This window comes from Lonchura striata, chromosome 4 (genome assembly GCF_050655825.1).
Source record: "Lonchura striata isolate lonStrDom1 chromosome 4, ASM5065582v1, whole genome shotgun sequence".
Classification (NCBI taxonomy): domain Eukaryota; kingdom Metazoa; phylum Chordata; class Aves; order Passeriformes; family Estrildidae; genus Lonchura; species Lonchura striata.
Genome location: NC_140706.1, coordinates 42,251,062 through 42,372,957, shown reverse-complemented (window position 1 = coordinate 42,372,957; position 121,896 = coordinate 42,251,062). Strand labels below are relative to the sequence as shown.

The 121,896-nt window shown below is 38.7% G+C and overlaps 4 protein-coding genes across 5 annotated transcripts; 3 read left to right on the top strand and 1 right to left on the bottom strand.

The window, feature by feature from the left end:
* Positions 1–1,547: 1,547 nt before the first annotated feature.
* FGG (fibrinogen gamma chain) lies at positions 1,548–7,024 on the bottom strand. The gene is made up of 10 exons (XM_021530164.3): positions 6,906–7,024; positions 6,767–6,811; positions 6,154–6,337; positions 5,953–6,046; positions 4,886–5,016; positions 4,114–4,247; positions 3,788–3,972; positions 2,892–3,169; positions 2,372–2,541; positions 1,548–2,002 (listed from the first exon to the last, which is right to left on the bottom strand). The coding sequence occupies exons 1-10, from the start codon at positions 6,975–6,977 to the stop codon at positions 1,988–1,990; spliced, it is 1,308 nt and encodes a 435-aa protein (XP_021385839.1). The 5' UTR covers positions 6,978–7,024; the 3' UTR covers positions 1,548–1,987.
* An 8,327-nt stretch (positions 7,025–15,351) lies between these two features.
* LOC110470520 (uncharacterized) lies at positions 15,352–73,290 on the top strand. Its single transcript, XM_085578025.1, has 20 exons — positions 15,352–15,529; positions 15,722–15,822; positions 16,147–16,216; positions 17,217–17,347; positions 19,017–19,105; positions 20,215–20,314; positions 21,634–21,677; positions 22,825–22,902; positions 31,497–31,693; positions 33,967–34,031; positions 34,307–34,413; positions 37,468–37,579; positions 40,800–40,902; positions 51,716–51,755; positions 52,761–52,812; positions 58,734–58,845; positions 63,582–63,665; positions 65,167–65,290; positions 70,088–70,178; positions 71,111–73,290. The coding sequence occupies exons 1-20, from the start codon at positions 15,367–15,369 to the stop codon at positions 71,183–71,185; spliced, it is 1,938 nt and encodes a 645-aa protein (XP_085434151.1). The 5' UTR covers positions 15,352–15,366; the 3' UTR covers positions 71,186–73,290.
* A 3,613-nt stretch (positions 73,291–76,903) lies between these two features.
* On the top strand, positions 76,904–82,208 carry LRAT (lecithin retinol acyltransferase). The gene is made up of 2 exons (XM_021530214.3): positions 76,904–77,577; positions 78,050–82,208. Exons 1-2 carry the CDS (start codon positions 77,035–77,037, stop codon positions 78,200–78,202), a joined length of 696 nt encoding a protein of 231 aa, XP_021385889.1. The 5' UTR covers positions 76,904–77,034; the 3' UTR covers positions 78,203–82,208.
* Positions 82,209–91,554: 9,346 nt separating this feature from the next.
* RBM46 (RNA binding motif protein 46) lies at positions 91,555–105,786 on the top strand. Of its 2 annotated transcripts, XM_021530212.4 has the most exons (6): positions 91,555–91,724; positions 94,050–94,211; positions 97,701–98,168; positions 99,338–100,120; positions 102,811–102,870; positions 104,219–104,384. In XM_021530212.4, exons 1-6 carry the CDS (start codon positions 91,694–91,696, stop codon positions 104,242–104,244), a joined length of 1,530 nt encoding a protein of 509 aa, XP_021385887.2. In that variant the 5' UTR covers positions 91,555–91,693; the 3' UTR covers positions 104,245–104,384. The 2 variants fall into 2 exon arrangements, with proteins under 2 accessions (XP_021385887.2, XP_085434152.1); XM_085578026.1 differs by lacking the exon at positions 102,811–102,870 and having other exon boundaries at positions 104,219–105,786.
* Positions 105,787–121,896: the final 16,110 nt, after the last annotated feature.

Sequence of the window (121,896 nt, the reverse complement as noted above, 5' to 3'; positions counted from 1 at the left end):
GAAATTAAAATTATTTGTGAAAACTTAAAGACACCCATCAGCAAACCAACTGGAAGAATAAACCAATCTTAGTTATTATGAGCAATCCATAAAATGCCAGTTCATATCCATGAAATGTGTGTAATTACAGCAGATTGCCATCAAATTGCAGCCAAAATCTAAACCAGGAATGTCAATAACAATTCTGATCTAGCAGAGTATAAATGCAGATATCAAAGTGACAGAAGTGAAAGGAATAATTTTTTAAATCCATGTTGCAAATATATAAATAACATCAACTTAAAGTCATGTCATAGGTGGCATAAATTGGAAAGAGAAAGTGGAAGGGACTCAACCAATGCTACTCAAGTGGCTGTTTGCAGAAGAAGGAGTAGACTGGGCTTGCCAACCCTTCCCTTTCATCCTTCCCTCCAGCCTCTCTACACATACTGCTTCAGCTCCATGGAGGCACAGGAGAGGCCTTACAGCACAAAATGTTCAGGAAAGCTACTTTGCTTGGTGAGGAATTGAGTGTCAAGGCTGGCAGTGAGCTGTGCATCATGGCTGGTTGCATGGGTGAACAGAGTTGTGCAAATATATCAGTTCAGTGGAGTGGAGGGGTCATCTCTCAAGCCATTGTTAACCTCATCTGACCCTAGCTAATGATGCCTTCTTCTCTCCTGAGAAATCTTGTCTTCCTCTTAGATTTTGGCCCAAGAGTAAAAATTCAACTATATCAAAATCTTAATAAAAATGAAAGGGACTTGGCAGCTTATCATCAGATCCAAGGAAGATGCTCAGCACCAGCCTCACCAGACATCTGGGCATCAAAACTGGAAAACTGTTGAGGCAGTACTAACTGACTGTGAGGTCTCTTCTATCACTGCAATGTCCTCCTGTCTCTAAAATAAAGCACTTGAATTTGCTGTTTAGAGAATACCAGGCAAACCTCTGGTCTTTCATAGGCAGCTAAAAATAAAGACTGGGACACAGTTCCTATTTCACTTCTTAATGCATCAGCTTGAGGTAGTGATGGTTTCTGGCTCTGGATATATCATCTGTTGAGCAGTTTATCCACCAACCTAATTTGGTTTGCTAGCACACCCCTCAAATGCACTCATCAGATTTTGAGGAGGTACATTCAGACAACATTGCAAACTTTGCTGGCCATGATCTGTGATGCAGATTTGCTTATGTGAATCACATGGGGAATTATTATCAGATCCAGAGAAAGAAAGTAATGTGCAATCAATTTCTGATGCAAATTTTAACATTTTTTGGTTGAATGGCACTGAATATGTTAAAGTAATTTTTAAATATTTGTGAAAAAAAAGAAGAGTAGTTGGGAATAATAGCTGTACACTGTACGATTATGTGTCATATAGCAAATTAAACTTATTCCTTGTAAAATTTGAGAAACTTAATATGTATGGTCTGGAGTAAAATACCCGTTCTTGATCACTAATATTACCTAGCACATCCCAGCTGAAAACGTATTCATTACTTTGTAGTAAGCTAAGTAAAATAGTCTTCAGCAGTAAAATAGGCTATTTCAAGTTGCTATGTACTTTGATCTTTGTCACCAAACAACTTTATTAGAAGACTTGAAAACATATGGATACTAGTCACATTTATGAAGAAATAGGTTGAACACATGCCTCTAAACAAAGAGCAGGAACTGATGGTGTGAAATTCATGAATGACTGAGTCAAGTAGGTTTGATTCAACTATCAAAGGTTTTGTTTTTTTTTTTTTGGCCGGCTATAGACCACAGATAACAAACTCAGACTTTTTTTGTAATAATCAAAAATTTATTGAGAATGTGTACAGAAAAAAAACCAAAAAAACCAACCATCTACAGAGGTATGCACTGCTCAGGGAAGAGTTTTGGGCCTTACAGTCAATGTTGCTTTATAGTCAAAACTGAACCGTGTAATGTTTGCTAAGTTCAGTGTCTAAGAAAAAGATTTGCTTTTCTTGTTCAAACTGGTCTTTTTCAAACCATCCTTTATACGTCTCCAACCTAAAACAGAAAAAAAAAGAGTATTTTAATGTTCTTCTAATGAAAGAAGTATATAAGGCTATGATGACACATTGATAGTGTTCATACATAGTTATATTAGTTGGGAATTAAAAATGCAGCATTTAAAATATACAAAGGCAAGGGATTATTCCTGATCATGAGACTATCCATTTACCTATCCATTAAAAGATATAGTAATGTAGAAGGTGCACTAAAATTAAAGTACTAATACTTCTGTGACAAAATGGTAAACAAAGCCAACTTCTCTAAGATGCAGTGGGTTTAACTTCAGCTGCCCATACACAGTGTTTAAAATTATTACAATGTTCTGTGTTCATTTTAAATATCTCCTTGGCCCTGTGGTCGAACCTGTTTGATATTGTCTAAGTTGTGCTGCTGTCCATCTACTGACAGTCTGTTGAATGGGATGATTTTCATTGCAGATTTCTTCATGGAGTACCACCGGTCACGCCAGGTTGCCCAGATAATGCCATTGTCAAATCCAGATGGACCAGCATCTTCTGATGTGTACACACCACCTAAGAAACACCAGTTGGAGCAAAACAGTTGGATGCTTTCTAAAATAGTTACTGTGCCCATACATTTTCTGGTCCTGACACCTCCATGGCATCCCTGGGTGTCCTAACAGACACTGTTCATCACCTTTCTCCCCCTGCTTTGTTTCTCTCAAAAATAGGACTGATTATCCCACTTTGGAATGGAGAGCAGTCATAAATTCCAACTACTGGTGTTAGCAATTATTGCGAAGAATGCGCTATGCCAGCTTTGGGAAATCTAGAAGGCAAACTGTAGTCTATAAATGTGACTCATTTTCCTTTGTCACTGAAATGTGGTGTCCTGGACTACAAGCACTTAGAAGACACCTTACCTATATAATATTTGCCATTGAGGTGGCCAGCATGGCATCTATTCATCCACCACCCAGATCCATCTTGCTCAGCACAGTTGCCTTCGTAGTTGTCATTGTCATTATCATGGGTGCTGAACCTCATGCCATTGTGGTAGGTGTAGGATTTATCACTTGGGTCATCCCCAAAATTGTATCCATCAAAGGCATCCCCGGCGTCACCCCCGATGAAGTAGGCGTAAGTCAGTCGATACTTGTCCTCTTCACTTCCCACTCGGAATACAGCGTAGTCAGCAGTGCTGTGAACAGAGAGCAGTGCTGAATATGAGCATGCTGCACTCCCAGCTCATGCACAAATGAGAAATGCATCAGTGTTAAAACTGCAGAAAATGCATTTATTGCATCCTAGCACTTCAAAACAAATTGTTTTTATGCGACTGTGGGCCTCAGCTCAGTGATACAGGTGTAATCAACTTTTGTGCTCCAGTACCAGAAATATTTTCTGACTAGTCTTTAGTGATGTGTGAAATATCCACATTATCAACACACACACATACATATATATAATAGAAATAGAAATAGAAAAGAAAATAATAGAACCAGACCTAAAATTATCATGTAGTCCATAAGATATGTAAGACAAAGAAACTTGAAGGAAAGAAACAGATTCCTTCTGCCTAATGAATGAGTGCTGACAACATGTGGCCTTTGGACAGGCACACGTGCCTGGCAACAAGTCACACACAGTGACTGCTGTCACAGCTGTAAGTTCAGAAGCCAAAGCAGTTCCATGCACACATTAGCTGGTCTAAGAGTTCATTATTTTTTAGGTGAGACCTTTTATCAGTATGAACTAATGCAGCAGTGGGAGCAGTGGGTTTTAAGCTGTCATTTTCAGAAGCATCATAAGCAAATACCTTTTTTTGCCACTCCAGTCCTCCAGCTCTATTCGTAAGGTGTATGGCAGAGTGGACTGTGTAGTTATTAAATGCATCTTTTCATTGCCCAGCCAGAACTCAGTGGTGTCATCTGGAGACAGATGTCCAAATCCTTCCTTGTACTGAACCCAATTTTTACTGAAGTCTTCGCTCCCATCCAGTCTCTGGGGAAAAAATCCAAGAACACCAAAAACAAAAATAAAAATGTCAGTCAAAAAGGTAAATAAAAACAGTGTATTGTAGGTAAATAAAAACAGTGCTGATGCAAAAGGTTTGTTTATAGCAATAATACATAAGTGGCATACCCTTTGTAGTACTGTCCAGCCATTGCCATATGAGTCAATCTCGCAGTAGACTAGGAATGACTGCTTGGCTCTTTGAGGCTTGATAAAGTACAGACCACTTTTCCTTGCACCCTTATTTGCAATGTCTTGACAATCTGAAGTAAAGATATTCCAAAGATCATTTTCAATCTAGCTACAATTCTATCCTTGCATTTATTTTATACTGTAACTTTTTTTGTGCAAGAAATGCAATTTGTCGAAATACCATTGCTGCAAAGTTAGCTATTTAGCCCCCATGTTTCAGTGTCATTGCCATAAAAACTACTAGCAAGGGTCACAGGACTTGTGTAAGGTGAAGATGAATTTAGTCTCACATAGAGTTTAAGCAGTGTAAAACAGTAATTGCATTGATTTCCACAGCAACAAAGAAAGATACTTCTGTATCTAATGGAATGATTAATTTTTTTTTCCACATGGCTTAGTAGAAATGTGATAATGAGTTATATTCTTTTTGTCCCAGGCACATGCAAACTCTAGTCATGTCCATCATGTTTAGCACACATCTTGGGATAATCGTATTTTGGCCAAAAAGGCCAAGCAAGAACTAAATTCCACCTGAATCCTTGCCTGCAGAGCATCTAACTTGTACTGATCAGTTTTACAATTTGCAATTTGATATATCTTTGCAGAGGTCTATGACCCATAAGATTCCAAGTAAATCACTGCTGTGATGCCAAGCGGCAGCACTCACAGCTGAATTAATCCTCCACCATACAGGAAAGATTCTGCACACCTCTTCCAGTTGTCTCCTGAATTTCAGCCTGGTCCTTGCACGGCTCCTGACAGAGTAACTCAAGCTGGGCAATCTTCTCTTTCAGCTCTGTGATCCTGTTGCCGTTCATTATATGTGAGTCTGTCAACTGTCTGGACAGAGACATAAAAATGGGTTGTTGTATCTGCTGTTTGAGAATGTGTAATACACATTCATTTCCCTGGACACACACCTCATGTATCTAACACCCCTGTAAAACGGGGTGCTTCTATTAGCACTGGTATTCAGAGTTAAGGACAGGCAAAATAGGAAAGCACATGCTTAACCTCATGCAAAACCTAACCATATGCAAAACTTGACTCTAATCAGCAAAACTCTAACCAGCATAATGTATTAATATAACTCCATGGAAAGTGTTACTTTGCTCTACTGAAGTAAATGATAATCTCCTCTTCAATTATGGATGCATTTGTAAAACATATGTGCTTTAAATAAACTGCTGTAAGTGTCAGAATGCCTACATAATCTCTGAGATAATATCATAGAAGTGGAGACCTGTCAAAAAACATCCTTAAGATTTAGAAACATTAATGATGTTTTCAAATCTATTTCCAATGTCAAATTATAAAAGGCTATCACTGAGTTTATAGTTACTTATGATTTACAGCTAGGTAACTGAGGTAATTTTCATGGTTATATGCAGCAAAATTGGCCAGAGTGAATGATTGCACAAATATTCCACATACTGTGCTTTACAGCAAAAACTCATGACCTCCAAAGGTCATGAAAAAAATTTAAGGATAGCTGGCACAGCAGGAGAAACATAAATAAAAATATTGCCAGGCTTCATGGCATTCTTATCTTGCACTTCTTGCACAATTAGTGATTTATCCAGGTGAGCAGAGAATTCAGTATCAGATCCTCATGATCTTTCTGTGTCTTGCTAGGCAGTTACCAATGGCAGTGTGGGCAGAATGGTCCGCAAGGGCACAAAAAACCTTTCTGAGAGAGGCTTTTTGGCACTTGACAAAAGAACAGAAAGAAAACAATTTGTATTGTCACTGACAAAAGAAGTGGAAGATACCTACTGTATAGTAGTTTCATGAGACAATATAGTGTTTTCATATCTGATAATTTCTTCAATTATTTTCCTGGACTTTTGAGTGAAATCATCAACTGAATCTGTAAAATAGAAAAGGTACAAAATAATTGTAAAAAAGAAAAAGAAAAAATAAAAAAAGAAAACCACATAAAATTTTTCAGTTTTGTACTTATTTTTATATGCTCACTTGGTAATGTCTGCTTTTCTGAAGGATAGAGGCCTTGGATGTGTTGGATCAGATGGTCTGCTGTTACTGTGGCATTAGAAATCCGCTGCAAAAGCCTCTCCATTTCCTGCAGGTCATTATCCACAGTGGGGTGGTATTTACTAAGGAAATCTGCAATGCCACAAGTTGTTGGGCAGAAGCTACCCTGAGGAGTAAAGAGACATTGTTGGCAATGTTTCAGGGGCAAAAGAAGCAGAGCAGAATGTTTGGGCAAAGGAACTTTCAGATACTGCTGACACGAATGATAAAGGATAAAAAAGGGCAGGCATTCGCAGTAGACTTTGTCTGCTGTAATTGAATTTACAGTTTACTTGCATACTACGTGCACACAGCAAGAAAACACTGCATGCCATTATTGTAGCATCTGCTGGATATGTGCTTTTGTCCACAGTGCAGCTTCCCATACACTTTTACCAAGCATATACTGCTATCAGTAAATGACAGGTTTAAGCAAAGTGCACTTAATGAGAACTGAAAACAATGATGAGGTTCAAGTGATAACACTAGTTAATAATCAGCATAGAAAAGCTTTGGTTACATTCCATAGATAAAAGAAAATTGTTCAGGCACTTACAAATCTCTCATCCAATATGCAGCAGTTTTCTCTGGTAGCAATGTACTGAAGAGAAGAAAAAGGGCCATTTTAGTGGATTTTCTCCAAGACCACTTCCTGCGCTAAGACACAGTTTCCTAAACGCTGTCTCTTCACTTACCGCCATGCTGGTAGAAAAGAGCAGGGAGAGGAGAGACCCCAGGGGAGCCCAGCCACACAGCCTCGGCCCCATCGTGTCTGTCCCACCGGGCGCAGCTGTGCAGTCAGCAGAGAATGTTCAACCTAGCACAGGACGGCAGCAGTTTAAGGCAGCAGGCTGAAGCTGGGGGCGGGCACTGGGAGGTGGTGGGAAGAGGTGGGGAAGGGATCTGAGGTGGATTCCCAGAATTTGCACATACGCTCCTCCCATTTTCAGAACCCACTTTACGCTTAGTCGCCTGATCTCTGCTGCAGCCAGGTCTCGGTGGAGGCAGGAAGGTGAGACAAGGCATGGAGATGCTACACCTAGTCACATTCATAATCAAACTCACACATCGCTTTGTACCGGGGGCTGGCAGACATTTCACTCTAATAGCACAGGGAAAAGCCACAGTAGTAATCTGAATTATCTGTACCAACTATCAATTGCCTAACAACAAATGATATTTTGGGACTATGTAGGCCTCTCCCGCCACAGAACTGCACATGTTTTGCCAAGACACTCGATACCATTTTCCTGATTCTGTGGATGACAAAACTAAGGCAGAGAAAGGTGTGAAGTCATTGGGCAGTGGCATATCTGGAAAAGAAGTCTGTGGTATTTCTCACAGGCAATGAAAGTATGAATGTTCCCTATCCTTCAACACAGTGAGTCCGTTCCAATGGCTCTGGTCAATGCTTGCTTGCTGGGGAGCTAATGTTGTTGGTATCTGCCTTATTCAATACTGCTACAAGAGTGCTGACAAGCCCTGTCTTCTGCCATGGGTTTTGTCCCAGCAAATTACTTCAGTATGTCCTTTTTCATGCTTTCTGTATTAGGATCATTAACCTTTCCACTCATGAACTAGACCTGGTGTCCGAACTATGGCTTCTGCAGAGAAAGCTTGATTTTGTGCCTGTACAGCATGATGTGTGACAAGGCAGTGTTGAATGAGGCTTTAGACTCTGTTACATGTTTGACCAAATGGTGAGAAGAATGGTGAGAATGGAGCTCATGGATAGATCTGTTGTTACTGGGGTCAGCTTTGTGATTTCAGGCAAATGACTTCATCTCTGAACAGCAGGATCAATGTTTCAATTTGGCGTAATAGGTATTTTAAAAATGGGGAAAAAAGCATTCTATAGGAACCAGATTATTAGAAAATTAGATATAATTATGCCCTGAAACATGGAGAGTTCTTGACCTGTATATCCTCTTTTAATCTGGTGAAATTGGATCAAACAGAAGGTTCCCATCATGTTCAGAGATCCACTCACATATTGCCAGAAGGAAATGTGAGCGTTTAAGATGCTAAAAATCAGGCTGATGTGACACTTACATGAGGCTGAAGCACGGTGCCTGGGAGAGTCAGCTTTCCAGTAACTGATGACCAGCAAGTTAGTTTGGCCAGGCTGCTGAAAGTCTTTTCCAAAGGATGACTGATGATACAGGTTTGTTTTTCCAAATCTGGTATTAATTACCTTCAAGAGCCATGTGCAGAATGTGCTCTTGTTGATAAAAATAGTAATCTTATTGATAGAAATAGGACATGGTTCCACCTTTTACAGAGTTACTTCTGTTTCCTAAAGTGTGAAAATAAAGTATATAGGACTGGGTAGAAGTCTATCTGCTGTCGTGTTTTTTACTGTTGCTTCATTGGTGCTTTAACATGGACTGAGGAAACCACCACTGAACCTCCTTGTCACTGCTGCTCAAACACCGAGCTTGCTTTGCTTCATCTTTGCAGGTCATGGCACAAAGGTCCACAGGGTCCTAGAGACACCATTCCAGAGGCTGTGCACCAGCAGGATTCCCTTAGATATGACAAGATAGCATGAGTAGGTTGCGGGTACAAACTTTGTTAAGTAACAGCTTTAACACAGATGTAAACTGCACAGTACAGATGGGCACGTTCTGTTCGTGATGCAATAGGTGAACCACGTAGCACAATTCAGGTATCCCTCATCCTCTGACAGAATAAAAAATGCACCTTTCCCTTTTGTCACTAGAAGTAGTACATATAGGCTTGAAACTCTGTCAGAAGACTATTTGGTAGCAGAAAACAAAAAAAAAATCTTGACCTAGGCAAGAATTTCACGCATCAGAGAAGATAACAGTGAACTGTGGCAGTAAAAGCCTAGTTAATCTTGGGTTAAAACCCCGAAGATTTTATAATTAAAGTGTGAGAATGGCTATAATGACATAATAACAATATAAAAATAGAGTTTCGATGTTCAAGATAAATGTCTAATTGGTGGGAGAAGTAAAAGGATCATTATCACTAGAAATGGGTTAGGAATAGGAAAACTGAATTTTCAGTCAGATTTTGTTACACAAAATTATCACTGTATATATTTACATTGATGAAGGAGTAAATTTTCAACATTGCTTCAATGATTACCAAATATTTGCACATTGCAATTATAAGTGTTGCTTAGCTGTATTTGTGGTTACAACTGTGGTACTTCTCAACAGAAGATGTAAATATTTAAACCTCAGGAAATTTTTGTTTGCTTTACTGATTACATGGCCATGAATAATCAATCATTTTTCTTCTTTTTTATTATTTTCTTTTTTTATTTTCTTCTTTTTTCTTTTCTTCTTTTATTCCATCTTTCATTACTTAGAAAGATCTTAGCCCTCTTTTAATTAAGTTGAAAGCAATACATATTCTTAGTGGAATGACTGTGTGGTATTTTTCCTCTCTTACATAACATTTTGTCTTGGAGAGTCCTGGTTGCAAAACAGCTGACCCACTTACCAAACCAGTGTGCTAAAGACCTAATTGTAGCCTCAGATGTGTCCAGCATAATTTAGCTGTGTTGATTTTCTGGTCAGTGTTTTCTTTCCAGTAAGTCTGTTTGCTGGTTTGGTAACAGATGAGGAACAATTTGTGGTAGCACAGCTGGAAGGAAGAGTTCTCAAACTCAGTGTGCTCTTTTCCTGCAATTTATTTTTGAGGAGAGAGTAAAGGTGAACAATATTTGTTTGAAAGAGCTTTCTTCAATTCAGTATTGATTAGAATTTTTTGTCAGCCACTGGGACATTAGCCAACAACTGCCCATCATTCACAGATAATCTTTTCTCAGAAAAACAAACCAGAAGAAACATGTTTGTGTCTGTAAATTAGCTCCTGATTATCAGAATATCCTTATGGCTGCCTTGGAAAAACATCTGTTTTTTAAGCTTATACTTACTTGCCTTATGAATATAACCTGAAAAATCAGTCTACAACATTTTATAAATGTTTAGTGATGAATTTTAAGATTTTCAATGGGCTTTTATTACTATTTAACTGAAAGTGCTCAGTGGATTTGACATGAACTTATATTTTTTTAGATGCTCCAAAAGATAATTTTCCTATTTAAAAATAAATAAATATGGAAAAATACCAAATGGTAAATTATGAAAAAAAATATCCCTACAATGCTTTGCTATCCATCAGCAATATGTATCACCCTCCTTGCATTATTAAACAGATTAGTGGGCAAAATCCCCTTTGCTAGTTCAATCAATAAGTGTGATAATTAGTCTGAGAAATAGAGACAATTAAAAAGCTGTCTAGTAGCGAAGCCATGCCAAAGGTGGGTGAGAAAGCCAAGTGCACTGAAGTGAAAATGAAAAAAAAAGTTTTGTAACTTATCTTTCTCTTTCAATTTTCAAAATGTGGGAGAACAGTAAATAGCAACATTTTTTTTTCCAATTACATAGTCCATTCTGTGCAGCACATTTCTTCCTCAAGTGAAATGAGTCAACAAATATCAGTTGCTGTGCAAGGGAGAGCCTTTAATTTCTTTACACTTGTGACACCAGTCCACTTGCTGTGCTTCAGCTCAAATACTGGCTGGAAACAGTTGTTTCTTTGAAAATTAAGTGAAGAACAGCAAAAATAGTAGGCACTTCATGTCAGCCAGAACCTTTCCTTTGGAAAAGAAATTATGGGGTATTTTGCTGCCTCCACACTGGGAATATGCACTTTAGAGTGCATTCTTTAATACTTATAGGCTGATGTATTTACTTAAATCAAAAAATGGAAGTTACATTGATTCATGATGGTTCATGTCAGCACTTTTAATAACATAAAAGATGCTTTGTTTTTTGCAAAGAATAATCAAGGGCTATTGCTTTAATACATAGTTCTTATTTTGATTTAAACTATCACTACAAACAAATTTAAATAACTTTGTTAAAATTAAAGGGCCAAAAATCAAGACACTTATTCATCAAGACACCTCATATCCAGAAGCCAGATATTTGATGCTTTGAATGAGCTATTATCTTATTTTTGAAAAATCCTGTAGTGTTTCTGATTAGTTAGTTCTGCTTGCGTAACTTGATGCATTAAAGATTTTATTTAAACTTCTTTCAAATCTTAAGGTATTAAGAGTGATCTTATATCTGAAAAAAGGAATGTGATGTAAAGGAATGAAGTCAAGATGTTTCAGAAGATAACTCATTCTGTTGTTTTGTCATAGCTGAGGTTTTTCTCAGTCCTGTATTACAGGACATTATACCTTGAAATTCCAAAAATCTACTGCAAAGCCCTAAACCATGTTCAGTGAAACATCATTATTGAGCTCTGAGTTGTTTGTGCCTTATTAGGGGTATTCAGTGCAACACAGTAAATTCTCTCTCTTTACTGATCTACAGAAACCATTTTCAACTGTTGATTCGCTTAGAAAAGGTTGGTATTCAGACTGTCTGCAGAAGAGAGATTGCAGTGTATACTTTACCTTGAGGGCAAGAACAGTGAACTTATTTGTTAAACAAAGAGATGCACTAGTTTGTGGGAACGAGATAAGTAGTAAATTCAAATATTTGCTGAGTATTTTGTAATTAGTTGAGAGGACAGAGCCTCAATAAACTAAACAGAGCCTACTTCAATAATCGAACCTATAGGCTGATATTATTGGTTTGAACAGGAATTTATTGACAATAACATTAAAGGAAATACATAAAGAAAAGGAAATAAATAAAGCAAAAATGTGATTTTTCACAAGAAACCTCTGGCCAGTTAAATACTTTGATTGTAATTTTTTAAGCAATCAGAGGAAGCCTGACTGTCAGAAATATCCTAGAAATATAGCAGAAACTGTATTTGTTTTGGAAAAAATGTACTCTGTGTTGTTCTCCCTGGCTTCCAGGATAAGGCTTGAATGCCATTAATTCAGAATGATGGAAGTAGAAGAATGAATTCCACAGTGCTTTTACACATTATCTGTGCTCCATGCTGGTGCATGAATCTCTTTACAGGAAGAGAAGCACAGGCTTAAGTTTGAAGCATTAATAACACTAGCTGATTAAATGTAAATATAAGTATTTAGGATCACCAAAGGAAAGAGAAGCTCAGATTTAGCTACATGTAAACCATGAAAAAGAAACAGAAAAAAGTTTTATTTCCTCTTCTTTTTTTTTTTTTTTTTTTTAATTTGTAGTCTTTTTCTTTCTCTAGCATAAAAAAATAAAGCCAGAATATTTTTCTTTCCCCTGCTTTCTTCTCACAATTTTTGAGAGGAATTCTGGCTTATTCTTAAAAATTTTACATTAAGCAATGGGTTTTTATCACATGAGTGAGTTGTGACAGCTTTTACTGTTGACACATATCCCCTACACAGGTCACAAATGCAATCAAGTCTTTACTAGCACCTCCTGTCTATGAATTCCACACAGGCTTGTTAGTCATTCTGGTTTCTTCTGGGCTTCACTGACAGCCACACAGTGCCATCTGACGTCCTCAAAGAGCAATAAACTGTTCCTAAAATCTCTTAAATTATCTTTAAAAAAAATCTCAAACTTAAGACTTGACCATCACAGAGCATTTCTTTCCAAGCCTACCTGGAAAATAATTACTATATAATTTGCCTGTGTTTTCATTAAAAACAATCCTAACTTCTTGTATAAAATGAGCTCTGAGCTAATCATTACTGCTCAGGATAATGAAAATTCAGTATATTTTAATAAAATAATTTGTGAAATTGACATGATAGAGGTATTGACTAAAATACTCTCAGAAAAATTGATGACTTTGCTGGAATCTCAATAAGCTTATTAAATAGTCTACTTATTTATGGACAAGTATAAATTGGGTAAGAAACACATTTGCTGTGAGAACCAACAGAATACAGGCTTTGATCTCTTGATCACTTCACTACACCATTGCAAATAATGGAAACTATTCTAAATCCTTTCCGTGAGTTTTTGGGAGATCAACTAATAGGTGTGTCTTAATATTAAATACATGTTGGATATTAATTGTCTCACACAGACATCAACATCCATCTACAAATTTGCTAAAACTGTGTTTAAGGTTCCACAAGGACTTTGACATAGTTTCTGACAAAGCAAGATCCAGTCCTTCCCCTGAACCATGAGCAGTTAAAATCCATGCTATGAAAATACCTGAGAGAAGTTAAAAGAATAAAGCATCTTCTAGATTTCAAGATGGTTTCACCAACGTACACATCTGCATGTGAATATTTATTTCTTAATGTAGATAAAATGCCCGGTTAACCTGGAGAGACAGAGGCACAGAGGATGCTGGTGGGAGCAGGTGGCCGGTTTTGGGGCCAGGATTGTTTTGCAGGAGGAGGGTGCGGACAGCGGTGAGACACAGCCACCTACCGGTCCCCTGGGCTCAGCAGCTCGCTCTTCTCACGCCCAGGAGTTCAGGTTTGCAGCACGAAAACCTGGCCCAACCCATTCCAGCGGAACTTGGACTTGCATCCATGGGTTATCAATGATTCTGTTTATCAGTGAGTGGCATTTATTCTGGATGTGTTCAAGCACAGGACGGAGGACTGCAGCACTTTGGTAAAAGTGTCCCAGCCAAGGTGAACCACACTTGAATTTCACCCCAGGATTTGAGAGGGTTGCATGACTTGCAGAGGATTAGCCGTGCTGCAATACGCTGGCATGTGACTGCAATGTATTCTGTATCAAAACACACGTGGAAGACACTTCAAAGTTTATTTACAGAAAGCATCTGTCTTTATGTCTATACAGATAGCCATGTATTTTGTACCAGACAGTGCTCTTTCTGATTCTTGCTTCAAAGTTGACTTTAAGGAGCTACAATAAATATATATTTAGAACAAAGATCTCTGTAGTCCTGGTGGTTTTCTCCCCTACTGTGATTATTTGCATGTTTGCTAGTTTATAGGTACTCCAAACCTGCAAATTTTCAACATAGTAATGAAATATTTTCATAGCATAATAATAAAAATCTGTATAGGGAACCAAATTTTCTTTCTTTATGACCTCCTTGGTTCTGGCTCTTTAATAGATTAGGACAGGAATTGTTCATCACTCCGACACTGAGAACATAAAATAGTGCTTTAAAGCCCTTCTTTGCCATAGGAAAACATTGTATCTTTCTAAATAAGGAACCAAATTCTGAGATCACAGCATGATTATTATTATCTTCTCTCAACTGCATGTTTTATAATAGTCTAACTGGAAGTCTTACCAACAATTTCCAAAAGTACTTATTTATTTTCAACATGGTTACTTTTTACATCAGTAAAACCCCCCCTCATCATCACCATGTACTTAGCATTGTCTGTGTTACACCAAGCGTTTTATTTTACACCACTCTTGCAAAGACTCACAATTTTATTATGCATCATTTGCAAGATATAATCCAAATCCACTTGGAATAGAAGTGTACTTGTTTAGGAAGGCCAAGCTGTTGTTGTGTCAGAGTAATACTCTGGTGCAGGCATAGCCCTCGTTGATGTCAGACACGGAGAATTCACCATTAGCCTGTATGTGATATCTCTGCGGAGATATCCAGAGACAGCTCTCCAGCTCAGATACCAGGACTAGGAAATCGTTCTTCCTTATATACGAGGGAATTTCCTGGCTTGGTGACACTTTCCTCTCGTCCACAGACTAGAGAATCAGTCCAGGACTTGAGAAACGCTTTCTCTCAGAACAGAGACGTGCACGCCCACACAGAAAGTCTTATTTTTGAATAAGCACATCTTGTACTTAGCGAGGAGGAAGAGGTGTCATAAGGATCCCATGACGGGACTATCTGGCCCGCTTCTGACGCTATCCGAGCCCAGGGCGGGGTTCCCACCGTCGGGGTTTTGCCCGACACACCGCCGCACGCTTCGGGCCGGCACGGCTGCGCTCGCCGGGCCCGCAGCTCCTCGGGGGTGCGACAGCCCCGCCACCGACCCGTGTGCAGCACGGGGCCGGGCACAGCCCGAGCCAAGAGGCCCCGTTCGGACGCGCCTCGGGCCGGACCCATCACTGCCCTGCAGCTGCTGAACGCGCACCCCTACACCGCGCTGCGCCCGCGCCGCTCCCAGCGCTCTCCCGCGCACCCGGGGTTTCTAAGCTTTCTCCCGCCCCTTTTCCCAATCGCCTCCGCAGGCCCCAGCTCCTCCCCGGCCCCGTGCGAGGCGGCCGCAGCCGGGGCGGTGCCGCCGCCGCCACCATGAGCCGCGCCGCGCTGCGGGCGCTGCGGGGCCCGCGGCCGCTGGGGCCGGCCGCCCGCCCGCCGCGCTGGGGCCGCCGCGGCGCGGGCGGCGAGCCCCCGGCGGGCGGCGCGGTGCGCATCGGCTGCGCCTCGGGCTTCTGGGGGGACACGGCGGCCGCAGGTGGGCGGTGGGGCGGCGGCTGCTCGGGGCGGGGGACGGCCGGCCGGGCGGCGGGACCGGGCGAGCCCGGCGGGCGGCGGCGGCCGCGCTGCCGCGGGCGGCCCCGCTGCGCCAGCGGCCGGGCCGGGGCCGCGCCGCGGGTGGGGCGGGCGGGGCCCCGTGCTGATGGTGCCGCCTTGCCTGCCCCGCCAGTGCCGCAGCTGCTCTACGGAGGGAAGCTGGATTTCCTTGTTTTCGATTACCTCTCCGAGATCACCATGTCGCTGCTGACGGCCGCCAAGGCCCGGTCTCCCGTAAGTAGAGCCGGTGCCCGGCCCCGGCGTGCTGGGCTGGGCCGGGGCGGGTGCGCCGACCAGGCTCTCCTTTAGCCCAAGCCTCTGTAAGACGTACCTGGTTACGGGGATACGGTTCCTTAAGTATACTTTTAATTCGCATGCATTTATTTGCATCTATTCAGTTTCATCTAGTGAAAGTGTTCATGTCGTTTCCCATCGCGTTACCCAAACGATGGTATTATTTGAGAGGTGGCTGCTCTTCTCTGTTTTCTGTGTTAACCAAGGTGAAGGGGTTAGGTTAACCTACCTATAAGAAATGGTTACAGCTCTTAATTATTTCAGGTTTTAGGTTACACTCCGGATTTTGTCTCCACTGCCATGGCTCCCTACATAAAAGATATTCACAGGAAAGGTATGCTATGGGTTTGTATGTTAATTCCGTTCACCTGCTTATGAAAGTAGGCTGACAGAGTTGGGACTGTTCTGTCTGGAGAAGAGAAGGCTCTGGGAGGATCTTACAGCACCTTGCAGTACCTAAAGGGTGCTTGCAAGAGAATTGGACTTTTTACAGGGATATGTAGTGACAGAAGAAGGGGGAATGGCCATAAGCTGGGGTAGATTTAGATTGGATGCTAGGAAGAAGCTCTTTACTGTGAGGCACTGGAGTAGGTTGTCCAGAGAAGCTGGCCCCATCCCTGGAAGTGTTCAAGGCCAGGATGTATGGAGCCCTGAATAACCTTGCCCATAGCTGGAGATTTGGAACTAGGTGATCTCTAAGGTCTTTTTAATCCAAACTATTCTAGAATTCTATGAAAAATCCCATTGTAATTGATGTGGGGTACAGGTCTGATGGTGAAATTGGGTTGATTTAAGGTATTTGTTGCAATTGTAAATACATACGTATATTTCCATGTATTTCTTACTATAGGTTCAGTTTGTGAATGGCAGATTGCTTTACAGATATTTTTTTAAAATGTGAAATCTAGATGTTTTCAAGGTCATTTAAGTTTTTCAAAATTCTCACATAGTTCTAAAAATGTATTTTCCACTCTTTTTTTTGTTCTCATTAGTAAAGCTTCACAGTATCTATTACTGTCCCTGTCAGAGGTGTTTGATGCTGTCTGCCTGGTTATGTGTGTCATGCTGGTCACTTTCTTCTTCCATTCATAAAGGATAAGTGAGAAGTATCTGTAGCAGTTATTTTTCTCTAAAGAATTTTGTACTGGCTTATTCTGATCCTTTCAGGTTAAATTTGGTTCTTATTTTAATGTGATTTTTGTATTTTGCTGTTTCGTACTTTGTCTGTTACCTTGCAAAGGTGGTACCTTGCTTGTGTTTCACTACACTTTTTAAAGTACAGGTGATTGATTATTGTTGCTACTGAACTTTATTTGCCTTTTTTTTTCTATTAGGTGTTCGTGTCATCAGTAATGCTGGTGGAATTAATCCACTTGCTTGTGCAGCTGCCCTTCAGGAGGTGGCAAAGAAAGCAGATGTTGATTTGAAAATAGCTGTTGTTGCTGGAGATGATCTGATGAGTGAGGTATTTCACTTTGTTTTAAGCCTTAGTAGCGCAAGTCTGTATAGCATGAAGGTGACGTTTACTGTCCCAAAGGAACCTTGTGTGTCTTTATGCAGTAGTCTTCCACTATCAGAAGCATTGTTCTTCATTATCTTTTAGGTTTTTTAATGCATAAATATAATTATTGACATAGCTGCTGTTTGGTATATAGTGGGGGTGAATTCTATAAGCTTGTGGATCTTCTGTTTAGCTTTTTGAAGCAAAATGGGAATCTGCTGTAAGGTCTGCCTGCTCTTCAGGAGAAACTATTACATGCTGTTCCTTACTGCTTCTGTCTAAACTAGATAATCATGCCTGTTAATTCTTCTGAATATGGTGTAGCTGCTACACATTCAAATGCTTATCCCTTCTAGCTTTTTTAGTGGTTTACGGGCATTTCCTGATCTTACTTTGTTTATAGATAGCTGGGGTTTTCTTGGTTTTAAGTGATTAGTTTACAGCTGGTAAGATAATGTTAAGTGCAAGGATTGAAGTTTAAATATTAAAAAAAATTAAAATTTAAAGATTAAATACCTGGGATTTTTTAACTTAAAGAGTTACACTTTATCTATGAAATCTGCAAAAGATGTTGGCCATACCTGAAAAGCTACTGGGAAAAGAGTTTATACATAATAGTACTTAACAGAGGAGAGGTTTGCACTGTGGCTAAATCTCTGCCTGTAACTTGGAAAATTATTTATCTGCATAGGATCTGTTACCCCTTGCATGCTCTTGAATGTGGAAGATCGTCAAGTAAGATTCTTTATTTGCAAGTTACGTGTGGTGCTTGGACATCCTTTTAAGAAACTTCTGCTGTACTGAGATTACTGTGTGTGGGCCAGATTTTCATTAGTGGTACAACAGTGAAGTAGTTGTTATTTGAGCTTGTTATGGACATGTCTGATCTGAAATGCATTGGCTTCTATGCGGTTGCCAGTACATAACTTAGAGGAACCAAAAAAGACACAACTTTTATCATTTACAGACAACTGCAACTGTTGATACATGAAACATGGTAAATGTTACTTGTGGTTTGGAGGATTTCAGTCATTAATATAGAACACCAAATTAGTTCAGAGTGGAAGTTTGTTTTTCTTCCCACGCTAGAACTGTAAATTAGTATTTACAGTTTACATTGTGTCTGTGCAGTCACTGTCTCCTCAATCCACTGGATTGTGAAGCTAATGCCTAATTCATGGTCAAAACCACACCCTCCCTCTCCACGTATTTTTGTGGAAACACAATTCATTCTAAGTACTGTATGAAGCTCCAGGATTAACATTGTTCTCTGGCCATGACACCGTTACAGATGTGGCAGATACATTTTTCTTTGCGAGATTTGATTTATTTAGTCCCATTTAGCAATTAAAGACCATTTAAAACCTAGGAAATACACCAGTTCATTGTTGTTAGTCGTACATAAATGAACATTACAGTCTTTAAAAACTACCTTAATTTTCTGCATGCTGGAAAAGCTGTGGTTAAAAGTATATCTAAGGCTTTTAGCCATTCAAGTGATTGGTATTGTTAATACTTTTAATAAATATACTTGGCTTAGAGTTGCTATGAAGTGGCTCTATTGTTTGATACTAATGAGAGTCTTACACTTCGAAATACTCACTGCATGTATGTTCTGCTTCTTTTCTAACAGAAAGAGAACTTAAAAGGAGCTGGTATCACTGATTTAGAGAATGGGAAACAATTTCCAGAGAATATTGACAGCATGAATGTGTATCTTGGGTGAGTTATTTTAGCATGATATATTTATTACTAGCAACTAAATTTAATGTATTGACACAAATTTGTTTTACTTTGCAGTTAGAACCACTTAGTATATGAGGTTCATCTTTAAATTATTCAGGCAACCAGAAAAATAAATTGTTTGTAACTTGTAGATAAGTTTTAGTTATAACCTTGTAAGTTATGACTCCTTAGCAGTACACCATCTGTGAATCATCAGGTTTTAGTTCAAGCCAAAACAGCTTTCGTTCACTCACGACTGCAAAAATGTTTTTTCATTCTGTTGCAGAATCGAGTAGTTTGTGTTGTCACTAGAGAAGTGCAAATAAGGAATTCAAGTACTGGGATGTAGTCAGTGCTGTAGGAGGTTCCCTTGCTCTGAACTCTGTGTCAGGCTTTGCACTCTTGAAATTTTGGAAACCAGTTTTTCAGGATGGTCATTTGTTTTGAAAGATCTGTTTCCTCCTTTATACTTAGGGTTTCCATAAGTCAGTGAATGCAGGTATTGTAGCTACCTCTTTGTGAAGTTGAGTTTTCATTGTCACCGTCCACTTCAGATGAATAAATATTAATCAGGTCTAATAATGGAGAAGGGGTGAGTAATGACACAGTGGTCACATACTCTCTTCCAGTTGATGATCCTGTTCTTGCACAGCACTCTTGAGGTTGGACAATACTGCGAGTTCCTAAATCACTTAGGTAATTGACCTAAAGGTTTAAAATTGGACGGCTAAGTCACCAGGCTTTATCCCTAAAGAATGTTCATCTTTATGCACTCATCTAAAAATCAAATGGTTAATGAATCTCTGAAAAACTCTCTTTTCTATAATTGATGATAGAAGTCCCTCTCTGCACTTTTTCAAGAAGATTTCTATGGACATTATGAGAAGTGTTTCAGTTATGTTATTTAGGTGCCTGAATTTGATAGCGCCCTGATGACTGCTCTTTAAAATACTCTTGATGTACATACCTAATGACAAGTTGGTTGTTACAAGTAGTACTGATTTCCTAGGCAATTTAAGTTTTTTAGTCTGTGTGTATCAGGGAGCTGTTTTTAAACAATACTTTGAAACACAAAAGTACTTGCTGCTGTGTTTTGTCATTTTTAGTGCAAGACCAATAAGCAGAGCTCTAGACCTTGGAGCTGATATTGTTGTGACAGGCAGATGTGTTGACAGCGGGATTGTATTAGGACCACTCATTCATTCTGTAAGTACAAATTAATTTCTGAATGGTAAGGAATATATGTGAGTGAATATTCAGTAGTCGTTGTCAGACAATTTTTGTTCCTTATGAAAATGTAGATACTAAATTAAAAATAATGAGCATCTGTATTTCTTATGTGCATGAAAAGTTGTCAGCTTCCACTTCTCCTAAATTGATGGCAGGCATATTTGTTAACTTGTATACCATTAAGCTGGAAAGTATGGGTGAGATTTAGGAAGTCTTAGCCTCTTTCAGCAGCTGCTTTACCATTTGTTTTGAGTTTTTTCCCCTTGCCTTTCTGCAAATTTGGTGTGCAAGTATATTTTTCTTTACCACATATTGTCGATAGTAGAGCTCATTCTGGTTAGGGGGTAGCGTGTGAGGTAGTTTAAACCGCTGGGGTTTTTTGTTCAGTGGGTAAGCAGTTTTGTTTAAAGTAGTCAAGTTTCAATACAGCATTTCTGAAATTCCTTGAAATTAAAAAAATTATGCAAGCATGGTGTGTAGTTTTCTGGAGTGATTTTAATAGGTTTTCATGAATTTTTGTGAAGGATCACACACAGTGAAATACAGAAGCTTTCTTTTGGTGCATATTTAAAAATAGGAGAGTATGTGTGTAGTTAAAAATATACTTTCTAAGACATCATGCATGTCAAACATTGCCTAATTAATTTTCCATTTATAATTTCTATTATGACTTATTATTTTATTCCTGGTTGTTTACATTCTCAAAATAACTGTCAGTGTGTATTACTTACTCCAGAAAGACCTTATCTATTTTATTTAGGAAAGGTTTTAGGAAGATTTCTGCAAAGTGCTAAATAAATGACAATTACTGTATTGCTTGCAGGTTGGACTCAGGGAAAATATTCTAGCTAAAATTTCCAGTTAAACAGAAAGCATACTTCCATTTTTTGAGGGTAACTGGTAGTATTCCAGGAGCTGATAATTTTCAAAAGCTGGACACATAGTGCTTTGTCCAGGTGACACAAGATAGGTACTATACTTTTAAACCTGTAGGTTGTGTGGTTTTAAATAATATGGGTGTTGCACTTCCAGTTTTTTTGAAGAGGGTATGACTTTTAGAGTTTAAATTTGTTGGGATGTATCAATAGTAGCAAGACTGAAATGTGTCAGAGATTTTTTTTTTGCTCATTTTCTGTATAAGAACTCAAATCGATGTACAGTACCTGCCAATTATTGTTATTTAGATTTAAAATATATCCAATGCATTGTTATTCAAAGCAAGGAACATACTGTATGCAGTTTTTGGTACTGCATGAAACTTCTATGTGTTTAAAATATTTGTGTTTTTCTTCTAGTTTGGCTGGAATAAGGATGACTATGACTTGCTAGCTGCAGGAAGGTAAATGATATAAGAAGAAATGGGGTAAATCTGTATTTCATATCGTAATGTCAAGATATCAACTTTTTCATCACATGCTAATTTTTCATATTATCATTGCATTAATTTATTTGCATGTTTTTGTTAGGTTTTGAGCTCTTTTTCAAGGCTCGCTTGCTACTCTCTTGGAATTGAAATTATAGAAACTTCATTCTGGAAGCAGCTTAAAATAAGAAAAGGAAAAAGGGTTGAGAGATACTTAACAGCTTGATTTTCTCTTGCTGTTCATTTTGTTTCAAGAGATGAAATTTTATAGTAGAGGCCACTGATTCCCAGGTTTTTCTGTTTGGCTGCCACTGTTGATAGCTGGGGTGGTTGGAGGGCTTACTCTGAAAGATGCACAAAAGCAGGTTTGGTCAGAAGGCAGCATCCTGGTATGGTTTTGTTGAAGCTGGGTGTCAGTGCTCCCACTTACAAGTCCTTGTTGTAGTCCTAAAGTTAAGAATCTGATTGAGAAACGGGTGGAATTATGCCACCTAATTTAACATTGTGCATCATTATGTGAATTGAAGTCCTTGTAAAAGAGTGATTACTTAGATAGCCTGAGCACACCCTAGTGTCAGTGTTCTTGAACTTCTGCTTGAGAAAAAATGTGGAGAGGAATACATTCAGGCTCCACTGACTTGGGGATTATAGAGATGAAGATTTTCTCCATAATTCTGTTGAATATCTATTGACTATTGCAATCAAAATTTGAAAATAGTAATAAATAATCACAATACATTGTGGTGAATACATAATACATGGAGGTGAGATTTTTTTGTCTCTTTTAAAAATGATCTTTGACTATTTTGTTACACATAGACTATGAAGGTACCGAATTTAGATCAAGATTTGAAATTATTAAGAAAACCTTGGTTTTAGATGTGAGGTAATCTTCTAGGTATTCATTTTTTGTAGGAAAATTCTTGTAAAAGTTTGTGCTTTAAACACTCTTATTCATCTTTCAGGATCCCTTGTTATGCTTAATGTATAATTCCTAATTGTATTAGTTGTGGAGGAAAATAGCAAGTTTTGTTATTTAGCTCTATTTCCATTGTAATTTAAGGCTGGGTTTGTAAAAATTGATTTTGCATTATATTTAGTTGCTTTAATGCCATTTTCCCAGTCTTGCAGGTCATCTCATTGAATGTGGTGCTCAGTGTACAGGTGGAATATTCACTGATTGGCACACAGTACCAGACTGGTAGGTAAACTTGATACCAGCGTGCGTGTTTGTAGTGGACCAAAGATGAGGCTTTCTGTTTGTATCTGTGTTGTGAAAACTGCTTCTGCCTTTCTCTTTTTGGGGACACAATATGGGCCTCTTGATATTTTGCCACCTCAATGTTACTTTTGTACAACTTCTGTTTTCCCTTCTGAAGTTTTCGATTTTGGTCAGACAGGGTCTTTCTTTTGTTGACTTCTGCAGATTTTGAAAAATAAATTAGCTCTTTGTTTTTTCCCCTTTAAAACTATTTTTCCTGTTTCCTTCAGTATCCTCTGCTTTTTTGAAAAGATTTATTGACTTTCATGTATGATTGTATTGGAAAAGACAATATTGATATTTTAGATGCTGTTACAATAGTCTTCACTTAAATCAGAGATGCTTGCCGGTCAGCCAAAAATTTCACATAATTTGCTTTAGTAGGTATGAATATATGCCATAATTCTGTCCTGCTGAATTACCTGATGAACACAAATGTGTTGGGTGGTCAGTCCTTTCAAAAAGCTCTGTGTGTGTCTTGTGTTCAGAACTATGGAATTAGAGTTACACGTAGGTGTGTTCTGCCTGCTGAGGGAGCTAGCTTTTTACCAACCTCTTTTTAACAGTTTAAAAGTACTTGGAGAACACATTTTCTGCATAGTTCTGGCTCTAGTTACTTCTGTACGTATTGGGATGAGAGGGAGGGATTTTGTCCTTTGCTGTATCATGAGAAAGGCAGCTCTTTTATGTGATGGAGGAAAGGGCTGAAGAGCAGCAGGGAGGTGCAGGAGAGAAGAGTGCTTTAACACAGTGTGTTCCTGCTGCCAGGCTGACTCTGGTCCGGGTGGGTGACCCAGCAGGACTGTGCCCTGCTGTCTGAAGATCCATAGGGCTGCCTGGATTTTTTCTTCTTGTAGTGACTGCTTCTTATTCAGAGTGATCCTAAAAGATGGGTGCTGCTTTTTGGAGTTCCTGAGCACTCTTGATTAAAGGTGAATGCAGGTATGGCATTGAAACAAACAGGATTGGACATTTCTTCTCACCTACTGCAAGGCTACTGAACAAACTGCACTTGCTCTTCACTGTTGTATTCTATGAGAAATCAAAGCAGGGAGTTTATGAGTAACAAGTTTGGTTTGGAAATTTATGATTCCTATTACAATGTCTCTCACAATAATTTAATTATGCCGCATTATGAAATTCTTAAAATCTTCTGTGACTCCAGAAGACTTTGCTTTATAAAAGAACTAAAGCGAAAAAACAGAATACTAATTTTCTTATTAAAATTTGATAGGTCTTTAAGGATTTTCCTGTGAGGAGTGTCAATCTGTCTTGGAAAAGGGAAAGAAGCTTGAATATATGAAGCTATTGTGAGCTATTGGAGTGGGACTAGTTCATTTTACAGATGAGTTTACATACACAAATATGCGTAGCTAATAGTTTTGTATCTGTAAAATCACAGGACTTTGTCTAAAATCATAGTAGACCTGTGGCTTAGAGCTGATTGGTGCTGAGTTGAATCTCTATTAAAGAACATAGACATTTTACACCTGATACTGCTCTGTTACCTTGTCCCCAGTGATATACATACATACCCTGAAACCATACGTGGCTGTATTTGTGCTAATATAGCAGTTATTTATTTACCTTCAGTTTAAGTCTGCTCAAGAATTGATCATGGTGCCTTAAAGTGAATTAGTTTGTTTGCAGTTTTTGAGTCTTAGACATGTAATTGATAAAATTATTGAAATAAAATAATGTGACACATCAGCCTGTATGATAAGCTGCTAAAACCAGTTAAAACCAGAAAAATGTGTGAGCTTTGATAGTAAGTTTTGAGATGTAGAGTGGAGATCCACTTCACTAAGGGGAGAAGGAAGGCAGGGAGAAGATTATTTGGATAAATTTTGGCTTCCTGATAAATAGTAGTTTGCTGTATTTAGGCCCAAAAGCATGGAGGGCAGATAGGAAAAGTCTTGGGATGCAGAAAAATGCATTTCCCACTTAATAGTTTAATAAATTTGCTGGCTTGGGGTTTTCGTTATTTAGACAGTCTGAATCTATTTTCAGTGCATGCAGATAATGCATTCATAATAATATACAACAGTATCATGGTGTCTCAGTGACCAAAACATGCCATACCTGCAGCCACTAACTAGCTATATTGCAGATAAACAGAGCTCTGACAGAGTTTGCAGAAGTTACTTGACTGTGTCTATTAATGATTTTTCCCTCCTTTAGAAAAAATGACATTTTTAGCAGCCTCCTGAAAATAATTTAGATCTCAATAAATCATTGTGTCTATGGTACCTAATGTTAAATCCAAACCAGCTCAATTAAATCATTAAAGAGGAGGAGGAAGAAGCCAAGTTAAGTCTGTGTTTATCATTAATGTGCCTTTCACATATGAGTTTCCCATTCCATGAGTGCATTTGTGCAGCCCAAGAGCAGAAAACCCATCCCTTGCAATTACTGGTGTGTGGTAACTGAACACTGGAGGGCAGCCTCTCTCCTCCCCACTCCTTACTGTAGAGGGTGAGCTTCATTAACCTCCAAGCAGGATCTTTTTTTGACTGTTTTTGGGTTTTTTCTTTTCTCTCCAACAACAGTAATCCATGTGTCTCTTCCATCTAAGAAGGACTGATGAGTATGAGTATTTCTAACTTGTAAACAAAACCGAAAGAATTTGCTGCATTTCAGGTTTATAAATCTTATCTGTCTATTGTTTATGCATAAGCAAAAATAATTAACTCTGTAAGCAAGAGTACTTTAATTAATCTAAATTAAGCCAGGCAAGTTAGAGCTTACATTCTATGCATATACTATCGTGTCTCGGTGAGTACTGAGGCACTGGATTGAATCCACTTTATTCATCCAACATAGTTCAGTTGGTGGGTTTTTGATGTTCTGAGGGAGGGAGGTGTTGTTTGTTTGTTTTTAATTTTCTTGAAGTGTTTGATGCAGATACTTCTGGGAACTCAATTCCACTGCAAAAGGGTGCTTTAAATCTCAGGAATATTGTGTGGGTATATTGTGGCCATGTAATGGTTAATTATTAAAACCTAAGCTATTCTTTCATTTCCTTTGCTGTCTCCTTAAAGTAAGTTTTTAATGCAAAACAAGTGAAGTGCATGTTCCAGCTTGTGACTCTCCAAGTTACTTTAGTTGACAGAAGCCAAACTTACTTGCTTTGTGTTCACCTAAGGCACTGGGATTTGTGCTGTGTGTGTCTTCTTAGTGCATTTGACTTATAGGTGGCTATCCTGAAACCTAAAATTTTGTCCAGTTTTCATGAAGACAGGTAGAGGGGATAGGTGCTGTTTATTTTTCCAGTGAGAAAGTGGGTGCTTGACTCTTCTGTTGTGTGGATTCTCTGGTGTTTAGCAGAGAAAGTGCAAGAAATCATTAGTTCATAGTCTATAGAAGGTACTGTGCATTCTTTGATGCTGATTTTAAGTTAGTGGTATCAAAAAATGCACTTCTTTTGTGTTATTTGTATAGTAATGCACATCAGCAGAGGGTTAGCAGAAGTGATAATACATCACTGCTCCCTATTTAATGTCTGTTAGCAGACATTACATTAGTCTACAGCTTCCTGTGAGGAATTCATGCCATGTGTGAAAATGAACTGTACTGCCAGAACTATATTGATAATTCACAGCTCTCTATTTAATTTCATTTTCCCCCAGACATTGTTGTATCTTGATATTATTTAGTGCCAGTGGGTGATTAGTACATTGTTTTGTTTTGTTTTGAAATGCAGGAGAGAATAAACTAAGTCTGATCAGTAGAGTTATCATTTTGAGGAGATGATAAACACTGACATTTTGCTCTAAGCCAGGAGTGTGCAATGGTTGAGACTGCATAATCCTCTGGCCTGGGATGACCAAAAGGGTAAGTCAATAGCTGTAGTCTCTTAGGGGCTGGATCAAGATTTCTTAATTTGGGACTAGAACAAAATCCAGCATGCAAGTCCCATTCAGCAGTGTGGAATGTTTTTTTCTCTGTAGCACCATCTATTCCAGGCAGCTGAGAACACCAGGCAGCTGGTCTGTTTAGCCTGAAATTTTCTGGCCATTAGAAGCTGAGGTACAAGATACAGTCTGAAATGCCCTAGTCAGAGGAGAGAAGTGATGCAATCAGTAAGTCTTGCCTAAAGCAGAATTGCATGTTAGGAAACACTTTGGTACCTTCATGTGGAGAGATGCTTATACCTTTACTTCATACGTTTGTGCTGATCTCCCGTGATGTACTATTGATTTTGAACCTGTTGTGAAAACACTGCTAGAAGCGGTAGGAGCTTCTGCTTTTTGCCTAATAGCATTCTGGTTAAAATACATACCTAAGGAGTTGAGAAGCTTGGCTCAGAGCTCTCCTTTGTGTGACATTCACTGAGTCACATCTCGGGCAACTGTGTTAGCTGTAAAACTGAAAGTTCATACCACAGCTTACTTGGATCCTGGTTCACTTCCACCGTGCGTTGCTGTGGAGGTTTGTTTTCATTCTTGCAACAACTTCCCCTGCAAGTAAATGTACTACACTCCCTGTCCCATCTTCTGTTGCCAGTAATCTTCATTGAGCAGTAGTGGCTACAATGAGGTACTTGAGGGATTTGACACTTTTGAGGGGAGAAATACGTGTCCTGTCTCAAGTAATGTCTCTCTCCCTGAGCCAAAGTATTAGTCATGGATTTTACTTCCCTTGTAATGCAAATAGTGTGAGAAGTATGGCAAAACAAGGAGGAAGTTTGTCTTGATGGCTCTTCAGAGGCTTCTGAATAGTGTCCCAGAGTAGACAGGGAGGAGATCCTTGCTGAGACAGTGTAATTTATCACCTGTGACATGCCCATAAACTGTAACATCTCTGAAAGCCAAAGCTGAAGAAAAAACATTTTACATGGAAAAAATTAATCCAAGAGTAAGTTGTTGGCAGACAGAGAACTTGACAGAAAACTCAGATTTTTGATTGCTGTAAGAGAAGGTTGATGAGATGGAGGCTTCAGCAACAAAACCAGTTTTGTAACTTGGTTATTCCTGTGCTGTAAGTCTTCACTAAGACCTGCTTTAACTGTTAACTTCTATCTAGACCCAGTTTGGAGGGGTTTTCTGAGGTGTAATCTTAGCTTGGTCTCATTCAGTGCTCTGGTTTATTAGTGTCTATATTATATATACATTTATATAGAGTGTAACATATTTACTTGCTAAGTAGCAAGCATGCAACCTGAAATGGACCTTTTGCATTAAAGAATGGTAGTTGTCATATCCTGTCACAAATTGACATGTATTACTTCTTTATATTGACCCTGTGCTAAAAGTATTGCTTAAATATTTTTAAAATAGTAGTTGATATTTATCTCTAGTACTGTATTTTACTAATTTATATAATTTAATTAGAATTAATTGTATTAGTTCCTTTTCGGAATTGTTTCCATTGCTTGCTACTGCCTCATCCTAGGGATTTTGTCACTAAACTGATGCAATTCTTTTATTGTTGAAGGATGCCACTTTGCCAAGGTACCTTTGGATGCCATGACTGTAGTTGCTGCTAAAATTCATAGTTCTGTGGTTGCTGCCCTGCTACACTATACAAAAGTACATCTTGGCTATTGAATTATGGTCAGCCTGAGGTTGGCATGTTCCCCACAGAGCAGATGTCATATGGTGTGTCGTCATTCAGCAAAACCTACAAGTTAATTAGGTGAAGACTCAGTATTTTAAAAGTGGAGGTGCTGGTCAGTATGATGGTGTGACTGTACTGCCTGTGGTATACCTAAGCCAGGCAGCTACTGCTGCTGAGTAGCTTTTTATGCCAGGTTTAAGTAGCTGACATTTGACTGTATTGTAGGAGTAAGAGACCAGTTTATTTTCAATGAGAAAATTAATTTTAGGCAACATCTTTTAGCAATTTACGAAATAGGTTTTTGTCTTAAGCATGTGTATGTTAATGCATTAATGTGTTAATGTGTATGTACTGCCATCTGCTATAAGATAGTACTGGGTATTTTATTTTCCCAGTCATCCAGTTACAATACAGGTAGAATCCAGGGACTTCTGACCCAGATCATTGCATCCCGATGTTGCGAATTATTAAAAAGGTGAGGGAAGCTTTCAGGGCTGGCATAACCTGGGGAACACACATCTTCAGTGAACTGGCCATACAGAAAAGTTCATTGGGTGGTAGTGTACCATGAGGGGGGAACAATATCCTGCCATATTTTGACCATATCAGGGGGTGAAATTTCTCATTTTGTCATTTTTGAGTTTTGTTTTTCAATGGTTTAGGGGTTTTTAGGGTGCAAGTTGGGCAAAATGAAGTTGAATCAATGTTAGTAGACTCAGTGGTTCAGAGTAGGAAGTTGATTGTCTACCGTTTACTTCTTCCTTCCAAACAAAGCTCACTGGGGAGTACTGTAAGAGTTGCATGTGCTGATGACTGGGATCAAAGTGGGCTGCAGCAGGGACACTGGCTGTCAGTGCAGGGAAATGGGCTGCTCTGGGTGATCTTTCTTCCTGGGAGTGGGGTCTCTTTTGGGTACACGTGATCTGAATAAGCTGCACTGAGCCTGCGAGCAGGGCACTTGGTACTGTTGCCATTACAGGACAGATAAGTGATAGGGTCAAGTGCACAAACGTGATACTCAGAGGGCAAAAGCTTCTTAATTCTAGTCTTGTTCAGTCACTGATCCTGCTTTGTTCCACTGGCCAGATGATCCAAATGATGATGCTTCCTTTGTGTGTCTCCTTGCACCTAATGTGAGGATAATTACGGATAATTAGACATTAGTCTGTTACCATACATTAATGTTCCAGATCAAGAATTTAGAGCTTTTTTGGGGTGTTGGTTTTCTATGTCACACTTCAAAATCTTGAATATTACATACTTCTACTACCATCTTTTCTTTCTCCTCTTCCGCTCAAAACCTGCCCCCTCCCCCCCCCCCCCCCACTAGAATACACTGTATATGAAATTGTTGATTCCATTAAATTCTTTGCATTTACCAGGATGGGCTTTTTTTTGTTTCCTGTATCTTTTTGGTGGTGCAAATAGTTTCAAAGACAAGTCAAATGAAGTTTTATCTTGACTGATTTGATGTGGGCTTTTCTAGGTGTCCACCAGCTACCATACTTTTCGAATTTGTCTGCTCTAAGTGTTACAAGTTACTGATCTCTGGTAACAGATCTTGTGTCTTAATCCTTTTTTTTTAAATAATGGAGTTATGTTTGAATATTCTTGATGATCAGGAATCTGCTCAAACTCCCATGAGCTTTTTCAAATGTCCCTTAAGAGTTCACTGGTATTTTTGCTTACTTTCTTTCAGGCTTTATGGATTTATGTTATACAAACTGTGTTCGTGTAACCTTTGCTGATAACCAATTCAGTTGTATGTTCAGCACATTGTTACCGCTACCACCCAAAAATAATTAAATGGAGGGATTAACTGGTTTTAAGTTTGTATGAAAGACCTGAAGGTCATTGGCTTTAATGAGAATGGTAAAGTTCACCACCTTTCATTGTAAGGACCCTTTTAGAACAGTTTAGCTTCTGCAATGGACTGTATCTCCTGAACTCCTCTTTTTGTATTCATTTTATGTTATGGGACACTTGTACAAATTTTGGGCATCCTGTGAGAAGGAAGGGAGCCAGGTAGACTTTTCAGAAGAATCTTTGCACTCTTAATTTTAATTCTCAGGTACTTCTGAAAAGTTTGAAGTCCTTAATTTTGCTCAAATTCTCTGTAAATAAATGAAAACCTTTTAGCTAGAATAGCAGATGTCTGGATCTTACCCACATAATCCTGAAAACGCTGCCCTGCTACTGTAATGACCAGTCTGTGCTTCTTACTATGAGTTATTTGATCACTTTTTGTATATTTTGCTTGTGAGAATGTGAGGAGGAAGAAGAATATTTTAATTTATGAACATGTCCATAATTTCACTGCATTTCTTTTTGTAATTTTCTGTTCTGTCTTCTGTGTTGAAGATTATTACTTTCATATGTATTTCTGTTTTCAGAATTATTAACATGGGAAATTATCCTTTGTAGATGTGATTATTTCTGTTTTCTACTTCCCTTTGTCTCTGAGGTTCCCAGCACAGTTTGTTTTTCCTTCTTTGACTGCCTTTTTAGAAATCCAGAGTGCAAGATGTATTTGGGTGTCTTCACTCTCATGTTGTGTGTGTTGCTGTAGCCAAATGGGGCTAGAATTAGCCATGGTTTATTTTATTCTAAATTTACATCTTTAATCATAGTAATCTAATTCTTTCAGCTTCTTTTTACTTGAAGTGTTTCTCTTGGTGTCCTTCTCCATTCCCTTCCCTGTATCCATGTTTGCAGGTGGTATCTTTTGTTATATCTGCATTTCTTTGACAGACAATAGACTACATCCTTATACTATTTCAGTTGAGCAGTTTGTTCAGGGCTTCTGTTTTAGTGTATGTTTCTGTCAAAACAAGCAGATAAATCGTAACTCTTGACAGACTTTACTTAATTGGGTTAATTTGTTACTATGAAATTCTGGTGTGTTGTTAATATTTCTTTTTACTTTACCTTTGTATTTATAGTTTTTTTTTCCCTTAATGTTTTTTGTATTCTAGGCACAACATAGGCTTTCCCATTGTAGAATGTTCCTCTGAAGGAGACTTTATTCTTTCCAAGCCACCAGACACAGGGGGACTAATATCTTTTGGCACTGTAGCTGAGCAGTTGGTGTATGAATTGGGCAATCCTCAGCGCTATCTTCTACCAGATGTTACATGTGACTTTTCCCAGGTTTCCATCACAGAAATTCCAGGTTAGTCCTCTTTCATGTAAAGATATCTGTGTCAATGAAGTGTGTTATCAAACAGAAGCAGCTACTTTAATTTCCATGTAGTCTCTGCATATTCCTTATTAAATCAGTTCCTTAGAGTCATGCTGTATTAAACTGATACTTTCAAGGACTTCTGCTAGAAATTCCTTTAGAAATTTTAAACACAATCTTATTTATCTTGCTGGTTGACTATTTTATATTTTCAATCATTGCTCCTTTTGCTTTATTTTTTAATGCATGTCTTGCACCTGTCAATTTCTTAAACTGTGTATTCAGTGTGAACAACATTGAGACAGCTTTCAGTGTTTTTTTAAACTGCAGCTAAATTTCTTTTCTCAAAAAAATATTTTGTACATGGTTTTCTTAGGGCATTTGAAGTGTTGGTAACAATGAAAGGCTGTGTCTTCCAAAGCAGTACTTGGTAATGGCATTTTTCTTAGACATTTAGGTGGATTACGGTTGAAGAATGATTGATAAGGTACAAGATTGCCACCAGAGAATCTTTTTTTTTTTTAATCCATTTGCAGTCCTCAAAATACTTAACAGCCAGTAGACTAAAAATGGATATAATATATGTTCAGAATTTAGCTTCAAAAGGAAAACAAAAAAACTCCAGGATTAACAGATTCAAAGAGCTGTAATTTGAGTAAGATAATTTTTTTTAAACTATCTACAGGCATCTAAAGCTTGCCTTTTACTAGATCTATATTTCTTTCCTTCTAATGAGAAAAACTTTGTTTTTCCTTCTAATGAAACTTAGAACAATTGAAATCTCAAAAACTTAATGGGATAAAACTGAAAATGTGGTAACATAAAAATATTTTGCTTGAGTAAAAAAGCACATAACATGGTACAGTGAATCTTCTGCTCATGCAACATAACCAAACGGCAGTCTGATAATGTCAGCTTGCTGCTCTTAGCCCCTAGTCTTTCTCTTTTTAAAAAAAGAAACTCTAACCTTCCTATGAACTTTTAGCTTGCAAATGACCTGATATGACATGTTTGAACTTAAAATGAACTTCCACATGAACTTTCAGTTAGTCCTCTTAGAAATATAACAGATGGAAAATGGGCAGATTGCTTAAATATTTTAGTTTGAAGTGCTTTGACACGTACACCAGTAAAAACAGGCAAGCTATCTAATTTTGCTGTTTATACTGCCAGTTTTATTGTCCTGCTGGATTACTTGCAGGCTTTGAGCTGAGAGATGCTTGTTTTCCTTTTGTCAATGGATGCTATGCATTTGGTTTTGTGGTATTTGTTCTGTACTACGCTTTTACCTGGAACATAAAACTCTTCAGATCTTCACCCTGAATGGAGGGATGTAGCTCTATATTGAGAGAGTTAAATTAACCTCATGTCAGTCTTGAGAGACAGTGATGGTGTTATTTGAGTGGTGTGTAAATTTTGTACTATTGACATTTACTTTTTTAGATGCCTTCTGATCTGATATTTTCAGAGTATTTGTATTAAGCTTTGAACTGCTTCTTAAATATTTGCAAACGCAGGTTAGGCACAGGTGAGCTACACTGTAATTCTGGTTCTAAAACACGAGCTGCCAATCCTGCACTGCTGATTTTCTAGGAGTAGCACCTATTGATTTTCTCCAGCTCAAGCTTGAACCTTATGACATCCCAGCAATTTTCTGCCTTTTTTTTTTTTTTTTTTCTTTTCCCATTAATATTCCTAATACTAACATGGTTTTTGCCCTGGAACATATATTCTTACTGTTTCTGTTATTGATAGGAAAGCTAAAGTTAGGTTACCCTTCATTTACTAAGCTCTCAGCCAATAGCTCTCACTGGTTTCTCATCTTGCTTTGATTCTTTACCAAGTGAGGGACTACAGTCCACTGCAGCCAGCTGTAAATTATATTATATATTATAATATACTGCAGCTGCAGTAAATTATATGCTCTGTGTGTGTGCAATAACTGGATATTAAGAGGAGAATAACTATTGAGTCTAATGTCCTAAGGCTACTTTCTTTGTCAAGTATTTTTTAAGTGCATGAATAAACATTTTGATTGTCGTTTTAAAAGGCTCATGGCAGACATAAATTCAGTCACCAGTTTGCTGCTGTTCTTTCTAAGGCAGGAAGGTCTGTTTTCTGGAAGGTTCTCTCTTCTGCAGCAGTACAGCTGTCAGTGATTTGCTTTTTAATTAAGTGCATTTGATTAATATGTGTCACAAAAGACTGGATTTTAAGTGATATTGAAGAAACTGAAATACTGATTTTTTTTTTAACCTCTGTAGGTTTTGATGGTGGAGCAGTGAAAGTTTGTGGAGCAAAAGGATTGCCTCCTTCAACATTTTATAAGGTATTACGTCATTTTGTGGCATGGAAGTTATAGTTTGATTTTAAAAAAATCTTAAGTTTTGGAGACAGTGCTAAAACTTAGGACTATCCTCATCTTCTCTGCCCCAAAGGTAAAAGAAAGAGGTGGAAAATTTGAAAAAGCTAACTTTATTTTATATGTAAAAACCTGTTACTTTGTTTACAAAGTATGTATTTGTATAGATAATGATTGCCAGAGAGCATTTACAGCCTACCAGTACTGAATTCCATGTAATTTTGTTATCCTTCTATCATTAGGTAAATGCCACTTATCTTGATGGCTTCAGAGCTACTGCAGTCTGTCCAGTGGGAGGCCCAAAGGCAGTACAGAAAGCAAAGCGCACTGCAGAAGCTATTCTGCAAAGGTTGGTATTTGAGTCCTGGAAGGGGTTCTGGCTTGCTTTTCTTTTTTCCCCTGATGTGATGAAAATGGAACAGTGACACATGATGGCAACATTGCTAACCTTTCAAGAATCTTAGAGGATTATAGTTTTTGTGTTGGGATGACATTTCAAGACTTCAATGGCCTTTTCAAGAAACCTGTTTTCAGTCTGTAACTGCACTTCAGTTAGGTTTGACGGAGTGAGAAGAGTGCCAAATGGGTTTGAAAATAGATGCCTGGAGAGAAACCCAATTTAGTGAGGAAGAAGATGTGATTGAGATTTAATTTTATTAGATGCCGGAGATAAACCCATGTGAAACTAGTTGACAGCAACTTTAACAGAACTTTTTTTATGAAGAGTCTTACTGATAATGAAATGTAGGAAGTTGACTGAATTTGTGTTTTAAACACATTTTCTAAAATGTGACCCAGTGATCATTTTTTGTTTTTTTCCTAGAACAGAGTTACAATTCCAAGACAGAGTGATAAACTTTCAGTTGTATTGTCATGCCAGTATATTTGGGCAAGGAGGAATTCCTCTTAAATATAATTCCATATCAGGAGTCTCTCAATGCTTATTCCAGTAGCTCCAGTCTTTCTAGTTAAGAGATCTATTTCCTTGTTCCGTGTTTCATATAAAGCTTTCTCCCCATCCTGTTGTAGACCCATGGAAAAACCACACTTGTAAAGTCAGAAATCCAAGGTTTACTTGGAGCAATTCTTCATGTACCTGAGTGCAGCACTGTGGGGAAGGAGGAGTTGTCTGATTTCCCTTAAGAGATATGGCAGATAAGAGCAGGCTGATAGGGACAGTGTAATTGCAAATGCTAAAAGCTCGTGTCCAAGAGCTATTGAGAAAATCATGTTATGGAAAAACTTCAGGAAGTGGTAAATGCAAAGACTTGGAGACTCAGAACCTCTAAAAAGCCATCTTTCTGGAAGATAGGTGATTATTTTAGGAAAAAAATAGAATGGTGTGTTTTCCATTTCATATTTGCTCTTGGACGTTATTTCAGACTGGACTATGTGAGTCTTTGAAACAGATTGTAGTGCTGCTGCTATCTCTAACATCTAGAAAGTTAATTCAGCCTGTATACTATTCTCTCTTGGATAATCAGAGGAAAGCTGATTAGAGGTAGTTGAAGGCTGATTAACTGATATGAGAAGTGGCTTCTAGCCCATTAGGCATGCTTGTGGGCAAGTTCTCTCTTGAAAATTACAATATACAAAATCACATTCTGTATCTCAAATGTAGTGTTAAACAGTTTAATATGTGGAATTGTTTCTTTGACACATCAAAAAATTGGTGTTTGTCAGCCCAGATAGAGAATAAGAATTAAGCTGTTCTGATCCCTCTCAAAGAATGCTCTATCAGCAACTATAACTCTTTCAGAAACATTACAATCAGTTTTTTATCAGTTTCTGTTTATAAAACCATAGAATTGTCAAGGGTGGACAAGACCTTTAAGATCAGCAAGTCCAACCATCAGCTCAGCTCCATTACTATAATCCCTAAATCACATCCCCCAGTGCTAAATCCAGACATCTCTTAAACACCTCCAGGAATGGTTACTTCACCACCTCCTTGGGAAACCTACTTCAATGCCTGACAGCCTGAACAGTGGACATGTTTTTTCTGGTACCTTATCTGGATATTCCCTGTCTCAGCTTAAGGCCATTTCCTCTGCTCCTCTCACTGCAGGCACAGTAGAAGGAACCAGCCTCGTCCTCAGTACACCCTCCTTTCATGTGTAGCCTTTTTCCAGGCTAAACAACCCCAGCTCCCTTACCCATTCCTTGTAAGGCATGTTTTCTAGACCTTTCACAAGCTTCATTGCGCCTCAATGTTCTTTTGAAAGTGAGGAGCCAGAACTGGACACAGGATTTGAGGTGCAGCCTCACCAGTGCCAAGTACAGAGGGACAATCACTGTCCTGCTCCTGCTGGCCACACTATTGCTGATCCAGGCCAGGATGCCACTGGCCTTCTTGGCCACCTGGGCACAGGCTGGCTCATGTTCATCTGGCTGTCAGCCAGCACCCGAAAGTCTCTTTCTGCCAAGCAGCTCTCGGGCCACTCTGACCCAGACCGTGGCGCTGCCTGCGGTTGCTGTGACCCAAGTGCAGGACCCAGTGCTTTGCCTGACTGAGTGAATTCATGCAGTTGCCTTCAGGCCATTGATCGAGCCTGTCCAGGTCTCTGTTTCAAGAGAATATTCGAAGGACATGATATTTCAGCTACCCAGCTTCCAGTCTGTTCTAGGTTAAGTTCCGTCCAGTAGTTTAGTGGCAACAAGTGCAGGAAAAGGTTCACAAATTAAATGTGCTTCTTTTATTCAGGTCGTATTAGTTGTTAGCCTAAGACATTGAGCAGCTTTGGCAGCTTGTAAGATGACTTCTTTTGCTTCTTTCTTGTGTACTTTACTTGTTTATTCATTATTGCAAGCAGAAGCCATTAGGCAATATGTGTGTGAAGTCTTTTTGAAGTAGTCTCTGGTGTCCTTTTAATTTTCATGATTCTCTGTTGCATTACTAACACATGAAAGGGCTAAAAATGACCCACAGAATGTGTTTTGAACTGTAGTATCTGTAACTGTAATGTTGATAGATAATTTAAAATAACTTTGTATACAGACACAGTTTGCAAATTTAGTTAACTTAAATGAGGTTCTTATTTATTTCATCTCATCAGAAATAAAGGTGGACTCATTTCTAATGTGTTAACACCTTTCCATCTCTTTACAGCAATTAAAAAATTGGATTTTGTATTAACGTACTGTACATTGCTTCACTATTTCAGGTGCTTTGGTTATATTTATGACAACGAGACATTAGCAATGTGTTTGAAGTATTCCACCAAAGCAAAAAATGTTGCTTGTTCCACCAAGCAAAATATATATCCTAACAAAATTCCAGTATTTCAACTGATAAAATCTTTTCTCCAGCCACTTGACAGAATTAACTTCTGTGGACTATGCAGGGCTACTTCAGATAATAATTTTGAGCCAGTTTACTAATTTAAAAAATAATTTGTTGCAGGACTCGTCTTATTTTCAGTCAGCTTGGATATGAAGATTACAGTGCAGTTAACATACAGGTTTTGGGGTCTGAAGATACATATGGACCTCATGCTAGAAGGAGTATAGATGGTGTAAGTATGCAGCGTTCTTAAACTTTTACTGACCTCTTTTAATCTTTCCATATTGTTATCTTTTCCACAACTTTAAAGGAAGTCATTATCATCTTGGGAATTTCACCCCTTCATGTTGCAAAGAACTCAACTGTCACTATTTAATGTACAAAATTAACAGTGACAAGGTCTTTGCAATATTGGGTCTTCCAGAAGCTGACACAAAATCTTGCAAAATTTTTGTAAGATTTGGTGTTGTGCTCTGTTCTGATGGTCTCCTAAAGAAATACCTTATTATAATAACTTCTGTGGCATAGACTTTAATTGCATTAGATGTAATGCAAGAAGACCACATTATAAATATTACAATCAGGAAATCTCAGCGTTAATGTTGCCTGCACAAGTTTAAATTTGTCTGTGAGTACTGCTTCAGAAGTAATCTTCAGTTATATGATTCTGCACAGTGAGTGCACATGTAAGAATTTGAATTATGGCCAAAGCCACTGCAGCTGTGATATCCATGGTCTGTTTTCCTAATCTAGAGAATGAAAGTCCTTTTTAAAGGAAGAAGACTGTAAATCATGTCCTCACTTAGATACAGTTTAAATATTTAGACAGTTTAGTTTGTTCCAAAACGGTAGCATTTAGTTCTTCTTTGTCAGTGTCAGTCTTGCAAAACTCTTAAGGTACACGTGGCAAAACTCAACTCTGAGTTTGTTCTTATGAGTGCCGACATTTTATCCAACAGCTTGTATCTAAAGGAAATGTGAATGTGGTGTAGAGAAGGCCAGTGGACTAGTGAAACTGAGTGTTTTTAGACACTGGTCAAGTTATATCTGCAGGTACTCATTTCAGTGCTTGAGTTTCAATTTCCTTCATCAAAGCAGCAAGAGTTGCTTCCTGAAGACTGAGCTTTATAATGTGGTCTCTTTAATTTCAGGACCATAACACCTGCAATTTTAAATGTCTTACTAAGAGTGCAGAATCGAAAATCTGAAACATAGGAACAGATGTTCCAGATGTTCAGCTTGTCTGTGTTCTGTTTGTACCAATGCCTTATTATGCATTGTAATATATTCTTCAATTGAATTGTTGTATAGGAAGTTTTCTGTCTCATTGTACAAAGTAGAAAGTTGAAGTAGAGCAGTTTCGCCCTCCTGATTATTCAGTTTGCCTTGCTTATAGTACATGAAATAAAATTTTTAAATTAAAGTATTTGTAGTACTTTCTGTATTTCCAGCCTCATTTCCCAAGTCTTATATTAAAAGTAAACAGAGTGTTGTCACCATTGTATGTGCTTCTCATCTATGCCTAAAACAGGATGTCAGAGCTAAGGCTGAAATACAGGAAATTGCTCTATTGCCCTTTATGCTCATCCAGCATTTTAGAAGAAACTAGCCAGGGGAGCTTTCATCTGGAAAGCAGCCGTGGTAGTTTGAAAAAAAGGGTTGGGGAGAGGAGTTTGCTTTTCCATTTAAGATACAAAGCCATAGAATCCCAAGGAAAACATTTCCTCATTGGACCTTCAGGTAGGGATAATGTAGTCAGTTAAACACTCTTTCCTACCATGTCTTCCCATGCAAAATTAGACCTGGTTATTTGGATTACAAATCATAGTACTCAAAACCAGAGCCATAGTGTTCTAGGCAGTATATTAACACAGAAGGAAAATAGTTCCTCCTTTGAAAGTTCTATCACCTAAATTTGAAGCAAAGAAACAAATACATAAGTGATATGAAGACAGGGTAAGCTGAACGATGTTTGGAGCTCAGTGTCGATATATGGTGTGGCTAGCTAGACTACTTCCTGTGCACATCTGTCAAACTGGTGCAATGGTTAGCCTTTGCAGCTGTGATATCCCCGTCTCCCAGCCTTAGGTAAGCCTGTAGTCTGAACTGCCGTGTGGAGCATTGACTGTTCCTGACAACACAAAATATCTTGAAAAATAGGAAAGAGTGGCAAGCACTTTTCTCTGACTTCTCTGTCTGTTGACATGGCTGCTCCTTGTCACTCTTGGTAGCTTGCTTTGTCAGCACCAGCCCAGCATGAGCTAGAAAGGGACTTGAATCAGCACTGAGTAATTTTTGTGGTGTTTGAGTTTTAGTATCCTCTGTTCTGTTGAGGAGGGAGTTATGACCGTATCACAGCATCAGTGAGTTTGTGGTTTGGAAATCTGGGGTGTGTTTCATGTAAGCTATTTTTTAATAGTACATCAGGCATTAGATTTGCTACATAAAAATTATATGTGCTCTGTTAGTTTTCTGCTAACCGTTTGTTAATTGATTTCCAAGACATTGTTCAGACTTTGTTTTGCTGGGTTTTTTCTTTTAATTCTGATACTGTAGGATTTATTGCTTCAGCTTGTATATATACCCAGTTTTAATACTGGGTTCATCCACTCAAAGCAGGATTCAGCTTATTTTCATAGACCATTGTATCTTGCATTTGCAGGCAAGGAGGTAAACATGGAACTTTAAATGGAGTGTTGATTATATGGTACAGTTAGAACCAGAAAGCACATGTGAATGCACGAATATGGTTTTTTTTTCAAGAATATTTCTGGTTGGTCATTTTTTGTAGTAATTTAATGAATCTTGTGATAGCTTTGGGAACACTGAATGGTAAAACTGTGCATTTGTTTGGTTTGTTGTATGGCTGCATATTTTTTGTGTATTGATTCCAATAGTAGATCCTGAAAATAGAATTTTTGGAGAAGTAAAACTTGAAATGAGAGACTGCTTATCTGCAAGGACAGGTGTTTTGACTAGAGTAGGGAGCACATTTGGTTTATCTTTAGAGGGAGCATCTGCTCCTCTCTCTGAAAACATGGTGATTTTTACAAGTTCTGTTCTCACATTTACCTCCCAAGGGTTAGGTTTGAATTCTTTTCTGTGGACAGATCTGCTTCCTTCTTGATGGTAAAAGAAGTGAACCTGGCTCCAGAGCACTCTCAGTGCACTTAGAATAAGAGCAAAGTTTGTTTGCCAGTTCCACCGACAATGAAGCCAAGTATTTGGTATTGTTCATTACAGTACTTGATTCTTACAGAAAGCTGGAGAAAAGGCACAGTACCCTAGTGACTTGAAATACACAATAGTTGATTCCATGATATTTGAAAATAAACGTAATGAAAAGCTAGCAGCAAATTGTAGTGATGGTGGATAATAAGTTATTTTTCAGTTTTGTGAATTTAACCAATGTTCTACATCTAAGCTAATCTAATATATCAACCTTTTTGAAGCAGGGACCTCGGGAAGCTGTCATTTGGCTTGCTGTACACCATAAACAAAGGGAAGCTGTAGAAATCTTCTCCAAAGAGATTGCACCAGCTGGAACTGGCATGGGTAATTATTCATATAATCTTCTAAGAATTTTAAAGTTACTTTACTTTTTTGGGTGCATGAGTAGCACCCAAAAATTTAAGTCATGTTAAGCTTCCTTATGTTGTTCATAAGGAACAACATAAGGAAGTGAAATAATTTTTAAAGGTATATAAGCTTGGTGTAGAAATGAGACAGACATTAACAGAATAATACAATAAAAGTCTTTGAAGTTCACCTTTGTATTCCTTTTAGAGTCATTATTCTTCCATTGCTGCTACTATCCCCTCCTGTTTTTTTTTTCCTTTTCCTCATCCGTTTTTTTAACTACATGTGACTGCACTGATATTCAACAGTGATTTACTTTTTTACCATGTCCTAAAACTTAGTAATGCTATTGGACTTTGTTGGCAATAAACACGAAGTGTTGCTCAACTGGCAAAAATACACCCGAGTGTCCAGCTGTAACAGTGCAGTTTATGAAAAGATGTGCAGTTTGAGAGTTTTGAAGGTTCTCTTCATACTTCATTATCTGGTGTATATCGTATGCATTATCTGGTGTTACTACAAAGGATTTTTATTTATGCTACTGTACTTCTGTTTCATGTATAGGTGCTTGTGTAAGTAATTACAGCGTACAGGTATAATTTAAAAAATTTAATACTGCAGTGATGGTGCTGACAATCTGCATCTAACCTCAAATTATTCTGTCCTTAGAATTTGATTTTGGTGATTTATTGCAACTATTGCAAGATTTATTTTTTATTTGATGTGTGAGGTAAAATCAAACCACTGGAATTTAATTAAGTCCATCTTAGTTTTGAGGGTATATTTTTAAGTATTTGTTTGAAGGTCATGTAATGTAAAACGATCTGTGCTTCTATTGCTTGCCAAATGTTTACTCAAAAAAAAGCATATTTGGTTTTTGTACATGTCATTGGTTTCTCTTAATTTTCTAGGGGAACCTACTGTGTCATTATTTTGAATAATTTTTTTCTCTTCTACTCCCAAGTCCCTTAGGTGTCACCACTTTAACTATCTGAGTTCTAAACTCATCCCTGAGTTTTGTGCGTAAATCATGAGTATTCATCCCACTTCTGTTATCCATTCTAAATGAATTTAAATTTTGACAGCCTCATCTGGGGACTAGAGCTTAGATATTTTGCAGTGGCTTCTGCATACCTTAACGAAGGTATCTATGTCATCTGTATGCTTCTGCATACCTTAATGAAGATCTATATAATCTAGGATTTACATACATCTTCAAAATTCAGTTCCAAGGGCTTAACCTGAAACTTGGAAGTTCCATAGCAAATCTAAAATCCTGATCAATGGAGGAATAGTTAGGTGTTGCTTTGTAATTAAGGAATTTTTTTTTTTTTCCAGTGAGTTAAAAATTGTGTAGAAGTGTGCATATTCGTGCATTCTGTGTTATGTGTTATAATCTTTACAATATTTGCAAAGAAGAGTTTAATTCAGGTTGGTTTTTTTTTCTTTAAAGTTGTATTTATAAAGACAAGGTCAGCGCATGGGCATCCTTTTTTTTTTTTTTTTGTCTCTACAATATAGATATGATCATGTAGAACTAAATGTCAATATTCCTGAAGATAATACTCTAAAATGTGCAGTTCTGAAGGCTCATCAGTAGGTCAGCTAGATGTAAATTGGTTCTAAAGACCTGGAGTTTCCCTTTTGAAAGAAGGATAGTATTTTCAGTTGGACCAAACTATCATTTTTGTAACTAGTTGGGGAATCATAACTGAAGTAGTTTCGTCTTTTCTATTCTTACTATTTATTCTATGTATGCATAGACAATGCTCTAGAAAACATCTATTTGAATTAAAGAAAGCTGTGTGGATTTTAAAATCATTGCTTATGTGTAAGCTCCAAAACTAATGGACCTGTACTTGTCTCTCCATTCTTTATCTGTGCTTCTTTCATAAAGCAGTTGCTGTGTATTTAAACCATGTTTGAAGTTTGAAAGTGTTGGTTTTATTAAGGGTTCCATTTTTTCCTTTTACCACTGATCTTTGTAGAATGAAAAAGTGAAAATTCTGCTCTACGTGGGTTGGGTGAAGTATGTGTAGAATTGAAATTGAGTTACTGTAACACATGAACATCTGTGTGAACATCTTGAGGTGGCTGGCAAACTTTCAGTTCTTGTTATCAGGGCTTTCAGCGATGAAACAAATGCATTCCTATGTGGAATAGGGTTAGGCAGTCTTGTGTGGATGATGGTTGGGTTGCTGGGTTTGTTTCCTAAAGGAACAGTTTAAGCTTTTTAGAACATCCTGTAGAAGTTTTTCTTGGAAAAAAAAAATCTGTTTCAGTTCGTAGAGCTGCTGCTAATGAACAGCAATGGGAAAGAGGCTATTTCTGGAATCATCCGAGGCATCTGGTGATAAATAGCACTTTTCCTTGTAGGTACAGGACTCCAAAAAGGCTTTTGGCCTCCATTACATAAATGACTACTGTCAAAGGCTATCAGGGCTGTTTACTGTTTCCAAGTGCATGGTAATTTTTTTTTTTTAATTTGTGGAAGATACAGTGGGACTGCTTCATACAGTCACTTCTTTCAGTTGCTATTGTGTGGTAAATTTCTGTATTACTTGTGCCCATAAACTCTTACATAAGCAGAGAAGAGTCAGATTTAGGATCTAAATGCTTAGTAAGCTACTTGTTGATATGGAATATATTTAAAGTAGTGATTAAGAAAAAAGTTTTTAATTTTCTTTCTTCAGTGAGATTTACAATTTTGCAACACTGCAAAACAGTAATTAGTGGTGTACTAATAAATGCATCAGCTTAATGATGCTTAGTTTCTGACAGTAGCGTAGAATTCCAGACCTTGCTGTGAAGAGCAGAACAAGGAATTCTTGATGCTTAGTTGTCTTAAAACGGGCAGCTCCACAGACAAGACTTAGAGATGGGTAAGTGATTTTGGGAACAGAAGCCAGAACTAAGACTGTTGAGATTGTTGTCCTAGGTGAATTCTCTAGTAACAGCACCTGGTGTTATTTCCCTCCCCTCTATTTCACTAGGAAATTTTTGCAATTGATTACAGTTCTCCAGAGTGTCACAGCTTCAGTGAGAGGCAGAGCACACCCCATCCCGTGGCAGTATGGTCACCCTCGTGGGACAGTCACTGTCCACAGGCAGAGAGCCCAGAACTTGAGCCTTGTGTGCCCTGTGTACGTGCTCTGGGCAGTGAGCACCTGAGGTCCTGTGCTGTACAGTGCTGCACCACTTTTTCTCACTGGGCATTGAATAAAAATACCTGTGCCTGCTGTCTCTTACATGGACAGAGCATGCCTATCAAATGTGGCTTTGTGCTTTTCACATGGATCTGTGTGATGTCACTACATGTTCTGGCCTTGTTCTGCCAGAATGGTGGCAGTTGTGGGGACACATACCAAGTGAAATTTTAAGCATGAGTGGCTTTTTCTGATGAAAATCCTTTAAACAATGAAGTCCTGTGTTTCAAAGATGGTCAGCTTGGTCACATCCCTGCCTTCTCTCCTATGTTAGTTCACTTCCAGGAGATAAGATAGTGGCTATGAGAGTCATTGTAAATAACCCTTCTTTCATCTTCTGCATGTCCTTTTAATGAAGAACAGAGGAAAAGCAGGAACAAATTACAAATCCTTCATAATGGATACCAAAGAGGGAGAAGTTGATGACTTGCAGAGTGATGTCACCTGAACTGAAACACTTAATTCCATTATTTTTGGGCATTTAAGAGTGACCTTTGAAAAACAAAGTATGCTTTTAGATCTGTACTAGGAAAAAAAAGGGAACTACTTTCTCTTCTGTTTGTACTGTATCTAGTGGTTGAGGAGTATTCTTTTTAACCCTATATTCTTCTTTCCTATCAGTAGCAGTTTGATGCTTGTTACTTTTAAGTGATGTGTAGGCATTTGTATATAATAATCTTCAAATACAGCACCTTTCATCCGAGAACCTTTCTCAAGCTATGTAAAGATGATCAGCTAAGCTTTCTAACATCTAGTAGCATTGGAAAGTATTTTGTCTGCTTTACAGATGGTTTCCTGAGATAGTGAAAGAAAGCATAACCACAAAAGAATGTGAATCAAGAGTCCTTGGTTCTGCTTTCCCTGTAAGAAATGCTGGGAAGCAACTCCACCAGTATTTAACCAAACTGGCTAAAATGTAAGAACGGGGGTAGTAGAGGAGAAGAGAGATTGAGAAAAGAGATTTGATGGTTCAGAATAAGGGGGGAGAGTCACAAGTGCTCCTGCTGCATCTTTTAAAGTGAAATCCAGAAGCACTGTCACTTCGGGTGTTTCGTCAGGTGGTTTTAGCCTGCTAGTCGCTGCTTGTGGAGCTGCCAGCTGGAGTTGGTTGTTAGTTTTATTTTGGCAATATCATAATATGAAAATTACAAATTGTATGTAAAATGGGTGTTGATTTTTTTAATCAGTACTAAAAGCCTACTTTTGGTGTTTTCACTTAGGCTGAATTTAAATCACTTGAGTCAAAATGTTTTACCTATTTGCCTAATAAACTTTTAAGGGAGTTTTCAGCTGTGGTTTGTCACATTTTGCAGGGAACAACAGTAAAATTAAAATAACTTCTTTGCTTTCCTGTAATTAAAAATCACATAGTAATAATTCTGTTGAGGGGTGATCTTCATAATGCTTCACTTCAGAGACTTAAAAGTGGATGTTAGGTCTTGAGTATCAGATGTGCTTTTTAGCAAATTTATGTCCTAATGTCAGTATTTAATAACTTATCAGTTTGCAGCATATGATTTTTGAATATGATAAAATTTTTAGGAATTTGTATATGTCAAGGATAATAAAACTCAGGCCTCATATAGAGTATTGCATAGCTTCTGATCAATTTAAGAGTGCTTAAATTGTGGTTCCTCCCCCCTTCCCTCCACACTAGTAGAAGGACAACCATCTAAAAGCATTGTGCCGATCTGAAATTCCCAATTTATTATGAAATCGCGTCCTCCACATAAAAAGAAGGAATGCTGTCTATATGTTGAACTGGGCTGAAGCCTGTGTGTATTTGTGCTCTGCTATATGTGCAAGCATATTCTGCAAGAGAGAATTTTTGAGATTTGCATTTTTGGGAAGCTTCAATAGTCAACAATGAATGAGATTTTCATAGTTATTCCTTAACTTTTTTTCCTAATTCTTTTAAAATTCCCATTGTAAGGCTCAGCAGGACATATTAGCATACTTTCACAGAATTTTTTTTAAGTATTATTAAAACTGCAGATGAGACGCTTAATCCCAGAGAAGAATTTGAAGTTACTGTATATAGGCATGCCATGTTGGAGAGTGATTTGTTGTTTATTTTCTGTTTGGAATGGAAGACATTTACTATAAACTTCTGTTGAGTGTGGTATTTAGTTCACAAGTTCAAACGCTTAATCAGTTTTCATTTGGATTATGCTCTTCTGATGAAATTAAAGGGATACATACTATTAAAAAAAAGCCAAACACACCTTATCCCATCTTTTAATACTTTTTTTTACAATTAATATTTGTGTTTAACCTTTTAATTGATAAAATTCTTCTTTCTATTTAGTCCTCAATAGTCGGAAAGTTGATAATAGCCAGGATTTTATTTTTTTATCAGCAAGCAGCAAGTTTGGTTGGCTTTATGCATGTTGGTCTCCTGAAAAATAATAACTTTCAGTCTGTCTGTACAGTTTGGTCCTAATAGTGGGGCCTTCACAGGTGTTTTGCTGTTCTGTAAGGTGAGATTCCTATGCTTGGAAGTGGAGAATCCTAGACACATAGACTCAGATTTTTAAACCTGTAGTAACCTTTGGGAGTTCAGTGCAGTTCTGCAGCATTCAGTCCAAAGAAGTTCACCATCACATCATGAAAGCCAGCAAACACAGACCTGGTTTGTATTACTCAGTGAAAATCTCTTCATTATGTACAGCCCAGTCGGCCAAATGACTAGAATTTAAATAATTTATGTTGATTTAATGTCTTTATGTTGTCTTCTTTAATTCAAGTATTCTATTCTGAATTAAATGCAGTATAGAAGAGGCTCAAGAAGAAACTTACTGTGGGAATCTGGTGATATTAGTTTAACAGTGGTTCAGTAGCTAAGAAATGTTTTACTAATAGCTGAAATCATGTGCTGACCCTTATTTCACATTAAAATGACCGGAGTTTGACACTAAGATGACAGCTGGTTAATATAACTTGAGATTTTAAAGTGCTTGAGTATATGTAAATATTTTGACTGATGTCCTAAGTGTGTTGGAAGATACTTTTAGAAATGTCCTTGTAGGAGTTTACTGCAGTCCCTGTTTTTTTTGAGAATAATACTGCAGAAGATAAACTATCTGCTGTTTTCAGAGGACATAGATAGAATAATTAAGAACATAAAATTGACCCCTGTAAAAAAAGATTGTATGCATTTTATACTGGTAATCAACCGTATTCTAAGAACTGCCGAGTATAAAACCTGAGATTTCAGATTTCTCTATTTAGATCACTTAAAAAAATAATGCTTGACAAGTGGACTACTTTGTCTGGTTTTATATATAAAAACATGTTTCCTTCTTTAGAATATATGGTAAATATATTAATAGCCTATTAGCTGAGCTAATTCAATCACTGGAAGTGTAAAGGGTCAAAAGCTGAAAGCTATTCAGGAAGAGAAATTGCTGTATCTTGAAATTCTGTGAAACTTCATAAAAAGCCTTTAAGTTTAAAGTTCTTAAAGCTTTTTAGATTTCAAGTAGTTGGAGCATTTTCATGCTTTTTTGCTCCAAAGCATTTTACAAAATGCTTCATGCATTCTAGCATCCTTTGTATAGTGCATAATGGTTTTTTTCTGTTGAAAAATATACAGAATTGTACAGAACGTTTTTTTGACAGAAGCAGATTAAAGAATAAGAAGTAATAATCCAAAATTAGGTGTGACCATTCAAGCAGGAGTGGAATAGGATAGAGAGAATATTAAGGAGGCAAAACATCAGGCCTTCCCACTATCTGTAAATCCAGTGAGGAATAATGAGAGCTGGAAGGAATGTGGCTTGTTTTGCTGGAAGTTTACATCTCACAGGTTGATTTCAATTTCTGGCCAGCCAGGGTTTTTTCTACTGTGGGGCATTCTTCAGGGTGTGGTATATATGACATAAATTATAATGTATTAGAAGATGGTGGTTCTACATATTGAAATAGGTGCTTATTTGGGCTGATTTTATGTATCTTTTACCAAGGCTGGTTTTCAGTGGATCCATTCCCTGAATTGCCCCAACTGAGAGCAACACTGGTTTTCCCAAGTACTCTTTAGTTTGCCTGCTCATGAAATTTATCAGAAACTTGCTGTCTTTACCAGCACATCATATGTGATTTTTAGGAGAATTTGTTGTTTACAAGTCCATCCATGTGTTTTACAGGGTGAGAAAATAAAAAAGATCAAGAGGCAGCTGGAGAGATAAAACATACATGGGAAACCAGAAATAGTATCCTGATTGGGCTTCACCTTGTATTATTTACATGGATATCTGTCCCTACATCTCTGCTCACAGGGGAGTGCCAGTCATGATGTGTTAGTTGCTTTGGTATTCTTGAGATTCCTCTCTATCCTTCAGATTTGGATCAAATTTGCCATTGGACCCAAAATATGAGAGTCTGCAGGTGTGCTGAAAGAATCATGGACACAAAGGAAGAAAACCTGACAAGTAATTAATTATACATACATGTATACACAGATGATGCTGATTTGTTTTTTCCTAAGATACTTGGGCTGAAAATTAGTAAGAGAAAGTAGGCTAGAGGAAGGAGTCATAAAATAAAAAGACAGGATAAGACTGTATGAAGAATTGTTCAGATCATTCAAAGAAAAGTACTTTCTAACTAATTATTTATTTGTTTAATAGATTCAGTGTAGATTTTAACTTCTAAACATAGAATTCAAAGGAAGGGTCCCATACCAGAGTTTAGTCACCTAGAAAGAAGTAGATTTACCATTCTTACTCTCTGAAGTTTTTCCAGCCATGTAATGTATTTGGGAGTTAATAAAAACAGTGGAATCCCAGTGGTGTAATGCCCAGTATTCACTGGTTTAAAATGCCCAGGCACCTGGAGATTTTGTAGTTCTTAGGCTTGGTCCCCAGCCACAGTGAGAAAATGGAAGGCTTTTGGATCAAATGCTTGAACCAAAATAAGTGTCATGGTATTCAGTTTGACACCAAACAAATACTGTACCTACAGATGAACAGGGTATAGATGCATTGAAAGGAAGGTCTCCTATCTAAAGGTCATCACCCCATTTTGCAGTGCATGAATTTTATGCCATTCTGAGGCACAGAAGGCAGCAGAAAGTGGTGGTGAGTTCATTAGCTTGATGTGAAGCAACTTGTTCAAGAGGTTCAGTGGCAGCAGATGAGACAATACTTTTATCTTCCTTGAGGCACTAAGGAATGGAGCTCTGATGACAAAAAGTGGTCATGCGAAGTTTCTGGGAAAGTAGATCAAGAGCTTCAATTTAGCGGAGAATCTTAGCAATTTGAGACTGCAGCCTGATTGATATTCTCTGCGTACGACAAATTGTTTATGTCATTGTAGATAAAGATAAGTCTTCCAGAAAGGAGGGAGGGCATCTGTACAGATACTTAAGCAAGCAATGCAATGTAAGCATAAAGTACAGCATGAGGAGCTATTTTCATAAGAAGTTTACTTGGGACAATGGTTGATCCAAGGAGATCATAATTTAATTAGCAGAAGGTAGGTCTGGCCACAGTGACAAGTTCATTATTACTTGGTTGCACTACACCTTCCATTGCCTTCTTTTCGTTTACTGGAGAAATGTAATAGGAATCTGAGACCTTGGTTGAGGTGAGGTCTAGTGCTGTTGTGCTGTTTACAGAGTTGCCAAACTGGTTATGGCTTACAATCAGTAATTTAAGATTTGCTTTGTCTTCTCTGCTTGAAGCTTAACTAGGAATTTCATATAGATAAAAATTAAATTTGACTTAAAATTGCTTCCATCATATTTATATTCACATAAGCAATAATCATAGCATAGATCTTAATAGTATTGCATCTGGGGTATTAGTGTAGCTTTGCTCTGCAGTTGCAGGGATAGTGGTGGTCCCTCCAAAGACAGGTCTGCTGTTACAGTAGCTTGTGCTCGTGAACTTCTGAAAGACTAGCAGAAGAAAGCTATACTAGCCTCGAGGTGTGAGCGCTTGTTGCTCTTACTTGGACTGTGTTCTTGTCTGTGTTGAGAACTACTTTGTTGTAGCAGTCAAGATCCCTTGTGTGAAAGCAAGTGAATGAAGAGCTGTCTTTAAAGCTTTCAGGTAATTTAAATTGATGTTGGAGCAAAGTCTGGTATCCTTAATGAGCAGTTCAGCTGCCTAGCAGGAAGTGACCCATATTACAATCCACAAATAATTTAACTAACTTTATGGACCTGTATTTTCAACATGACCTTACTGTATCCACCCTCCTTCCTCAGCAACCTAAATAAACAAACTAGGCACGTAACTCACTAAAATTTCTGCAGCTGGTGTTGTGGCTGAGTGACAGTTCTGCTTGACTGAGTGCACAGGTAAGATGTATAGGGCTGAAATCTCACTGCTCACTGGATAATTTAAAATTGTGTAGCACTTACATAAGGGATTCATTCATTTCCTATCCACTACCACATTTTTTTTTAGCAGTACCTAGTGAACAGGGAGGTGGTTATTTGTGATGCTGTTTCTTTTTAAGGCTTTTTCTTTTTCCCATGTACTATAAAACATCATAGACTTTTTTGGGGAAGTCACTTCTGATGAGCATGAATATGGCAAGGCTGTGTAATTTCTGCTGCTACTGGTATGTGTCCACATTGACAAGGCACTGAATCCAAGCTAGAACAGTCTGCTTTGGAATAGAGCTCATCACTGTTAGCTTTAGTATCACAACAGCACAGTTACCTGGCTTTTAGTTTGCTTGGAGCACTAACTGAGAGAATTCACACCTGCAGAAAGCATGAAGCCCTTTTTAGACAGAATTAATTTGGCCAAATATACCATGTGGGTAGCTTTCCATAACACTTATTTTACAAGGACTGATAAACATAGTTGTTAATTGCTAGGCTGATGTAATGTATACATTTTACTGTTTCTTTCCCCTGAAATACTGTTTGGAGCTCTGATGCTTCATGTGTTCCTGCTGTCCATGCCAGACAGAAGGGTGAGAAGCAATGCTCAGGATGATGAAAACAGAGCTGTTTCTTTCAGAAATACTGATCTGTGCAGTTAGGTTAATGATAGATAGCCTGGCAACCTGATAATACAGTACTGGCTTACCACAGATCTGGGCTCATGCTAGTTAAACCTGTGAATTGCCTCTGTACCACAGAGAGAGAATGGGATCTGCAGTACCAAGCACCTTAAAAAAGCAGTTAGTTTAAAGGCTAGAGACAGTGATTCAAATTGAATAGTTCAACTACACAAGCAAAGTCATACTAAATAAATACTAAAAGAAACCATTGTCCATCAGAATTGTTTCTTTGCTATTTTTGACAGTAAATAAAAGAAGAATGACAAAAAAACTAAAGCAAAGTTATTTTTCTATCAAATGTATTACTTCACTGGCTTTTGTATACAAAGTATGTGGAAGAAGATTCTAAAGATTTAGCACATGCTTTGCACATTTAAATTATTATTGTTAAAATTCAGTTATGTGTTTGAACCTTATAACTTTTATAAAGTGTTCAGTTTTATTAATTTATGACAATTATGTAATTTTCTAGTGATTTCCCTGCATTTATTGGTAAGCTGCAAGCTCTGATGCTTTGAAGAGGACTTTAACCATTCTTTTGTGAATTTAATTTCCTTTTCCAGCCCCTGGCCTCACTGGAATTGTTGGAGGGCGCCCCAGAGTGTAAGTAAACTGCTGATCATTAACTTGTTGTAATGTTTGATGATAATGTTCCTACGAGTCACCATTACAAGCTTCCCCAATTTGGGAGAGCAACCACAGAAGCAGCTAAATCTTCCTGTGTCACTCTGCTTAGTAACTGATACAAGATAATAGTAAGTGCTGTACAGTATGCATGCAAATAGGAAAATTCTTTATTGAATTAAATGTGAGTTATGTAACTTTCTGATCAGCTCATAGCAGTCTTTGCTTAATGAGCTGTAGGGAAAGCTTGAAATGTAACTTCGTGGCAAGGCCATATTTCAACCACATTAATACATGCAAATTTCTGGACCAGTTTTCTCTTGTAGCTGTTAGTTTTGAATATGGGCCCACCAAATTTGTTTGTATGAGATCACTTCACTTTGAAATGCAAGGTCAAATGCCAGAACATCCCACAAAATTTTAGCCTGAAACTATTTCATGACTGAGCAGAACATAGCAATATTGAGCATGTTTAGAAAAAAAACTTGGCTTGATTCACTTTCTAGATATGGCTAAAATCTTGTGGTGATTTATATTCTCACCTTTTCATGCTTATTTATCTAGAACTTTTCTGTCATTTAGCAAATACTGCACATGAAGGTGGGAAAAGAACCTGTGGCTGTATTTCCAGTAGCCCTGTGGAGCTGGTCTAGGTATCAATGCATGGCTACTGACAGTGTAGTGGACTTCAATATCAAGAAGTACATCCTTTGTCAAGAAAATATTTTTGCTGTTTTGGCTACTTGCCCTCAGTAAAATTTTCTTCAGTTTTTTAAACAAAATCTTACATTCTTAATAATGAAATTTAAGGAGTTTTTACACTTCCCAGGCTTTCTAAAGTTAGTTGAAAAACCATTGCTAGTCATGGCTGAATAGATTTAATTTCCTATGTGTTTGGTGTATGAACAATCCAAAGATGTATGATTTGCAAGTTTCATTAATTCCTAGGTAAATGCATTTATGCTTCTTGTTTTATGTGTCTAGGTCTCCAGTTTTGAAGCCATTTTTCTTCTATTATCCCAAAAGCAATGTTCAGGTAAGACCTGGTGCTTAAAATCTGACTTCTGTTTTCTTGAATGTAATTTTAAAAATCCTGCTGATTCTGGCATTTTTTTGGTGACTTTCAGTAATAAAAATCTGCAAAGTAGTCTGGTGACTTTGATTAAAAAATATTTCCTGAGAGGCTAATGTTACTGACACAGAATGTTTTGCAACAGTTGAACTTGTCAACCTTCCATTTTAATTACTGCAAATTTTGAAATACCTTGCATCAAAACTGAGCTTCTCTTTTCAGGTTCCTGGAATTGTTGGTGTGAATTATTTTTACTGCATTTGCAAAGAGTGCTTAAGAAAATTGTAGACTTCTTCAGAGGTTAATGTAGTCTCTTTAAAGAATAGGGAGTTGGGTGTTCAGAGAGTGGAACATTATTCTTGTGAACTGGGATACATCTTCTGAGTTTTTGGAGAGTGGTGTATTTTGTGTATACTACTGTAAGTAAATACTAAAATCACTGAATTTCCTCTGATTCAACAGGTTTTACCTTAACAGAGTTGGGCCTTTTTTCTTCCATATATCTTGTATATAAAAATAGAAGTAGTTCTGTTCTTGCCTGTATTACAAAAACTGTCAAATTGTGAAAGCCTGTGCTACTATTGTGCTATCATGGAGGATCCTGTGACTCTGTGGCCCTGTTCAGTTCATAGCAGTAGTTTCTTTCAGACCGAGAATTTACAGTTCATATGTCTAGGCAGCCCTAGGAGAGACATTACAGTGTAAGATGACATGTTCATCTAGAGCCTACTTATTTTTTGTGATGCAGGTACCCCTGTCTAGTTTGAAGTTTTTAAGATAAACTTGAAGAAATTGCTTTTGCTGAAACAGATATTGAATTTATCCTTTGGAAACTGCAGACAAAACTGAATATATGCCCTTCTTTTTCAAGTAGCTTGTAACTATGGCGTCCCTCTCATGCCAAGACATCCTAATACTCAGTAGAGCCTTCTCATCCGTCCACTGTCAAGAAAGTGGCCAAAGGCTGGAATGTTGGTCTGTGTTAGGCTTCTGCTTAGGGTGGCTCTGGGAAGCTTTGGGAGCACAGGCAGCAGGTGAAAAAGTGGGCAAGGGGGAACAAACAAAATAACTTGATCAGAAAGTGACTGTTTTGTTTTTGTTCTTTAAGATTCATACAGTGCTTAGCACAACCAAGCCCTATTCTTTAAGTAGCATTCTTCATTAAAGGAAAATATTTTAATTTCACAACTTTACATAGAAGATGCCATTTAGTTATTAAATCTAAGTTAATTACAAACTCTTCACAGTGGAAAAACATCAAAGAAACTCCCACCTTTCTTGTTGTCTAAAGTTGAATTACTTTTATCATCACTTACATTTTGCCTTATACAAATGTCTTGTCTTTGCAAAGTTTAGTGTGAAATTATTATCTTTATGGAAGCTTAGCCTACCAATTTGTTGTTCAAATTCAGTATTAACTTACTTAATTAGCACTGTGTTCCAGACTTGGTAAAATACTATTGAGATTAAACAGTAACCTAATTTAACAAGGAGAGAAAGCAGTGTGGCATTTACTGTTTTCAATACAGAAAATCAAAGTCCTTGCTCTGTGTAACTAATCTGATAGGGGCACTGATATGCTGTCAGCAAAATGCAGTGTGTCCTATCACTGTTGTCCTGCAGTAATATTGAGGGTAAAAATGTGGTGTGATTCAAGGCCTTTATTCAAAATTCTAGCTGTGCTTTATAAACTATTGTCCAGTAAGAGATTACAGAATGAGTATGGTATGAATTAATTGATTTTCTAAATTAGAAGTCCAGTTACAAAAAGTCTAGTTTCTCTAGGTCAGCATTTGACCTAAAACTAAAAAATATTCCATAAGCAGATTACGAGTTATGTTAACATTGCCACAGTGGGTTCTTTTCTTTTGTGTTAGGTAACACTTTTGTGGGTATCAGTTTGGATTCAATATCTTGTTTGTTGTTTTCACTGCTTTTATGCAATTGTACTGATTTTATCATAGATCACCAGTGATTTACTGTTGAAATAGTAGTTGTTTTCCATGTGTACTTTGAAGGTAACCTAAAACTTTTGCATAGGGAGAAATTGCAGCAAACCTACTAAAGGCAAGTCACTATTAGTTATTCTTTAAGGACAATGTTAAGAAAAGTGCTGAGTAGAGTTATTTTGCATTTGCTGACAACTGAGCACTGATAACTGCTGTAGTTAAGTTCGTTTATATTGTTTTGTTCTGGAAGTTTAACCTGATTGTGTCTGAATCTTTCATACTGGGAGTCCTCCAATACAGATGAAGTGAATGCCATTCACTTCCACCCCTCTTCTTCATGTCCTGTCAGTGGTGTCAGAGGTAAAACTGAAGGGTAGCCTGCTGTGTCTGTACTTTCTACATCCTTCCTCTTGATCAAAAGGATGGTTACTGTTAAAAGCTGAGATACTAGTCCATATATATATTGGGGAGCAAGACTTTTTTTTTATCCCATGTTTTTGGAGGTGTTGAGCCACTTGATCCATGGCTGGTGCCTCTTTGTCTCTCCAGGTCATTGATGGCAATCACGTGGGATACAGTGATCATGTGCCACACGCAAGTTGCTGTCCTGTGGGTCATGGGAATTGGGCTTCATCTGGATTTGACCTGACTAATCTGCACATTAGTCAGGTCACAATAAATAATTTCTAGCATGGCTAATTCTTTCAAGAACTGGATACCTCCCTGCATTGTGGTGCTCTTATCTGGGTGACATACAGCATTTTCCTTGAAGGGATACCTTTCCTTCAGACTTAAGAGGAGTCTTTTTCAGAGGCTGAGGACCTAGGCCCCTTTTTCAAATCCAATACCCCCTTCCCTAGAAAGTGATCATAGCTACTTGGGTTCCCCACCCTCTAATTACAGGCAGCTAGCTCCATTATCCCAGCATCACAGCAGCCAGATGTGCTGACCTGGAAAACAGGTGAAATATTTTTGTATATCCCACATCTGATTCAAAGGTAGATACCTTGTTCTGCCTCTTTGTCCTGTTTTGGTGATGACCCTGCTTCATTCTCCTTTGCAAGCTGAGTTTTGTGTCCATTTCTTGTGTATCAGAGTGACTGATAATTAGGAGGGGTTAATGCTCTCATTCTTCTGCAGTGCCTGTCACTGGGGTTGGAGTAGCTGCAGGGTTTTTGTTTTATCATCAGATCCAGAAACCCTCTTTTCCCTTTGAGAAGAATAGTTTCAAACAGAGCTTGGTAGGCCTGGGCCAGCACATTGCGGTGATCTGTGTCTCTCTGGAATTGCCAAGGTGACAGCATACTTTTTCCAGTTATTTTACTAGTTTTTCTGAATTCTGCACTTGTTCAAAGGTGAAGTTCCAAAATGCAATGTGTTCACACTCCTATGCTTTTGCACTTACCACCCCATATCCCTTGCTACTCTTAACGATCCAGGCAGATCTGGCAATCAAAATGTTAAGGATAGACCTTAGAGATCATCTAGTCCCAACCTTCACTGTCATGGGTAGGGATACCTCCCACTAGACCAGGTTGTTCAAGGCCTTAACCAGCCTGGCTTTGAACATCTCCAGGGATCGGGCATCCCTAACTTCCCTGGGCAGCTTGTTCCAGTGTCTCACCACCCTCACAGTGAAAAATTTCCTCCTAATAGCTAATTTAAATTTCCTCTTTTTCAATTTGTACCCATTACACTTGTCCTGTCACCACAGTTCTTGACAAAGAGCTGCTCTCCAGCTTCCATATAGGCTCCTTCAGATACTGGTAGGTTGCTATGAGGTCTCCACACAACCTTCTCTTCTCCAGACAGAACAGCCCTAACTCCCTCAGTGTGTCTTTGCAGGGAAGGTGCTTCAATCCTTTTAGCAACATGGTCTCCTCTGGACTTGCTCCAGCAGGTCCATGTCCTTCATATTTTGGGGACACCAGCACTGTACACAGTGCTTCAGGTGGGGTGTCACAAGAGCAGAGTAGGAGGGGGAGAATCACCTCCTGCAACTGACTGGCCACACTCCTTTTGGTGCAGCTCAGCATTCAGTTGACTTTCTGTGCTGTGAACATACACTGATGGGTTGAGTTTTCCATCAGCCATTATCCCTAAGTCTTTCTCTGCAGGGCTGATCTCTGAGAAATACTCTTAAATAGCTGTTTAAACTTTGAACAAGACCTGGAACAGGTTCACAAGACATGAGCCAACAGTGTGCCCAGGTGGCCAGGAAGGCCAATGGCATCCTGTATCAGCAATAGTGTGGCCAGCAGGACCAGGGCGGTGGTCATCCCTTTGTATTCCGCACTGGTGAGGCCACATCTTGAGTCATTTGTCCTGTTCTGGGCCCCTCAATTTAGGAGGGACTTTAAGGTGCTGGAGCACATTCATAGAAGCTGGCAAAGCTAGTGAAGGATCTGGAGCACAGGTCTCACGAGGAGCAGCTGAGGGAGCTGTGGTTATTTAGCCTGGGGAAAAGGAGGTTCAGGGGAGACCTTATCTCGCACTATAACTACCTGAGAGGAGGTGGAGTCACCGTACCTGGAGGCGTTTAAGGAAAGACTCGATGTGGCACTTAGGTCTAGTTGACATAGTGTGGTGTTGGATCATAGGTTGCACTCGATCTCAGAGGTCTTTCCCAATCTAATTGATTCTGTGAAGATATAATGATAGGAACATGCTAGTTTGAACATCCTAGGATATGCAGAATTCTCAAAATCTGTTATAATTAGCCTGGAGGATAAGTGGAAGAGGAAGGGAAGGGTGTCCCCTCCACGGTCCAAGTTTCCAAAGAGAAAAGGTAAAAATTATTATTATCAATAGTTTCTGATAGATGACTCCCAAGTACAGGGATGACAGCAATACTGAGTGCAAATACCAGATTGGTTTCACAACCAGCAATTATATCATGTCATTAGCCAGTGTTACAAAGTACAGCTTGATAACCTCAGCCCAGTTTCCACAGGTGATAAACATCATAACAGAGAACACACACTGCAAGTAAGGCGGTACATAATTGAACTTGAGGAACAAACACATCAACTTGGAGAGCAAATAAGTAATTGTTGCCACTGGCTATTAAATTAATACAATGAATGCTTGTAAGAAATTTGTTCTAACATATTCTAATGAGACCTGTTGTTAACTCATTAAGCCCCACATTTGGCATGAAAAAGGCTTGTCAGGGTTTATTCCCAGCTGGCAATTAAGTGCCATTCAGCCACTCTCCCCCCTCCCCAGTGTAATAGGGAGAAGAATTGGAAAAATGGTTAAAAATAAACTACACAAGTTGAGATAAGAACAGTTTAATAATTAAAACAAAGTAGTAGTTGTAGGTGTTATTAAAAGGGAGGTGACAAAAAAGTAAGAGGGGAATAAAACCCACGAAAGACAAGTGATGCACTGTAGAGTGTCCCTCCATCCACTGACCAATGCCCAGCTTGTCCCCCACCAGTGATCAGCAGCTCTCAGCCAACGCCCCACTCTCCCCATTTACATACTGGGCTTTTTGGTGTGGATATCCCTCTGCCCAGTTCAGGTCAGCTGTCCTGGCCATGGTCCCTCCCAGCTCCCTGTGCATCTGCTTGCCAGCAGAGCATGGGAAACTGAAAAGTGCTTGACTTAGAGTCTGTTCTAAGTGTTGCTGCTGAGCAACAGCCAAGCTGTGATATGGAAAGAAATTTGTCTTCCTTTAAAAAATATCAAACTGGAGAGAGCATTCTTTTGGGGTTATTTTATACCAATTTTTCCCCTAAACAAAGATTTCTTTTAGGTTTATATTGAACTGTTTTTGTATTGTAACCTTTTAAAAGGGAGCAACAGAGCCTTATCCATAAAGCTATTACTGGAATTCTACTAGATCAGTACTTAATTAGGAATATGCTTTATTTATTCACATTGCAATAGATTTCTGATTTGACTGTTGGAAAATATGTGTTCTTTGTACAGATCAACCTATTTTTAAATGGGCAGCATGTTGAGATATTTGAGGAGGATCTCACGTTTACATCAGATGAGGTGGTTTTGTTCGATCTACCCAAGATTAGCAGTGAATTGAAAGGTATGTTCATCTTTGTACTTGCAAATTTATCATTTTGTATCTTTTTCCTGGCAAATTGTATTATATACTGTCTGTGAAATACATTTTGCCTCCTTATGTGATACATTTTTATGGCTGTTACAAAACACAAACTGTTTTCTTGGAAGGTGGTTAGTGTCATACAGTATAACATGTATTTGAGACTGTAACAAGTATGGAAGTAAGTTTTTATTAAAAACCTCTGAGCCTTAAACACAACTGAAGATTATGTAATGCTGACTTGAAATTGAAATCTTTCAAAGTATACTGTAATCTTAGTTTTTGTGAATCCTGGGAATAGTTGGGTTTATCGTATATCAAAATAGCATTCAAAATAGAGGACAGACGAACAGAATGATTTACGGTCTCACAGCACTTTAATTAAAATTTGCCTCTGTTCTATATGGCAGCCTTCACAAAATTAACAAGAATGGGACCAACCTGGAACTGGTGACTTTAAAAACAACCATTCTGGGGTAATAATCCAGCATGATAGTTGCTGTGTTGCTGCTAGACTTGTCTAACCAAATTGTCTGAGAAAGAAAAGAACCTTGAGTAGCGCTAGCTGGTGAGCTGAATGGAGCAGGTCAGGATGTCTGCAATGGAACAGAAGTGTTAAATCAGAGTTGCTCATACAAGCAATTATTAAAAGTGCTAGACACCTGAATTTTTTTTTTTATTTATTTCTAATGGCTGAACTATATACAGTATTTCTTAAAGTATAGCAAGCTCCATCATTTCCTTTTGGTCCAAACAATCTTCATTATCTTACTTCTGCTTACCAGAGAACTGAGAGAATTAATTTAAAGCTGTGGCTAGGCATTTGGAAATCTGAATCAGATGACTCTACCTAAAAATAACAAGTTAGAAAAATTTCTGAAAATAATACTGATGGTGAAAGAGTAATTCAGGTATTAAAGTCTGTGAATACTTAAAAAAATTAATGCTATTAAGGCATTTACATGTTAAGGTTTACTCTGGATTCCAGATAAAGGTGAGTAGTGTTTTCTCAAAACTAGCAATAGAACAGTGTAACAACTAACATGAGTTAGTAGGGAATGTTTGTATCACATAGAGAAATTTTGAAATACATACATGACTTTGTGTTTATTGCCATATGAAAGCCACTGATAGTGGATGCCTGATTGCCATGCATGTGTTCATTTTCCCCATCTATTCAAACATTTCTTCAATAGAATGATTTGTACCATGTGGAAATAATTTAAACTCCTAAGTAGGTTCCAGCTCTTGTGTCTATTGGAACTCTGATGTCCCACCAGCATCTCTCAGCTCCCTGGGAGTTCTCAGGAGGGCAGCATGCACAGCCCACCATCAGACTGGGCAAGTTGAGGAATAGGAAGTCATTGTTTTGCTTAATGAAAGGGTTAATAAAGGTCCTGGGTTTGGGGTCTTTTTCAAGGTGACTATAGTGCTAAATATTGGAGAAGCAAAAAGCTATTGGACTCTCTACTGCCTTTTTATAACTTGAGAAAACTTTCTGAGGTGCCTGACGCCAGCAGTTAACTACTGAATTCTTCAGGCAGAATTGCACTTTTGAGAGACAGAGAACTTCTCTGGTTGTTTCCCCTGAGAAGCATCTCTAAACTTTTGCCCTTGGTTGTAAATATAAATGTTTTCTGCATGTGACTAAATACTTACCTACTTCTGTGGCTTAATGTAGGACAGCATGGATGAGAAAGACAAATGGGTTAGACTGTAAAAGAAATCATTTCTGTTAAAGCATTTTTTGTAAGCATTTAGAAAGGAGGAAAGTATTTTTCTTAGTTTCATGGTTATCTCAAGGGTGAGGGACTGTTAGTTGTTGTTGAATAGATAAGAGAAATATGTGAAAATGGATTTAAAATATGTGCTAGATGTGCTTCTGGGATGGTGGAATTTGTATTTACCATTTTCCCTATCTTTGAAGGGAATTCTTTCATAGATTTGTTTAAGATGTTTATTAGATGAAAACAATTTCCTGATAAACTGATCATGAAAGATAAATCAATTAGGGTAATAATAAATTAGAACATCAGAAACACTGACTTGAACTGGTTTTGTTTAAAGGAAGATTGTCAGAGACTGACTGTGTAAAATGTGTGATGGAGAAAAGATTTCTGCAGCTTATGTGATTTAGATATTGTCAAATTTCAGCATTTGAAAAAGCACTGCATTTTGGCTTGAATGGTATACTGAATGAAATTACTAAAATTAATATGATTTCTGTAATGTATAAAGTGTGGTAGTCTTGTCCAAAATGAGCAGTGAGCTTCAGCTGGACTTTCAGATCCATTCTCAATGAAGATGTTTAATTACAAATAATATTCCCCAATTAAATAAATATACCCTTAAATATTTTCTGCCACATTTCCTGGCACATTTCTGCTTGCAAGTGAATGTGGAAAAGATTGTGAGCTTCAAGCTCAAAACAAACCTTCTGTGTTCCTCTTTTTCACTGTATGCTTTAACCTCTTCAAATTTCATGTTACTCTGACTTTGCCACTGAGGGGCCATTGTGCCTGACTGAACCATAATCACTCTTTCAGCTCACCTTTCAGTTACCCAGTATATATTATAAAACTTCAGTTTTATAATATAAAACAGTAATTAAAGCAGTTCAGTGCTGATAAGTTGTTGTTTGGGCAGATTGTGGGAAGATTTTTTTGATGCAGGTGTGCCAGTAGAAGAGATTGCTGTGGTGAGCACATAGTTTTTCATTGTCTTCCTTGTAATTGCCACTCACATGTGCCAGCAGAGTTCCTCTTGTGAGTGTTAACTGATCTGCTTCAACCAAACACAGATACACTGTACAAATTGTGAGTCATGTCATACTAAGGCATTTTTATTATCCAATATATCTCCCACCCCATATCCAAATGGACTTGGGGGATCTGTCCAGCTGCCACTGCCACAGAGAGGGTCAGTGAGAACTGCAGCCAGTAGGATTTGGACATAGTTTTTTTCTTACCCAGGTCAGCCTGCCTCATGTCTGTCTCAGCAATTTTCTGTGGGCAGGAAGGAGTTGAAGGTAAGGATGATTAAGCTATGGCTGGGTTTACCTGATCACCTGATGCAGTTCACAGACTACATATCTACTCATGCCTGCATAGTAGGTGCACTGTGTTATAAGTGATGACCCAGACCAGTATTTGAAGCATAAGATCTTTAATATTGGGTCTCCTACTCCCTAAAATTAAAACAAAATTTAAAAAGGGAAAAAAAAAACCCAAATAGTTGGGTATTCTCAGCAGAAGCAATAATAGTACAAAAAGGACAAACTGATGTATTTTCAAATTGCATTGTCCCTTGCTACATGACGTTAGTCCAGCGTAATTGATTTACAAGACCTTGTATATTCAATTCCTTTAAATTCCGGGCATTTGTAATTTGCTTCTTCTGGCTGCCATCAGCAGCAGTTGCACCAGAAGCTGCCACAAAGCAAGAAGGTTGTCATTTCCCTGCCGTGCATGTTCCCCCTACTGGTGTCCAAGGAGCAGAGAGAGGGGGAGAACTGTCACTTGTGTCCAAAAGGATGGAAAAAAAGACAGTAAGGGGACAGAGGAGAGAAGGACTGAGGGATAAGAAATTTACTGTGAGTCAGGAGTGGAGGTCAGTCTGTTATTGATGATGAGACTGAAAAGCCAAGGAGTCCAGGACAGTTCATATGGCTGTAGGAAAGTTGGATCAGAAGCAAAATTGTCTGAAAATTACTCAATTCTCACTGCCTAAAAGCTTGGATATAGCCCATGCTTCAAGTTTGTCTTATGTTGTGATCAACAAATAACTCAAACTCATTAGCGGAGTGGGTGCTTCATCTCTTGCTTTAGAGAATAGGAGCTAGATGGTGACAGCCTCCTACTCTTAGAATCAACAATTACAAGAGGTCTGTGCTGTGTAATTTAACTGTCAAAATCTCAGGTATATACTGTGTGAACCCCACAATATTGAATTTCTGGATTTGGACAGGAGAGGGTTTGCTTTTTGATATGTTGATGGATAAAAATATTTCATATGAACTTTGTTTAGTGAACTGCAACAACCTCATTGTTTCTTGAACATCCAATACTCAGACATCGACAAGTTAGAAAATCAAGTCTGGCTTCTTCAAAAGCATACATTTTCTTATATAATACTAGGATATTTACAAAACCAGTAACTTGAAAAAGAAATCTTAGGTTTCTTCTGTACAGCTGGATAAGAAGCTGTATAGTGCAAATGCAAATGAGAGATGCATTGTCTTGAAAAGGAATTTAAGTTGTTACTGTTTTCTAGATAAAACAGATGTTACAGAATTATCAGGACATGAGCAACTGCAGGGATTTTCCAGCTGCACTGGAAGCAGAGATCTGTGTGTTAAGGGGACAAAAGTTACTGGCTAGTCAAGAAGAGACAAGCAGCTGCTATGCCTCCTTTGGAGGTACTGCATTGCTAAGGCCGAGATGCCTATTGAAGGGTCATGGAAGAGGGGATGCCTGGTACAGCATTTGGCTGTAAAAAAGTAAAATGTATTTGGGAGATGGAGCAGGAGGGATAAACTTTATAATGTTGCCCAGTCTCACCTCTTTATCTCTAGGTGCTCCTGTGAGAAGAAGGATTGGAAATGTTTTCAGAGTAGTGAAAACAATGCAAAAAGCATGCACTTAAACTGACAGTTACTGCTTTAAAATATGCAATTATTTGTAGCACCATTAAAATTAATTCATTTTTATGTTGTACAGATCTGCCAAGTGGTCCACATACTTACCGCTTAGAAGAGCTTGCCTATACTAGAAGTGGAGACAGAGGCAATTCTGCAAACATAGGTATTTTTTTTCTTTTGCTTTCTGAAGTGATGTAACATTTTCACATAAGAGTTAAACATATCAAGTGCTAGTTTAAATTTGTTTAAACGTCATTTGAGCTTTTTTATAATTGTGCTGAAACAAAAGAAAATATGTATTGAGTATGGATTTTGCTAACAAAATATCAGTAGTCTTCTGATTAGCAGCTGTTGTAATCTGAGGTACTAAGAAAAAATACTAGCATGTCATAGTAAAAAGAAAGGTTTTTGTTTAGGGTTGAAAAGTTGAATTCCCAGAAGTTAAGAAATGCCTTTTTAAGGTTTCTTTTACACATCAGTTTCTACTCCTTCATGTATATATATTACATAATATAATTTCTTGGTTGTCTGATCATGTATAATATTTTCATACATTAATTTTGTAACACATCTATGGCTAAAACATTGACAGTATTAGGAAATACTAAAATTGTTCTCATATGTACAAGAACATTATTATATTGCTAATGCAAATGGTGTATTTCAGTGTGCAGTCTCTATGCATTGATTGTGCTGCTTCTTGCATTGTTTAATAATTCCTTCTATTCCTTACTTCTGCATGCAACAATTGGCTCTCTTACTTGTTGGAAGATGAGAGCGTGTGGTGTTCAAAGCTCAGTATGAATTAAAGGTGCGTTTGGGATTTGATTTGCTATTAGCTGTCATGCTGAAACTGATGAATTTTGTTCATTTGTATTCAGGAATATAGTTTTCTTGTCCTTGTTTGTGAAACTAGGTTTTTTTGGGTTGAAGAATGAAGCAATGTTGATTTTTTTCCTTTCTCTGTGATTGATCACTGTTGGAGTGTAGCATTGCCAAGTCATGAATGATGTATATGTAATAGACTGCTTCAGATACAAAGACACTGCTGTTTTTCTAAGGAACAACACTAACAACAACAAACAACCTCTAATTTAAGTCCAGATAGAAAGGTCCCAGTGATACAAAGCTGTTTTCCTGATCCTGCTCTGGTACCTCAGCTTCAGCATAAAATTAGCTGAAGCTTATAAAGCATATTTACAGTAATAAAAATGTAATTGTGATTTGTCGTACTTACGTCAGATTCCCGTGCAAGAGGTGGGGCAAGGACCAAACCTTTGGTCACTGATCGTTGTGGTTAATTTTGATTACTTAAATATCCAAGTCTTGCAAACCATTTAAGGGAAGAGAATTGCCTGTGCGTTGTTTGTTGTGATGATGTTGTTCTTTAGGTGTCTTTCAGTGGCAGGGACTGTTTGCAGCAGAAAAAATTCAGTGATCACTTGGTGGTGACTTAGCATTCTTTGGTGTCATGCTCCACCCTACATCTCTACTGACAGAGGGAGAGCTGTCATACTGTTGTGTTTTTTATTCAGAAGCTCAGTAAAGGGGATCCATATGTACAGTTTCAGTTAAGCAGAGGACCTCAAATTGGTTTTGAAAGGATAAATACAAATTGGTTTTAACAGTTCCTATTTCAACTAATGCCAGTTAATGCCTAACAGGTGTGATAGCACGGCATCCCCTCTACTATCCATACCTAAAGAAAACTTTAACTGCTCAAGCCCTGGAGAATTACTTTCAACACCTTTTAGAGTATGAGAAACCAGAAGAAGAGCTAGTAACAAGGTGAGTAGCTTGCTGCACAGCCCATAGTTGTATGGTAGATACATGATGGTATCAGAAGTTACCTTAAAATATGTTAACATAAATATTGTAAACTTACATTAAAAATCCAATGAAAATACAATGTATCTTCCTTTGCCTTTTAAAATAACTTGAGCATAGTCACTGAGAAAGAGCATGAACTTGGGCCTCTCTCAAAGCTGGGCAAAGGCCGTGAATCTGTTTAGTGAAGGCATTTAAATTCTCAGAATTAGCATAGTAGTGTTGGGGCTGTTCCTTTCTTTTGTTCCAGTACAGAATATCTTTACCAACTAGAAATAGCTTCCAATGCCCTTTGAGAAATTTATCTTTACACTGGTTTTGCACTGTTTGCAGTTCCCAAATCTGCAGGAGCCTTGGTAACTGAAGCTTCCCAGGCCTCTGAGCCACTGCTGAACTGAGAGCTAGAAATCTGTAAAACACTACCTGAAAGACATTGACACAGCCACTGTAGTCTGGAGCCCAAACTTACCTGATGATCCATCAGAAATATGCCTCATACTGTTCCTGTTTCTGCAAAGCATTTTAGTATTTATGAAGTTCACTCACTTTATCTAAAGTATTCCTTCTAGTACTTCACTCTCACCCACTCTTGTACCATATATACCAAGCCAGAATTTAAAGAAAAAGCATAGCTAATTTATCTTAAAATCTGAAAGAATACATCCTGAACAGGACACTTCTGTGATACTCATCTACAAAAGAATATCCTCTGCCAGCAGACAACATATGTAATATTTTTGTGGTATGGCTGATGCTCAGGGCCCTTCCTAGCGACTGAATGAAACATACATTGCTCTTGTATGCTCTTGTAGTGTTGGTAACGCAGCTCGCTCTCCTAAGGATGGCCAGTAAAACAGTCAACAGATTTTCAACCTTTTTATCTTTTTGAAAACAAGTGAAAGCTGAATACAGCCACAAACCTTCTTCTAAAGTCTTCTAAAACATGTTTCGATACAGTCAGTTATGCTGCACATAAGGAGATTTTGCCAAAATCCTTTATGTATTTCCATGGGTAATGGATCAGCTGTTCACTGTCTTTTTGTTTGTTCAAAAAGCTTGAGTCAGAAAGGTACCACTCAAAGCTCAGAGAGAGCTTGGAGTGGGAGAGATGGAGAGCTGATCTCTCAATTGTAAGTGCTGGTTTTGTCTTCATAAGCAGCTTAGTGCAGATCTTGCCCACTGTTTCATAAGTGCTAGCAAATCTATGTGTCTAATAAATTGTGATACTAAGAATTGTAATTGAATTTCCTTGGAAACAGAGCAGAGATGAGAAGAAATAAACAGTGTCATGCCTCCTAATGATCCTTCTAGAAATGGATTCATTTTCATTCCTTAATGCTGTTTATGTTCATAAATAAAAGTAGAAATTTGCTCTGTCTTGATGAAGCCAAATTAATTTGATTAATTAGATTATCTGTTTGTGGTTTTGGCTTCCTTTAATGATGTGATAATGGAGCTCTGTGAGTAAATTGGAAAGCTACTGGGGAAAAAGAATAAAACCTTTTGTGGAAATATTTAGGATTATAGGGATTATGCTCATGTGCTTCAGATTGTGTAGTTTCTTTTAAAATTGTTTATTTTTTAGTTTTAACTGTCATTAAAAAGAGTTGTCTTACTGTCTGATTTTCCTTCATTTCCTTTATTTAAATGGTGAGTAGTTAAAAACTGTGTTAGTTTTGCTACTATAAACATACCAACTATGGCTCTACTTACTGCAGAACGAGTCTGCTAACCAGCTGCCTTTCATGCTTTTTCATGAGAGGCATTAAATTGGTATACTAAACAGATAAAAGGTTATTTGAAACTCAAACTTCCAGATCTGCAGGTATAATAGTAGCAAAAGATGATCTTTCAATCCTCAGGCGATTGCTTCCCACAGGAGAAGTTGGAGTACATTTGAGTATCTTAAGATAGAGAACAAGAAACTTTTTGTGCAGTGGTACTAGGTCAGTCATTTAAGGACAGTAAAACTATCCTATAAGATCCTGCTATTTGCATCTTCTGAAATGTGGTATATGTAATGTTTTGAGAACATTTCAATGCTCAGAAGTATTAAAAATTGACAGCTGATTTCTTCCTATGCATTGTTTTCACCAAGAGCTGAAGAATAAGGAATGTGGATGCTGATCCTTCTAGATGCTTTTTTACATACATTTGTTAGGAAAAATAAGTATTTCTCTACAATGTATCTCATATGCAAACACTTTTTTAAGCCTATGGACTTGGCTCCTGCTTTCCTGTGCTGAAAAGAATCCTGTCTTTTCCTTGATTAAAATGCTTTAAATAATTTTGTATCATTATTACTTCCATGCTTTTTAAAGGGACATTCACTGGAAAACCTGACTTCTCTGAATATTATGGACAGCACTTTAAAGGAAGTAGTTAAGCAGGCATTCCATTGTGCATAAGCATAGGAATTCAGCTAGAACAGTGAATATTCCTGTCACAGATAGAGTATTCTTTGAAAGGTTTATTTGTTTTCTGTGTTTTTAAAAGCAGCTCTTAAAACATTTAGTTAAGTTGTACAATTAGATAATTTTTTTTCCTTTAGATCTCAGTTAATTAAGCTTAAATTGTTCAGTTATGCTGAGTAAATGCCTGCCAGCATTTTGGTCAATCTATTGTTGCTTCTTAAGACTATTATAATGGCTATAGTGGTTTTTCTTCATTTTATTGTGCAAGTTTATTTTCTGTGTGGAAATATTTTGGATGCTCAGATGCTTCAGACAAGCCTTAAATTAGTGAAGATGCTGGCCTTCATATATTATTTTGTAATTCTCATTTTAGTAACATTACCCCACTGTAAATATTTCTTAAAATAAATAAAATGAATGTGCCATGTTATAGTGTTCCAAATAAAGATCTGTTGCTTGTATTACATATTTTCTCTGCCAAAATTACTGCAGAAAGTGAAATGAAATTCGTCCCCTTAATTGTATATGCTCTTCAGTTTCTCTCTTTTTCCTGATGGATTTTCATGACACTTGTTTTGAAAGATGAGATGTTAGGAATTGAAATTCCATCAGTTTAGTTCTTGAGAAGACATCCTTCAGTTGTGAAATTCTTTGCTGCCTGGAAATCTTTGCCAGTTTTTCAAAGTAACATTTATACTGTATTCCTTTGCTTTGGTAGATCTCTGGCTTTTATGGTATGTGGTGATTGGAAATTTTTATTTAGCTTTTTAGAAAATTTTGTGGAGTTATGCTATATAGTTGATTATAGAATTAAATTCAGTAAATTAGGTAGGTAACATTGTAGAATTGCTTTATTCTTCATATTTGTGTCGTCTAATAGAGCACTGGTGGATTACTCTACTTTCCTGCCTTCCCAGTGGATTTGTCTTTAAGCATGATAATGGTTCATGTCAACTAGTTTTCGAGAAAAGGCAACAGAATGTTCTTAATAAGAATTAATAATACTAATACTAAAGTAGAGTGTGGAAATTAAAAAATAGAAGGAAATTAAATCTTTTTGCCTGGGAGACAGACACAGACACTACAATGACTACTTACTTTCTAGAACAAGAACTGAAATGATTGCCAGATTGCTCACCACAATCATCGCTTTCCACAAGAGGTTTAGGTCATATGCCCAAGATAAAAGGGCACACAGGGCTGTGAGTACCAGCAACTGCCATGGTTTTCACAGTTCTCAAAAGGAACTGAAAGAGATAAACCTCTAAGTGACAAAATCAGCAGTATAAGAGCACTGCAAGAAATTCCACCTGTATTAGGGGAAATATTTAAAGAATCTGTCCCAAACAGATGAAGATCGGGTAGGTGACTAAAAAATAAGTCATGTTGGAGGAAGCAGGATTTAAATTGGATATCATCTTTCTCTGTTAATTCCTCATGGATTGATGGTGTTCTGATTTAAATCCTTTCCTGTGGATTAAAGCAAAGCTATTGGATATTTAGATGAAGAAAACATTGGAGGAAAGCAAAACCAAAGAAAACCAACAATAGAAGGAAGATGACAAAAAAGTGCAAGGAGAGGCAAATGGAAATAGTGTAGACCTATTTATGGAATTTGAAACAATAGGAAACCACAGAGCCATTTGCCAAACTGCTATGGAAGTTTCCAAACTGGAACTGCACCAGTCAAAAGCAAGGATGGAAAAATGCTTAGACTGGTGATACAACAGAAACATAGGTCTGTCACACTGAAATAAAATTTTATCCGAACAATGTACACAGCTCCAGGAAAGCTCCGATTTGAATTTGCCATAAAGTTATCTGTTCGTCGTAAGACTTGATGTAGTGACTCATAGATGTTTCTCAGTAATGAAGGTCTCTCCAATTAGCTGGCAGCATTTGGTAGCAAAAGTGAGTTCCAGGAATTAAGTTGATTGTACTTTTCAGTATCAGAACTAGGAGCCAATAAAAATACTTCTGCCCATCATGTTGTCCAAGTTCATACTGGATCCTGAACCTCTAGCTTGCAGATACGGACTTTAACTTCATAGAATGAAAGAACTCAAGAAACAGCCCTATTAGAAATTGGTGAGTTTTGAATAGAGGAGAATGATTACCTTATGGTCCTGCTTTAAAACTATTAAGGGCTGGTAATTTGGAGTACGCAGAAGGAACAAGAAGGCAGGTAAGGCCTTGTGTTAATCTTGTTACTTTTTGGACTTGACTTAGCAGTGGGATGTGATCAGAAGCATGAAAATTTTGCATGCTGGGTTTTGTTTAATGTTCTCTATACGTGTTTCTTCCAAAATCTGCTGAGAAATAATGTGCAGTTTTTATTTTACAGATACGAGTTACCAGGAATCCATGGATTAAATTTTGTTCTGAAGAATTCCCTTGGTGGTGGTGGTATAGCATCCCTAAGAAGTGATCCACAGGCATGTATCAAAGCAGTAATTCTAATGTAGTCATCTTTTATGGGTCCCTTTATAGCCCTTTTGGGCTGGAACTGTGAGGTTTGGGGTTTGACTCCACTTCCTTTTAATTTCCTGTTAATGGATGCTGTCTATTTGATTTTGTAAGGTTGAAAACAACATGCCAAAGTAGAAAGTGGATTTGGAATATTTGGTGAAAAAGATGTATACTAATAAGATAGCACATTATAAAGAACATTAATGATTTGAAGACTACCAGTTTTTTGATGCACCAACAAATTTAGTTTATCAGAAACTAATTTCAGAATTTAATATCAAACTTTTTTCTCATTTTGAAAAATGCAGATTTACTAGACAGTTCTGATTGTTTCCAGGTGTATACAGGAACCATGCTGTAGGACAGCTCCTCATTCAGCCTATGCCTTCTATAGTTAAAATACTGATAAATAATGTATATAAACATGAAAAGTAGATGGATATGAGATCTTTTGTGTTGATGATTTTATGTGAATCTGAAAGTAAGAATTTTTTTTAAATGTGCAATCTGACTTAAATATTTAAAACATCTAAACCTGAAGATGAGATCCTGAGTGATGCTATGACTTACACAGCTGTGTTCATAGGCTTATAAATGCTCATGTGAATATAATTTCAGCATAGTCAAGAAGATTGCTCACAAAGTAAGGCAATGCTATGTATGAATAGATAGAATTGAACCTCAAATTAATTGATTTTAGCACTAGGTACCAAATAAATGGAAGACACTGTTCAGTCTATTCAGATTTGGATGCTTGAAAACTCAAGAAGCTTAGAATGAATTCTCACCTGATTACAGGAAAAAACACTCATATGAAAACATTTTTTAAAACTTATTTTTAAAAGATGGCATATTTAGATGGTAAAATAAAATGTCGGTTTGGTTCTTTTTCTTACAGGGTAAAGCACTTGGACAGATGCTGTTGGATTTCCAGATTAAAAATGTTCCTGATTTAAAATCACTGATAGAATAACAGGTGTTTAATATATATGCTTGTAACACTAAGTGGTATAAAAACATATTATAAACAAGAACTGGCTTCTTGAATGAGATTTTTTTTAAGGTTAGAGAGTAGAAATTTGACAGTTATTTCTCCCAGGTTTAGTTATATGGCACAGATTGGCAAATGTTTTAATTAATACCAGACTAATAGCTTTGTCTGTGCCTGATAACATTTTGTGTATAGATAATACAGTGGATGAAGAATCAGTTTATTTCCTGAAAAATAGAATTATTTAGATTGCAACATAACATTTAATTACTAGACAAGATAATCTTTATTTCAAGATGGAAATTACCTCCTGTTCCGTCCATCTCTTTTCCTTCTCTTATCCTTTATTTGAAAATCGCTTGGACTGCTGTCCTGTCAGCTGTGTCTGTCCTGTGCAGTGGGTGAGGCTGCGTAACCTGCTCTGCACTGCTGGGAGGGCAGCACTGTCTGGTACTGGGGAACAGTTTTCTCTGCTGGGCAATAAAGAGAAGTAATAACTGGTACTGTTATACAGTGACTGGTCATAAATGCTGACCTTTGGTGGTGATCCACCAAACTTTCAGCACTTTGTCTGGTTAATGACAGACTTTTTTATTACGTTTTCCAATATCTTTTACTAATTAATCCTTCAGTTGAAAGCACTGAGTAGTAGTAAGTTGCAGATCTTAGTGTGGTAATAAATTTGAAGATGAGGAAAGGGGAGTCTCCTGCTCATTCCTTCTTGTGGTGGTGCAATCCTGGCAGAGGTGAAGCAGGGCTGGGTGGTTTTGTTCCAGACCTATTAAGTCCTTGATTTATGCAGCAGAGTCATGCCTCGATTAAGTTTATTTGACTTTCATTTGCATTGCCCTTCCCACAAAAAGATGTTTTCTGCTGTGAAGGAAGACCGTGTTGAATGCAGTGTACTCTTTCTTCTGACTCCCAGTTACACCTCTCCATCTCACTTCCGGCACAATATGATTAGCATGTTAAAATTGGGATACTTCTAAACTACTTCATCTCATTAAGAAGAGACTTAAAAATCTGTATCATGCTTTCTGGGACAACAGCAAGGTAGAAATTCTGATAACTATTTTCTCTGCAGAAGCCATAAAAATATTACTCCATGTGTTCACGCATTTTATATTCAGAAACTAATATTTTTGTTTATTTTGGTGAGATTGTTTTAATTGTTCAGTGCTGACAAAACTAATAGCAGACAAAATTACGGAAACAAGTACTCTAATTTAGTCGCCAAAACCATCTGTTAGTTCCTAAATTTCCAGTGCTGTCTATCACTGTTAATAATTTCCTGGCCTCTTGCTTGCTAATGAGGACTGTGCAGTGAATTGTTCCCACTTTTTCTGTGGTTTTGTTCATTTGATTGAAAGTATCATAAATGAATGATTTATCCATCTAAACAATTATTGCCTGAGCAAGTCATAGGTACTGTCCATGTGTACAACATGATTGTCAGGTTGTAAAAAATAAGTCATTACTTGATTGCAGAAAAATAGCCAAGTTAATAACTTCAGAAGGAAAATGGCATGCAGGTTTTATTATGTTTACAGTCATTGTTTGTTAGAAAACTCTCCTTAATAATTTGAAAGCCTATTGAGAGAAGTAGAAAAAGTGATAGACCTCAGTAGCAAACCTACAAGGATAAAAAGGCTACAGTAAATTTTTGCAGTTCACTCAATATGTTGCTTAAGTGACTCTGGAAATGTGTATGCAAAACGTTTCTGAATAAAAGTGAACATTTATAAGGTATAAATTTGTTTTAGTTGTTTATGTGGTTTCTTCTACTGGAAGAAAGTGATACTTAGTTCAGAGGTTCTTTCTTTGGAGTTGTTTCACCTGCCTGCAATTTCATGCATTGTCTTGCTGGTTCCCTTTGTTGTTCAGATTTTTCCTGTTAAATACAAAAACCAAAAAAGTAAATTATACTATTTGCTGGAGAGCTGGTCACTTACAGCTCTGTAATGGAAGCTGTAATTTGCTGAAAGGAATGGTATAGTGTTCAAATGGATTGGATATGGGAATACAAAGGTGTTATTTTTTATCTGTGGAGTAGCCCATATGGATGCTATTAAACCATCCTTCACAAACATGTTTTCTGTCCGTTATTTCTTCCAGCAGACCAGCTTAAAACCGAATGGCTTTGCTTTTCAGATACTATTCTTGCAAATTATACCCTCCAAAAGTCCCTATCCAAAGATGTTATTCTTCTTGAATGCCTTAACGTGTTTTTAATTCATGCAGCTATACTTATTTCAGCAGTCCTAGATGATCTGAAAGTAAAACTTGACTAATTGAGAAGCGTTTGGTAAAATATACACAAAAGTGAGCATGTATGCAGTCAGCATTGGTTTAACTTCAGTCAGTTCAAAAATTCATTTCGCCTGCTTGTTAAACCAGGTCTGTTCCTCATATAGGCGAGAACATACCCTTCCAACTCCCCGCCTTTCCTGCCTTTTCCCTACTGTGTTAACTGTGAGAGCAGGATGGAAATAATAATGTCTAGTGCATAAAATAAGGTTCCTTCTAATACAGAAGTTCCAGTGTAATGGAAACTGGCTTACACCTCTTACTTAAGTTTTTGTAATTTGGCTCATCTGCACTACTAACAAAGACTGCATTCTTACCTCTCACAGTTTTCTTACTGTATCTCAGCCTAACTCTCAAAAATAAAGCTTTATCATTAAATTATTCCACAACAATTAACAGTCCAAACAAATACTTCCTCAATAATTTTGTGTTTATATTTAATATTCCAGAGTGACTGTCCCACTTAAATTTGTGTACTAAAGGTACAGAAGCTATTACACAGTCACCCAAGAGGAAGTGCCAGTGTTTGATGCACAATATATGGTTTTTAGTTTTGCCATCTCCAGTAGAGATGTTTATACACTAAAGTACATGTTTTCTTCCCTCTTTCAGATGCAAAATTATGGTATGTATACCTTACATTGCACTGTGGAAGTTTGACAGTAATAGAAGTGCAGCCCCTTGCATTTGAAAGCAGAAAATGTTGGGTTGCAGGATGCTTTTCAAGAATCAGAATTGTTTAATTCAGGAATTACTTTTGATATGTTGTATTAAGTGCTTTGCACACAGTAATGCTCACAACAATTGCAAGGTAGTGGCAAAGTATTCATTACCTGTGTGGATTCCACAGATCTGTTGGTTCTGTAATGCCTTTTGGTTTGCTCACTGGGGTTTCTGGGCATGAGAGTGAGTGAGTGCGTGGTTGGGGGGAGGGAGAGAGGAGGCTCTTCAGTCCCTGAGGCATGCAATTACACTGCAGAGATGTCACATCTTTCACCTTACTACTTTGAAACCCTCCCATGCTGTAAGACTTCGAGTCTCCTTCCCATGGCAATTCCTCTTCTTCAGTTTCATCCTGGTTTCCTTTCTGGATTTACTTGAAATGGACCCTGGTGATTTTAGGATTAAAGCTAACTGGCATGACGAAAGCAAACAAAGGTTGCCTTCCTGTGAAAGATCCCATTGGGAAGTGTCTGTATCTGCCAGAGAGTTCATTGAATTCCTCTACCTACCTTTGGAGAGGGAAGAGAAACCCGAACTGTAGGACTGAAGCATCTCTACCACCTATTTCCTCAAAGACCAGACATTCCCTAGAGAGCTTTAGGGAATGGGCGAGGGGGAGGTTTGAGAGGGCAGTGCAGGGCAGGAAAGGTGCTTATCCACACAGGAGGGAGACAGGAACATTTCTGTGCCATGACTTTTTGTGGAGTCTAACAACCTTCTGTGCCTCCAGCTCTGGACTGCCTGCTGTGACCATCACCAAATGGGTGAGATCCTTTATGAGGATGAGGTGTTTAAATTTCTTTTTCTCTCATCCATTAAAAAAAATGTACTAATTAAAAAAGAGAAGTTCTTCCTTCTCTTCCCCCCATTTTTATTTACTAGTAGCAAAAGCCTCAAACCTTCCAAATATGTTAACATCTGAATTTGAAAATACATTGGTTTAATTATATAATCATTTGTGTCTGGTGGCTAATCCACACAGTTCCTGTACAAGCATCATAAAAGGTATTTTCTAAAAGGTATTTTCTCTTTTGTAAGTGATGTGAAGTAGGGGTCTTGAGAGGGGTAAGCCTCTGTTGCATAAAAATTTGGCTGAGACTCCAGAGAAAATCCCAAAGGCCTGATCCCCTTATTAGCAGTGCTGGGGCTTTGGCCTGTAATCAGCAAGTGAACAAGAGCTTATGGGGGGCCTCTTTCTTTGCAGATGAAGCAAGGTGAGGATAGTCTTAGCTTCCTAGGAAGCTCCTCTTTGCTCCAGGCAGGAGGAAACAGAAGCGTACCAGCCATTGTTTTTTGTTGACAAGTTGTGAGGTAACCCCCCCTCCCGTGAAATATTTTCTTTATTGAGGAAGTGGGAAAACTTGCTTTTGGTTCATCAATAAAGCTTTCATGTTTACAAGATCCTGAACCTGGGTTCAGAATCTGTGAGGGTAGAAGGCTCTCACCTGCTAGGTCCTTTGCATCCCCTTTGCCTTCCGAATCATTACCACAGTTGTTTGCTAATGGAAAGAAAGGGATAGTAAACATTTTATCTTCTTTTGCTGGTGTGACCAAAGGGATTCTACAGCTCTGGGGTGGTCTAGAGATCTCATTCGTGTTCCATAGAGCTTAAAGAAACTGAGGAGAGAAAAATAACCTACTGTTTCAACGCGGTTTGCCTGTGGAGAGCTGCCAAGCTGTTACACACCATCGCTCCTCTTCCCGCTTCCCCGCTTCGTAGTTGGCATCCTGAGGTTGCAGTTTGCCCGAGTTTAAAGGAAGATGCTCCACCAAACGTCTCCAGCATTCCAACACGCATATTCCTTCCTCTTTCCCTCTCCCTCCGCCCGTTCCGTGTGTCTCAGAGGCGAAAGCTCCCCCCTGCAGCCGGAGGGACAGCTCCTGGCCGGAGCGGCTGCGGCACGAACAAAGATCCGCGGCAGCGCTCCAGGGCGCGGCGGCGGGGGCTCGGTGAAAGGCTGCAGCCACGGCCACCTCCCCTGCCACTCTCCGAGCCCTGTCATCTTCCAGGTAAAATTAATGTCTGTCCCATCCATCATCCCGCCATCCCCGAGGAGCGGGAATCTGCTTGGTTACGGAAACTTCCGAGCCCGATCGGGGCGGCATTGTTAACCTGACAGGGCTGCTCTTTTGTGGGCTCCGTTGCCAGGATTTAGGCTTTTGCATAATGGATTAGCATGAAACTGAACGCACGGGAATGCCGCTCCGCCGCTTCCCACTCTTAGCTGACGGGCCTTTGGGGCGAATTAATTTATAAATGCGACTTGCCGCTACTCCTCGGAGACCTGTCTGCCTTTCAGGGACGACAGACGCTCCCTCCCCCGTCCCGCCGCCGTGCGAGCACCGTGGCAGCCCGGCCGGCCCCCCGATCCGGTCCGGTCGCCGCTGGCCGAGGCGGGCACCCGGAGCCCCTCAGGTCCCGCCGGCGGGGGAAGGTGCACGAAGCGGCTGTGGCCCCGGGAGCCCCTCGCTCCCACCCCCGGGGAGGGTGAAGGGCTCTACCCACACTTTTCCGTGCACTTCCACCTGGTCAGCGCGGGCGGCAGACGGGCGGAGCTGCGGGCGGCTCCAGGCTGCGGGCACCGCGCCGCCCCGAGGGCCGGGCCGGGCGCCGCCGGGCCGGCTGCGGGTGCCCGCCGGGCCCCCACCACGGCCCGGCCGGTCCTCGGGGCGGGCGCTCCCCGCACGCCCCTCACCCGGTGGGCCGGCCCGGGTGCCCGCCCCGCCCCGCCGGTAGCCTAGAAAAGCGGTGCCGGGAGCCAGGGGCCGGTCGAAGGCACCGAGGGTTTCACCCGCTGGCCATGAAGAACCCGGTGCCACAGGCGGCCTCGCTGCTGCTGGAGAAGCTGATGGTCCTCGTCCACATCCGGCCATTGCCCGCGGGCTCCGGCGGGGAAACGCCACCGCCTGCACCCGGCTACTACGACACCAGCTGCTTCAAGCGAGGAGACCTGCTGGAGGTGCCCCGCACCCTCTTCATCCACTTCGGCATATACCTGGGCGAGAACCGCGTCGCCCACTTGATGCCCGACATCCTGCCCTCCATCACCAGCGACCGGCGGCAGATCCAGCAGGTGGTGACCAACAAGCGGCTCATCCTAGGCGTCATCGCCAGGACGGCCAGCGTCCGGGTGGACACGGTGGAGGACTTCGCCTACGGCGGCAGCATCCTGGTCAACCACATGGACCGGCTCTTCGAAGACCAGGTGCTGGGCAGTGAGGAGGCGGCCCGCCGGGCGGAGAAGCTGGTGGGCGCCACGGCCTACAGCCTGCTCTGGAACAACTGCGAGCACTTCGTCACCTACTGCCGATACGGAGCCCCCGTCAGCTTCCAGACCGACAAGGTACGGCCCGGCCAGCGGCGGCGCTGCCCGTCCCCCGGCGGCCCCGCTCCCCGGAGCTGCGCCGGCAGCCGCCGCGGGCCCCGGGCGGGGCGCGGGTACCGGCCCGCCGCGGCTGACGCCGCTCTTCCCGCAGCGGGCAGTGCCGCCAGCGCGGGGCTGCTCGGGACGGCGTCGAGCCTGGCCTCAGCTGGCTTCAAGCGGCGAGGAAAGCGAAGCTGAATTAGTAGAACAATTAGTACGCATCTAAAATGCTCTGAAGCTACAGGTTCTAGCCGGAGCCACAGGCAGTACCAGGGTTGATGCTGGGGGTGATGCGGTGCCAGTCTAGCTCTTCCCTGTTCCCTTCCCTCCAGAGAGCCCGTGTGAGAGCTGAGGCAGCAACCGCTGCTCTGCCCCGAAAGAGTGGGCATCACCAGCTCTGCAGCCAAAGCTTTCCTCTTTAAATCTCATCTTTTGCATTTTTTTTTTCCAGTTCTGTGAGACTGTGAAGATGATTATTCGGGACCAGAGGAGCGTCCTTGCATCGGTGCTTGTGGGACTAGCGTCAATAGTCTGCCTAGGTGTAGCACCTGCCACCACACTCCCCACCATCTTCATTCCCTTCTTTCTCTGGATGGCTGGCTAACAGCCTTCTTGGAGTCTTCCATCCAGCGTCTGTATATAGGATGTATAGTACTGTATTTATGAAAGCACACGTTACTCACTGGCATCATGTAAAGTTTCTTAACTTTGTGCACCATTTTAAAATACAACTTTGTCTAGAACACAGTGCACAAGGCATAGCTTACCGTGTAAGCCAAATAACAGATTTCCTGAAAATCTTGGTATATTTTAACACACCTTTAAATCATGGAAAAAGTAGGGTTGCGATGCAGTTCTGCTCCTTATCTTTAGCCAAAAATGATTCTAATAGCATCCTTCATGTTCTTCATTTTAACTGCATAGCTGGGTGCTGTAACTATTAATAAAAATGGATGACGGAATTCCACAAAGTGCTGGAAATGGAGAATAAACTGCTTACCTCTTTCTTTTATAGATATAGCGTATATTCAGAAATTACTGTCTCCATTCCTAAAATACTCCTTGGTGGAAATGCAAGTAAATTGACTCTTTTCTGAGAGCAAAGAAGAAAAGCCAACCCTGAGCTGGGTGCTGTGGGAGCACATTTGGCCAGACCGGTTAAAATAATTTCCCTTTTGGGAAATGTTCAGAAATCTGTCATTTGCATTAATTGTGTAAACACTTTCTACCTTATTGAACAACTTTTAAATTTGGTTAGTGATAAGGAAAAATGGCAATTCCTCGCCAATTTCTTTGCCAGTGATAGTGGCTAATATAGCTAATATAAATGGCTACAGAGCAATTTAGGAGCTATAGGAAGAAATTTGCTTGCTTTATGTCAACTAGTGATGTAAAGATGTTGGGACATTTCCAGAATTCCAGGGCACATGGCAGGGAGGAGGAGGACGGACACCCAATTTAGTTCCTACCATTCCTCAGCAGTGGAACCTGTGTAGGTGCTGTAAGCTATCAGGGATCATTGGAGCAGTTTCTGTGCTGGCTATATTGTGATTTTGGATATTGCCTTAATACACTTTCTCAGTGAAAGACAGCATGTCTTCTATACTCATCTTTTGTAAGTATTCACTTTCAAGCCAGTAGCTGGTGCTAGAAATGTTTTATCTTCAATGCTGAGGCCTTTCAGTTTATCAAGAATGTATAAAGTTGGATTTGAAATCAAGTTCCTGTAGGCAATTATTTAAATGTTAAAAACCTTTGCTATTTTTTTTTATTAGCAAGGTCTTTTATGTATGTAGAGAAATTGTTCAGCTTCTGGAATGCCTTGTGTGCATACATGTGCTTACTTGTTCACATTCTGTGCTTGCCTTCTTTTCTAGTTAAAGGCCAATATGATGGTGTCTTCACCAAGGACTCAAACTCAGATTTACTTCTATTAATGGTATGCAGTGTCCAGCCATCAACTCTGTTGCTGAAATGACCACTTGCCCATTTTTAGAGAGACTTCTTTTAACTGTGCTAGAAACACCCTCTTCCTTCCCCTAGACCTTACAGATGCTTGAAGGTTGGATTTTTAGAACTGAGAGTCTACTTGGCTAGTCTCTAATCGTCATCTTCTGGCTGCTCCACCATAACCGATGAAGAATGTAAGGACTGGGGTGAAATTCCAGCTCATAGGAAAGATCAGCATGACTCCTGCTGCCATCAAATAGGGGATTTCAGCCCAGCTTTAACATGTTCAGTCGGCAGCTCAGCTCCGAGCAGCTGGATATCAATTACTGCTGGATCCTTGTAAACAACTTCTATTCTGCTTTGAAGGATTGCAATGCTCAGTGTAGCTGTTTCTGTTAAACTTTTGAAATTAAGGTGGTTTTTAATTAAGATAAGTTACTTTTTTGTAGCATATGCATTAGTAGTATTTACATAAACTCCAATGTGTTTTTTTTTACTTGCTGTGAATAAGGTATGAGCTGTAGTCATAACTAATTATATAAATTTTATTCATTTGAAAATGTCTACTGACCTCTTGAAATTGAGTATAATGCTGTAGCATTACTCTAAGACATCCCAGTAGGGCACTGAACAGGCCATTAATATGCAGTTACATGGTGTCTGATTACAGGTGGGCTTTTCTTTTACCTTTTATTTAATTGGGATTTATAAGAATTCCAGTAATTCTTACGATCCACATATACAATAAACAACAGGGTCATGACCAGTAACCGAATCACACAGGGGACTCTTGGAAGGCAGAGAAATGTTCCTGCTCTAGCTTCAGTATCAAAGGACCTGTGCTGCTGCACTGCTAACACTTCTGAGTAAAAAGCATCCAGATTGACTAAATTGGGATTTTCATAGGTGTCTACAAGAGAAATGAAAACAGTTATTTTCAGGCGTTCAGATGTATTAGTAGATAATTTTCCTTCAGCATATAAAGTTTTAAACTTATGAAATTCAATGAAGTGGTCTTGCTGTATCCTTTCATCAAAGTAATAATGGCATAGGAGCAGAAATTTGGCCGCATGTTTAGGCATTTTTCCTACCAACTGTAGTTCTAGCAAAGATCTGGAAATTTTGTTAAAGTCAGGCATGAGTCAAATCAGTCATACTCTGAGGAGAAAAACAAGAGTAGCAGGCATGAATTTTTGTGTTCAGCTCAGTGGGTGGTGTTTGTGCTCTGAAATATTTTGGTAAATGTCAGTGTCAACTATTTTTTCTGTAATTACTTGAGTAAAAATAAGCACTACCTGGAGCATTGCATTTCAGAGTAGAGCTCAACTGTGATGCCACTGAAATGACGGAGCTAGTTATAATAAGAAAAACACAGAAAACTGCGGAGCAGTTCAGCTGTTGGGGAAGTGTGTGTGCTTAGAAGTGAAATTGTTCATCGGTAACTGTAAGTGATGGTGATGGGGAGTGTAAATCCAGAGCCACAGCTGTGGGGGCTGTTTTGAAAAGCTGTGTGGTTAAACCAGAATACGTAATGAAGGAGTATAACCATCACCCCGTGCCTCTGGAAAAGGCAAGTAGTGAAGACATCAGGTTTAAAGGATAGGTGTTACTGTTTTGTGTCTCACAGGGTAGAAAACTTTCTGTAAGACTTTCTGTAGCTTTTTTATGTTTTCCCTGTTTATAAGAGAACTTTGTTTAGCTGTGTGGCTTTGTTTCAGAAGTTGCCTTTTTATTATGTGCCTGTAAACTGCAAAACTGTTGGTGGCTGCTCTGTGCTAGTGTGATTTGGAGCAAATCAGCTGCACAGTCCCCTACAACTATATCACAACACCTACATCCTGGTGCTTGGTCTGAACAAAGTAGTGGGAATGTGATAGGCAGGTAATACAGGTTTATTTTACTTGCAAGGGTAGGGCATATTAACTGTGGTGAAGGACTAGTCGGTGAATGCAAAAGTGTGTGCCTGAAGACTCAAATGTAGGCCACAGTGTTGTGTCTGCCTTCCTGTGCCCAGCTGGAGTTCAGGAGGCTTGCAGTGGGGTTCCGTGTTAGCACAGAGATTAAAAGGACTAACTTGCCTTCCCTTAAATTGAAGTATACGATCAATGCCACAGGCTGTAATCTAACCTAGTAGATAAAATAGGTAGTGGTCCATCTTCTGACTGTGTGGCAGTACACTGTGACTTGTTCCTAGGACCTTCTCAGTCCATCCTGCAGGAGTTCACAAGACTTTGGATAAGGCTAAGGGGTAGCTACCCTTTACCTTTTTTATTTTTAGTCTCATGGTCAGAACAGTGATTATTGATTTTTTTTTTAATCAAGTCAAGCAACACCTGTGACTGAGTTAGAAGTGTAAAATGGCTCTCTGTCCACTCTGTGTTGGAACAGGCTCTGTTTGGAATCTCTAAAGGAGGGTGTCACTTCTCATGGCCTATTGGTCCCCATGATGTTCAGAATGGGAAACAGATCTCTAGATGCAGTCAGAAACAGATCTCTAGATGTAAGATTGGGACATTTCTGGAAGTCATTAATAAACTTTTCAGGTAGAAATAAGGGAGATACTATTATGTTTGATCAGAGGTCTGTTTCTTTACCGCACTGTTGCTTTCATTGTAACAAATCCTCTTAATTAAAGCAGATAACTTGCTGTACCTCCCAAACTATTGGCTACAGTGTCTCCTTTCTAACCCTTTCTCATTTCTATAACTACAACAATAATCATCTCTGATTTCTGGCTACTTCCAGGACTTAGTTTATTTGCATAAGGTTGTAGGTTTTTTTTGCATTAGACATACCAAATAAATAAAATGCATGGTTTCTCCCCAGAAGGCATTTTCTCTGCTTGTGAAACCAGAATTCTGTGAGGCTAAGAAGGCATAATATAGTATGCAATTATGAGTAGATTCAGATGAAAGGTAATGATCTGTTTAACTTGCCAAGCCACCTTATGTTCTGTTTGTGCATAGGCTGAGACCTAACTCAGATTTGCACCATGTTCCTTGCAGTTTTGCAGAAAGTACCTGCATGTTGCTGTGTAATACTGCACATAAACAGAGGGAGGCTACTCCTACACAGTAGGCGCAGCCTCCTACAGCAGGAGTCTGCTACTCCTACACAGTAGGGAAAAATTAGTAATTAGTTCTAAGCAAAAGTGAAGAAATGTGGATGTAAAGATAATGAGGAGTTTCCCACACTCCTGCTGGAAATATTAGATATTAAACAGAGTAACTTTTGCCATTTATATTTTCAGACTGGATTGTAGGTAGCTCCAAGTGAATATTCAGGAGAAGGGAGGCACCTGGTTTCAACTGCTTCATTTAGTGTCTAAATGATATTATAATGCACTGTGTAAGTAGCCTGGAGCCGAGGAGGACTTGTTGCCTCCAGAACCAGAAACAGCATGGCTGTGAAAAAAGAAGCAGTGCGCTTAGCCCTGGGGGGAGGTGGCTGTTCAGTACAGCATCATCCATCTCAGCTCTGTCTCTTTTGGAGCCTGAACAGATAACGTTTCATGACCCTGTCCTGTATTGCAGTCATACCTGCTCACCTGAAGTGAGAGATCTGAATCATGCAGATACACTTCTGACTGTTTCAATTCCATCCCAAGCCTCATTTTATTCTTGGGTGAATTACACAGGTTGCAGCTCTGACAGTATCTCAGGAGTTCCTTTCAAAGCATTTCAAATTTTGGAAGAGGAGCCTGAATGTCTCACTTAGGGCTGCAAATCATCTCAAATCATCTCTGTCGAGTGTTTAAGGTTGCAACGGCCTGAAGTATACATGAAAATGAACCTGTGATATCCACAGTCATGTTACTACATCCCATTACTAATCTTTTCATCAACCTTGGGATTTCCAGCTCCTCTGGAAATCCAAATGTGTAATAAACTAGGACATGGCCTTGACAAATAAGTAAAAATAAAATTTCTTCATCCAGTACATCAGCCATTTATCAAGGATGATTGCATGGTAAAGACAGCTGTTTGTATTCTTTTAGTTACTACTCCCAATTTCTGGCAGCAAGTAAGTTTGGTCACACTGTATGCAAGAAAGAACCACTCCAGTGTACAAGTAACTATTTTAGAATGACAATTTCATCATGTATTAACAGACAGGGTGTAGACTGTGTATAATGTCTTTTAAAAAACTTGCCTGGAGAAAGCAGTAATTCTGCTTGGCTGATAAACTGAAATTCCAGCAAGGAACAGAGCGTTTCTATTTCTGATGTCTTTGAGCAATTCCAGTAACTAATACTGTTAAGCACTGAGAACTGCACAGGCAGTAGAGCTGATGCATAGTCATGAAATGTGTTTCAAAATTGTAATGAAGTTTTTATGACTTGCAAAGAGATTTTTACTAGCAAGCTGAAAATATCCACCCAAACCAGTTATAGAAGTTACTTTCTCTCACAAATTTTCTAGTTTGCCCTTTTCATTTTGTGGAATGTTTGCATTGAAAGCCCTCTAACAGACTACTTAATGCTGCAATTAAATACAAATCTGTGGTTGTAACAACAGTCTGTTCTTATGGGAAAGATAGTGGATTTGTGACATTAATTGTGAGCAGGAAGGGAACATGGGGTGTGAGCAAGATATCTATTTATACAAAGAATATTTGACCCTAATTAAAAAAAAAAATAAGAAAAATTCCTTTTAAAAATGTTGCATTATTAGGACTGCACAGTTAAAAAGTTATAGCATTACATTTATAAATAAGTAGGCTTAATTATACCAGCTTCTTTACTACAACAGCATCACTGGGTTATGTTTCTTCCAGCTAAAAACAATAGGAGCTTTATTACTGTCTTCTTAAAAGAGAGCAAAATATGAAATATGAAATACTGCCACCAATTCCCTGACTTCTTCACAATCTTGTACCTGCAAAAATTTAATAATGAGTTTCAGAAATGAACGCCCAGTAATAATGAACTTTACATAGAAAGAAGAATCCGACACATCAAGAACTCGACAGCTTTTTTTTTTTTTTTGTAGTTTTTCAGATCTTTTCAGGCAACTGTCTACAGATGGTTTTGCACTGCCACATTGTTTCTACCATATTTTCTGTTGGGCTAGGCAATGCACCTTTTATGTGGCTTCTGAGATTTTTTTTTTCTGTGAAAAAAATCTACTCCCATTATTATTTAGGAAAACTGGACTTTCAATCCAGAGCTGCAGCAAGACAAGCAGACACTGTTAACAACTTTACAACCTTTGAGTACCTTGAGCTTATAGATGGGGGCCAGATTTTTACTATCAGAGGAAATTGGGAATGGCCTTGGCAACATCTGAAAGTGAGTTTAGCAAAGTATCATTCTCCACTGATGAGCAACATTGAAGACTTGAGGACAGGGTACAGGTACAGATTGATTCTTGATATGTTCTCAGAAGTTTACAATTTGCAAACTTCCAGCTTTAGAACTTGCATTCATGTAATCACGTTTAATACTCTTACCCTGTGTGAATTAATCTTACTTCATTTTTAGTTTATCAGCCTGACCTTTGAAAGACTCTATGGCAAGATAAATTATGATATATGAAAAAGCATTCTTTAAAAATCTGTTGTCCCTCCCCTTCTTGTACTACAGGGAACAATGAATAATTTGCAGTACTTTTTTTCCACTTACAGTCTTACAGCTCAGATATTCCTGATGTAAAAATCAGAGTTTTTGCTGTTTCCACAAAGTTGTACTTTGGGAAACAGCTCATTTGGCACCATCTTTCTACTACCATGGCTGTCCTCCAAAATTTACTACATATTACACTTCTTAGTCGAACAGTCTCATCCTGGATCTTTAGAGTTGAACACACACATCCTTCAGTCGTTACTTGGAATTTACTTATCTGTGCTAAAATGCCTTTTATTGTATTCTCAGTTTAGAACTAATGCAAGGCTCTGTTCCTCTAGGAAAAAAACTAGCTTACGTTGAAAAACTACTCTATCACTTTTGTGTTGAATATTGCTACAACTTTTTTTTCTCTATAGCCTAATTCCTCAAAAGACCATTTCTTTATCACCTTCCAGTTCTCTCCCTGGCAAATGACTGACTCTTATAATATTTTACAAGGCTTTTAAAAAAATTGTTTTTATTAACTTTTATGTTAGCAAAGTGATCCTCTGAATCTATTTTCACCTGGGTCCTCCAGTCTTTCTATGTAATTAGCTTGTGTTCCTTGCCTGGATATAAGATAGACTTTTTGAAGAGTCTGGAGGGAAAGTCATATGAGGAGCAGCTGAAGTCACTCAGGTTGGCCTAGAGAAGAGACTGAGGGCAGACCTCATTGTGATCTACAGCTTCATTGTGAGTGGTCAAGGTGGGACAGGCACTGATCTCTGTGGTGACCAGTGACAGGACCCGAGGGAATGGCATGAAGCTGCATCAGGGGAGGTTTAGGTTGGATATCAGGAAAAGGTTCTTCACCAAGAGGGTGGTTGAGCACTGGAACAGCGCCCAGGGAAGTGGTCACAGCACCAAGCCTGACAGTTCAGGAAGCATTTGGACAAAACTCTCACGCATAGGATATGACTCTTGGGGTGGCCTGTGCAGGGCCAGGAGTTGGAATCAATGATCCTTGTGGGTCTCTTCCATCTCAGGATACTCTATGATTCTATGAAGTCTTTGCCTTTGCTTGCCCCAGCTCACGTCCTCCTGGGCCAGAGGTGCAGTGGGGCAGGCAGCGTCTCCCCAGCATCCATTGTGGAGATGGGCGTCGCAAAATGCCAAATCGATCACCAGCACCTCGACACGGTGTGAAGAGAGTTGCAGCATCTCCCGGCTGCCCGGAAAAGAGAGGAGTGGAGCGCCTCCAAAATGACAACTGCCGTGGCTGACCAAGCGCCTTCTAAGGTAACATACTCCCACCTAGTGGCTCTCCTAGAGTCAGGAAATGCACCGTCTCCAGCAAATTGAGAAGTTAACTGTGGAACTCGCATTCATAGAACGAGTAAGTCAGATATTTACTAAGTCAATATAACTTCTCAGTAGGGCTAGAAACGTTTGGTTTGATTTCCTTTTTCACTGGTGTACCCCCTAACAAGAAATCGGGAAGGAACAGTTAAGCTGCATAACACTGATTTTATAGTTAGTACTATAGTTATTACTATAGTATATAGTTGCTCGCGATGTAGTTAGTGATTCTTAGTTTAGTTTTTCACCACAGTTTTAGTTGTGTCACTAGGCTTTGTAGGATAGACAATAGCTAGATACAGAAAAACATTTTAAAACCATTCTGTTAGCTGTACTTAATACCGTAAGAAACCTTAAAGAGAAATTGTGGTATTCTGTGTGTATAACAGACAAGTATACAAAAATGTGTGTATACATAAATGAAAAAAACACCCAAACTTACAGATAACATTGCTTCAGGCTTTCTTAATTGTGTCTCCAAGTAGAGCACTATATCCCTAATAAAGAAGCACTGTAAGTTGTTCAACTACAAGTGGCATTGACATTCCAGAGTTTCCAGACTTAAAAGCCAGCTAGCAGCTCACAGCAGCTGGACTGCAAATTTAGAGGATGTGAACTAGATACATCAATGTCTTTTTAGGATTCTCAGTATAATCAGGAATTCAAAGCCAAGTATGAGCAACCTAAAGAAACACTGAACTCTTTCCACTTTTCAAAGTACTCAAGAGGTATTTTAAATATTTAAATATAGGAAAAGTAGAATGAAATCTTGTTGTCCAGCGTTGCATTCAATGTAAGTTATTTCCATAATTATTTAATATTCAAAAGCTAATGTGATATAAAAGTCTTCAGACTCCCTGATAAACTTCCACTTAATGTCTAGGTCAGATCCACTACGACCAAAGACTTTACAGTTTAACACCTATGTGGTTTCAGTGCTGAGATATGCTTTAAGATTTTTACAGAAACTACCATAAATTCAAGTAATTTTTGGCAATATTTGCAGAGAAATAAAAAACTGAGCAGGCATTGTGTCTGAGTTTTTGAAGCCCTTCAGTGAGGACTGAGACACCAGTGGTGTGAGGAAGGAAGCCTGCTTGGTAGTTCTTTGTGCTTCACATCTTTCTGTGAAGAAAACTCTGGTTTCAAACTTGTTGAGATGGTTTTTCTTGCCAATCCTCTTCAATTCCTCCTCCACAGACGTGAAGAGGATATATTTCTGTTTCAGAATGCTTTTGAACATCTGCTTAAAAAGCAGACTGGAAAGCATTCTGTGATGATGGAACATCAAAAGACCACAGTGCTGTGGTCAGGTCAGGACAGGATTTTTTGTGTCTCCCTTGGCCCTTCCCTCCTTCCCATCCTTTCCTCACTTCACTTTCCTGACATTCACCACTTTTTCCACCAACCCTTTGTGGTGTTACTTTTTCAGCAGTTCCCTTCTGCTCCATCCCTCTCAGGCTTAGCTGTATTGCCAGAAAACTGCCGTTTTGCTCAGTGATAAAAGGCATGGCATTTGTCATGAAGGGCACAGTTTTTTAGAGAGAATAGAAAGCAATAGTTCTGGATGTAATGAGGGGAAAAACAAGAAAAGAGATTTTATACACTTTAATGCCCATTTTACATCACTCCACACTCAGCAATATTGGCTTAAAGTTGATTTAATTCAATTTACAGTGCAATTGTTGACATTTGTACTCATCAAAGTGAAGACAGAACTTGCTCCAGGATCCATTTTTTCATCTTCATTGTATATCTTTTAACATTGCATGTTAAAATAATGTGGCATGTGTCTTGAAGAGGTTTTCCAAAAAAGGACCTCTGTATTATATTTTTTTCCTACAATTGATATTCTGTTCCCCCCAAATGCTCATTTCAGCAATATTAGATCTTGTAATTTTGTAATTAAAAAATATTCCAAATTTTTAAGGCAGAAAGCTGAATGAGAACAAATCGTGCTTTTCAAGAAAAAAGACCCTTTAGGCACTAGGATGTCTTGTTAGGAGGATCCTAATAAACAAGCATTGCAGTGCTTGATAAAGTGAAATCCAAAATAATATGGACTGATTGACTGAAATGAAGTCTTTCCAGACAGTTTACTATAATTAGATTTACAATCATATTATGTCTAGGTTTTCTACAGAGACCTTTGTCTAAACTTCAAAGGATGTCTGGTTACTTTTAAAGTATTTCTACTCCCTACATATCAAATCTGTCAGAGTGCAGAGAAATACTGCATACCCTCTTTTTCTGCTCCAGGCCATAGTAAAATTTACACTGACAAAAAAAAAATCTAATGCTTCTATTAAAATATATTACAACTGCAGTAATAGCCTACTCCAAGAATATATGTGGTAGGACTTGCTAGCACTCCAATAAAACAGAAGTTAAATATCAAGGACTTCTGTGTTACAGCTACCTAAAATAACTTACAAGGAAAAGCAGTGTCTGGTGCAGAGCTATAAAATAAAATGTGTAAGAAAAAGACCTCTTTCACATTTTCAAATCTAGCCAAAGGAATCTATGTCATAATCTTGGCAAGACTCTGCCCTCATTCCTCATCCATCAGATTCGTGAGAGCTTCAACTAGACATTAGTAAGGAAACTACTTCAGTGTTAAAAGGAACTGTACAAAGCTTTGGGGCAAACAGTATATTATTTGCAATTTAAGGTAATTTTCTAAACAGAATTGGTGCCGAATGCTTTTTGGTAAATTATGCTGTAATTCTTGTACAATAATCCTACAATAAGTTTCTGTTTATCAGATTTAAAAGTTAAACAGCTATGTGCTAAGGTACTGATTCAACAGAGAAATAAAAAAATAAATGCTGTGACAAATACCAAAAACATGTTTCGGGCCTGGTTCTTTTATCTCATTCTTTCATAAAAGTTTGTGAAAAACAAATGAATAAAACTTCCAGGTGTGTAAAATCTCTTCTGAAGACCTGAAATTATCTGATATAGTTCTCAATTTAATAAAAACATTACATTCCCCTGTAAATTATGTCTTACTAGGAAAACGAGTTCAAATATTCAGCTCAGATTTTATTGACTCACAGCAAAATCAAAGAAAAATACAGGTTATAAACAGTTGTTCTTAGTAAAGCCTAATTATAGTGAACAGTCAGATCGTCAAAGAAAACCAGCTCACACCTGTGGGCAAGGGTGCACTGAGAATTCTGAAACCCAACTAGCACAGGGGGAAGAAAAGGATCATTAATTTCTTTCAGAAAGGCAGGGGTTTTTAGCTCCTATTTTCACCTTGGATGTTTAATAAGAGATTATAAACATGGAATACTTTTTGGTGATTTTAAGATTCTCTTTCGTTCATGCCATAAAGTGAAAAACCTGATTGCAAATTTGTATGTTTTGCTTGAGACCTTCTGCTGTACTCCAGAAATGGCTGTACATGGCAACCTATCCAGTAAGGTGTCACTTACATAAAATACAAAGAAAATGCTGAGGAATTGTGTGCTTGGGTGTTTTTTTTGGGTTTTTATTTTTTTAATCTAAAAGAGACTGCCTGCATTCCTTCAGTATTTCCCACCACCAATAACAACTGAGACACATGGAGTTTTCGGCCAGGGAGTGAGCAGTCTCTAAGGTAACAGGGACACACAGCCACAGTCAAAATGTCATAAACTTTATTTGACTTAATATACCCCAAACTGATGCCTATGAGAGGCTTTGTGGCTGATTTAGATGGGGGAGAGAGAGAAGGAAATAATCAAACAAAAACTGAACAGATACCTGAAATGAAAAGGTGGTGAAATTTAATCTTGAAGGCAATAGCTTTGGTATGTTGGCCATTCAGAACTTTTAAATGGAGACATACCATCTGTAAATTATGATGAGTGTAACATGCCATGATTAATAAAAGCACAACATGCATTCTCTTCCAAAAATAAGCAAACTCAAATGATTAAATGTCAAATATGACAATGTAGCAATTCTGTGGCAGTACAGATTTAAAGCGAGAACATATTCATAATAAAGATGAATTTGCATGTCCTGAAGGTAAAATTTCAGGGATTCTCTGCCTTATTACCAAGTGCAGTTGAGCATGTAAACCTTAGGAAAAGGGAGGGGGAGAAGTTTTTGGTGAAAGCATATTGCTTTTGAAAGACTTTAATTTGCTAGATGGGGGAAATAGGCCACAACATTATGCTAACAACTCGAAGAACTTGCAAGCTAATCCCACACCCAGTATTAACCCTGGTACATTTGATGTGTGCCTTGCTACGTGAGCCCTAAGGAGTTGTGATGGGAGTTCAAGAGCAGTGCCAGAACTGCCGGGCTTCCGACCCAGCGGGCTTGGCAAGTGGCTGCAGCTGCTGTGAAGCTCACGGGGTTCATTCCTGAGACTGAAATACTGAGCCAACAGGGATTGAAACCAGGCATGTCTTCTGCCAGGCAAGCAGAGAGGAGAACACAGCCCTGAGCTGCACCCAGGCGAGGTTTGCGTTGGACTTTAGGAAGGATTTCTTCACAAAAGGGGTGATCAAATATTGGAATGGACCAGAATGTCCAGGGAGGTGATCAAGTCACCATCCCTGTGTAAGACGGGAGTCAGCACTTAGTGCCACGGTTTAGTGGACACGATGGTGTTGGGTCCCAGGCTAGATTTGGCTTTTTCAGAGGTCTTTTCCAACCTCACTGAATCAGTGATATTTCACTTTGGTATTACTGGTCAACACGGACCTGACCAAGAAAAAACACACCCTAAGGCACAAGTGTATGCCAGAGCACATCCTAAAGGACCAAATACGCTACTTCGGAGTATACAAAAGCGTAAGAACATACACAAAAACAAAAACCAGAAAAACCACCAACCAAATAAAACAGCCAGGCTCTGAAAACGGCAAGGAGCAGCCCGCGCCCACAGGCGGGCACGGCCAGGGAGCGGGACTGCAACGCCGCGGCTCTGAGGCGGCGCGCGCCGTCCCAACGGCTCAGCGGCGGCCGCGGCACACGCGCGCCGGACACATCCCCCACACTTCGCCCAACCGTCCCCCGCTTTAAAGAGCTCTCGCGGGCCGGGCACGGCTGCCCCGCTGCTATTGGCTGGCGCCGCCTGTCAATCGTGTCCGTGCCCGCCCTCCACGCCCGCTGATTGGCCGGGCGGGTTCAGCGCGAGGGAAACCCCACGCGTGCCGCGGGGCCGGGCGCATGAGGCGCTGACGGCGGCGGCAGCCGGGAGCGCTCTGTGGCGTTCGGCTCTTGACGGGACAGCGGGCGGTCATGCCCTGGCCTCGCCTGCCTGGGGACAGCGGTGGGTTCGGGTCCTTGGCGTGCCGTGGGGAAAGGCGGAGGCAGCGCGATGAGGGATGAAGCGGTGTGGAGAAAGTGCGATTGCAGGAGGGGGGAGGGGTGTTGAGTTTATTCTCTTCCCTTACTGCTCCATATGCAGTTGTGATTCCTCGCGTCCGTCCGTCGCCTTTGTGCCCGGCACATGCCCGAGGCTGCCGTGCTTCTGCATGGGCCTCTTGCAGCTCCTCAGGGCCGCTTCTCCCCTTGGAGCTCCCGCGGCGCCGCTCTGGGGCTCGCTTGCTGCCCTGGCAGGTAACGTAAGGACGGCCTGGCCCGGGTGTTGGAGCTCGCCAGACAAAGGGAAAAGCAGTTTGCCTCTCCCTCGCTCCAGCTTCATTGTCATCTCCATACCGTGTTAGGCCTGAAGCGGCCAAAAGATTCCCTAATTATAGAGTCACTGTGCAGCTTGTAGGCTGTGAAACGCAGTAAGTGTAATTAACTTGCTGAAAGGACTGAAAGGAAATGGGACACCATTTTGAGCAGGTGGCAGCCATGGAGCCATTCGGTTTCTTCTCGTGCCTGTCGGAATTTTTTTTTTTTTGTGTGGGTTTTTTTTTTTTGTTTTTGTGGTTTTTGTTTTGTTTTGTTTTGTTTTTCCTCTGCCCTGCTGCTTTCTGGAATCTCCTTTTGATGGAACCAGGAGTTTGGTTAAAAATGTGGCTTTTTTAGTGCCCTGTGACAGATAGAATTTAAACTTTTTGAGAGTGGTTGTTTGCATGGACTCGTGCCCCAAAGTGATAACTGGCTTGATAAAAAGACAAAAAAATATATCCCCACCAAAAGGCTTTTTTTCCTAGGGTGGGAAAAATAACTGTTAACACGATTCTAATTGAAGGGCTTGTGGGCTCTGTCATGTGAAGGCTGTTGTGAAAGAAATGCACTTAGAAATAGTTGTGACATTGGTTCAAAGCACATTTGAAATTATAAAGCTGGGGCAGGAGTGGGAGAATAAGCTGCAGCCTCACCTCTGGTTAGTAATATCATTGCATAATATCCATAAATCTAGTAGAGGACCAGGCACTTCACCATTCCATGAATTTGGTCTATAATATATTTAAAAATAAAGTTTTGTTCAGTGGGTTTTCAAGAAATAATAGTGGGTTCTCAAGAAAAGTTTGTATGAAGTTTAAGCTGTTTTAAAGTGTCTTATAAAAAGTAAACTGCTGATGTCTCAGGACATTGTCTTTTGGAGCCTGAGCCTGAAGACGAAGAAAGCTGAAAATGTAAGGGGCCCTGAAGAACAGTGGTACCTTTACTTTTCTGGTGATGATTTTTTGGGCAGCATTTCTCAAGAAGTGGCACAGCACTCGGAAATGGCATTTGGACAAAGGATTGAAGTGATGAAAAAGATTGCTTGCCTAAGCAGACCTTAGGGCAGATAATTTTGGGAAAAGAATAAATAAACTTGCAGAAGGAAAAAGAGGCAATGAACGAAACATCTGACTTGAGATTTTTTTTTTTATTGACTTGACTAGTAAAATTGGTAATTGCCAAATGCTGTGATTGTTTTTCATCACCTGGGTGACAGAAACCTAAAGCTCTTGGGTGAGATCTTGGCACGGCAGAGAAATTGGAGATAGGGCAGCAGCAACTAGATCGATAAGGTTTACTTTTTGAAATTGTGAAGATGGATAAAGCCATGAAAATAGGGATTCCAGGGGTGGGGTTATTTCAAACCTTTACTTTTGCCAGACTGTTCTGCCTAATTTTATTTTATATTAGTATTAACAAAATTATTTATTTCATAAATAATGAGTTCTTGGACTTCTGTATAGTAACTGGGCATGGACTTAAGTTCTTCCTCCAATGTTTTAATACTAAAATACAATTTTGAAATAGTTGGCATTTTTATAAAATGTAGTAATAAGAAAATTGAATTTGTCACCTGGAGTAGCTTATTGGTCCCTTATACAACTGTGATAACATGGTTTATGAAAGAATTCATTCTTCTACTTGAAGGGCAGCATTCTTAAAAATAGTTGTGCTACTTATGTTGTGCTAGCTGTGATAGCATTTAGGAGTGTTTGAATATAGATTAAGTAAAAATCTATTACATTACATATTTCTGTAGTAGGTAAAGTTCCAGATTATCCCAGCTACAGAACAATGGTCTGAAAGCAAGTACACAGTTGATTGTGGCTGGATATAGGATTGAAGCTTCATGCTAAACAAAGTTGCAGTAAATAGACAAGTATAGCCTGAGTGGTTTTTTTTATATTTTGGTATCTTTTGTATGCACATAACTTAGAATTTGCTGAATTGGAATATTTGCGATATTCTGTTGAAGCTGTTGCAGATATGTGTGAGGAGAATAAAGCTGCAGCAAATGGATGTGGCAAAATCCGAAGTGGTGCTCTAAATGGGGCAGCTTTACTTGCCCTAATGGAGAAGACTGGATACAGCATGGTTCAGCAAAATGGGCAAAGAAAATTTGGTGGTCCTCCACCAGGTAAGCATTTCTTTTGAGGTTGAAAATTGGTGTAGCCTCATGTTGTGTATCTTGACAGTGACCAGTAGTAGAAGCTTAACGAAACAGTCTAAGAAACACAACACATATGGGGAGGATCCTGATGTTTTACAGTTTCCAGCAGCTTAAGATCTCTTGAGCTAGACTGTATGCAAAATTTGCTTTTGGTGCACTTAAAAAGTCACAGCTTTAAAACTAGCTAAAATTGACAGGTAGCAGAACAAATGTGGAGTTCCCAAAGCCAAGTGTGTTCCATTTGACTGAGACCATGCTTCAAAACATTTAGAGATACGGAAGGGAAAAACAAGTTGGTGACAGAGGCATAATCTACTTAGTGTCTTCGCTTATACCTTACCACTTGCATTGGCCAAGACATTTTTTTTAGCTTTTGTTCTCTGAAAGAGCACCAGTGAAGATTAACTCATTTGGTTTCAGAGTTGACAATAAAATATTTCTTTTATTTTGAATAATTTTTCCAGCGTTGTTGACATCAGCAGTGTACAAGAGCTTTGCTACTAAGCCTGGTTTTGTGACATGGAATACAGTAACGCTTCTTTCTGAATCAGATTATGCACTAAGACAAGCAGAAGGAAAATGTTGTGCTGTTCTTTCAGTTCATTTTCACTAGTTGCCTGTGATCCCATGACTTTATAAGTTACGCTCATAAGCATGAACTTTACTCATTGCTGTATGGAGTTTAAGTTGCATCAAAACTATTTCTCTGGAAGCTTTTCTGCCTTGCATTTTGGCAATACTTCTGTTAAGCCTACAGAAAATATCAAAAGGAAGCCCTGTGAAACTATTTTGAAAATGATACTGGAAAAAGAACTGCAGGGCATCACTATCTTCAACCTGTTCTTAAGTTATTATACATCATTTACTTAATAGTATCTTTTAATTAGAGCATTAGATGATATTGTGTTTGTTTAGCAAAGCTAATTTCATTAATATTTTCTGAAACTAGATGGGTTTGACAAGGTATCTCTTCCATCAATCTCTTCATTGACATTATCTTTTATATCTTTTCTTGAACTCTTCATGTTTTTTCATAGGACATTGAAAATGCTTTTTTTTTTAGGTTGGAAATTACTCTGAGTTACTGTAAATGGCTGTAGGCCAGGTGATGCTTGAATGTTTGAGATGGCTTATAGGAAATTACAGTATAAATGAAGGGTTTCACTATGAATTTTCCTTGTTAAGATACGATTTCTGTAAGTTTGTGTTGCTGTCAAAGGATAATCTCATTGTCAGCTCTGTTCTCAGCAGATGTGGCTGAAAATTGCCTACAAATTATCAGCTTTTTACCTGGCACAGTTCTTATCTAGTGTATGCCACTTGTGAAAAATGTGTCTGTACAGTGCTTTAAAAAGAAAGATGAAAGTGAATTTTCATAATTTTATGTCTGCTGCTGTCTATGCAATGGACCCAGCAGTGATGTCACTAGGCACGTGAGTCATTAGAATTACGTGGAAGTTTAAGATGACATGGGTGTTAACAGTGGGAGGAATATGACTGATGTTGATTAAACTGCTGCAAAAATAGGAGTCCTATTTTCTGTCATCCAGCGATGAATCAAGTACCCAGTCAAGGAAACTCTGTCAGCTACTTGTGTAATGCTGGTGACTAACTTTCCATGTTTGCTCTGCTAAGTACATGTCCTTCATTGGCAAATGTGGCACGGACCAGTTTTCTTAAGTCAGGAGTCGGAGGCTAATTCCAGTTGGCAGTAATGTGCTGTACTGCTGGGTTAGTATGCAGCTTTAAAACTAGAAGGGAGGATTTTTGTGTGATAAGTGGCTTTTGCTTATTGAGAATCACTGCTCATTTACTGGGCTGAGAAGGATGGTAAAAATGTATCTAGTTAATAAATACATAAAGATTTGTATTCCATTTAATTACTCCTGCACATGTTTTTTGTCTACTGAGGTGTGCAGTTGCCTTTGTCTTTAGAGCTTCTAAATGGTCTGCAGTTGGTTTTTTGTTTTTTGTGGAAAGGGACTTGCACGATGTGAGTGATGGCAGTACTAGCTTGCAAATGGTGTTAGCGGCTATGTCCAGTCAGACATCAGCTGAAATGGTCAGAGATGTTTCTAAAGGTGAAAATGATAAAAATGTGGAATTCTGTGCGGAACAGAGCCAAACTTTTTCCTAGATAAGTCATGGCAGTGTGACTCCAGAACGCATGTCAGTTCTGATGCCTTGGTAGCTTCCCTGTGTGCCATGTAGTTCTTTCTGTACAGTTTATAGATGGAAAAACTATTTTGTGAGAAGTCAAAAATCTCTCAATTCTGTTTTTTTTTTTTCAACAGTAAATTACAGGCTCTCTGACAGTAAATTAAGGAAATTAAGCATTAATTACAAGATAATCTAAATCTAATTTATTCTGAACTTCAAACCAAAGAACATTCTTTAATTATTTTCTTGTCTTAACTTGTCAATAGTAATTATTTTTTCACCTTGCCTTATTATGCTTTGTCATTTCATACTAATAGTCACTAAGTTTTGTGTTAGTTTTTTTTCTACCATCTTTGTACTTGTTACTTTTTCTCCTGTAAAAAACTTTCCTCATCAAAACCTTTAGAAAAAGCTTTTAGTCATGATTTGAGTGTCTGCCTTTGAACCTTCTACCTGATTCGTTTGTCTAATTTAGAAAAAGAAACAAAGCCAAACAAACTTTTTAAAATTATTTTTTTATTATTTTGAGAAAATGAAGTGCTGTATTTGAAGACTGTAACTCCATAATATTCAATGCATAAATACACCTTTACATTATCTGTTGAACATATCTTTCAGTATATATGGCAGTGATATAAAAAAATGTTTAAATCTTTTATTAAGGCTTAAGGAGAGAAGCATAGCTGTTCTGCAGCTTTCAGAGTTAACTAAAGACTGATTTGTTGTGGGGATTTTTTTTTTGCTTCTTTTTTTTTTTCCTACCATCCCCTACTGCTTGTGAAAACTGTGGTCTGTTTTTAGAGTAAAAGTGTTCTGTCTTTTTGGCTGTTGCAGAAAATTTGGCTCTGTATCCTACTTTTCTTAGGGAGTCCTATTTATTGGCTGAATGAAGGTGGGAGCAAAATGTTTGGAGTTTTTGAATGATGTCAAGCAAGAAGAAAAAGTGCCGCACTGGGGACCTTAGCAAAATTTATAAAAATATGGGGGCAAGAAGCGCAGTGAAACATTTTGTAACTTTAAAGCACTGTAGTAGAAAATAAAACTGAAGTTCTTACCTAGGTATCTTTCTTAGATATATCAATTTTATTAATAACCAGAAAAAAATTGTAAGTGGCATAAAATACAAACTGTGGGGCTTCTGGCAGTTTTTAAAAATTTAAACATAAAAAAAATAAGATGTAATAGAAGAGAATGTGCTAGTTTTCAGCTGAGACCAAAAATAACTCCCACATTCGAACTGGATGTGGGGTAATTGTGCCTTTGTACTAAGATTGCTGTTGGACAATTTATTTTAAGGTTGGGAAGGCCCTCCACCACCTCGTGGATGTGAAGTTTTTGTGGGTAAGATTCCTCGTGATATGTATGAAGATGAGCTCGTTCCAGTTTTCGAGAGAGCTGGGAAGATCTATGAGCTCAGGCTGATGATGGAATTCAGTGGTGAGAACCGAGGCTATGCTTTTGTGATGTACACCACCAAAGAGGAAGCCCAGCTGGCCATCAAGATTCTTAATAATTATGAAATTCGTCCAGGGAAGTTTATTGGTGTCTGCGTAAGCTTGGACAACTGCAGATTGTTTATTGGAGCAATTCCTAAAGATAAGAAGAAAGAAGAAATACTGAATGAAATGAAAAAAGTTACAGAAGGAGTGGTGGATGTCATTGTTTATCCAAATGCCACTGACAAAACTAAAAATCGTGGCTTTGCCTTTGTAGAATATGAGTCTCACAGAGCAGCTGCAATGGCTAGAAGACGGCTAATCCCAGGTAAAACTGTTTGTAGTTAAACTGAGTTTATATGGAGAGTATCTGTTTCCATATTGTGGGGGGATGAAATAGTGGATCATTTCTGTTTTCCATTCTTTAAAGTGTTTTGAGAGTTAGAAAATTGTAGTATTGCCTTTTGGCTAAGGATGATTTTATTTTTATGTTTTGTAGTTGTGGTTTTTTTTTTTTAACTTTTTTAAGAAGCTGTAATTTAGGTAGTTCTGACAATTAAAAAATAGACATCAGTTTTATGTAATTTAGGTATTTATGCCAATATGTAGCTGCACAGGCACACATTCAGTTTTCATTTACATGCACAAGGCTCTGCACTTAAATTCTCTTAAAAGTGAGCTTAGAAAGGAATGTGCCTTGAATGTGCCCCATATTTTCTGTGGGTTGTCATGAGTAATGATATTTTCATCACTATGAAATACATGAATGTTTCATATTTTAAAAAAAGGTAGGTCTTTAATATTTTACTAGAAAATAATTTTGAAAGAAAAAGAAAATAAATATGCAGAAGTATCAATATACAAAGTATCAAATGTATAATAAATATCAATATAATACTTGTAATAATATGTAATATATTCAACATGTAATTGGTATATTTTATATATACATGTATATGTATCTGCAAAGTGGTGGGTGAAATACCTCTACATCACTGAATGGAAAATAAACCCATATGATCAGCAAAATGATGGGTTGACATGAATAACAAAGTAGGTTTGGTTTTAGTTTTTTTCTTTTAATTCTGGCATCTGCTGCAACATAGAGTAAGGGTTGTGCTGAATCTGTACATTTAGATTATTATTTCCAGGTGTTGGCCATGCTTTTTAAAGTCGTCGTATTATTGAAGAGGCTGTGTTTAGTAGCTAGTTAAATACATTACTTTGGTCTCCTTTTGTGTGTGTGTGTGTGTGTATGTGCATGTCACAAAGTCTTTGTTTTGAAAATGGTGCTTAATGAACCCCAAGGTAACAGAATACTTGTCATTTTTGCAGTCACATTTACTTTAACACTTTCACGACAGTTTAGTAGATGTAGGCAGCAAAACCCAGTTTCTTGTGGTATGCATCATGTTTGTTTTTTGTAGAGGTAGGTGATAAGAATGATTCTGCTTTCCTTTGCATGTTTCTTATTTTTGTAATGTTTTTTTGCTATAGGAACATTCCAGCCCTGGGGTCATACTATTCAAGTAGACTGGGCAGATCCTGAGAAAGTAGTTGATGAAGAAACTATGCAGAGAGTCAAAGTATTGTATGTGAGAAATTTAATGATATCTACTACAGAGGACAAAATTAAAGCTGAATTTAACAAATTCAAGCCGGGAGTAGTTGAACGTGTGAAGAAGTTGAGGGATTATGCTTTTGTTCATTTTTTCCACCGTGAAGATGCAGTTGCTGCTATGTCTGTAATGAACGGGAAGTGCATTGATGGAGCCAGTATTGAGGTGACACTGGCAAAGCCAGTTAACAAAGAAAGTTCTTGGAAGCAACATTTTAATGGTCAGATAAGTCCCAGTTCTGAAAACCTCTTAGGGTTTCCTAACAAAGAAGATGCTACTCAAAAATCCTTGGGGAAACCAGCAAGTCTTTCAGTTCATCTGAATGGTCAGCAGAGTCCAGGCCCTCCTGAAGTTGAAAGAAGTACATGCCACATTTTTCCAGGAATAAAGCTTACTCCAATTAGTATGTATTCTCTAAAGCTGAGTCACTTCAGTTCTGCAGTAATGCATCTGGATTATTTTTGCCATAAAAATAGCTGGGCACCACCAGAATACTGCTTGTATTCAACCACAAGTCAGGATGGGAAAATTCTCTTGGTGTACAAAGTGCTTATTTCTGGTATCACAGATGATTCCCAGGGTTATTTCATGCCAGAAAAGCTCTGTACAACAGTAGAAGATGCAAAGGAATTGGCAGCACAGTTCACACTTTTACATCTCGGTAAGCATAAACGTTTTTGATTATATATGAAGAACTGAAGCTAGAAAAGTTACTTTTAAATTGCTCTTGGTATACATATCTTGGTGTGCATGCGTATTTTGTATAAAGTAGTGTACAGAAGACTTGGTTCTTGTGTCAGTTGAGCCTGGACCATTAGATGAGAACACTGAGAAAAGACTGTAAGTATCTGAACAGTCCAATGCCACTGTAATTTTTGCATAAATTTATCTACTGGAATGATATATAAGAAAGAATTAGATGACATGTAAGTAACCTAGGTTTAAGGTCATTTGTGAGATGATTACGGTGCTGAAAATTTATTTGAAAGTCTGTGTTCTAGCATCTTCATTTATATATGTTCCATTTTTTAAAAATCAGAATGCAATTACTAGAAGAGGAGAGTTTTTACATTATAAAATTGGTAGGGGGGAGGGGTTGGGTTTTTTTTTCTTTGGTTAGGATTTTTCCCTCACCTGTTGTAATCTTGGTGAATTGCAAAAGCGATTGCAGTACACTGTTAAAATAGTGCTACCCTTCTTCTCTTCCTAATACTGCTACTTAGCACTTGTTCTGCAAGTCTCTTGAGATGTATGTTGGCTGTGGTGAGGTTTCTCCTTTGGATGAGTTCATAGCAGAGTTATTTCAGGCTTGACTCTGATGCCTTTTTTTTTTTTTTTTTTTTTTTTTGCAATGCATGACTAAAATGTAAACAAGCTTTTTGTTCTTGCTTGCTTTCTTTCTTCTCCTTGGGTTTGGATTTGGCATGGCCAAAAGGTCTTAGAGGAAGGAGAGCCTCTGAAGCACAAAGCTTTTATACATTGTGTCCACTTCAGCAGTGGTATGCTTGGTTTACATTGGTGGGACACTTCTAGAAGGTGATACTTTCAGATGGCCAAAGTGATTTTGAATAATAAGTGGCTAAGTTTCTGTGTCTGGTTTTGTACACACGGTGTCTTGTTTCCATATTTAGCTAGGGAAATTAGGGCCACACTTTTATAACCCATGTAATCTTAAAGATAAAAAGGGTACTAAACTCAAAATAGTGGTGTGAGGCTCTCCTTAAAAGAAGAATAAAGACAGTTGCAGGTTTTGTGCTTGTACCTGCCCAGTTTGCTCCTTTTGTTACCTAAAATTATTTTCTCTCCTGTACTTCTCTGGGAAAGAATCAAGGGAACAATTAAAGTTAGATTAAGAGTGATTAGTCACAGCTGTGGGGAAATCCTGAATGCAGACTATTAAAAAAAATGAAGAAAGTACGTGTTGAGATTTTTATCTCTTCAGTTATAATTACAAATGCTGTAGGGAAAACTTTTTAAAGTGGATTTAAATTAATAGTATTCTATAGCTTTTTAGCACCTGATTGTGCCATACAATCACAGTTAATGTGAATTGGTATTTAGCAGAATTCCCAAATACCAGGTTTACTTTTTACAGCTGTTTCCTTACCGGCCTAGTGCTAGTAATGCTGTCTTGTTATCTTTGAATAGCAATTTTTTTTTTTTTTATGGCCTCTGCGCATTCTGGCTTGTGAGAATTTGGGCCTGAAATGAGCATACAGAGCCCTGATTTGAAGCAAACGTACAAGGCTGACTTTGGAAAGATCGACATCTTTCACATTGATTAAAAACCCCCTTTTTGATGTTGGCATTGTTGTGATGCTGCAACATAGCCTTAAGGAGTCTAAAAGTACAATTTATTTTCTCTATCTAAAGAAGTTGTTTCTGTTACTGTTTAATATATATTCAGTGTTGAAAGAAATAGCTACCAGTAAAGACAATTTGCTAGATGTGACAGAGTCCTCCTTCCTTCTTGTGGAAGTGTTGAATGATGCTGATGCTGCTTATGGATGTATAGGTTGTGGTTTTTCTTTGGGGTTTGGGGTTTTGTCTGGGGTTTTTTTGATAACTAGCAGTGATTTGAGAAAAGTCTGAGTGTGTTTCTTGGAAGCAACTTACTGTACACATGAGGGTACAAAGATGACATAGGGACTAATTCTTTTTGCTAAGTAACTTCTCTTAGAGGACCATAATTCTTGGCTACTGAATTTTTGATGATGTCTACAGGTTGGGTTTTGCTGGTTTTTTTTTCAATTTTTAAAACATATAACTCTTCTGTGGTAATAATCTCAAGGCATTCTGGGCATTCTGCATTCTGGCTGCTTGCTTTTTTTTTTTTTTTTTTTTTTTTTTTTTTTTGTTGTTGTATGTATTTCTGTACTTCCTTTCACACAGAATACTTGGTTTTCACACAAGTTTGTACAGTACTGGTACAGAGCAGTCCTGAGCAGATAGCAGTACAACAACTAACCACTTGGTGTCACCTGAATATTTTGAAAATGATGGTTTTTAGAAAACAGAAAACTATGCTGTCAGGGAAAGATTAATAAGCTGTATTTTAATGTTACTAGATAAATCACCAGCAGATCAAGAGAGTGAAACATTGCCTTGGTGTGCTTTATCAAAGTTAATTATATTGCTCTTGGAACAATCAACAGCCACAAATTGTAGGATATTTGAAGAAAATAATGGCTTTGTTTAACAAATACAGATGATAAGTGGTAATTCATGGTTTGGAGGTTTTAGTGATCTTTAGAAAGGCTCAGAATGTAGCATAAGAAATTTTTTAAGAGTTTGAATTTAGAAGTCTGAAATATATATCAGATCAATTACACATAATGGTTGTTTTTACAGCCCCTGAGCAAGCATATATAACATTGCTGTCCCTGAATGCAGCATGGTGGGATAGTAAAGGTGAGTAAGCTTCTCAGGATTGTTCATAGTGGCTTTTTGCCCTCTCAGTGCATTGTCTTAGCTGTACTGTTTGCACTGTTTCTTGAAGAAGTTGTACTTTACTCACAGAGGAGGAAGGTTTGTGGAGATTCTCTGTTGCTTTTTTTCAAAGGAAACCATCTCTCTATTGCCCTGTACCTGCTGATGGATCACACAGTCTTGATGTTCTTGTTAGTTGTGCAGCACAAAGAAAGGTTATGGTTTTCATTCCTAAAATGACTCTGAGTAATTTTTTATTCATTTATTAATTCAAGCCTTTCCAGCTTGGGTTTAAATTTATGTACAAAAGTACATACTTTTACTACTCTGTATATTTGGAGGACTATTTTTTGACTAGTCAGTTTCATGTAAAAGAGACTGTTTTTATCTTTTTTTTTTTTAACATGCTATTGTGGATGAATTTAAGTGTGTATATCTGTCATTTCTGAGGCCTCTCTTTTTTTGAAGTGGTGTGATTGTGGTTTTTGAAAGCTTACAAGGCAATTTGAAAATGGCATAAATCCATGCTCTGTGTTAACTTTATTTGTTGGAAGCTTCTAATCCCAGGCACCCAGAACATTTCCCAGAGGTTCAGTTATTTTTCAGCTGCTGCTAATGGACAGGGAGCACATATTTTGTAAATCTTGGTCTGTGTAAGAGAACTTGGAAAAGAATAAGTTAGACAGATGCAACAACATTGGACTTTATTTATCTGAAATAACTTGTCTGCCTTCTGTTGAGTCACTTCAAAACAGGACATAATTACCATGTTTTCTTCTACTCCACTGATGTTCACAATGAAATTGGGTTTTGTCTGTTCAGTGTACATCAGGCAGAACTTGGTGCTTAGTTGAGTGTAGAATCTGATCTAAAGTGGTAAATATCATAGTAGCAGTCATTTATATTGCATATGTATAATGTATAGCTAATACAGCTCGGAACAATGACCAAATATGCAGTTGAGGGTTGTCTGCATTAATATTTTGCATTCAGTGAAAGTGAAACAAAGGGTTATTATTTTGAAGTTCAGTTAAAAGTGTGTGTGTGTATATACATGATGAGAAAATGCATTCAGTACCCAAGAATGGGGTCTCTTAAAGCTATAAGGCTCTCAAGAAAAATACCCCTTTGAGCATTTGATCCAACAGTTTCTTAATAGTTTTGAGTTTGTTAGTGCTGCAGAGGAAAGGGAAGAGCACAGCACTGGTATAAGACCGAATGCTTTAGTTACACCATTATCTTAACTATTAAGTCTATCTTGAAACTGATGATGCAGTATGTTTGCTGAAATGAAAGTCTCTTTCCTCCCCCTGCCCCTCTCTTTCCACAGCCAACTGTACACCCTACTTGGTCTGAATATCCCTGAAGAAGAGAAGTTTGGAATTTATTGCTTTGGATCTTGTAATGAAAAGAAAAAGAACAACCCACTGATGCATAATTACTGGAAATTTACATTCCATTTTTATTGATGAATAATTCTTCAAAGCAAGTGTATTAAGCATTTCAATTTAAAGATTAGTGAAATTGAATGTTAAATTGTTTTGGTTAGTTTGATTGAATTTGGGTTTTAAAATATAATTTGTTTAAAAGATTTTTATTACCTGTAATAGTCTATACAGCAGTAATTTATATTTAGTGTTGAAACAATTTGCCACAATTCCTATTCTTGTATTTTCACACAAAATTTTTTCAGCTTCTTCATTTAATAAATCTTTAACAAATGTCAAAAAATCCCGCTAACAAAACAATGAGCACCATTCTAGCAATCATAAACATGCATAATGTGAAACTTCAATACCATCCGCAAGTTTGCTTCCGTTAACTTGATGCAAAATTTTATAGGAAGAACATGTCCAATAAAATATTTGCTTCTGATATAGCAGTTCATCAATGGAAAATTGGTATTTTGAAAGACTTTACATGAAGGTACCATCAGGCTACATTGCTGTCATCATAACACTGAGGTTCAATATCTTAGTTAATTCTTGGAGACAAAAACAGGCCAAAAGAAAATCTTGACGGATACAGATTACATGAGCTTTTATGTATGGCTCACTGAGTTGTGTTTCCTGTTGTTAGCACGTCCCTGTTGGGACAAATGTGTGCTTTCAAATTCATAAAGGCCTTACTTTTATCCAGGCTGTCCCTTGAAACCAGCACCTGTGCTTGCCTGTGGTAGCCATGCGGAACAGCAGCTTGCTCACTTTCTAATCAGGCCGTGTTCTTCTTAAAAAAAACATTGTTTAGCATTAAACTGAAAGTAGTTTTTGATTTTTAAAATCAGATATATGTAATTCATTTTGAGTGAGCCATCATTATTTTTATTGTGACTATTTGGCATTTCTCAGTCAAGTGCTATATTTATTGAATGACAAAACCTTGTTTTTACCTTCTTAACAATCTGAAACTAATACCATAGACCATTCTTATTTTTGGAATTTTATACACAGTTTTACTTCATTGACAAGGAATGGACCAGGTGGTTAAAATGTCTAAGGGCCTCATCTATGCAGGTATTGTTTGTAAGCTGTTGGATCTGAAAATTGTTTGTCAGAAAGGAATATTATGTAGACTGAAAACAATGCAATGGAAAGATTTCAAGCTGAATAATTTTTCTTCAAAAGCAATCAACTGTTGTGGTCCACTATGTATTTTGGCTCATTGTATTTCATCACCATATTAAATTGTCCTTTTTGCTGTTAATTTAGGTGCAGTTATAGCAGTTTCGTTTTATTTACATTTGATACTAGCTACATAATAATTCCTTTACATGTTGCAATTTCTAATGTTGAAATAATGTGTTTGACATCTGTACATGAATTAACATTTATATTAAATTTATGCTGTTCATATTTGGTGTGTGTAAAAGAAAAATAAATTATTGTTTTAGACATGGTACTTTCACAACCTTACTTTGCAGGATTCACTTTGCTTTGTGTAATAACAAGCTTTGGCCAGAGCTCCAGTGCTTTGCTGAACAAAAGGAAGGGTGATTAAGCAGCTGAGCGAAGGCTTGAAAAAAGAAAAGTAATTCATGAAAAGCAAGTTAGTTGATTAGCTTTTATTGCATGTGAAATTTGTTTAAAGGTTAGGATTTCCTAAAGAACTAATGAGGAGAGGGAACCGGGAACTTGTATAATCCGTGCTTAAACCAAATGGTTTAAACCTAAGACCAAGACAAAAATAAGTTTGAGACAGAATAACACAGTATAAAGCTGATAAAATATGGGGTTGGTAATTTAAAAGTATTTTCCTGGCATCCTGAGAATTCCAGTCTACAGACTGTGAAGTAAGCTTCATTTTACTTTTCAAGTGTCTTGATGAAGACATAGGTTTTTGCATTTCTGATGGAAATCTGGACCCAGCAAAACCAAGGTAAAATTGATATTGTTATCTAATTAAGGGAGCTGTGGGCCAAGGTGCACAAAGACAAGGTGCATAATATTAGAGTGAATGCCAGAAGAGCTGCAAACAAAAGTATCTCCTCAGTGAACAAAAGGAGGTACTGCCCAGTACTGTGGAAAGCCAGGGGATTGTATTGTTCAGGTGTGTAACATCCTTCTTGATCAGATGTCCAAGTGAGGCAAAAAAAAAAAAAAAAAAGTTTTGCTACAAACTAGCAAACCCCATTATTATTAACATGAGCATTTATCTTGGCAACTATTTTCAATAATCCCAACATGTGTGACAGCACTAAACCATTATCAGGCATTTAAGTGTAATGAGTTGATGCCAGCCAAATACAACCCTGAGGCAGAATTTGTCTTTTCTACAGCTAAGAACAGTGGTGTAAGGAATAAGCAGCTGAAGCAGCAGTAGGACTGATTTTTTACAGTTTCTGTAATTCAGACTTTTTGAAGTTTATTTAGAATACATCTTTAGAATTCTCTAATCAGTGTGCAAAATTGCAAATATTTTTTTAATGCTTATAAAAATCTCACTGGAGCTTATTAACCTTTGGAAAATAAACCACCATGCATTTCTTCTGCAAAGGTTGTGACAGAATACAGTGTTGACTTTTTTTTTTTTTTGCATACTTTTGTATAATGTAAAAAGTAAATTGGTGTATGACCCTGTTTTGTAACTGGTGTAGAAACTAAAAGGCCCTCTGAAAGTAGTGGTCACCGACTTCAGTGAAGCAATGTTCAGATACTTTGAGCTACACCCACTGCATCAAAAACTTGCCCTAAATAAGAAAAGGAGGTCATTATTCTTACTGTTTCCATTTTCATCTATTTGCCTTTTTTCCCCCCTCCTCTCTCTAATATTATTACTACCTTGTTTGGGATGGGGGAACCAAATTTAGCATCTTATATAACAACAAATGAGAATTAGTAAATTAATGGAAATACTAAGTATGGAACAGCATTAAAGGGCAAGTCACCTGGAAGATACTGGGTTAGTGCACACTCGGGGTAAATGCAATCCTCAGGAAGCCAATTGTTCTAAGTCCTCTCTTTAAACAAATTTCTTGACAGCAGTTGCCATGTATAACAAAGAATGATCAGTTTATCATCTCTTCACTCTGTTTAGTCCAGCTTAGACCAGGGGGAAAGAAAACAGGTAATGATCCAGCAGTCTTAAATACAGCTTTCCTGCATTTACAGCCTGGACAGGCCCCAAACAGCCAGGTAAAGGGAAGGCTTAACGCAGTCATTGAGAGCTCCTTTCTCTACCACCATATTTACAAGGAGCCCCCATGGCTAGAAGTCTTTCCAAGCTGTCTGTGGCTAAACTTTAAGAGACAGAAAAAGTAAAATGGCTTAATCAAAGACTGCATCAGTAGCCCTTAACCTACTCAGGAGCCAGGCCCACGCTGCCATGAAAGCAATGCTCAAGGCACCTGAATGGCACCTGCTATCAGGAATGGCAGCAGGCATGTGGGGCCCAGATGGGACAGGCCTTTTCAAAAAGTAAATGGATGTCATAACATTGAGGTTCAGTGCAGTACAGATGCTGCACAATTACCATGGAGAAGCATTTAACAATGCAACCACTGTCAAGGTCAGATTTTTAGAATTCTAGAATACAAATAGCTGCTCATGGGAAGGGAAAGAAAATCTTATGTACTGCTTGAAGGTGGGTGAAATTGCAAGAATTACAAGAACACAAATATCTTCTATAAGATCCTGCTTCAGGCTTTGAGCATTTTTTCCTACACTGCCAGAGGCTGTGGCTGCTATCAGCTTAAAGCTTCCTGCAGGGGGAAGTATTCACTAGTGTATGAAAACAAAATTTATGCAAATACTGGTCCCTACAGTGGCCAGGCCTTTCTGTCTTTGCTCTACAAACTTGACAGCAAGAGAGGAGAATAACAAATCTTCCCATTTCTCAGTACCTTTTCACAGGCATAAATTAGTATTTGCAGCACATTCCTAGGGAAGACAAGAGTAGGGGGGGGTGGGTTCAGACACTGTTGTTTATAGGTACCTAATTTAACATCGGCAATGGCAGCATAATTAAGGAAGAATAGCTTCTCTTGGGAAAGGGCAGGAAGCTATCATAACCAATCTTCCAGTAATTAAGTAGTTCTGACTGAAGAGGAGATGCTTCAAAAAACTTCACGAATGAAGAAGAGCTTGGGTGCAAGCAAAAAACAGCAAACCATTTCAGGATCTTTACAGGATGACAACAGATTTGGAGGACCATATAAAAAGGTCTAAGTGCCAAATTCCAGTTATCTGTTGAAGAAAATGGAAGGCCATATTGTTAATGGAATCCAAAATGTTTGGGTTTTAATGTGCTAGTTTTTATGCCAGAGATAGAGGTTAGTCAGAAAATGTTTAACAGCTGGTTTGTAGCACTAGCTTTGTAAGAAGGGGTGGTGAGCAGTTTTCAAAGTCTTAGGGTGAAAACAATGATCATAGGAGCACAGATGAAAGGGTTTTTTTACTTGAAACTAGACAAGAATGTAAATAAACCCCCCAGTTCACCTCTACTATCTAAAGCAACATTCATGAGAGAAAATTACCTGAACATTCTTTAAGGTATTCACAATATATTTTGCCTTAAAAAATCCATACAGTAGTTTTCAGCTACCATGAAATCATATTTATTTTATCCATTCATCCTAGTCAAGAATTTATGCATGGAGGCAGTAGATAAGGCCCAGGGAATCTGTCGCATCACCCAGTTTGTCCAGCACTCCAAACACGTCATCCCATTTCACATATGGCCTGGGAGTGAGCTCAGTAGCAGCCGATGAAAGCACAGCTTCCAGAAAGGCATCAAAGGCCACAAGGGGTTGAATCTTGCAATATCAATGGGATCAGGGTATCCTAACTTTAAACAGGCACAGTACTGTACTGCAAAAATACCTGATTTCTCCAGCATTCAGGGGGTATTTCCTAAGATCTTGATACCCACTCTGGCTTTGAGCTTAAGAAACTTTCAAAACCACCTCTTAATAACAGTAGCTCTGCATACTGGTAATAGCTATCAGCTGTATTTTCGTGCTTGTCTTTTCACTACCACATGGGACACTTAAATATTAGATAAGTAACTAGCAAATAACTGTGAATAACAACATCAGCAAGCCATGGAGCAGATGAAATTCAACTCCTTTTAGCTCTGGTGAACCTGTGCAGCAGAGTTTACAAGCTGGTCCTGGTGAGAGCTGGGCGTTAGCAGAGCTTGCTCCCCTGATTTTGATTTCTCTCATCTGAAGGAGGGATGTGGCCTCCAATGTACAGGACCTCAGGGGCTAAGCTGCTGGTGAAAACACTGGTCTCAGGTTTCTGAGAGGAATGAAGCCAGGTGCTCTCACTGGAGAATTCAGTATAAATGTGGATACAGGCATTCACAAGGACAATTTGTCTGGCTGCCTGAGAAAGTAATCTGGACAAATACATGTATTTAAAAAAATCTAAGAATATTAAATATTTTCATCCTAATGCAGAAGAGGAATTCTTTAAGGGCTCAGATATTGTCATTTGTGTAAACAATTTTTATTTAGTCTCTTCTAATGCTAGGGGGTGAGGGAGGTGTAGTGCATGCTGTACCAGTTAGAACAGGCATTTACTGAACCCTCAAATGCCTCTGTACACAGCTGGCCAATGGGTTAGTGCTACAGTCTTCAGGAAGCTCAGCTTCCAGTTTTCTTCACCCATGTTACAAACCCTGATAAAATCAAGCAGGCATGGCTGCTTTTGGGGCAGGTGTAAAGCTAGCAGAAGATTTCTGCTGCAGTAGAGTCTGCAGAATTTTGCTATCCTACCCTAGAATTCTTTGCCAGAAAAGTATGTTGTTCCATTTCATGCTGAATTTGAGCTTGTTAAATGCATTTTAACTGCTTGATATACCACCATTTTGTAATGAAAAGAAGTCACTCTCCTGCATGAGATACGATTTCATTTTTTCTAAGGTATCCTTTAAGTTTTCAGGAACCCACTGAGATAGGGAGATGTCAGACAATTCTGGATAGTGAAAGCCTTCAGTACAGAGGACAACCTAATCAGATACCTCACAAGGTTTTAACGGACTCATTATTTCATTATTGTAAGCTAACCATCAGTAATTTTAAACCTTTTTTTTTTTTTTTCCAGAATGAAAAGATTTATTTTTTAAATGTTCACATCCTAGTGTACAGTTTGTCAAACAGGAATCACAGGAGATAGGGGAGGCATCTAATAAAGGAAAAATATATGTACTAGCAGCCTGAGGAGGACAACCAATGTAACACAAGAAAACTTAGTATGGTGTTAAAAATGTTAGGAATGATTTCTGGGAAACATGTTTAAAATTCCACTTTAATTAAAGTTTACTCATATTCTTGGTAGTTTAACAGGTTATTAAAAAAATAAAAAGCAGATTAATTACTGTTGCATGGGAGGGAATTGCAGATAATATGAGAAAAGTAAGGATAAAAATCTAGAGTACCAGTAGGCATTTTAAATTGCATTACATGGATAACTATTTTCTAACATTTGAAAACCTGTTAGATTATTAGGATTCATAATGCTAGGATAAAGCAGATGTTTTACTGCAAATGAGAATATCCTAACAATCTAAGTCAGTGTAGATAAGACTTTCTGAACTTGAACTATGATCAGCATTTTCACTATATTGCACGTTTTCTCTTTCTGGCCTAATTACCAAGACAGTTCACCAGGCTGAATCTTAAACTGCCTCTCCTCATTGCTATCCATAATTCTGTGGGCCTTTCTTGACATTTCTTCCCCTCTTAGATATTTTTCTGTCACAGATTCATTGAATGCTTTGGGTTAAAGGGACCTTTCAAAGGTCATCTAGTCCACTCTGCCCTGCAATGAGCAGGCATGTCTCCAAATAGATCAAGGTTGCTCAGCACCCATCCAGCCTGACCTTGATCCTTAATTACTCTTTCACAACAGGCTTCTACAGTCTACTACTGTATTTAAGTGAAAACTATTTGATAGTTTTTCCTTGTCACCTGACATTGCTGTTTTCTTTAAAAAGAAAAGCAAACTCCAGCACAGTCCTCTAGCATATTTATTCTGATTCTTTTACTTAAATTAGTGCCAATGTCTCTTAGTTACACTGTTTGGTATGAAAATATTCTCTCATGTGTTTCCAGACTAATTCAAACAGACTACGTCCATCTTTAAGAGTGCTTTTGAGATAAGATACCAGAATATCACTTGGAATATAAATTCTGCATCACTAGCACATGGGCTCCTGCCAGTTCTGCTGTGCCTGACACTTGTTATGTTTTCTCATATCCTTGAGAGCCTGCAACAGAGTGCTGTTGGAAGCTTACATTACAGATTTCTGCAAAATATCGGATGTAATCTAATTTTCATGGTGAGTAATCTTCTACAGATGTTTTTTTACAAATGGAGAGCTTAATGCATCTACCACTTCTATAAGTCTTTGGCAAGTGGAAAAATGGTCCCGCTTGATCTTTGCATATATTTTGTATTAGTGTATGTTATAAACAGGTACTGTGGTAGTGCAGTGTCTGTAGAATTATTTTAAGTGTGCAAACACAATTGATTAAGCACCTGATGAACTTCCAGTGTTCATTATCTGGCTAGTTCTGGAAGATACAAGGTGTGGATGGAGGAATGTATAAAACAAACTCAGGTCAAAGGCAGCCAAAGTCTTTACTGAAAATGAGGTGGGGGGTTGCAAGAAATTAGAATCAAAGTATAGAGGAAGTATATGAAAGTTCATCATTAAACTGCTCTCCAAGTGGTAGAGGTATATTGGGTAAAATCCCCAAAGTGAAGAACATCTTTCTGAAATGAGATTTCAAACAGAAAGACACAGGACCATCCAAGTCCAGTTCACTGCTAACAGCCCCAGGCTTCATTCCCTAACCCAGCACACAGCCAGTTTTCCACAATGTTCAGGTTAGCTACTCTCACTAAAACACTCATGCTGCACCACAGAAATCCCTTCTCCAGAGACCCAACTTGAAGGACTGTCAGACTTTAAAGACTTTGTAACAGAAAGAAATTGCCATTTAATTTTATATTATGAACTTTGCTCCTGTAAAATCAGCCTCTAAGTGGTAGTCAATTGAAGTTTTTCAAAAGCAGATGCAGAGCTAGAACAATAGGGCAAGATCTTTCCTGGTTGTGGAAGAGGGGAAGCTTAGTGGTGATTTCCTTTCCTTCTTTGCAGACTTCCCTTCCATCCTGTCCCCAGCACAGTGTAAATTCCCCTGCTAGTCTCTTGCTTAGCTGGGCAAGAGCAGCAATGCTCTCTGTGTGCTGTTTCACATCCATTCCTGCATTATGTCCAGTTAGTCACAGTTGGATTTTATTTCTAATGAACAAATTGAGAATTCAATACACATTTAAACATGCTTGGTTTTGCCTGTGCATTTTCCTTCTCTTTTAGCTTCGTCTCCTTGGGCATGTCTGATGCTTCCTGATGCCCTGAGGCATTGGACTACCTGGATCTGGTTAAGCACAGTCCGTGATGCACCACGGAATTCAGAGGGAGGGAGAGAAAGGTTTCATGTATCTGACTGCAGGAAAGACAATGTGTCAAGGAGTTGGGATAATTCCAGATCCCCTGCTGAAAGAGATAACAGAAGGCCAGCAAAGCCCTTGCCAGCCCTCAAGGTAGATCAACCTCTCTAATTGGTCTGCTAGGCAGTGGAGAACCAAAAAGGTTGCAAACAAGCAAGATTTCAAGCAAGCACCAATCCAAACCAGAAATAAATATTTGGTACATTTATTTGTAACACACATCTAAAATCCTGACTTAAATGGGAAAATAAACACATTATTAGGGCTACAAAGTGTCCTTAACCTAGAAATGTTCCAGTCATCAATGAGAAAAAATCAAGATTGCAGGACAGACATTAACATGATGCCTTGGCCTGAAAATATGAAAAGTTACCAATGAGGAAAAATAATTCAAAACAAGGACATTCTTTTATAACTTGGAGGAAAGTGTCCAATGGGTGGTAATTCTAGAGGTACTGGAGAAAAGATAATGAAAGTTAAGCATAAATATTTGCCTAAGCACTCTAGTAAGAGAAAAAGAGATAATTCTACAACTATTTTTTCCAGAAGATACACATCAGAATTTTGGAGAGCAAAATGAAGACACTGATTTTTTACATATCCTATCAAAACATGAAAGACAGTTCTTAAGTCCTATCTGAATCAGATCCTAAAGTCTTCAGCAATTATCCTATAATATGGGGAAAGAAAAAAAACACCAAGAAAACAGGCTTGTTTCTGTGCTAGGTTCTTCCAGGAATTTCTACTGGGGTTTTTTTTTGTTCTGTTTGTTTTGTTTTGTTTTGTTTTTTTTGAACTAGAAGTTTCACACCACGTGCTGACTTGTGTTGAAAAAGCACCTCAGACCTCACCTGGGAAGAATGTGAGTGCAAGCCTGAGAGAGGAAAAGCCCAGCACATCTTGTAGATTTTTCAATCAGCATAGCTTTCAAAATCTTCTTACCATTAAACTGAATTTCTGACATGACCACACTGTTCCCATTAAAAAAAAAAAAAAAAAAAACTGATGGAAATCATTGGAAAAAGTCAGTAGCTCAAGGTAGGCTTTGAAGGTAGCTGAGCCCAGTGGCAGAACTGAAAGCAGTGGTTATGTGTGAGGTGAAACACGGTACCATAATGAATCCTTGTGCCTGCAAGGTACCAGACAGAGCAATCTGCAACAGTCATTACTCATATCAGCCAATGATGACAGGATGACAAATGGTGATTTAAATTAGGGAGACAATGAAAGCTCTGATTATTCAATTAACATACAGCTTTATGAAATGAAAGATGTCTATTTTTTTTTAATATTGGCTACTTTTGTCTCCAACCTTGCAATACCTGATACTAAGTGAAGAATTTTTGAGGCCTTCAGGAAATAGATTCTCTTATGAATATGAACTTGTAATTTTTTTTTCCACAAACTACTTATATTTTTATAATCAAAGACACTTAACTGCAATAACATTTCAGAATAGGTTTCCACTGGACAAGGCCTCTGTTCTGCAACTAATTCATCAGTTTTAGCAACTAAATGCCTATCATTCACTAACCCTAAAGGATAACAAAATCAGTCTCAAGTCTGCTATGGCTTTGTTCATCTGTGATGGACCAGAGCCTGCATACAGTAGAACACCTCCAGAGCCAAAATTCAATGTCAAATGTTTAAAATAACATCTGGTTTTCAAAAATGTGCACACCTCATACACCTCAGATGTATGCTTACATTTCCATACCCTGAAATATCCAGGCAAAGGGCAAAGAAGAAAGGCTTGGTTTGAAGATTTTTCATAATTTAAATTTTTTTTCTGTTGAAGACAAGTTTACTAGAGAAAGCTAAGGGACAGAACAGTGCCAGCAATATCCTTACACAGGTGAAACGCAGGACACACAGAAGGGTGCTGCCCTCCCAAGCTGGGTCTGGGGATGCTGCCATTGCCAGGTCTCCAAGGCAGCCAAAGGCAGCTCCATGGAAATACCTACCTTAGTGGGAACCCCAGGACAATAAATATGCCAAACCCCACAAATGCAAAATTAATGCTCAAAAGGTAGGGATTTGGTTAACTTCCAATTTAAGAAGAAATTAAGACTGCCTTTCAAGGCATTAAGGCAGCCAGATTCTATCAGTTCTCACTACATTTTGAATAAGTCCCCTGGCTTCTCTCCAGCAGGAACAACTTATTACAGTGCTGTTGCTTTGAACTGAGGGCTCAACACACAGGCACAGAAAATGAACTTTTAAAAGATTAATGTGAAAAGTAGTAATTCTAACTCTTTGGCTAAGGGATTCATCTGACAAGAAAACAAAAACCACAGCCTTTTAAATATCAGACTTAATTTGCCCAGACAGATGAACTATAATTTTGCAGTAGCCTGGGATGCAAAAAATGAGGCACACTCTGGGTGCTGGGCAGGACAGCATTGTGCTCAAAGTGCCAGCTGATTCTAGTCAGGGGCAGGAAGAATTCCCAAGGGATAGCCCTACAGCATCAGCACTATCTCCTGTGTCTCTTGCCCTCAGATTGCATCAGGAAATTAACTGAAGCCAAAAAGGATTGATTGAAAAGTTTTAGCACTGATGCTGCAAATTCAGCCTTTAGTAATCTTGGCGAGTCATAGCTCTGTGCCCTTAATAATTTACCTCCCCTTCTCTATGTGTAGTCTGCTGTAAATAGGTTACCAAAGACTTATCCAAGCTGTTGTACTCTGAGGGACAAAGCCTACACCTACCTCTTTTCCTTTCCCCAATTCTCAGTCTGCTCTCCTCAGGCTTGAAGTCCATCCAGTTGTGGAAGAGGACAGCCACTGCTACAGCATGGGGGAGTTTATTCATGGGATGCAAGCAGCAAGGAAAGAGGAGTAAGACTGATTCCTGTGGCAGGATCCATCCTACACTATTTCTCTACCTCCAATCCCCTCTAACTCGCTAAAGAAATTGGAAAAGATCCTTCCAGCCTGATGGAACCACTACAGTGGTGACAGCCAAGTTTATTAATGAAAGTACCCTATAGTCTAGGTAGTATTGCCGCTGTGGAGGTGTTTCCCTGATACCACACTTGCATAATTTTAGATCATATATGCAATTGAAATAGGCTAAAAAATGGGTTCAAAAGAGGAGGGAAGACATTATTCTGTCACAGGGAAGGATTTCACTGAATTAAACTAAATTCCCACAGGCAACATGCTCACATTTCTGACTTATTCAGCCCCTTTCCTTTAGTGGAAAAGGAGTGTAAAAAAGTTCAGCAGTAAAATTGCTGCCATTGACTTTAGTGAGCTGATATTTCAATGTTGAAATTTTACTATTAATATTTTTTGAAGAAGTATTGGGTTAGAGATATGCTCTTTGGTGTTGTTAGGGTTTTTTTTGGTTTTTTTGTTTGTTTTGTTTTGTTGTTGTTTTTTTGTTTTGGTTTGTTTTTTTTTGTTAGTTTTTTTTTTTTTTTGCCTCCCAACTGAAAAGGAAATAAGCAACTCTTTTAGACTTCCCATGGAAAAAAAAAGTTAGGAGAAGGCTACTAGGGTGTTTTTAAAAGTAGTGTTATTTTTGTCAGTAGTCACCCGGAGTTCAGAACAAAATAGTAAAACACAAGTAAAACTATGAATAGTATGCATTTCAGTAATAGCATGTCAAATGTTGGCTACATTAGGAAAGACATTAAGTCAGAGTCTTTTGATCTACTGAGGGAACATCACCAAGCCAGTGTTTACAAGAATAGTAGGTCAAAGGTGTATTATCTGCACATAGAATGCCAACAAGAAGATGGAGGAGCTCACTCACCCCAAATTACCCCAGTATCACTCTGAAGTACTTCTTTTCTGTCAAGTGTCATCCTCAGCAAGGTGTAAGCACTGGTCTTGCCTACACAGCAATGAGGAAAATGTGGGTCATGCAAAAAGGGATTCAGCAGGTGGGGCAAAGTATTCCACCTAACCTGGGAGCCCAGCTGCCCTGCTGGGTAGCTGCAGCACGCTGCCTGTGCGTGCCGAGGGGAGGGAGCTCTGCGGGGAGCTCCTCGGATGGTCGAGTGCTGGAGCCACAGCGAGAGCTGGGCATGCTCAGCCTGAGGCAGGAGGCTGCCACCAGCACTAGAATGGGGAGGGATGGATGGACAGAAGACAGGCAGGTCCTTCTCAGAGGTGCACAGTGAAGCAATGGTCATGGGTAGGAGCAAGGGAAATTCCAGCTAACTTTTCTTTCCCGTCCCCTCCAGGGAAGCCTGTTAAGGATGCAAAGGGATGCCTGGGGAGCATGTCAAATATATCCTTGCAGGTACCCAAAGTTCCCTGGACAAGATCCCGAGTGCCTGGTTTGACTTAAATGTTGGTCGTGTTGGAGCAAGGGTTGAATTACTGATCTCCAGAGATCCCATCTAACATGAATGAAGACACACAAAAGCAAAACCAAACAAAATCCATTGGTTATCCAGATGGAAGACAGCAATGGCTGGACACGACCAGCATCATCAGCATTTCCAGAAGGTAACAAAGTTTGGAAACAAAACATTTGTGAAAGGTGTGAGATTGAACAATATCCTTGAATCCTGCCCTTCAGTTCAAGCCACAAATTACAGGAAGGGAAACTATCAGGCACCCTTTGCTCCTCATTTGAGATACCTCCCAAGGTTGCTTCTCAAGGACAAAGAATGTTCAGCACAGCAGGAGTCCTAGCAATGCATGTGAAGTAAGTCTGCTTTTCATTGGGCTGTGGCAAAAGAAACCTTTAAAGTTTTTCTCATGTGACATCTTGACTGCATGTATTTTCTTTTCTGTCCTGCATCTTCAAAAAAAAAAAAAAACAACCAAAAAAACACCCAAAAAAACCCCCAAACCTCTGTAAACTGTATGAGTTTCATAAATAAAATATTTATTTGCTTTAACCTTAATCTGGCTTGATTTACAATGAGTCTCACAATGTTTAAAATCAAGACACCATGTAAAATTGCATTTGTGTACTCCTCCTAATGTATGCAAAAAGGTATAAATTGCATTCCTGACTAAGTGGTCTGGGGTTGCAGAGTTGGCAACACGGAAGTGCTGCCATTTGTGTGGAATTTTCTGGTGGAGAACATAATCTAAAGAGCTGCAAGAGTGTCCCTGCAGTAGGCTGGCATGCCAGCAAGCAGCACACCTCAACCCTGAAGGCTCAAAAACCTGCACCATTTTTTGTAATAACTTGTTGTATCTTGGTGACAGCTTGGGGTGAGGAGAAATCAGCTTATATTTTTCATTTTAGTGTGTCCAGCACACACATTACTTTTCAGAGCACTACATTTGTGAGAGTGAGCCTGTGTGCTGGAGACTGGGAAAGGTCACTTCTGAGTCACATAATAATATAAATTGCATTTACTACACTATAACTTGTAGCAAGTGATTGTACAAGTCTTAATTTAGAGAGCATAGCTGAAATCCACTTTCTTCTTTCACAGGCTATACCAAAGAACTTCTGTTTATATGACCAGAAAAAAAGAAATCTGTGAAGTTTTTAATGATTTAAATACAGAACAATAGCAGAGCTAATAGCTAGAATTAAACCAGTTAAAAATATTTTTCTTCTGTCTTTTTCACATCTCCTGATATCATTCCTGATTAGCATCTCAGTGTGATCTGGGACATGCTAACAAAAGACTCAATCTAACAAACATAATTATGTCTTTTATTAGATACCTAGTTCTATACCTACCTATACCTAGATACCTAGTTCTCTACCTACTGTACAGATCATTATTGGTTTGTATCTCAAAGAAACTTTCAGTCTCTTACTGTGGAGATAAAATAAGACTGTTGAAATATTTTTTACTTGATTTAGCAGCTCTTTGCTCTTTTCAAACAAGCACCACCAGGGAGCTGCCACAGTAGAGGTTTCTCTTTTTAGGAAGACCATGAGACTTTTAAGGCTGCTAGTGAAGGGAGTGAAGCACCCAAATCTGTTCCCTCCATGGGCCAAGCCCCTTTCCTCTTTCTGACCACCAGTGCTCAGTTCCTATGACAAGGGTTTGTCCAAGAGCTTAGCGCTTCTGAGTTAGGACTTTCTCACATTTTCCAACCAAAGTTTAATTATGGCCAGTTTTACTCCTCTGTTCTCTTCCTGAGACAGTTTGCATAGCTGTCTATTCACTGAAGTTCACAGGCAGTAATGAACTCCATCCTCCTTTACTAAGAGGAGGGCTAACCTTTTTTTTTTTCCCTAGTACATGCATAATTGATTAAAACCCCAACACCACTAGCTTTTATCAATATGTTGAAACTTTTTGTCATGGGGTTTGCTTTGAGCTTTGGCTGCTGGAGCTAAAAAAAAACCTCTCTCTAACCAATTAAAGGATGTTTTCCTACTGAACTAGTTACTTGTAAATATGCCTCAGGGGAACTCTGGCATCTCAAAAACTATCAGAGAAATAAAATTTTATCAAGCATGCTGCATATTATTTTAATGCAATTTGAGGTGTCTCAGAAGTTTGCAGTAAGAAATATTGCAGTAAGTGCATTGTTAGATGAACACAAGACTCTCTGGGTATTTTTCATCCATTTAATTTTCCTCCCACTTTTTCCAAGACTGTTTCTATTTGTCTTTACAAGCTGTCTGAGCAGAGCCATCTGTCAAACGTAGCAGCAGAGACACACACAGGGAAGTTCCCAGGCTCAACTTGCCCAGGACAGCAAGAGCACTGCTTTCATCTTACCAAACCTATGACTCCCTTCAATCTGTCCCAAGAAAGAGAATTTGGCTACCACCAGACCTTCTCCAGCAATGCTGCCCATCTCATCTCAAGCAATGGCTCCCACTTTCTTAAGGAAAATCTCCAGGGGAGATTGGTGGTAATGGTATATCAGGTGAGCTCTTCTTCAGTGCAAACAACTTCCAGCTGTTTTTTCCTTCATTACTTCCTCAGTTTCCCCACTTCACAACTGGATGTGTCCCTGTGTTTGTACAGTCAGAAGCCTCCAGTGTGTCCTGCTGCTCCAAAGGTGCCACATGTGGCTCAGAGCCTATTTCTGGCAGGCCCAGGAAAACTGGCCAGCTCTCCTGGATAATTGCTGAGGCACTTGGTTCCAGGAGACCGGCTATCAATCTCTTTTATTGGCACAGTGCTGCACTGTAGTGATGTAAAAAACCACTAAAAGGAAAACTGCTTGGATGGAGTTACCTGAAATATGCTTTTCAGCTTGTTTCTGTACTCCTGTTCATTGTATGAAAGTGCAGTTCACTGAATTCACTACAGAGGCAGCAGTAGCAATTTCATGTCATCACTGTCCCATTTGCACTGGGTGCCCATTGTCCTCTTCCTCTCTTTCCCCACCCACACCCGTTTCAGGTCTCACCTCATAGCAGCATTTTTAATAATAATTTGCAAACCACTGACTATAACACATACCAAAGCAGAGTTCTCACCATTTCCACCAACATTCTATATTATCAAATGGTGGGGGCTGGTGACACTTTGAGTGGACAAATTTTTGCTGTGGTTACATTGCATGACTCGGTACTGGTGTTGAAATCCCAGATTTTTCTGTGCATGTGAGTGTTCTCTCCTCCCCACCCATGACTGCCAACAGGACACAAACACCTGCAATTTTTATCTCACTTCATGTTATACAATGCCTCCTGAAACAGAGAATTGGTTGCACACATGTAAGGCCCAAGTGACTACACAAAGTATAAACCAAAGTACAGACATTTCACAGGCTTGACACCCTGTGAAATCTGCTGCAGCTATGGCATCCTTTTCCAGCACAAACATCAAAAGAGCTGCAGTGTGCTGGAGGCCAGCTTGGAACACTGACTGCATATAACCAAAGCCAGGACAAGAGAGAGCAGAAGAGCTAAAGCAGCTCAGAAAGCAGGAGTGATGCTGGAGCTGGACATCAGTGGTGGTCCACACATGGGCCCAGACACTCAGCATCTCTTGGGATCAGGTGCACGGTGAGCCTGACATAACACAAATGAGTATTTATTAGCAAAGCAGATGAAATGGAATGAGCATTAGAAGATCCCATCTAATCCTCTTTGCAAATGAGGTTGTATACAATTTCTAACATTCAGAATTAAAGACAGTTATTTCTGATTAAGTTTTATTACTACATTCAAAATGATATTACTCATAATGATTTTTTTTAGTACTAAAAAAAGGCATAAAAATGCAAATCCAGGGACCTTCTTCATCTGCTTAGTATTAATGTCCAACTATGAATTGAACTGAGCTAAAATTGAGTTAAGGGTCAGATGTGAAGATGTGTCTATTTTTCTGTAGCACAAAACCTGTTAGTCTCTTGGCTAGTAAACTCTTTGCAGCTCTTATTTCAGATGCAAAAACTATTCTCTCAACAATCACCTTCAAAGAGAGAAAGGTTTCACATGAAAAGAGCTAAAAGAAGGACCTTAACTTTTAAAATATATATTTATTGAAGTTTATTTTGGTTAAACTAATAACGACTATGTCTGTCACTAAGAGTTTAAATGGCAAGGTTACATTTTTATTACAAGGTTTACATTTTTATTCTGGCCACCATCTGCTATAGAACAATGGTACTGTCTACTGGGATTCAAACCTACAGCAAAAAGTTCCTGTTTAGGATTTATATCTTTTCACACATCACCCAGCAGCAGTGAGTCTGAGGTGACACCAGGGAGGGATACAAAATAATGTAGCTTGCTCATCCACAGTCCATTTTGTGATATTATCAGAGACATCAGTAAATGACATTAATCTTCAAGTTTGCTTTCAAGGAAAAAAAAAATCGTCACCTTCCCTTGACGTGGATCGATCTTCTAGGGTTTTTTAACTGTGTTTACAACAAGAAGTTACAAATGAAGATTAGCTAATTTTAGCAGAGGTGAGTCATAGAGATCTGCAGGAACCAGCCAAATTCAGCATTTGACTGAATTCTTTGCTTATTGCAGGCTCTAGAGGAAAGTGATGGCCATTCACATAGAAAAAAAAAAAAGTTTTTAATTTCTGTTTCTGTTGTGGGACTGAGCTGAGGACCCCATTTTTGCTCCTGCCTATTCCATGCCATCAGTTTGAACAGCTGCATGCATAAATAAATGCTTCACACACACATTCACACAA

Excerpts from the sequence above, each read along its gene's own strand:
- FGG (XM_021530164.3), bottom strand. The coding sequence starts at position 6,977 with ATGGGGCCGAGGCTGTGTGGCTGGGCTCCCCTGGGGTCTCTCCTCTCC. Across the intron at positions 6,812-6,905 it reads TCTTTTCTACCAGCATGGCG|TACATTGCTACCAGAGAAAA; the intron begins GTAAGTGAAGAG and ends TCTTCTCTTCAG. Across the intron at positions 3,170-3,787 it reads GACTGGAGTGGCAAAAAAAG|CACTGCTGACTACGCTGTAT; the intron begins GTATTTGCTTAT and ends CTCTGTTCACAG.
- LOC110470520 (XM_085578025.1), top strand. The coding sequence starts at position 15,367 with ATGAGCCGCGCCGCGCTGCGGGCGCTGCGGGGCCCGCGGCCGCTGGGG. Across the intron at positions 51,756-52,760 it reads GTTGGAGGGCGCCCCAGAGT|GTCTCCAGTTTTGAAGCCAT; the intron begins GTAAGTAAACTG and ends TTATGTGTCTAG. Across the intron at positions 65,291-70,087 it reads GAAGAAGAGCTAGTAACAAG|ATACGAGTTACCAGGAATCC; the intron begins GTGAGTAGCTTG and ends TTTATTTTACAG.
- LRAT (XM_021530214.3), top strand. The coding sequence starts at position 77,035 with ATGAAGAACCCGGTGCCACAGGCGGCCTCGCTGCTGCTGGAGAAGCTG. Across the intron at positions 77,578-78,049 it reads TCAGCTTCCAGACCGACAAG|TTCTGTGAGACTGTGAAGAT; the intron begins GTACGGCCCGGC and ends TTTTTTTTCCAG.
- RBM46 (XM_021530212.4), top strand. The coding sequence starts at position 91,694 with ATGCCCTGGCCTCGCCTGCCTGGGGACAGCG. Across the intron at positions 94,212-97,700 it reads ATTTGGTGGTCCTCCACCAG|GTTGGGAAGGCCCTCCACCA; the intron begins GTAAGCATTTCT and ends ATTTATTTTAAG. Across the intron at positions 100,121-102,810 it reads GTTCACACTTTTACATCTCG|CCCCTGAGCAAGCATATATA; the intron begins GTAAGCATAAAC and ends TTGTTTTTACAG.